General features: G+C 45.2%; 5 protein-coding genes and 1 long non-coding RNA gene across 8 annotated transcripts in view; 5 read left to right on the top strand and 1 right to left on the bottom strand.

Annotated features, from left to right (window-relative positions):
* LOC102934655 (ectonucleoside triphosphate diphosphohydrolase 2) overlaps positions 1 to 27389 on the top strand; it is a 35870-nt gene extending 8481 nt beyond the window's left edge. Inside the window, exons 2-9 of the mRNA XM_027829833.3 lie at positions 3389 to 3506; positions 10904 to 11054; positions 12385 to 12544; positions 15816 to 16043; positions 19487 to 19759; positions 21076 to 21171; positions 22913 to 23047; positions 23998 to 27389. Coding sequence (XP_027685634.1) covers positions 3389 to 3506; positions 10904 to 11054; positions 12385 to 12544; positions 15816 to 16043; positions 19487 to 19759; positions 21076 to 21171; positions 22913 to 23047; positions 23998 to 24216 — 1380 coding nt within the window. The 3' untranslated portion in view covers positions 24217 to 27389. The remainder of the gene's footprint in view (positions 1 to 3388; positions 3507 to 10903; positions 11055 to 12384; positions 12545 to 15815; positions 16044 to 19486; positions 19760 to 21075; positions 21172 to 22912; positions 23048 to 23997) is intronic.
* LOC102932760 (ficolin-2) lies at positions 25038 to 42386 on the top strand. 2 transcript variants are annotated; one of them, XM_043530819.1, is made up of 12 exons: positions 25038 to 25165; positions 29395 to 29811; positions 33002 to 33115; positions 33536 to 33589; positions 34184 to 34219; positions 34740 to 34775; positions 35410 to 35445; positions 35956 to 36083; positions 37414 to 37543; positions 39877 to 40011; positions 41393 to 41670; positions 41945 to 42386. In XM_043530819.1, exons 2-11 carry the CDS (start codon positions 29730 to 29732, stop codon positions 41638 to 41640), a joined length of 999 nt encoding a protein of 332 aa, XP_043386754.1. In that variant the 5' UTR covers positions 25038 to 25165; positions 29395 to 29729; the 3' UTR covers positions 41641 to 41670; positions 41945 to 42386. The 2 variants fall into 2 exon arrangements, with proteins under 2 accessions (XP_043386754.1, XP_007067688.1); XM_007067626.4 differs by lacking the exon at positions 41945 to 42386 and having other exon boundaries at positions 41393 to 41870.
* A 6482-nt stretch (positions 42387 to 48868) lies between these two features.
* On the top strand, positions 48869 to 100401 carry LOC102934432 (ficolin-2). The gene is made up of 13 exons (XM_043530689.1): positions 48869 to 49722; positions 50404 to 50650; positions 72022 to 72118; positions 73155 to 73268; positions 77262 to 77315; positions 80904 to 80954; positions 82070 to 82105; positions 83458 to 83490; positions 91430 to 91465; positions 94221 to 94348; positions 97531 to 97660; positions 98822 to 98956; positions 99977 to 100401. Exons 3-13 carry the CDS (start codon positions 72037 to 72039, stop codon positions 100399 to 100401), a joined length of 1224 nt encoding a protein of 407 aa, XP_043386624.1. The 5' UTR covers positions 48869 to 49722; positions 50404 to 50650; positions 72022 to 72036.
* Positions 100402 to 106615: 6214 nt separating this feature from the next.
* Positions 106616 to 114735, top strand: LOC122461351. The gene is made up of 3 exons (XR_006286227.1): positions 106616 to 106909; positions 113407 to 113487; positions 114636 to 114735. It is a non-coding gene; the product is annotated as an uncharacterized LOC122461351 (long non-coding RNA).
* Positions 114736 to 117163: 2428 nt separating this feature from the next.
* On the top strand, positions 117164 to 136643 carry LOC114021255 (ficolin-1-like). Of its 2 annotated transcripts, none has more exons than XR_006286226.1 (4): positions 117164 to 117284; positions 120825 to 120943; positions 121729 to 121863; positions 122314 to 123114. XR_006286226.1 is itself a non-coding variant. In XM_043530817.1 (4 exons), the coding sequence occupies exons 2-4, from the start codon at positions 120844 to 120846 to the stop codon at positions 136612 to 136614; spliced, it is 339 nt and encodes a 112-aa protein (XP_043386752.1). In that variant the 5' UTR covers positions 117164 to 117284; positions 120825 to 120843; the 3' UTR covers positions 136615 to 136643. The 2 variants fall into 2 exon arrangements, 1 of the variants encoding a protein (XP_043386752.1); XM_043530817.1 differs by lacking the exon at positions 122314 to 123114 and adding an exon at positions 136511 to 136643.
* Positions 124726 to 140448, bottom strand: LOC102932536 (ficolin-2-like). The gene is made up of 10 exons (XM_037879959.2): positions 140135 to 140448; positions 138507 to 138620; positions 136938 to 136991; positions 136639 to 136674; positions 135476 to 135511; positions 134637 to 134672; positions 133682 to 133809; positions 132279 to 132408; positions 131869 to 132003; positions 124726 to 125907 (listed from the first exon to the last, which is right to left on the bottom strand). The coding sequence occupies exons 1-10, from the start codon at positions 140214 to 140216 to the stop codon at positions 125660 to 125662; spliced, it is 999 nt and encodes a 332-aa protein (XP_037735887.1). The 5' UTR covers positions 140217 to 140448; the 3' UTR covers positions 124726 to 125659.
* Positions 140449 to 141996: the final 1548 nt, after the last annotated feature.

Genomic DNA, 141996 nt, shown 5'->3' with positions numbered 1-141996 from the left:
CCTGAAACTGAGAACAGGCATTTGCATGGCACTTTTATAGCCGGTGTTGCAAGGTATTTACATGCCAGATATGCTAAACGTTCGTATGCCCTTTCAGGCTTCAGTCATCATTCCAGAGGACATGCTTCCATGCTGATGACGCTCGTTTAAAAAAAAATGTGTTAATTAAATTTGTGACTGAACTCCTTGGGGAGAATTGTAGGTCTCCTGCTCTGTTTTACCAGTATTCTGCCACATGTTACAGCAGTCTTGGATGATGACCCAGCACATCTTCATTTTGGAAACACTTTCACCGCAGATTTGACAAAGCGCAAAGAAGGTAACTATGTGAGATTTTTACAGATCGCTACAGCACTTGGCCCAAGGTTTAAAAATCTGAAGTGCTTTCCAAAATCTGAGAGTGACGAGGTGTGGAGAATGCTTTCAGAAGTCTTAAAAGAGCAACACTCCGATGCAGAAACTACAGAACCCGAACCAGCAAAGAAGAAAATCAACCTTCTGCTGGTGGCATCTGACTCAGGTGATGGAAAATGAACATGCTTCAGTCCATACTGCTTTGGATTATTTAGCAAAACCCAGCATCCTCTGGAATGGTGGTTGAAGCATGAAGGGACATATGAATCTTTAGCACATCTGGTACATAAATATCTTATGACACCGGCTACAGCAGTGCCACACGAATGCCTGTTCTCACTTTCAGGTGACATTGTAAACAAGAAGCAGGCAGCGTTATCTCCTGCAAATATAGAGAAACTTGTTTGTCTCAGCGATTGTCTGAACGAGAAGTAGGACTGAGTGGACTCATTGGCTCTAAAGTTTTCCCTTGTTTTATTTTTGAATGCAGTTATTTTTTGTACATAATTCTACATTTGTAAGTTCAACTTTCATGATGGAGATTGCACTACTGTACTTGTATTAGGTGAATTGAAAAATACTATTTCTTTTGTTTTTTTACAGTGCGAATAAAGTGAGCACTGTACATTTGTATTATGACTGAAATCAGTATATTTGAAAGTGTAGAAAACACAAATATTTAAATAAATGGTATTCTATTATTGTTTAACAGTGCCATTAACTGTGCAATTAATCACAATTAAAAAAATCACTTGACAGCCCTACTTAAAATAAAATTTTATGCATATGGGTGTCAGGTTCTGGGGTGCAATCCAGAATAGTGAGGGGTTTTGTCACCACTGGGCCGGTAACCCTGGGTGCCTTAAATGCCCTACAGCTGTGGCTCACAGCCTAGACACCAGCAGGCAAGCATGCCAGTCACAGCCGGAATGCCTGTGTACTGTACATCCCTGGATCAGCAACTCTGCCTCCCGCAGCCTGCATACAGCACAACAGATGCACTGCAGCTCCCACCAGCCATGGTTACTAGTTGCTGGGTGACCCCAACACACTCCCAGGCTTGAATTTCCCCAAAACGGTGTGCTCTGAAGTGTCCAGCCCCCCCCCCCCCCCCGAATCACTCGGAGACATAATAAGGCTCTTTGCTCCTTTGAAGAGACAAAAGCACATTACAGCTTATTAACTTAATGGGGGTAAATACGCCTTTGCTGTCAAACACAGTACAGAGCTGGTTTATAGTAAAAAAATAACATGAATTTATTAACAGTAGGACACAGGTTAAGTGATGCCAAAAGGAAGAAATAAAAGCAGAGATAGTGACAAGCAAAGCACAATGAAAACACATTTAAAAGTTTAAAACTTAATCTAGCAAGGTATAGGCTTTGTTCAAGGTGGTTTCTCTCACTAGTCATTCTTCTTCTCAGACTTTCCCGCAGTCAGGACCTTCCATGAAGCACAAGGTGTGGGCTTCCCTTGTCTTCCTAGGTGAAAGATCTTTGCCTAAGCAGGTTTCTCATCTATATTCAGTTCCCAGAGACTTCAGCCCTCCTTGGTTGAAGGACCCATCTTTCTCAGCTTGCAAGAGCACTGCCCCTTCCCTGAGGCCACACCCCTGGCCCCCCTTCTCCAAGGCCGTGCTCATTCCATTCCCCCTTCCTCTGTCGCTTGCTCTCCCCCACCCCCACTCACTTTCACCGGACTGGGGGAGGGGTTGGGGTGCGGGCTCTGGGCTGGGGTTGAGGGTTTTGGAGTGTGGGAGGGGTTCTGGGCTGAGCCTGGGGTAGGGGGTTGGGGTTCAGGATTGGGTGCAGGGTGTGGGCTCTGGGAGTGGATTGGGGTGTGGAAGGGGGTTCAGGGCTCGGACAAGGGTTGACGTGCGGGAGGGGTTCAGGGTGTGGGTTCCAGCTGGGCGCCACTTACCTCAGGTGGCTCCTGGGTGGCAGCAGCAGTGGTGCAGGTGCAGTGGGGCTAAGGCAGGCTCCCTACCTGCCCTGGCCCCATGCTGCTCTTGGAAGCAGCCGGCATGTCCGGCAGTGGCTCTGGAGGCAGGTGGCTCTGCCTGCCGTCCCTGCCTGCAGGCACCACCCCCGCAGCTCCCATTGGTTGCAGGTCCCCATTCCTGGCCAATGGGAGCTGCGTGGGTGGTGCCTGCCGGTGAGGGCAGCGTGCGGAGACCCCCTGCCTTCCCCCGGGGCAGCAGGGATGTGCCAGTCGCATCCGGGAGCAGCGTGGGGCCAGGGCAGGCAGGGAGCCTGTCTTAGCCCTGCTGTGCTGCCAGACTGTTAGTGGCCAATCTCCTGGTTTGACTGCAGGAGATTCTGGGAGCTCGAGCCCGATTCCAGGAGACTCCCAGTCAAACTGGGAGGGTTGGCAACCCTAGACTCAGACTGAGATCGACTGTCAGAGGCTCCACGATCAACCAGTTGATCACGATTGACTGGTTGGTGACCACTGCCATACATACACCATACAAGAATATTCATGATCAGTAAGTTACTAGTTTTCCAAGGATTTATTACATCCCACATATTAAATATAGATTATGAGTTGAGGTACATTGAAGATGACAGATGACAGAACAAGGAGTAATGGTCTCAAGTTGCAGTGGGGGAGATTTAGGTTGGATATTAGGAAAAACTTTTTCACTAGGAGGGTGGTGAAACACTGGAATGCGTTACCTAGGGAGGTGGTAGAATTTCCTTCCTTAGAAGTTTTTAAGGTCAGGCTTGACAAAGCCCTGGCTGGGATGATTTAATTGGGGATCGGTCCTGCTTTGAGCAGGGGGTTGGACTAGATGACCTCCTGAGGTCCCTTCCAACCCTGATATTCTATGATTCTATGAACTGGTCAGGGAATCTGAAATGCGTTTCCTGACACCAGTGAGCACTGGGATACTCTTAGGGTCACAATGGGTACATTTGGAGTTGACAATGCTGAGTATTTGTGCAGCCGAGCAACCCCACAATAACAAACCGGTGTGCAAACGCGTGTCTTCAGGGGCATATCTATTAATAACCTTCCTGTTGTTTTTCAGTACGGCATTGTGCTGGATGCTGGCCTGTCCCGCACTACCCTGTTCATATACCAGTGGTCAGCCAGCAAAGAGAACAATACTGCGGTGATCAGTGAACATCGCTCCTGTGCTGTGCAAGGTAAGGTGGCTGTTCTGCTGCTCATGTATGGACGCTTGCACCGGGTGCCATTTCATGGCATAGTCGTTTCCCGCCACATGCTCTTCTGCTAACTCTGCACAAAGGAATTATTATGAGGTGCAGATAAATCCCCTACAAACTAAAACCGAGGCAGCTGTTTCTACTCTGCCTCATGGCTGAAGCACCTGGTGGGAAATGAAGTGGAACTTCCTGTTCCACTAGATGGCACTAGCTGAAGCATGCGAGAGGCCTGTGTGTCTTGCGAGGAGTGGTATTGACTGTGTTTATGGCATTGTCTCTTCACTGGTAACAACATCTGGTGTCGGTGGCACTCGTCAGTGCTGTGTGTCAACTGTTAGGGGAACAGTAGGTATTGAGTTTGAATACAATTCAATAGCTCTCCCTGTGCTGCAACAACTCCAAGGGGCTCTGTACCCATGGGAATCAGCTTGCAGGATCAGCACCTGATTTTGCAAGCTCCTCAGGTCAAGTACTATATATCATAAGCATCCTGATCTTTAGATACTGAACACCATGATGCCCGACCTTACTGAGTGGCCTCATAGATAGATAGATCACTTGTCAGCTGGGGATCTCAAAACTCTTTGCAAAAATAGGTAAACATTTTTGCCCCCACTTTACAGATGGGGAAACTGAGGCACACAGCGAGGCAGGGACCTGCTGAAGGTGTCACAGTGAGTCAGCGGCAGAGCCAGGAATACGAAATCTCCAGCCCGAAGCATTTTCCATTAGCACCTACTGAAAGCTATTAGTTCTTATATCCACTTTTGGCAAGAGCACATCTTTCATGGGCAGCAAAATCGGGTTTCTAGCCCTTTTCACTGCAAAGAAGGCTTCTAGGTATCCTCTTAACTGAGCCATGCAGAAAATTGCCTCTAACTAGACCACAGCAGCAACCAAGGTGTGAAATTTCGCCTCTCTCACAGCTGATTCAGCAGAAGTGTGAGAGCTGTTCCTACCCTATCTCTCTTATTCTCAATAAAGTGTGAAATTTGTCCAAATCACAAGTATGCTCTATCTATCTATGTATCTTTGTTCTTGTAAGGAGCATGACAGTTATCTGACCCACTTACAATGGATGCCACTGAATTGTGTCCATGTAGCAATTTTTTTCACCACGCAGCCATGTGCAGTCACCAAGCTTGAGCTTTTGAATCTGCTTTGCTGCTGAACCATGTTTATCTCAGTGCATACTGGGAAAATCTGAACAGCTATCCCATAGTGCCCCAGCAGATGCAGGAGTGCTGGGCAGACACCCTCAAGCAGCACCATCAGGATGTGGAGCAATGCAGTCTGGGATGCCTTGCTGCATGAGGCAGCTGGGAAGGAGGAAGACTGGCCAAACCAGCTGTAGAGAGATATGTCCCATCTACACACGAACAAGTTACAAGCAAATATCCGTGTGCCAGCATAAGCCATTGGCAGGGGGATAAACCTGGTTCTCTGATTATGGATGGCAGATCTACTCTACAGACTTCTGCCTGCATAGCTAGGCCAGTCAGAGATGTGCTGCGCTGTCAGCTGTGCTGATAGAAGCCCCTAGTGTAGATGCTGTTATACCTGAAAAACTGCATTTACCAGTAGAGCTAGTTTTGCTCTGGGCGTGTGTGGTTTTACTCTGCTGGCACAAAATACAGTTTTACTGGGCTAGCGGCATCCATACAAGGAGTGCTTTGCCATGTAGGTGTATTCCTATGCCAGTAAAGCGCTCCTAGAGTAGGCATAACCTGTGAGTATGAAGGACAGAAATTAGAGAGAGGCAGGTTAGTCTAGTGGTTAGGGCACGAGCGCAGGGCATAGGAGACTTAGATTGAAATCTCTGCTCTGCCACGAGACAGTGACCTTGGGCAAGTTACATAGCCTATCTATGCCTTAGTTCCCCCTCTATACAATAGAGATAATAGCCCGGGCCTGCCTTATGGGCTGTTGTAAAGATAAATATGTTAAAGGCTGTGAGGTGCTGATCAGATACTGTGGCAGTAGGGTAAATACCTAAGGTATTAGATAAACTTCATGATCTGTGAACACAAACTATGTTCAGATCCCTCTGTACCACTAATTGCTGACAAAATGGGTCAAAATTGTAATGGGACCTAAAAATGGGACCTAAAACTGACTCCTCTGTGGATGATTTTTCATATCAAATGAAGACACTTTTTCTAATGGCTCCTCCTAGGATTTGAAAATCCAGCTAAGATCCTTCTGCCTCTTACACCGTCATCTGTGGAAAAAGATTTCTGCAATTCAAACAGTATTTAGCTGGCAATTTTGTTGGTGATGTACGGGGTGGACTAGAATCCACCTCACTCTCCCACAGCTGCATTGGTTCTAGGGCTAACAGTAGGACTGAAAACTTATGAGTAAAGCAAGCAGATTTGATCATAGACAAACAGAAGGTCATATTATTTTATGGAGCAGCATATTATTATTATAATGGAAATTCCATATTTGCAGTGAATTTCCATTATAAGCCTGATGTTGGTCCCCCTATAAAATCCGTAAGCAATGATTTATTGGATTAAAAATGTAGTAATGAGGCTTTAGGACTAGATAAATCATTTCTACCAAATTTGAAGTGACTTGAGCAAGGGGTACCTGAATTATAACATCTTAGCAATGGAAATGTTTAACAGAGTTCAGAAAATCTAACATTTTTGTATGACACTTTGTAGAAAAGACAAACTGGAAAGAAGGAGAGAATGTAGTTTACTGGATTTGTCTTCTCAAGATCTAATGTATAGAACTAACGATTAGTTGAAACTATCATCTGCCTAGGATTGCTTTATGCTCTTGCAAGTAGCTTTCACCAAAGTTCTTTTTTTCTGGTCCCAAATTCAACATGTCTGTTATGAGATGATGGGAACTACGCAGCAGTTCATGACAGTGCTGTGGCTGCTTGGAATTATCAATGACAATGCTAGATTTGTGAGGGACCTGAGTTCTGGGACACACCCATCCGTTGAAACCTGCAAGAAAGAATTTATTAATTACCTTAAACCTCTAAGCCTGATGAATACACTGAAGAAGCTACTAATCCGCTAACAGACTAGAACTCATATAGGCCCTGTCATAAATATAAAGAGAAGGGTAAACACCTTTAAAATCCCTCCTGGCCAGAGGAAAAATCCTCTCACCGGTAAAGGGTTAAGAAGCTAAAGGTAACCTCGCTGGCACCTGACCAAAATGACCAATGAGAAGACAAGATACTTTCAAAAGCTGGGAGGAGGGAGAAAAACAAAGGGTCTGTGTCTGTACGCTGCTTTTGCCGGGGATAGAACAGGAATGGAGTCTTAGAACTTTTAGTAAGTAATCTAGCTAGGTATGTGTTAGATTATGATTTCTTTAAATGGCTGAGAAAAGAGCTGTGCTGAATAGAATGACTATTCCTGTCTGTGTGTCTTTTTTGTAACTTAAGGTTTTGCCTAGAGGGATTCTCTATGTTTTGAATCTAATTACCCTGTAAGGTATCTACCCATCCTGATTTTACAGACGTGATTCCTTTACTTCTATTAAAAGTCTTCTTGTAAGAAAACTGAATGCTTTTTCATTGTTCTAAGATCCAAGGGTTTGGGTCTGTGGTCACCTGTGCAAATTGGTAAGGATTTTTACCAAACCTTCCCCAGGAAGTGGGGTGCAAGGGTTGGGAGGATTTTGCGGGGAAAGACGTGTCCAGACTACGTTTCCCAGTAAACCCAGATAAAGTTTGGTGGTGGCAGTGGAAATCCAAGGGCAAAGGGTAAAATTAATTTGTACCTTGGGGAAGTTTTAACCTAAGCTGGTAAAAGTAAGCTTAGGAGGTTTTCATGCAGGTCCCCAAATCTGTACCCTAGAGTTCAGAGTGGGGAAGGAACCTTGACAGGCCCCGATTCAGGAAAGCACTTAAGCTCACACACAAAAATGAATAGCTTTCAGTAGGTCTATGAGTCCCACAATAGTTAGTCTTCTCTATAGGTGCTGACTTCTACTGGTGCCGGTGGGTGCTCGACCCCACTCTGCCCCCGGCCCTGCCCTGCCCCCTACTGCCCCCATGCCAACCCCTTCCCCAAAGTCCTCACCCCAACTCCTCCCCCTCCCTGCCCCTATTCTGACTCCTTCCCCAAATCCCCGCCCCGACCCCACCTCTTCCCCACCTCCTCCCCTGAGCGTGCCACGTTCCTGGTCCTCCCCCTCCCTCCCGGAGCTTGCTACAGCTACTTTGGCTGCGGCAAGCGCTGGGAGGTAGGCGGAGAATTGGGGATGCAGTGCACTCAGGGGAGGAGGTGGAGAAGGAGGTGAGATGGGGTGAGGCGGCGGGGGGGGGAGCTTGGCTGCCGGTGGGTGCAGAGCACCCACCAGTTTTTCCCTGAGGGTGCTTCAATCCCGGAGCACCCACAGAGTCAGCACCTATGATTTTACCTCAGCTATTGTCAAAATGTGCTAATGCAAAAGGCATCAGGCTGGAGACTTCGCGTCCCTGGTCCTGCTGCTGACTCACTGTAACAAGTCATGTGACCCAGTTACAACTTGTTTTTCACTACATAGCCATGTGCTGTCACTGAGCTTGAGCTTCTGCGTCTGCTTTGCTGCTGAATCATGTTGATCCCAGTGCATACTGGGAAAAGCTGAATAGCTTGACTGCAAGCACATACTTCCCTGAATTGGGGCCATGCTTAGATTGACTTCAGGGGGCATATGTCAGGTCCCACATGACAATGCATTGTTCTAGCTAGTACTGTACAACTATAAACAATGTACACCATATTGTCCTTAACAATATATTAGTTGTTCCTCTGTTTAGGCCTGTGTGGCATTGGATAGTCATGTTAAATTGAATGGGATATTTGTAGCTCTGGCTGTTTAATTCTAAGGTATTTTGTTTAAAAATATTTTAATGAAAAGGATATGAAATAAAAAGTTTGGTAGAAACCACGACTAATTCTGGTTATGTCAGCTTTGCTGGCTCTACACATTCAAACATCATGAGTCAGGGCCCAAAAAACCATGCAATTTTTAAAAATAACTTCTGAATTCTTTTTATTTGTCTTCTGCTGTTGTAACCTTTCGGGGTCATATTTTCAAGCTTTTCTCCACAACCATGTGGGCCAAAACCGTAGTTTTTTACAATGAAAGCTGAGATTATCACATAATCACATGCCTCCAGGAACTGGGGATTTGTGATAAAATCATCAGAGTTGGCAATGCTGTTGCCACACTGGGTAAGGAGCTTGTCTTCTAGCTGTTGTATAAAGTGTTGTGCATGCTAATGGTGCTTTACAAACCGCAATTATATCTGAATGAGAGTTGAGTTTTGAACAATAAATTGATCTCAGCAGGAATCATAGAATATCAGGGTTGGAAGGGACCTCAGGAGGTCATCTAGTCCAACCCCCTGCTCAAAGCAGGACCAATCCCCAACTAAATCATGCCAGCCAGGGCTTTGACAAGCCTGACCTTAAAAACCTCAAAGGAAGGAGATTTCACCACCTCCCTAGGTAACTCATTCCAGTGCTTCACCACCTTCCTAGTGAAATAGTGTTTCCTAGTATCCAACCTAGACTTCCCCCACTGCAACTTGAGACCATTGATTCTTGTCCTGTCATCTGCCACCGAGAACAGCCTAGATCCATCCATTCAAGTAGTTGAAGGCTGCTATCAAATCCCACCTCACACTTTTCTTCTGCAGACTAAATAACCCCAGTTCCCTCAGCCTCTCCTCATAAGTCATGTGTTCCAGTCCCCTAATAATTTTTGTTGCCCTCTGCTGGACGTTTTCCAATTTTTCCACATCCTTCTTGTAGTGAGGGGCCCAAAACTGGATACAGTACTCCAGATGAGGCCTCACCAATGTCGAATAGAGGAGAACGATCATGTCCCTCGATCTGCTGGTAATGCCCCTACTTATACAGCCCAAAATGCCATTGGTCTTCTTGGCAACAAGGGCACACTGTTGACTTATATCCAGCTTCTCGTCCACTGTAACCCCTAGGTCCTTTTCTGCAGAACTTCTGCCTAGCCATTCGGTCCCTAGTCTGTAGTGGTGCATGGGATTCTTCCGTCCTAAGTGCAGGACTCTGCACTTGTCCTTGTTGAACCTCATCAGATTTCTTTTGGCCCAATCCTCTAATTTGTCTAGGTCCCTCTGTATCCTATCCCTACCCTCCAGCATATCTATCACTCCTTCTAGTTTAGTGTCACCTGCAAACTTGCTGAGGGTGCAATCCATGCCATCCTCCAGGTCATTAATGAAGATATTGAACAAAACCGGCCCCAGGACCGACCCTTGGGGCACTCCGCTTGATAGCGGCTGCCAACTAGACATGGAGCCATTGATCACTACCCGTTGAGCCCGATGATCTAGTCAGCTTTCTATCCACCTTATAGTCCATTTGTCCAGCCCATACTTCTTTAACTCGCTGGCAAGAATACTAGTGGGAGACCGTATGATACGTTTTCTCATGAGGTCTTAAAACAGAACAAGCCCCTTGAGTGTTTTGTGCAAGTGACCAGAATCCGGAAAGCAGACACATCGTTTGGCTATTCTGAAAACAATCCAGTTTCAATGCCACATTAATCTTCCTTCAGCAGTGTCCTTGTGCGTGCACAGGACACTTTGCACTGACAGCTTCCTCTGGCCTCCTAGACAGAGGCTTCCTGTGCTATAGCTGAGAGCAGCCGATTGTGTAGATACCGCCCTGTGAACATGAGGAAATGACTTAAGAAGGAAGCTGACAGCCTCAGCTCAGTCTGCTGCGTGCTTTCCCACTTATCTCTCTCAGATCTCTGATGTGGGTCTTTTATGCTGATTTATGTAGTTTGGTAGACACCCTAATTTGCATCTGTTGGTTTAATTAGGTGCCTTGTGTTATATTTACATGCATTCACTTTTTATCTCGCTCCACTAAAGCATCATGTATTAGCCATTATTAGAGGCAGGATTCTGGTTGATCTTATCAGAAACCATGAGGGGGATGGTCAGGCCTAGTGGTCAGAGTTGTGGCAGTTGGGCCTAAGGGTCAGAGCCAGCATCAGGAGTCCAGAGCAGGGTTGGCGCAAGGATGGAGAAGGACTAGGAACAGGGCAGGGGCAGGCTAAGGCTTGGGTAGTCTGTTGCCACTAACAGGCAGGAGAGAGTTCCAAGCCCTGAAATGAGAGTGAGCAGACTCAGCTGCTGTTCCGCCAGTCAGGCTTATATACCAGCCCTGAGTGTCACCAGACCAGTCCCTGCTTGTGGATTGGCTGGAGCCTAGCACAGGTGACTCATCACCTTACAGATCTGCTGTAACAAATCCTAAACTCTGCACAGAACTGCGTTTATCTCAAAAGGTGCATGTATTGCTGTGGCTAATGGCTAACCCCACCCTGTCATAATATTTCTTACGTTTCTTTTGGGTCCTTAGGTCCTGGAATCTCCAACCACTTTGGATCCCCAGGGGAAGCTGGGAACAGCTTAAAGCCATGCCTCGACCAGGCAATGAAGGAAATCCCTGAGGAACAGCATGACCAAACCCCTATCTATTTGGGAGCAACTGCTGACATGAGGCTGCTGAAGTGAGTCAAGGTTTCAGCTACCTATGTGCTGATAGCACATTGGGTGTGAACGACCATTTTATAAACTAGCCTCCCCATCATGGGCGGTAGGTGAAGCTTCCCCTTGGGGAGGCTAGCCCCCTTCCCTGCCTCTTCCAGCCAAGGCCCCACTCCTGCTTGCTGCTCTCAGCTCCACCCCGTGGCCCCGGCTGGAGTGGGAGAGGGAGGCTGAGAGCTCGGCCTCTCCCCCCACATAGTCCTGGCTAGGGCAGGGGGGGCTGAGAGCTTAGTTGGAGCCACAGGTTGAGCTCTCAGTCTGAGCCGGGACCATGGTGGAGCTCCTGGCATCCCTCCCCCTTTTCACCCCTTCCACCTGCGGCTCCACTCACAGCCCCACCCCCTTCTGTCCGCACTCTTCCCCCCCCCCCCCACAAGGCTTTGCCCCCGCTCGCTCTTCTTCCCGCTCCCCCTCCCTGCTGTGGCCCTGAGACCGGAAAAGCGAGAGTTCCTCCAGTCCCGGAGCCGTGGCAGGGGGAGATTTTTCCAGGGGCCCCAAATCTGACACTGCCCTTCCCCCCGATGGGGCGAGGTTTGGGGAGGCTTAGCCTGCCGCAGCCTCCATTATACTCTGCCCATGCTCCCCACCTCTGTGCATCCCTGACTACGCTGGCCAGGTAAACCATCTGAGGTACTTAGGTGGCCCCCATTCTCTAAGCACATCACAGTCTAACCTATTTATCCTCCCAGTGGCCCTGAGAGGTGGGGGAGCACTGTTGTCCCCATTTCACAGAGGAGGAGTGGAGGAACAGCTCCTCCGAGGTATTTAGGGGTCTAAGTCCCATGGACTGACTAGCTCTCGGCCACACAGGCAGTCTGTGGCAGGGCAGGGAATTGGATCTGGATCTCCCAATTTCCAGCCTCATGATCTAACCCCTGGACCTTGCGTCCTCTCTAAGACCTTAAGCTTTGCTTCCCAAGGGCAGAGCCTGTGTGTGCTCCTCTCCAGCCATGTGACCAAGCTGGTGATCAGTGCAATTGACTGGTGCCGTATTATAACTTACACTGTGTTATGGGGGGAAGGATAGCTCAGTGGTTTGAGCATTGCTCTGCTAAACCCAGGGTTGTGAGTTCAATCTTTGAGGGGGCCATTTAGGGATGTGCGGCAAAAATTGGGAATTGGTCCTGCTTTGAGCAGGGGGTTGGACTAGATGACCTCCTGAGGTTCCTTCCAACCCTGATATTCTATGATTCCCCAAAATGAGCCTCATGCCAGAAGCATTGAGGCTGTTGTCACTCAGGATTGTTCTTGGGGCCCTTTATCAACTAATGTGCTTCTTCCCTCTTCACCCAGCCTCACCAGTCCCACTGTGTCGAATACTCTTCCTGCCGCTGTAACCTCCACGCTGAAGTCATACCCCTTTGACTTCCAGGGAGCAGAAATTCTGTCCAGTCAAAATGAGGGGGTGTTTGGCTGGGTCACTGTGAACTATTTCCTGGAGAACTTCATCAAGGTAAAGGCTGTAGGGTTGGCTTAGGACACCTGTATGAGTCTCCGCTCCATCACACCAGTGTGATTCCACTGACTTCAGTGGTGCCATAGCAGAGAGAAGAATGGGGCTGGAGGAGGAAATAGTAACCAACTGGAGATAGTGATGGGACCATTAGGGTTCTACCTACATGGGGCTTCCGGCAAAGTTTTGAAACAGTTCTTAAACACTGTTTCAACTTAGTTATGGCCAGTCTATATGATAATAGCGTTTGGCTGGCCAGTGTGGAAGAGGTCAAACTGTTACTACTGGGTTAATAGAACGGCTGTCCTAGGATAGGGTCCTACAGATGTGTACATGCTGCCGTCTGCACCAAAAACTCCCCAAGGCTTACAGGAAAATTTGTCCAGGTTTTAAAGAAATTTGTGATTCTTAGTAAACCTGGCCCAAGACTTAGGGGTTGTTTAAAACAAAAAACCAAGATGACCCCTCAGTCTTGCAGCTCCAGTGCAGATAGTAACCACCACCAACTTTCCTCACTGTTGTTCCAGGTTGGTGGGTCACTTAGTTCTGTTCAGTTACCTCTCAGGACTTGCCAAAGACAGCGAACAGAATTCATATCCTTTTGCTCCAGTATCACAGGCCCCTAGCATTTCGTCTCAGGTAAAATCTCGTTTAGCTATAGTAGTATTGCGGCTGTGAGCAGTTCTGACTTTGGCAAGTAGAGGGCAGTAATGTGCATGCCTTCATGCGCCCCTCCCTCTGTCACGCTCGCGCCAGTTCATTACGTTTTCCTTCGCTCTGTTCCAAGGGTGTATGGATTAAACAGAACACTGTATTCCCAAGCTGGCAGTGCCGTACAAGGGAAAGGCTCGTTATTCCATGCGCTTGCTGGCTACAGTCCATAAACCCTTCATTATTTTGTTTGTGGAAAGCTGTTTTTTAAAAGTCACATCTGGGAGTCTGATCACACTGACCCCAAAGCAGTTAAGATTGTCCTACATGTCAAATTAGTTGATCGTTGACTATTCATGGTAAATAGGCCCAATGGCCTGTGATGGGATGTTGGATGGGGTGGGATCTGAGTTACTACAGGGAATTCTTTCCTGGGTGTCTGGCTGGTGAATCTTGCCCACATGCCCAGGGTTCAGCTGATCGTCATATTTGGGGTCAGGAAGGAATTTTCCTCCAGGGCAGATTGGAAGAGGCCCTGGGGGTTTTTCGCCTTCCTCTGCAGCATGGGGCATGGGTCACTTGCTGGAGGATTCTCTGCATCTTGAAGTCTTTAAACCATGATTTGAGGACTTCAGTAGCTCAGACATAGATGAGAGGTTTATTGCAGGAGTGTGTGGGTGAGATTCTGTGGCCTGCCTTGTGCAGGAGGTCAGACTAGATGATCATAATGTTCCGTTCTGACCTTAAAGTCTATGAGTCTGTGAATCCTCCACAAAGGGCTTATTATACCATGCTGTAGAATGCAGTGAGACAACCCAGAAACAGGCATGGTAATTAACAAGATTTGTAGTGCCATTCAGAACAGCAGCTACTGTATTGACTATACATGTCCTTGCCTTTTCTTGTGGCCCCTTTCTATCACTAATGTCAGCACCAGTCAAATCTGCTTGTGCAAGAAGCAGTGGGGAATGAGAACTGAGATTACAAGATGCTCCTGAAGGGAGAGCTCCCTGTGGAATTGAAGTACTTGAACTTCAGTGGGGCTAGGAGGAGAGTCCTGTGTAGTCATCAATATGCCTCTGTAGAGAGAAATGGTGTAACAAATCACTGCTTACTGACCCATGCCTTTAAACATAGGTGAGATTCTGCAGTTCTCAGTGCTCATGCCTGCAATGATTGTTATTAAATGATTGGAGCTAGTCCGGTGCTGTAGCTGGAGTCACCTATTCAGCAACTAATGTGGATCTTAAATGATTACATTATTCAGTGAATCACAGTGAGAGTTTCAGAGTGGTAGCTGTGTTAGTCTGTATCAGCAAAAACAAGGAGGAGTCCTTGTGGCACCTGGTCTACACTGGGGGGGGGATGGGGGATCGATCTAAGATACACAACTTCAGCTACGAGAATAGCGTAGCTGAACTCGATGTATCTTAGATCAACTTAGAATCACCTACTTTGCGTCCTCGCGGGGCGGGATCAACGGTGGCCGCTCCCCCGTTGACTCCGCTTCCGCTTCTCGCCGTGGTGGAGTTCCGGAGTCGACGGCAGAGCGATCGGGGATCGATTTATCCCCGATAGATCGATCACTACCCGCCGATCCGGTGGGTAGTGTAGACGTGGCCTAACAAATTTATTTGGACATAAGCTTTCGTGGGCTAAAACCCACTTCATCGGATGCATGGAGTGAAAAATACAGTAAGCAGTATATATGTTACAGCACATGAAAAGATGGGAGTTGCCTTACCAAGTGGGGGGTCAGCACTAACAAGGCCAATTCAATCAAGGTGGATGTTGCCCCTTCCCAACAGTTGAGAAGAAGGTGTGAGTATCAACAGAGCGAAAATTACTTTTTGTAGTGACCCAGCCACTCAGTGAGAGTTATTATAGCTTTCGGAATGATGTAGTAGTTCTCATCTATATTAGTCCAGGGATATTTTTATCCAGTATTTCCTCAGCTCTAAAAATGATCCAGTCTTTAAGAACCTGGCTGCAGTCTTTAGCTCAATGACCTCCTGCATGTGATTGGCAGAGGCTGTTCAAACACAGCATACACCTTTCCCTCATTCTGTATTTGCAGTCTGTTTATCTCAAACACACGAGATCCCATAAATAAAACTGCTCCAAGAACCTAAATGATGCTACCAGGTTGTACTCCTCTGGCTGCAGGTTTACTCCACAGCGTGGCAGCAATTCAGTGTCAAGACCTCAGACTCCTAGATGTCCTGCTAGGGGTTAAAGGTCGTGCCCATTTTCCAGTGGAAAGTTGATTTTGCTAGATATGCAATAAGGCTTTGGAAAATTCCCTGGGTGACTGTGTATCATGTTAATGTTGGTACGGCCGGTTATTATCGTTATTTAAACAGATACCTCTGCCACCAATACAGAAATAGTAGCAGGGGAGAAAATGAGTAGTTTGCTGCTGAGATTTGGAAGGAAGGGAAGTTGATGATCAGGAGAAGTGGCAGGGGCTGGAGTGGCTGCTGCCCCCGACGGTGGCAGGTGTGATGTTGCATTTCCAGTTCCTCCCCATTCATTCCTCCAGAGCATCTGAACTCAGATACTTGTCAAGTGTACGGGGCTTTATTTTTAAAATCTTCCTCTCTGGTTCCTTTTTGTCTAGTATGGCTGGATTGGACGGTGGAGCCGCTCCAAGAGGGGAACAGTTGGAGTCATGACCATAGGAGGAGCCTCAACCCAGATCACTTTCAAGATCAAAGAAAGGAGCACAGATCCTGAGAACGAGGTGACGCTGCGGCTGTACGGGCAAGCACACAGGGTCTATACCCACCAGTTCCTGTGCTATGGCACAGACCAGCTCCGGAAGCGGCTGCTGTTGAAAGCCATACAAGTGAGTGCAGCTCATGTGCTTCATGGCTGCTTCAGACCTATAATGTTAAATGCCTTAAGTTATAGTCCGTGTACATACATAGTCGGGTAACATCAGGCACCCTCTTTAATACAGGAGCTTGCCTATGAGTACACAAGCACAGAGCATGTGTCACAAGCACTGGTTATACTCATGTGCATAGAATGCGTGTCTGTGGCATGAACACAGGCATATATGCTTGGGCTTGGAAGGATTAGATTTTCATTGTTAAATGTTGATTTCACCGCACCCACACAAACCGACGAAAAAATATTTCCATCAATGCTCGTTGAAATGTACGGAAAGGGACAGTAAGAAAAACGCTGCTTAAGAACTTATGAGAGTTTGATTTAAGGATATTTACTTTGTATATTTGGATGTGATGTTGGCAGTTTGTATTTTAAACAGCTATAAAGCTTTAACTTTTTTGAATCTCAACATCTACTGCTATTAAATAATTGTCTGGCCCCCTCCCCCCCCCTCAATTTCCTGCAACTGAAAATTGAAATCAATAAAAATAGAAAAAATGCTTAAAAATAAACATCAATATTCTCCATCCAAATTATATATAAAAAATTGAATTCTGCAAAGTCTACATCTACTTCATGGCTGCTGAGCAATACGGGTACTGCGTACATGGCCGGATGGACACTGGGTACCGTATGTATAAGTGACACACACAGAGGTTAAAAAACCTCTCTGCTGCACCTCCCTGTGAGGAACTGCCCTCGTTTTGGACCCAGATTTAACCCAGAGAGACCTGCTCTGCCCCACTTGCATTACGGTAGAGTAATGGGGTTCATAAACACTAGCTCTTGAATGAGCCCTGCAAAGGGCTCATCAGGAGATGAAGCTTCCAGCCCCAAATGCTAGTCCTAGGTATGGTACTACTCATTACCAGAGCATCTGAGCAGCGCCTCACAATCTTTAATGTATTTATCCTCAGAATGCCCCTGTGAGATAAAGCAGTGCATTCTCCCCATTGTAGAGACAGGGGACTGAGGCACTGGGAGACTAAGTGAAATGCCCAGATGTTTGTGGCAGAGCAACAATTGAACTCCGGTCTCCCACAGCTCCGGCTAGTGGTCTAACCAATGGACCATTCTTCCTTTTGATTCACGCTAGAGAATCAGTGTGACGAGAGCTACAGCAGAGTGATTACCCAAATTCCCAGCCGTGTCTCCCCAGTCTCAGAGGGATGAGAAGAGTTTGGGCATGGGGATCTCTTATCTTAGGGTTGGACCTGACTGGTAGACTGAACATTCATCCCAAACTCAGACGGCCTGTTCTCGAAATTTTGATAAAAGTCTGACCTGTGAACATCCTTTACCTTCCCTGCATGTCTGCTTTGGGCTGGGAAGGGGAAAGTCAGAGGAGCGGTATTTCTGGTCTGACAAGAAAGACCAGGAAACTTATAAGGGGCATGTTCTCTAAATTCTCACTACAAGTCCCGGTTCTGTAAGGTGCCAAACACTTGCAGCTTCATTGAAATCCACAGAAGGTGAAAACATTCAGTACCAAGTCCCAACTTTGCAGAGGGTTGGATAGTTTGGATGAGAATCTGAATGGCGGGGGCTTGGTTTATACAAAACTTTTAAAATCCACCCTTTCTCTGTTATAACCTGGTATGTTGAAACCAAACTCTCCTTAGTTTCATTTCAGAGTGGTAGCCGTGTTAGTCTGTACCAGCAGAAAGAACGAGGAGTACTTGTGGTACCTTAGAGACTAACAAATTTATTTGAGCATAAGCTTTTGTTGGCTAAAGCCCACTTCATCAGATGCATGCAGTCGAAAATACAGTAGGAAGATATATATATATATACACACAGAGAACATGAAAAAATGGGGGTTGCCATACCAACTCTTAACGAGACCAATCAATTAAGGTGGGCTATCATCAGCAGGAGAAAAAAACTTTTGTAGTGACAATCAGGATGGCCCATTTCAAACAGTTGACAAGAAGGTGTGAATAACAGTAGGGGGAAAATTAGCATGGGGAAATAGTTTTTAGTTAGTGTAATGACTCATCCACTCCCAGTCTTTATTCAAGCCTAATTTAATGGTGTCCAGTTTGCAGATTAATTCCAGTTCTACTGTTTCTCTTTGGAGTCTGTTTCTGAAGTTTTTTTTGCTGAATAATTGTGACTTTTAGGTCTGTAATTGAGTGTCCAGGGAGGCTGAAGTGTTCTCCGACTGGTTTTTGAATGTTATCATTCTTGATGTCTGATTTGTGTCCATTTATTCTTTTGTGTTGAGACTGTCCGGTTTGGCCAATGTACATGGCAGAGGGGCATTGCTGGCACATGATGGCATATATCACATTGGTAGATGTGCAGGTGAACGAGCCTCTGATAGTGTGGCTGATGTGATTAGGTCCTATGATGGTGTCCCTTGAATAGATATGTGGACAGAATTGGCAACGGGCTTTGTTGCAAGGATAGGTTCCTGGGTTAGTGTTTTTGCTGTGTGGTGTGTGGTTGCTGGTGAGCATTTGCTTCAGGTTTGGGGGCTGTCTGTAAGCGAGGACTGGCCTGTCTCCCAAGATCTGTGAGAGTGAGGGATCGTCCTTCAGGATAGGTTGTAGATCCTTGATGATGCACTGGAGAGGTTTTAGTTGGGGGCTGAAGGTGATGGCTAGTGGCTTTCTGTTACTTTCTTTGTTGGGCCTGTCGTGTAGTAGGTGACTTCTGGGTACTCTTCTGGTTCTGTCAATCTGTCATGTGCCAGCAATGCCCCTCTGCCATGTACATTGGCCAAAACGGACAGTCTCAACGCAAAAGAATAAATGGACACAAATCAGACGTCAAGAATGATAACATTCAAAAACCAGTTGGAAAACACTTCAGCCTCCCTGGACATTCAATTACAGACCTAAAGTCGCCATTATTCAGCAAAAAAACTTCAAAAACAGACTCCAACGAGAAACAGCAGAACTGGAATTAATCTGCAAACTGGACACCATTAAATTAGGCTTGAATAAAGACTGGGAGTGGATGAGTCATTACACTAACTAAAAACTATTTCCCCGTGCTAATTTTCCCCCTATTGTTATTCACACCTTCTTGTCAACTGTTTGAAAAGGGCCATCCTGATTATCACTACAAAAGTTTTTTTTTCTCCTGCTGATAATAGCCCACCTTAATCGATTGGTCTCGTTAAGAGTTGGTATGGCAACCCCCATTTTTTCATGTTCTCTGTGTGTATATATATATATATCTTCCTACTGTATTTTCGACTGCATGCATCTGATGAAGTGGGCTTTAGCCCACGAAAGCTTATGCTCAGATAAATTTGTTAGTTTCTAAGGTGCCACAAGTACTCCTCGTTCTTAGTTTCATTGTATTTTGTCTTTATTTGAAAAGTCCTGTTCAGACTCCAGCACTGCCTTTCGCTCTCTGTGCTCCTGTTTTATCCTCTCCCTCTAGGACCATGACTACGTGAAATCTGTGTCTAATCCCTGCTGGCCTCTCTCCTATTTCCGGAAAGTGCGGTTCGGTTCTGTGCATCCTGGGCCCTGCACTGGAAGTAACGCCTCTTTAAACATACCTACCTCTGAAGATGTGTTTCACGTAAAAGGCTCCAGCAACTCTTCCGCCTGCAGGAAACTCATGGGAAGTTTGTTCGACTCCTCCTTGTTCTGCGGCTTCTCACAGTGTTCCCCAAATGGAGTTTTCCAACCCAATATAACTAGATTTCAGGTAAGTTCTCCATGACATTAAGGTGTGCTTTACGCATGGAGTTCTTAAGAGATGTACCCAGCTCAACATCTAATAAACTTTGTGAGATTGACTAGTATGTATTAGTTCTCTGTCCTCTGCTGGGTGGAATTGGAATTGCTCTGGGTAGTAAATATGTGCAACACTGCCCTCTACTGGATGGAATGAGACCTATTCTATGGTGTGTCATGGGCCCTCCACTAATAATAGCAACAGATTCTTTTTTAGCTTAAGTGGTAGGGGTCTCCCGTCAAGCCAAGAGGATCTGACATGTACTGCCTTTTTGAGGTTCCAAACGATGATAGCTTTCTGGTTAGTGACAATTCTCAAGTGTCTATGTGGGCATGGGTTTAATGAACCAGATATCCATCACGGGTGTCAGCCAGAGGATCTCTAGGCTAGAAGGCTTTGGCTTCAAGTGCTATGGTGGAACAGAGGCTTAGGCTGTCTGAGCCTGCAGTGAAGTACCAGGGTGCTGCGATTCTGGAGGCGCTATCCTTTCTCATATCTGCTTATTGTACAGGGGGAAGCTACAGATCCTCTGGCACTTTCTAAACATAATGTAGGGAATTACTTTGATGTTCTGCCCAACATCCCCTCTCTGAACCACAGGTCCTTGTGTCCAGAGTTTTATGGGAGCCAGGGCTGAACATACGACTGCTGCAGCTATTGTACTGCTGGTACCTCACTCCGCTGTCTGCAAAGAGCGCTTGGAAAGTTTGAGGGTGAAAGGTGCTAGATGAGACCCGACTCTTTCCTGGGTGCTGGTCTGCGTCTAGCAGCTCTAGCCACATCTTTACCATACAAGCTACAAGGGAAAGTAATTCAACATAGTAGCTGGAGGATCAGATTAACTAGTTACCCTACTCCTGGCCCAGGGAGCCTCCACCAGACCTTTGGTGCAGGGGGGGCACGTTGGAGGCATTTTGAGGCTATCAGGGCTGGGAAGAGGTGTGGCCAGCCAGGGCGGTTCTGCACCCCACTTATTCCCTGCTGCTGCAAGCCCCAGCCGGAGGTCTGGTGCTGAGGAGCTCAAGGGCTGCCCTAGTCCGTGCTAAAGGCCAGAAAAGCAGCTTCCCAGAGACATTGTTATTGTTTGCCCCTTTGGTCAATAACCAGGTGTAATGAATTCTGCTTGATCTCCTGGTGCATGTCATGGAGACATACAGCTACCAAACAGAGACGTGCTGGGAGAGCATCCTGGGAACATGCCATGTGCGCCCTCACGCCGCTGCCTTGCTTTATTCATTCTACAAACGGGCTGAATTTTCCAGTGAGTATTTCTGCTGCTGTTCTAGGTGATTTCTGAGGCTCTGGATCTTGTGAAGAAGATGACACCCTCTACCGACCTGGGCCAGGCAGTCGACGTATTCTGTGGGCTGTCTATGGAAGAGGTGACTGTGAGCTAACCCACTTGTACCATGGGGATAAGTGAGGCAGGCAACGCTTTCAGGCAAAACCCGACTCAGACCTTCGGTTATCCTGAAAGTGCTGCGAGCAGGTGACCCCAGCCAAGGGGAGCTCGGGGGTTCTCTTGGGTGCTGGGTTAAGATCTAGCCCATTTCCAAAGCCTTGGGACTTTCAAGAAGTGGGATCCAGTCAATGCAAAAATACTCTAAACCCAGACTCTCTACACACCCTCAGTGGGCCAGATTGTGGTGTTTGTTACAAAGGGGCTGAGCAGAGGGACTCCACTGGTGTCACTGAGAAGCAAGCCCGGCTTATCTGTTACTTGGCTATTTGGTCTGATGCTCGTGTCAGTATGAGCTATTCTTGTCTCCATGGATGCAGGCAGGGACTGTTCTGCCTCTTTGTGTGCACAGCGCATGTGGCAGTCACCTGTCCGTACACGGTACTGTGGGAATGGGTATAATGACCTAATGGGTGAGCCTTTCCTTGTACGCTTTGTAAAGCATTGCACAAGCCCTGCTCCATCTTAAGGCAGAGAGAGAAAGTACTAGGAGCAGACACGCTCTCCAGCCTCCTCTGTGACAAGGGTGTTTCCAGCTTCTGAAACCAGCTGAATGTAACGAGTCCTGCTTGGTCTCGCTGGGCCAGATTTCCAAGGGCTGAACATCCACAATCAGGGCCAGGCTTTCCAAGGAGCTCCGCACCCAACTTCTGCGCAACATGCTGAGCTCTTTCCAAAATCTGGCCGTGATTGTCCGTGCTTGAGCCCTTCTGACAATTCCAGCCATATTGTGGATCCTCCTGGTAGAAATATTTCCACCTCATCGCTGACACCACCGAGATGTGGCTGGAATGGTTGGGTGGTTCAAGCTGGCTGGAGGTGCCATCTCGCTGTGAATGGGACTTATCATCAGGGAGTGCACATAGGCTCTTTTGTACCATATGTTTGGGATATCACTGTGAGATCCCAGGTTATAAAAAGCTCCAAATCTCCGCAAATGTCAAACTTCGTCCAATCTAAATTTTCCTGTTTTGTATTTTTCATTTTTATCAGCTTTGTGGTTTGTGGTTGCTCTGTGGCTTCCAAAGACTGCTCAGCATTGGACAATAGGTACATTGTGCTGAACAAATAGGGTCCCTGACTTTGATATAATCTGTACAGTGTTATGCAGAAGAGAGAGATCACCCATGGGAGCTGTGATCCAAGCTCCTCTCCCTGGGCTTCTCATTTAGTCAAGTGCTCCTTCCTTTGTATTAAGCAGTAGAAAGGGGAGGCTGACTGGCCCTCCTGTATTTTACATACTTATGTCTCCTGTTACTCTTCTTTCCATACAAAACTATCCTCATTCTCTTGTGCCCTCCCACATGGAGCGCCCCATGACATGAGGTCCTTCAACACCCAGGGGGTCCATGGAGATCCTTCCATGGGGAATTCAAGAGATTTTTTCTTTGAAAAGGCAAAAAAAATGAAATGTGAAGTGATTTGGATGAAGGAGGGTCTCTCCCTTCCCTGAGGGTGAAATAAAAGTCTTCAGCTTAGCAGGCTGAAAGAAGCATTCACTTCATAGCCATAAATAAGACGCTTGAGAGCATTCCTGAGCATTGCTGCAATTCAGCAACCGGTGGCACAGAGCAGCAAGGACTGGATTTTACCATATTCGGAGCATTCGGAAATGCAGTTAGTGAATATTTACTTGTCTAACTTCTTTTGCAAATGCTGTTAAGCTGAGCAAGAGGTTCCAGATGCGACCAGACAGTCTTGCTGATCAGTGTTCCGTATCCATGTTCATCTACCATCTAAGTACAAGGGGATTCCTGTTCGACTTGGACAGCTCTGGCCAGATTACATTCCAGGAGAAGGTCAGTAATGTGATGCTTTAGATAACAGATGTGTCTGTGGGGAGGTAGCTAACAGTGCCTGGGAGGGATATGTCCTCTCCCATGATCATTTTTGAGATATCTTACACGGATGCTGTCATTTCTGGCTGGCAGCAGTTCCTCCCAGGCAAAGGTGATGAGGAAAAATAGTGTGGATAAAATAAGAAATGAGTCCAAACGTTCAGAACCTGAGCTATGCAGCTATACCCCAGTGCTATATTTTTATAAAATAAAGTGACTAGTCTGACAAGCAGGACCATCAACTAAGCCACAGAAAGATGATCATCTCTGTCAGTCACTGTTGTGAAACTTGGCAGACATCACGAATGAATGGGTCAAAATTCCAACCCTAACATTGAGCAACTAGTCCTCTATTAGAATGCAGTGTATCGTGGGGTGCAGGACAGCATTCGAGGTGGTAGATCAGGGAAGGTGGCCTGGAGATAATTTAAAACTAAGGGCAAAAAGACATCTTCAAGGTTTTCTGAGTTGAGAGATGGGCCTGAGTCAAAAAAAATCCCAGTCTGTTTCTAGTTTTTGAATGCCTTGCAAAGTTTGGGAGTGTTCACATCTGGAGAGCTAATGTGGTCTGTTACAGAGCCGGGGGCCAGCTGTGAAATTTGGGTTCAGATTTTGAATAATCTGGGGGACAGGGTTAGATTGGTTAGACACATCTTTTAACAGAAAAGTCACATCCCTTCCCTTCCCGCCTTTGGCCAGGACTGGAAGCAGAAGTGCCCTTCAGAAACTAGTAATCTCCTGAGAAAGCGTGGTCTTTTGAGTCTTCTAACCCAATTTTGAGACCAGGATAAAATTAACTAAGCGTTGGGTCTGGGCATTGAGATATCTGTCTGAGCCTCCAGCCCTGGGCTTCACCTGTCACTAGTCACCTGCCACGAACCCAGTCTTACTCTGTTGTTTTGTTTCATTAGGTTGGTAACATATCAGCTGGCTGGGCTCTTGGGTACATGCTGAATCTGACCAACACCATCCCAGAGGATAAGCCGAGCTCCCTGAAAGGGATTGAATATGGGATCTGGCCCTTGCTCTTCATCCTCTTTGTCCTGATGCTCACGGGCTCCTTCACACGCATCGCATACCGTGTGATGGCTAAGGACAATGGGCAGGATGGCATTGTGGAAGAACTCTGACTGTTGTCCCAGGGGTTGTCAGCTCTCAGCAGAGGGCAATTACAGGACAGAGAGAATGAGAGCACACAATGGAGTGGCCTGAAGAGACGAAGGTCTCTCCTGTGAGATTTCTGAGACTTGGTGGGCTGCTACTAGGCTTCAGCATTGCAAATAGAGATAGCAGCTCTCATGCTGCAGGAAATCTGGGATTGCAGTTAGCTGGCAAGCTACGCGCTTTCCTGGACCCGTGGAATATGAGACTCTGCGGAGCTGTTGCATAGGTGTCAGAAAAAGCTCTTTAGTGTTTAATTTTTTTCATCCGATCAGTTTTCCAAGAGGCAAACAGCCAGATGGAGCTTCCAGAGTTCGGCATGGTGTTCAGCCATCTGGGCCTCCCCCCAAGCCAGACAGGCTGTAAACATGTAGTTTACACTGATGCCATAGAAAGTGCCTGGTAACTAGCCCTGAATGCTGGGTACATGCTGGTAGTTGTTTTCTGTGGAGCTGAGGAGGCAGATCCCAGTGGAAGAGATTCGGATTTCAGTCACTCCTTGAGGTACTCTGGGGTATCTCCCTGGTAGTCAGTTACTTCGGATTTGCACCGTGGTGGCGGATAGCAGAATCAATTGGAAATCTGAAAATAATGGAAATCTGGCCTTGCGCTCTTTTGAAACTCTGGCCCACAGAGACCACAGTCAGTAGCTTTTACAGGAAAAATGGCTTCCCAAGCAAGCCTCAAAGCGAAGCGGCACACTAATACGACGATTGTCATCACAATGGAACCAGGACATTCCTGTCAATTCTAGAAGGGCAGAGTGAAGATATGATCAGATTGTGAAAAGAATTTGCTGTACAAGGTGCTGTTCCCGCCCAGAAGAGCAGATCCTATGTCCACTGATTGGGAACTGAACGTCCTTAAAATTCAGCTGTAATGTAACTGCCAGTTCACAGTCATGTTCCAATTACGAAGGTAGCTTTTCAGTGATGGTAGTAATTATCTGATTGTTTCAGCATCTTAGTTTTAACAAAGAAAATATCCATGCTCATCTTCCTGACAGCTTCCTCCTTTCTTGTTAGTGGGAATCTTCAAAAATGAATGATCTCTGTTTCTGGCTTTGGTGGTATTATGATGTGTATTGAGCTAGCACCTGGAGGTTCCAATCAATATCAGGGCCTCACTGTGCTAGCACTGTGAAAACACACAGAGTCAGCCCATCCCAAAGTTCTCGCAATCTAAGTACACAAGAAAGACAAAAGGTGGGAGGGGAAACTGAGGCACAGAAGGTGAAATGACTTGCCCAAAATCATGCATCCAGTCAGTGGCAGAGCCAGGAATAGAAGCCAGATCTTCTGATTTCCAGTCCAATGACCTATCCATTAGACCAGAATTAAAGTTAAGCGGTTAGTTTATATTCCAACATCCAAATTTCCTTTGGAGGGGTGCAATGATAGCTGAGCACTTCTAGTGTCGTGTGCTATTCCAGTATTCCTGGAACATGGTGCTTCTGGGAATGATGTCACATCACTAGCCAGTCATTGTCTCTGCTGCTTTACCATAATTCTTGGTACTAACCCTTCATACAGTGACATCAATCCTAGGAAGAAACGGTGGTTCTCTAGGTCAGTGGTTCTCAACCAGGGGTACGCAGAGGTCTTCCGGGGGTACATCAACTTGTCTAGATATTTGCCTAGTTTTACAACAGGCTACATGAAAAGCACTAGCGAAGTCAGTACCAACTAAAATTTCATACAATGACTTGTTTATACTGCTCTATATGCTGTATACGGAAATGTACTACAATATTTATGTTCCAGTTGATTTATTTGATAATTCTATGGTAAAAATGAGAAAGTCAGCAATTTTCAGTAACAATGAGCTGTGACACTTTTGTATTTTTATGTCTGAGTTTGTAAGCAAGTAGTTTTTAAGTGAGGTGAAACTTGGGGGTACGCAAGACAAATCAGACTCCTGAACGGGATACAGCAGTCTGGAAAGGTTGAGAACCACTGCCCTAGGTAAAGCCATGGTTACTTTCAAACTCTTGTAAAAGAGCCCAGTGCTATTGAGGAAGTTGCTTTCAAAGAAATGGAAAGGATAAAATAAAATAAAATGTAATCCTTCAACTAAAGACTTTAGGGTGTGATTTTCAAAACTGACTTGGCCAGATTCTTACAGGTATTTAGATGCCTGGGATTTAGGTGCCTAAATACCTTTAACAGTCAGGCCCTGAGTGACTTAAGAACACAAGCTCCAAAATTAAAAGCATTTGTGCTTCTAAGTCAGTCAGGGTACATCTACACTGCAATAAAAATCCTCTCCCTCCTCGCAGGGTTTCAGAGCCCAGGCTCCAGTGCAAGCCTGATCAACTACACTGCAATTTTTAGCCCCAAAGCCTGAGCCTCCTGAGCCCAAATCAGATGATCTGGGCCAGCCCTAACTGTGCTGCAGGTCTTTTTTTGTAGTGTAGACGTACCCTTTGGGTAACATTTTTTAAAAGTGTTAAGTGACATAAAAAGAAAAGGAGGACTTGTGGTACCTTAGAGACTGACACATTTATTTGAGCATAAGCTTTCATGAGCTACAGCTCACCTCATCCGACGAAGTGAGCTGTAGCTCACGAAAGCTTATGCTCAAATAAATGTGTCAGTCTCTAAGGTGCCACAAGTCCTCCTTTTCTTTTTGCGAATACAGACTAACACGGCCGCTACTCTGAAACCTGTCATAAAGTGACATAGGAGCCTAAGCCCCATTTTCTGAAGGGATATAGGATCCCGTGGAAGTTCACTTTTGAAAATGGGTCTTAGGCTCCTCAGTCACTTAGAAAATCCCATCCATAATATTGTTCATAAATGTACATTACAGTAAGGCTGCTCAAACATTTCTGGGGCAGCTCATGCTGTTCTCAAGCCCACAGGTGGAGTGTCGGGGAGGGCAGACCTGGGGGCCAAGTGAAAGCTGAGGTAGGAACCTTCAGTTTGCTCTTTTTTTTTTGTTTTTGAGTTGCATGTCTAAGTATAACTTTAATAAAAAGTTGTTCTAATAGGCAATCTGTGCTAGTCTCAACCAGGCCTCGTGAACAAGAAGAGCTCTGTGTAGCTCAGAACCTTGTCCCTCTTGCTAACAGAAGGCAATAAAAGATATTCTCTCACTCACGAAAGCTTATGCTCAAATAAATTGGTTAGTCTCTAAGGTGCCACAAGTACTCCTTTTCTTTTTGCGAATACAGACTAACACGGCTGCTACTCTGAAACCTGTCATTATGCAAGGCACTGCATTTAGCCGTATGGAGTAGAAATCTATCAACTTCATGAAAAAACTCGTACAGATACAGACAGACATCATCTTCCTTTCCAAATGAAGTGAGCTGTAGCTCACGAAAGCTTATGCTCAAATAAATTGGTTAGTCTCTAAGGTGCCACAAGTCCTCCTTTTCTTCTCACTCACATTGTGTCTCTCATATTCTGGGACCAATACAGCTACAACACTGCAAAGAACATTTGTAAAAATCCTTGAACTTTAAGACACTCTTTGACATTTCCCCCACACTGAGTTCCGCAATGTTTCATTGTTCTATATCGCCCTGGGGATAAACACTGCAATCACATTCCAGCAGGGGTCATGTCCATCCAGACCCTATCTCCAGCTGTTGTAAACAAAGATAGGTTTCCTTTCGTAAACTAGGCAGATTAATATGGATGTAAATCCTTCAGTGCCTCCCTCCCTTTGTGTCCTACTAAAGCTATTTTTGCCTTCTAGTGTTAAGTGGAAGGAAAGGAACTTGGGTAGTAGCCAGTGCTCTTACTGCTGTAATAAGGCTCTTAAGGCTCTTAACTATAAAACAAATCTCCCCGAAAACTCAGTCCACCCCAATAACGTTAGTGCAATCAGCCCTGAGGGAGCAGAGCCAGGTAACGTAAGAACATTGAAGGGATGGGTGTCACGTCATCCTGCTACAGGAGAGACCGGGTTCCAAAGAAACCTCAGAACACCTGTTTTTGGACCAGTGAAGACTGAGCATGTGGCAGAGGCAACAAACTGGGTTTCCAGGAGCAGGGGGACTGGTGTGGAGGAAAAGATGTAAACTTCCCTGTTTATGGAGTTCTCTTCTGCCATGGAGCAAGTCTGAGAAGGTGGAGGAATGGAAATGGTAGCAGGTAGACACAGCGGAGTTAGTGGAAGAAGGCAGTTCTGACAGCAGAGAGATGGATAGCAGGCTGTGCATTGGTCTCAAGCAAGAGGGCTCCAATCTATAGGGAACCAGGGGGAGAAATGAAAGGACCAAAAGGGATACATCGCGGCAGGCACCTTTACTGGTGTCCATATGAAGCATGGCTCTTGTCAAGGTTGAGGGCTCGCTCAGAGTGCTAACCCACCTCCTATTCTGCCTGTGCTCTGCTCAGGTGCTAGGTCAAGGCACACTAGGGAGTCTCTTACTGCCCAGTCCTGCAAACCCTCGCTCATGTGACTCATCCCTTTAATTTCAGTTAGACTACTTAGATGAACTAGAGTTCACAGGATGGGTTTCTAAATGCTTATCTAACCTGATCAGAGATCTTACAACTATGCCACCACCAAGCAGGATTCCTTGATGAGCAAAACAGTGACAAAAACTGGATGAAAAACACCTTGGCTGGTTAGTGTCTGCCTTGGTGCACTGTGTATCTGGATATCCACAAGATGTGGTCCTTCAGAGCCAGGATGTGCTAATAGCCCAAACATTTTGGAATTGAGGATTTTTTTTTTTAAGATACCTGCCACAGAAGGGGGTTGTTGTTCTGTTGGTGGGTATTTATTCAGGGCCTGATCTATTGAAATCAATGGGAGGGTTTCCACTAATTTCAGTGTTATTTGGCTTGGATCCTAAAGCAGGTGGGACAGTCCATTAGGAAGAATCCAAATATTATGAGGCTTAATGCCTCTCTGGAAGGTGCTCACACACCAAGATGATGGGCCTGATACAAGAACCTGAACAGAGCAGAATACAAATGAGTATGTGTATGACCAAAATTATGCAAATACCCAGAGCATGGCTGGGCATTGCTGCTGATTTATAAAGGGCAAGAGATTTGAATGTGGTAACCAGTTATACAGTACCCGCTGCATGAAAGTGAGTTGTCGGAGGTGTATTTAGTTCCTTAGTTGTGGGTTAGTTCCTCAGAATTTTGGAATTAAGCTCCTAATAACCCTCTCCCCGACAGCTCTACGTTCAGTGTAAATCCCCCAGCTCACCAAAGGGAAACCAGAAGACTGGAACCAGAAGGCCACAGGAGGTTTTATATTTAAAAAAAAAAAAAGTGTCAACCCTTTTGAGGATTTCCCTGCATCCAGGTGGCAACACTTCCTCTACAGTGATCTCGGCAGGGGAAAAAACTGGACTATGGAGACTGGCTGAGGAGACTGAGAGGTCAGAGGTGGAGCTTAATATTATAATTTGTGTTGCCTGGAAAACTCTCACAGCTCTGAAATGCTAAAGCAGAGGAGAGGGCAGTGAGAAGACGAGTGGAGCTGCCGTTGCGGAGACCAGCAACTGGCCATGGGGAGGGCTGCCCAGCAAACCCTCCTCGCCGTACTCTGCCTAGCAGCTGTGGTTTGTGAGGCTCAGGACACCTGCCCAGGTGAGTGAGGAACAAAGCTGTTACCTTTTAACAACATGGGTCCAACTAGCTACTTTGCAGTAGTTACTGTCCACCCCTGATGGTGAAGCACCACTGTAGACTCGCCTGCAGTGAGGTCGCAGGAAGGGGACTCTGGGCGAAGGAATCAGGCACAGTTCATCTCATGGGGTTTCTAAGAAATACTCCCCATAGGAGAGAGGAATCTGGGAGCTAGGGGAGCAGGGTCCCAGCCTCCAAACCCCAGAGAACTGTGGAGAAAGGAAGCTCCTCAACAGTGCTGCACAGCCTCCCCCATGCTTCTCAGTAGCATGGCTCTCTGAGTGGCCACCCCGCCATGCTTATCCGCCTTACTGTTCCTCTCTGGGAAGGGGATGCTGTGGAGGGGGAGTTAGCGTTCATGGGAAATTCCCTGGGTCCCAAATGGAGCATTTTGCTGGGAGCATCTGCCCTCCTAGTTCCATTCCCTCATTACCCCAGAGCCAGGGGGCCCTAACTCCATGGAGCACGTAGAGAGGACTTTCCGCTGATTTCTGAGGAGGAGCGGGGATCACACACAATACAGCAGAACTCTGAACAGGGAGGAACCGGACACATTAGACTCACTTCATAGCTTCCAGCTTCTCCCCATTAGTATTGGGCTCTTCTCTGGGCTGTGGCAGACCTGGGGAGGTGGGGATGAGGAAGACAAGGCTGAAAAATTCCCAGTTACTAAGAGGGAACCTTGAAAGACTCCCCTTCTCAAAATGAAACCATTTCCAATAGCATCCCAAGCCGCTCCAATTCTGGCTGATTAATCATCCTCATGAAATCAAACACTTGCTTATGTGCCAGCCCCCACAAAGCCAATGTATGGGCTACACAACACTGTTTCCTCATTCCCTTGCCCCTGGGAGGTACTACCCAGAGTTTTGCAATTAATGTGGAATCTAGAATAAGGGGGAAAATGCAGCAGTACTAATGCACGTACAAAACACAGTCATCTTTTATATTAAGGTTCCATTATTAAATGATTAACATGTTTTAATACATGGCTTGTCTATGGTTACAGATTGTTATAGAGTCCATTAAGTCAGTGGAGTGCTTACCACGTCTTAAATCAATAATATGAATGATTATTTACTCTAATAAACCTTTGAATAAAACCATCTATAACATCTTCTGCTGATGTGTTTAGAACCATCTATAACACATACTACATGTGTTTCTAATGTGCTTGTAACATCTCTTCAAGATTTATAAATGGCACCTTAGTACAACATGTGCACCAAAAGATGCTGATTACAGGCTCTATTACCCTCTGCACTTGGATACAAGTAGTTGGGAAAGCTGTTCCTGCTCCCCATACAGACTTACATTTATTGAGCTATTTGGGGATGGATAGTTTTTATTGCAGGTTCAGGCTGCTATAAACCAACAGAACCCATGAAATTCAGAGGCGCGGCTGTTAATTTTCAATCCATTCTATTGTTCCACAGACTTTCAGTTCAGAAAGTATTTTAAAATGTTCAAGACTTGGAATTCTCTAAAATGTTATATATATTTAAATTTTCACTCTTAATACACATTCTTGTATAAACCTCGTTCCTAGATCACCTTCACAAATGGCTTCCAGCTTGTAAAAAACTAAAAGCTCTGGTAAGAAAGGGTGAGATACTAACCTATACGTTACATCACCGACACAGACATTGAAAACAGGGAAAAGAACAGTAAAGCCATCAGCGAACAGCTTCCAAGCAGAATCCCAGACTCATGCTTCTCACACCTCACGTTTCCTATGTGTTGTAATGTTGGCAATTTCTGTTTGGAGGAAGTTGCTGATGTCTTCATTGTTCATTTCCCTGTTTTCAGTATTTGCATAGGTTATGTCTTGTATGGGTTAATAGCTGTAACTTTCTCACAATGTGGTTTTATAAAATGTTCCTGGATCTTTTTCTAACCCTGACCCTGCTGTTATATCAACCTACAATTGTTGTGTTCATGGCATACACAGAGAGAGTTAGAGCCCCTTAGAACTTAAAGTGACAGCTTCTAATTTTAACACAGTTGTCAATGCATCAGTGTTTTGGCTAGATGGACTGGTGTTAATTGGCAAAGCTCCATTGAAGTCAATTTGCCAGTTTACACCAGCTGAAGATCTGATCCTTTTACCCCTTTCTTTCCTGCAGCCTTGTTTTGAAAACTACTGTTCACACAATGAAGGACTGTCATGGTCATGTACTGTACAGGCAGTCCTCAACTTTACAACGTTCGACTTACAACAAACGGCACTTATGACATTTCTGAATTTACACCCTGATTTGACTTAAGACAATTGGTTTAGACTTTGATGCTCGGTCCCACAGTGGAGTGGATTGCGGTTCTGAGTTACGACGTTTCGATTTACGACGCAATTTTCAGGAACCAATTGTGTTACAAGTCCAAGGACTGTCTGTACTGTGTTAAAGATTTGCCATGTTTAAATGTAATATCATCTCTGAAATCATGGATGAAATCATCTTTACTTTATGCAGGTGTCATGAACATACCACCCCCATGTCCCCTTCTTCATCTTTACTAGAGGGACCAAAGCGTTTGTTTTTTAAACTTCTGTTTCTAAGGGCTGACTTTTAAACAATTATAACTCAAACTAGTGGACTTCGCAGAAATTCCATTCTATGCTCCGAATTAGTGCTGTAAGTTTGGGGATGATAAATTACATGTCACATATGTAAGAAGGAGGCTTAATCCCGTCTTTAAATGCAAATCTCACTGCAGTCTGGACTATGGAAGCTCTTGAAACTTCGTTTGCGTGCAAGAGGACATATGGACTGAGAGGACAGGATAGTTTGAACCACAGAGGGACAGGCCAGAAAACCCACAGCCTGATAGAGAGTTTGGGGCAGAGGCTTTCCACTCTGACTCTACCTTCCCCCAAGGTCCAAAGAAGATTCTTCTGCAGCCCTCCACAGTGCGAGCCACAGAGAGGCACTCTGGGGTTGGGCTCAGAAGGTCAAGGGGCTTGTTCCTTCTACTTGTGCCTGTAGCATTCCTTGAGTAGCCTTGGCACCGACGCTGCTTGTGTGTATTTGCATTTCTAACCAAGCAAAGGCTCTGTTAGATCTCATGGCGTATCGTGTTTCCACCTGGAATTCACAATTTGCAGAACATCCCATATCCTCTGTGTCTGATAAAGATTATTTTATGTCTCCAGAAGTGAAAATGGTGGGTCTTGGTGGTAAAGAGAAGCTCGCTATTCTGCAAGGATGCCCTGGTGTTCCTGGTGCCACAGGTCTCAAAGGAGAACCCGGAGCTGCAGGAATGAGAGGTACTTTCCTCAGCACTGGGTGAGAATCGGCTTTGGATGGTGAAGGCACAAACATGAATTACTCAATAAATAACAGGTTTCAGAGTAGCAGCCGTGTTAGTCTGTATCTGCGAAAAGAAAAGGAGGACTTGTGGCACCTTAGAGACTAACAAATTTATTTGAGCATAAGCTTTCGTGAGCTACAGCTCACTTCATCGGATATAACCATCGTTTTACTGATTAAAAGACCATGTAAATTACATGCAGGATTTGAGCAATATCATCAACTGATGAAAACTGGCTTGGTTCCATTCGCTTCAGTGTCCTTTTACATTACCTGAGGATTCAGCCAGAAAGGGTAGAATTGGGAGCTCAGGTCTGTTCTAATTTCTTCTGTGTTTGAAAATATAAAATGTTTAAATTCATTCTCTGTGTTTGTAGGAGAAAAGGGAACTCAGGGGAGCCCTGGGAAGATGGGACCAGCTGGGGAGAAAGGTAAAGTAATAAAAAGACTAAGTAAATTTGTTTAACTACCATCAAATAATTTTTAACATTTGAATTTTCCTCTTTTGAAAATTTAACAATACCCCTCCCCCCATCTTTCTCTCAATTTAGAGCATGAATCAAATTTAGGCCTCTCTTTGTTTTATGACTCACTTATGAACTGTTCCTAATTGCTAAGAATGTATCCGTTATTCCTGGTGTTCACCAAAGTATTCTCAGCCGCTGGCTGTTTTGTGAAATGCTTGCTACAGGCATTGGTAATTTATGATGTGGAGTCACGCGATCTAGTTGACTGAAACCTTTTAATATGAGAGTGATGACTGAAGAACTTCTGGTATGAATTCATGCAGTCTGCAGGACAAGTAAGTAGTTTCATTAATACTAGCAGTGATCTAAATATTCATGAACAGCAAATAGTCGGACTCCATCGAATGGACACTAATGACATTTTTGGCCATTTTTTCACAAACAAATTCATAGATCTGTGTTTTCAGTATTCACCCAGCTCTTATCCCAATAGAACCTCAGTTCTAAGCTCTCATTGAGATTGCTACGTCTCTGTTCATTCTTTCCATTTTCCACCAGGAGAGAATGGTGACACTGGTGTTCCTGGTCTGAAAGGTAAGAGACCTCCAATAATTTTTACTTGTTGAGCTATACTCCTGTCTTTTATGCTGTTATCCTTAGTGATAGAGACTGAGTCAGTAGGGAGTGCAGTTGTGACATGCTAAGAGTTTTTCAAAAGAACTCTGCACCCAATGCGTCCCAGAGTCAATGGGAGTTGGGCACTTAACTTTTTTGGTCTCCTTTGGAAATTCCAGCCTTCACCTCAAAAATGAAATAAAAAGAGCCAACCCCAACATACACAGTTGCCCAAATTACACTCTTATTTGTACTCGTTCAACTCGGATGAAGTCAGGTGGGTGGCACTGATGTGAAAAAGAATTTGGCCCTCTCTCCTCTGTGTCACACTTATCAGACTCTGGAAGGGTTAATATTTTTTCTATGGGGTGATGTAGGGGAACTGGGGTTTTACACCAACATGGAATTAATAACAAATGCTGGGATGAGCACTCAGATCAGGGTGCTGTCTCTTGGCTGTGTAATGATTTGTTCCTGTGTGTTTTTTTGGTGTTTTTAGGAGATAAAGGAGACAGTGGAGTACCTGGAACTATAAGTAAGAACATCTGCAATTTCTTTTATGGCAAGAGTATAATTTGATTTCATTTTAAAAGAAGTACACTTGAACCTCTCAGGAAACTTTCAGAGTGCAATTTGTTTGCACACAATACTGAATTTGTTAATATCCCTGGAGCTGATGAGCTATCCAAGAGTGTGAAAAAACTTCAATAATTAGAGATGAGCATGGGCTGTCACATGTGCCTCTGCATTTGGATCGAGAACTGATCTCCCCTGAAAGTTTGGGGAGGCTCAGATCACAGCCAATGTGTGAAATTATACTACTTTGGTGCAGAAGGAACTAAAGGGATAAAATGTATTTCACACCCTACAATTGCCTGAATATTTCCCAGCTTGTGAAGAATGTTAGGTAAGGTGTAACTGGATGTTATTTTTATGGATGGGGTGTGGGAAGTAAAATCTATGGCTGGAGAGAATTTAGGACACTGATCTTTGTCTAGGGAAGGACTTGTCTCCACATACTGGTAGCTGGGGTTAGAGATGCGTTAAGATGCTTTACTGTCTCTTAACTCATGATACATACGTGCCTTGTGGCCTGAGCAGGAGTTTAGGAAAATATCATTCTTTTCCTGGTTTCAATCCCCCTTCCTTCTGTTTGCCTTCCTGAACAGCTGAGGAGGAGCTGAAGGACGTACACTGTAAGACAGGTGAGTGTTTCCTAGAATCACATTACTTGAGCTGTCAACTCATCCTATTCAAGGGACCTGGAGGTCAGCTCACAGGGTAGAGACACAGTCAAAGGTGCTTGGAATTCATTCCGACTTCTGTAGCAACTAGTGTAACTGACACCTCTTTCTGCTATGTTAGCATTATTGACTTACATGAGTTTGTTATACCAGAAACCCTCCTGACTATAATACAAGCAGGTAATCCTGTAAAATGGGCTAATGACTAAAAGCCACTGTGGATCCTTGTGTACATTTCTATATGAAGTCTGAAGGAGTCAGTTTCATCGGGAATGTACCGTTTTGCTGCTGTCTTTTCAAATGGGAGTCAGGACTTAGGAAAGCTGTTTAAAAAGAAATCCAGTACTCTAGGGTTTGGAAAAGACAACTATTTGAAATTCCTAGTTCCTTGAAAAGGGATCAATGATGCTTGTGTAATTATCCATTCCAGCAAGTAATTTATTTATAACATTAAATTACCATCCTCTCCAGGAGCGAAGAACTGCAAGGAGCTGTTAGCCAGAGGGAACATCATGAGCGGCTGGTACACCATCTACCCGCACGACTGTAACGCCACGACTGTGCTGTGTGACATGGACACAGACGGAGGTGGATGGATAGTAAGAGAGAGCAAATCATGGAATGCCCGTTCTTGCTGCCATCAAAGCCAATGCAAATCACTGATGGATTTCACAGGGCATGGGATGGGGCCAAGGGTTTGCTCAAACGAGTCAGTTCCTAGAAAGGACATCAACCATGTGAAGGCATTTGTAACCTTGGTTGAAAATGAAATCTATTTCTTTGTGCCGTCCCAGTGATACATGTTCACCAGAAGCAGGAGTTCAAACAGAAACTTCCCAACTTGGCAGCGTGTTTAAGATAAAATTGAGGCTGAACTGGGAGCTTGTTTAAATCTGTTCTGTTAGAATTTGGGGGAAGAGGAGGTGCACAAGGTGAGGAAAAAAGTGAGGAGCTGATGGTGTTAAGGGAGTGAGGTCTTACAGGTTCTGGTTACCTTTGTATCCAATACCTATCGCCATATAAAAGGAAAACCCCATAGCCCACTGTGTTAAATGGAGTTGAAAGAGGAGGGAAAATATGTGCAATGCAGAGGAATTCTGTTTCACTAGGAATTCACAATTTCAGAATTTGGCTTATTTACAAATCAGAATGAAACTTGAAAATTTTAAAATTCTCCAAATGAATATTCTGATTTTTGTTTTGTTTTGGATCAATCAAAAATGTTTCATTTAGCTAATATCAGCACAAGTGTGTCATTTTGATTTTGACTTTTGTTTATATTATAATATATAGTACAAGAGGTTGAGGAATTCAATACAATTTTATGAAGCATTTCAGTTTCAATGGGACTGCATTTTCTGACCAGCTCTTAATATTTTATTCTTTTAACTTCCAATTTCCCTGTTAAGCCTATTAACACAGCAGTGGGAGGATTTCCCTTTTTGGTGCTAAGGCACCAGGTGCTCAGAAAGTTTCACTTGCACAACTGGAACATGGCTGTAGACAAGCTCCTTATCGGTAATTTTTGTCCACAGCTGCTATCTTATGTCACTTATTTACGGAGAAGTAATTCCTTAGCTTTCCAGCATGTAAGAGGTGAAATTATATTAGTTCATTGCTTTAGACTTCTATTTGTGGGCTCGATGCAGAAAGTACTGGGTGAGATTCTATGGTCCATGTATGGAGGAGACCTTCCTGGCCTTAAAATCTATGAATCTGTTACAGCATCTATCCACTTTGTCAATTCTCAAAACAGATGAAAATAAGTACCAGTAATTAAATACCAATCTGAGCTCTCATTTATATCCTGTGAGGCAGAGTAGAATTTGACTAGTTTAATAGTGACTGTTGATGCTTTAAAATTCTGCTCTGGTACTCTTGCTTTGTTCAGGACAGAAACCGACCTGCATCCCTTTCATTTCCCCACAGGTGTTCCAGAGGCGGGCAGATGGTTCAGTGGATTTTTTCCGTGACTGGCATTCATACAAGAGAGGTTTTGGCAGCCGCCTGACAGAATTCTGGTTGGGAAATGACAATATTCACCTATTAACCTCTTTTGGTAACTAAACAACATGCATCGTGTGCACTTTTCCCCACCAATTTCTCACTCTATACTTGATTGTAGAGTGTTCTCTTTATAACTTTAACTAGGCTCTCTGATAAGGAAAAGGACAGTCCAGCCATAGGTCAGCTACTGACTTTCCTTGTTGTGTGTTTTCCTAGAGAGAGACGGATTTAAGGTGGCGGTTGTGATGGGTTCCCCCTGGGGTGCAACCTGGAACCCTCTGACTCACCAGCCTGGTCTCCCTCTCTGCACTGTGCTGCTGTGCCAGGCTCCCAGTCCTACACTCCCATCAGCATTCACACAGGCAGGGATACACCCAGTTGTATGCAGGCTTTGGCCAGCCACTGCATGAACCAACAATAGAGAGGCTGCAGCCAAAATTACCCCCAGCATCCCAGCCCAGGACCCCAGAGCTGTACTTTTCTGCCCTGGTCAAAATCCCAACCAGTATGAATTTATTACTCAGTTCTCCTCTCCCTCAATGTGGAGAGGAATATGCACACTTGTGGTAACCAAGCTGAGATTTTTCCCTAGACACTTCACTTAAAGGCACACTGGTTTAGGTTAAAATATAAAGCAAGTTTAATAGCTACAAAAAGATAGATTTTAAATTATTATAAGTGATAGCAAACAGATCAAAGTGGATTACCTAGTAAATAAACAAAAACGCAAACTAAGCTTAACATACTAGAAGGATAGACTTTGAATGAACAATCTCTCATCCTGACTGATGATACAAGCAGGCTCGCAGATTCTCAAGGCACAAGCTGCACTTGCTTTGCAGGTTGGGATCCCCACCCCCGTTTCAAGTCCTTTTCTTTCGGAGCTTCTCTCAGGTGTTCAGTTGTGGGGGAGTGAAGAACAATTGATGATGTCACTTCCTGCCTTATATAGCTTTAGCATATGGCGGGAACCCTTTGTTCCAAAAACAGTTCCCAGCCCAGTTTGTGGAAAAATACAGGTACCCAAAATGGAGTCCAGAGTCATGTGGTCTGGTCACATCCCCCTCCAGAGTCATAGCAGCCATTACCTACAGGCTGTCTTGAGCGTTCTCAGGAAGGCTCACTGGGTGGTGGATGAGTTTCTCCTAAGGCCTATTGTTTTTCCTAATGGCCCATTATCTTGAATAGGCCCCTCCCAAGCAGCTGTCTAAGCTGGAAGCATTTTGCCTAGTGGGTGTCACCCAGGTGTAACTACATGTGAAATACAGATACATAGTCAATATTCATAACTTTAGATACAAAAATGATGCATGCATACAAACAGGATAATCATATTCAGCAAATCATAACTTTTCCAATGATACCTTACATGACTCCTCTTGTACAAAATGCATGATAATTATGCCATAATCATACCATAATAATATTACTATGGTGAATATGGGTCATAGTGTCACAGCGGCTGCCATCCCATAATTGTTAAGGTTCACTATTAATTCTATGCAAAGCCATAAAATGTTAAATGCTGGTAATAGTGGACATGCATGTTACAAAAAAGAGTCCTTTTGTGAAATCTCACTGGACCAGCTAACACTGTAGCTCTGGTGGCTCCAGTCAGGGCCTGGCAAATAGAGTGATGAATCAAATGGCAAATATTCCTTACCAGAAATTCCTATCTTCTCCTGCGTATGAGAGACAGATGGACTGGCTGACCAGACTCCAGAACACAGAGCACTAGAGACTGTTCTGTTTATGCCCTTCTTGTCTGGGTGTTGATTCTTGGTCTCAAGTTAAGGAAGAGCATGTACCCAGAGACTGCTGATTCTTCTTACTGTGGCAAACAGGAACTCTAAAAATAACGCAGGAAATGTAGAGAAGGCTTTGTTTTGCAAAATCTGGGCCTCCTGAGAACTTTCTTTCCAGCTGCCCATAGCCCTTCTCTGTCCCTCTCTGAACCAGTTGATCAATCAAGTTTTCAACACATTAGCAACACACCTTAAAAAGTCATTATTGCTCTGCAAGTAGGGGCTAATGAAACCGATTTCAAATATCTTCTTGCTTAGCAGCTAGCATTCAGTCATACATAACCAGGTAAGGTTTCGAGGGTTTCTTTATAGTTGCTTCTAGTTTTTCTGGCACTTAGATGTAAATGTATCCACTAAGATGTAAATGTAACCAAGATAAGAGATGCAACCTACCATCCAGGATGGGTCAGCAATAACTCCAGTGGAAAGGAGGAGATTTTGGTGTCAGAGCTGAAGGGAAGGGTGCTGCTGGTTTGCCTCTATTAGAGGTGAGGTGAAGTTGAAGGAAGTCCTAAGGATGCAAAATGTGGATGGAATGTGTGATGAGCTATTTTCTTTCTTTCCAATTTGTTTCCATTAGGAGATAATGAACTTCGCATTGACCTCACAGATTTCGATAACATCCATTCATTTGCCAAGTACAAGTCATTCAAAATTTTAGGAGAGACTGAAAATTACAAGCTGATTCTTGGAGATTTCCTTGGGGGTAATGCAGGTAGGTGCCATACATGGTCTCCACATTTCATAGCGCAGAGAAATGCTACAATGCCATTGGAGCTGTACAGAATCCCACAACAAAAGTAAATTAAACTTCTCATCTACAATAACTCTGCCATTTCCTAAGGCTAAATCCTGAAGTTATTACCCACTCCTACTCAGTCCTTAGCCAGGCAAACTCCCATCAAAGTCACTGGGCATTTTACCTGAGTCAGGAGCTCAGAACGTGGTCCAGGTAAATTGCAGGTGAGCTTCATTACAGATGGAAAGTTATTCAGATAAAAGAAGAGCAGAGCTGAATCTTCACCGCAAACTCAAATGGATCCTGAATTGGACCTTTGAGGTTAGAAAAAGTTTGTTTAGCTGTATTTATGATGTTCATGAATTGCTGCTCCACCTGACTTAAACTGAGAGTAGAGGCAGAAAGAAGTAGCAATCTCACACAGGAGCCTTGCTACGGGATTAAAACTGAGTGGAAAAGGGAATGTCCATGTAATGTGAAATTCCAGGTTGCTGACATTTCGTTGCTTATCAGAATGCGACACTAATAGAGTGAAATTTCTGGTGGAACCAGACAGTCTATTTGGCATCCACCTGCCCGCTGGGGAGCTGGGGAGCCTGCCCACCAGGGAGCTGAGGAGCTAGCTGTTTTGTTGTCTATACTCGATCTCACGCTCTGGTTTGATATGGGTCCATTTTCGGGGCTCCTGTGTATAATTCTCTGGTTCTAAATGGATTCTCAACTCATCCCATCCTTCCCCAAAGGAATTTGGCCATGGTCCTGTTGGGGTTGCTGCAGTCAACAGCCATGATCTTTGAAGTGCCTGTACTGTTATTGTTTATTTATATCACGATAGCACCTAGAGGACCGAAACGAGATCAGGTACTGTTGTACTATCAGTTAATCGGTTCTGTACGTGGTAAGAGAAGTGGCAATCTCAATAGACAAGGCAGGGAGTGCAGGTAAGGAATTATGATTTACAGCTAGGGAACTGAAGTGCCGAGATATTATGACTGCCACTTTCAGAGAGGCTTAAGGTACCCAACTCCCGTTGACTTTCTAGCGACTTGTCCCAGGTTACCCAGGAGGTGTGTGACAATCCTAGTCCTAGTCAGGTGACTTAGCCACAGGCGTTCTGTGGAATACCTGCACCTCAGAAGAGCTGGAGGTGGTATGTAACCCAGCACCTGCTGCATCAGGAACCCAGATGGAAGCGGTTAAATTGAGCTTCAGACTTCCTTCTATAGTTCCAGGGATTCCGAGTGCCTCATGGAAGGGGGAAATGGACAGCACGACTCCAGGAATGTTAGATTTGGCCACTGAGGAACTAAACTGCCTGCGACCTGCCATAAACAGTGGTTTCATTTACGTCACACAGGGGATTCGTTATCCGGCCACAACAACATGCTGTTCTCCACTAAAGACCGACAGCAAGATCCTGGTTCGAACGCATGTGCAACAACCTACAAGGGGGCCTGGTGGTACAGTAGCTGCCATTCTTCCAACCTGAATGGGATGTACTGGCTGGGAGCCCACAGCAGCTTTGCAGACGGGGTGAACTGGCAGGCAGGCAAAGGGTACAACTACTCCTATAAACGGTCCGAAATGAAATTCAGGCCCGTTTAGCCCAGCAGGAAGGCAGGCGATCACACAGCAGTGAGCGCGTCACAGGAGTAAACTTATTTTGTATGCCACTACGTATATCAATAATTTTGAGTTTCTTCCCCCTCTCCTTAAGATTGCTACTTTCTTCTGGCACCTGACTTGCTATTGCATGGTGGCTTTTTTTTTTTTTTGAGCTGCGAATCTAAATATAACTTTAATAAAAGTTTGTTCTAATGGGCAATCTGAGCTAGTCTCAACCAGGCCTCGTGGTGCTTTTGCTTTGTTTTTTTATTGTGGATATAGAATGTTACACTTTGTTACACAGTCAACCTTACCTTACCTGCCAGCTGAGGTTTTCCATGGTTCATCTAGTGGCAGTGCAAGGTGGGGAGAAACAGAGTTATGGATGAAAGGGTTTGAGAACAACTGGAAATCTTTCACACGCTGTCTGCTTTGCATTGCTGATCATTTTGAGAACTAAATAAAACATTTCTTTATAATGGAACTGAGGCTGCACTTCTTTGTTTCCAGATAATTAGGGTTGACATAGGAATATCCTTCTGAGCAGGTTTCTGTTGTCCAGATAATGAGCATCCCCATTCTGCAATCCTATACAAAGGTCATGCGGAAGGGCTTCTGCAGGAGGGGCATGGTGTCTTGTTGGCCTGATTCTTACAGGTATGTAGGTGCCTGGGAGATAGGTGTCTAAATCCCTTTAACAATGTGGACCTGAGTGACTTAGGAATACAAGTTCCATTAAAAGTCAATGGCATGTGTGCTTCTAAGTCATTCAGGGTATGTCTATGCCGCAATAAAAAACCCATGACACCAAGTCTCAGAGCCTGAGTCAGCTGGGGCTTGGGATTCAGGCTGCAGGGTGAAAAATTGCAGTTTGCATTTGGCCTGGAACCCCTCTGAGACTGTCCCTCCTCACAGGGTTTCAGAGCCCAGGCTCCAGACCAAGCCTAAAAGCCTATACTGCAAGTTTTAGCCGGGCAGCCAGAGCCCCGTGAGCCCAAGTCAGCTGATCTGGGCCAGCCCCAACCGTGCTGCAGGTCTTTTATTGCAGTGTAGACATACCCTTTGGGTAACATTTTAAAAAAGTGCTAAATGATATAGGAGCCTAAGCCCCAGTTTCTAAAGGGATATAGGTACTTAGGAGCCTAGATCCCATTGACATTCACTTTTGAAAAAGGGGTCCTAGGCCCCCTCAGTCGCTCAGACGCTTTTGAAAATCCCACCCATAATGTTGTTCATAAATGTACGTTACAGCAAAGCTGCTCAAACATTTCTGGGGCACTCATGATGGTCTGAAGCCCAGAGCTGGAGCATGGGGGAGGGCAGGCCTGCGGGCGAAGTGAAAGCTGAGGTAGGAACATTCAGTTTGCTTTTTTTTTTTTTTTTGAGCTGCATGTCTTAGTATAACTTTACTAAAAGGTTGTTCTAATGGGCAATTTGTGCTAATCTTAACCAGGCCTCGTGGTGCTTTTGCTTTGTTCTTTTTTTATTGTGGATATAGAAGGTTGCATTTTGTTTCACAGTCAAGATTCTGTCTGTGCGCAGCAGAAGTTCCAGCCCTGTCCAATGTCATCCAGATTAGGCTGCCGTTTTTTGAAATCGAGAGAGACAAGGTGGGTGAGGTAATATCTTCTATTGGACCAGCTGCTGTTGGTGAAAGAGCCAAGCTCTTGAGTTACACAGAGCCTGAAGAAGAAGAGCCCCGAAGAAGAGCTCTGTGTAACTCAAACTTCGTCCCTTTCGCTAACAGAAGGCAATACAAGATATTCCCTCACCCACCTTGTGTCTCTTGTATTCTGGGACCACTACAGCTACACCAACACAGCACAGAACATTTGTAAAAATCCTTGAACTTTGACACTCTTTGTCGGACACTTCCCCCATGGCTGAGTTCCACAATGTTTCATTGTTCTATATCGCCCTAGGGATAAACACTGCAATCACACTCCAGCAGGGATCACATCTATCCATACCCTATCTCCGGCTGTTGTGAACAAAGATAGGTTTCCTTTCGTAAACTAGGCAGATGAATATTTATGAGTCCCTCAGTGCCTCCCTCCCTCTCTGTCCTAGTAAATCTATTTTTGCCTTCTAGCATTAAGTGGAAGGAAAGGAACTTGGGTAGTAGCCAGTGCTCTTACTGCCGTAATAAGACTCTTAAGGCTATTAACAATAAAACATACTCCCTGAAAACTCAGTCCATGCCAATAACATTAGTGTGATCATCCCTGAGGGAGCAGAGCCAGGTAACGTAAGAACAGTTCATCTCATGGTGTTTCCAACAATTATTCCCCATAGAAAAGAGGAGTTTGGGGGCAAAGGGGACTAAGTCACATAGAAGCCTAAGCCCCATTTTCTAAAACGATTTAGGTACTTAGGAGCCTAGGTCCCATTGACCTTCACTTTTGAAAATGGACCTTCAGCTCCTCAGTCAGTCACACACAATAACATTGTTCATAAATGTACATTACAGCAAGGCAGCTGAAACGTTTCTGGGGCAGCTCATGCTGGTCTCAAGCCCACAGGTGGAGCGTGGGGGAGGGCAGGCATGGGGGCACAGTGAAAGCTGAGGTAGGAACCTTCAGTTTGCTTTTTGGGGGGCTGCATATCTGTTTTAAGTATAACTGTAATAAAAAGTTGTTCTAATGGCCAACCTGTGCTAGTCTCAACCAGGCCTCATGGTGCTTTTGCTTTGGTTTTTATTGTTAGTAGCTTAATAGGCAAATGTTAATGGACAAGTTTTTAGAAGAGCATGATCCTGAAAGAGGCGGCAAATGCTAGGGATAAGGAGAGCAACTGCACTGCACCTGGAAGACTCTCTCTGCCTTGCATCCCTGGGATCAATTGCTCCAGTTCTGAGTGACCTCTTGGGCTGCTTGGATAAGGGGCATGGGAAGGACTAGGTCTCCTACTCCCCTACCCAAAGCCTGTGGAAGGTACTTGGTGTGAGGTTTGCCTCTTGTAGAAGAAGCGGGAAGATTTCCGCAGTTCCATGTGTGACATTTCTCACTGCTGGCAGACAGTCAACATAGGGATATAGATTTAGCTTTAAGGGATGGTGAGGCAGGATTAGCTGATGTCAGTTTAGTGTTAGTGTGAAGAGGATTAAGATTAGAGAGAGGAGGTTCAGTTTTAGAATTAGGGGTGATGGAGTTGGATTTAGGGAATGGGGATTAAGGTTTAGGGGTCATGGTTTGAAGTGGGTTACTGGGGCTCAGGCTAAGTGGGCATGGCTTGAATTTAGGCTGAGGGGTGCAGCCAGGGCATTAGGTTTACAGGGCAAAGACTTCAATTCCAGTTTAAATGACAGGGATTTAGGTTTAAGTGGATGGGGTCAGAGGTGGACAGGGTGTGGGTCTAAGGGTAAGGGACTAGTTTTAGTCAAAGTTTGTGGTGGTTTTGGAGTAGGGGATAATGATTTAGGCTTTGAGGCCTGGAAGTATGTTTTAGGTCTAGGGTCAGAGACAGGTTATTAGCTGGAGGTTACATTTAGGTTTAAAGGACAAGGTCAGAGGCTGAGGAATCAGCTTAACCTCAGGAAGTGCGGCATTAACCTTATGTTTAAGGTGTAAGAAATTCTGTGAAGGCTTCCAGGAGCACCCCGTGATGCTCTCTGCTTGTGTGGGGGACCCAGAAGGTTCTGTGAGGAACTAGAATCTGAGGGGGCCATTCTACAGGCAATTAGAAGTCCAAGGGATATTTGGGGAGCTCTACTCTGATGGCAGTTTTCTGAGGGGTAGGGAACCCTAAGTGTGTTTTTTCGAGGGGACGGGAGCTCCGGGAGTTATTAGCTCTGTGGGACAATCTGTCAGGGATAGTTAGCCCCAGGAGACCTCCTGTGAGAGGTTGCTAGCCTTGGACAAAGTTCTTTGAGGCACAGGGAGCCCAGACTACATTCTGTGAGGCTGGGAGCCATAGGTGATATTCTGTGAAGCATGTACCCTGGGGTATGTTTTCTGAGGCTCAGGGAACTATGGGAGATACTAGAGATGTTGTGTGAGGGGTGAAGGACCTGGGGAACATTTTGCGATGCGCTGAGAGCCCCAGTAAATAATCCGCAAGGCTTAAGGAGTAGAGCTGGTCTGAAATTTTTAATTTTTCCTGTGGAAATTTTCTATGAAAATGAACAAAAAAAATTAGTTTCCACTTGAATTTTCAATTGTTCACAGAAAAATAAAATAAAAAAAAAACTGGGCCAAAACTGATGCAGAGGGGAAAAAGTCTCAGGCTATGAGGGAAAGTTACAGGCAGTGCTGAGTGTTAGGGGGAAGAGAGGGTTATAGGAGAGCAAAGGATTGTTAGGTGAACTGGGGGAAGAAGGGTTATCGGGCAGCATGGGAAGGGGCCAGAGGAAGAGGCTGGAGTTCTAGACAGATACAGGGGCAAGCAGTTACACAGGGAATGTTTGAGGTGGTGAAGCGACAGATTATCTGTCCCTTCACCCAATTCCCTTGCTCTCCAGAGTTGGCTTTTTGTGGGGAGGCTCCCTTGGAGTGCCACCTGCTGTTGAAGAAGCCCCCAAATGAAAAGGAAGAGGGTAGAAGCTCAGATAGTGCCTCTTCCTTCCCCATATCCCCCACCCCGCTTTCATTTTCTCTTTGAGATCTGTGGGTGGAAAGTGCTAGATAGGAACTAGATATTATTGTTAATGTGCAGGTTAGGTGGCTTCCAACCAGCCTGTCTTTAATCTATAAGAAGTCACAGACTTCACTGAAGTTGATAGGCGTGATAGCTACCTTTCATTCAGGCTGAATGAGGAATCAGTTAAATGCCCTTTTGTTTAGTGATTGGTGGTGGCTTCCATTGTTTCAGCTAAGGAATGGATTGCATGCAAGGCCAGGGCAGAAGCCAGACCGTAGGGGCTGAGGGGCTTCTCTAGGGCAGGGATTCCCAAACTTTATTCCCTGAGGCCCCCCGTGCAGCTGCAGTAAGCACTGCGGGCCACTATTAACACTGATTTCAGAATAACAGCCGTGTTAGTCTGTATTCGCAAAAAGAAAAGGAGGACTTGTGGCACCTTAGAGACTAACCAATTTATTTGAGCATGAGCTTTCGTGAGCTACAGCTCACTTCATCGGATGCATACTGTGGAAATTGCAGAAGACATTATATACACAGACACCATGAAACAATACCTCCTCCCACCCCACTCTCCTGCTGGTAATAGCCTATCCAAAGTGACCACTCTCCTTACAACCTGCATGAAAATCAAAGTGAGCCATTTCCAGCACAAATCCAGGTTTTCTCACCCTCCGCCCCCCCACAGACAAACTCACTCTTGCTGGTAATAGCCCATCCAAGACAGTGGTCACTTTGGATGGGCTATTACCAGCAAGAGTGAGTTTGTCTGTGGGGGGGGGGCGGAGGGTGAGAAAACCTGGATTTGTGCTGGAAATGGCCCAACTTGATGATCACTTTAGATAAGCTATTACCAGCAGGAGAGTGGGGTGGGAGGAGGTATTGTTTCATGGTGTCTGTGTATATAATGTCTTCTGCAATTTCCACAGTATGCATCCGATGAAGTGAGCTGTAGCTCACGAAAGCTCATGCTCAAATAAATTGGTTAGTCTCTAAGGTGCCACAAGTCCTCCTTTTCTTTTTATTAACACTGAGAAAATTTTAAATTATATACATACAAATAAACCATAATACTGTAAATAACGTACATTTCCTTTTCCACCCCTTCCTTGGCCGAGCTGGGGAAAAAGCCCTGACCTCACCGCCCCCCCAAATCAAGCCAAAGCTCCATGTCCTTGACTCTTTACCATAAGCAAAGTCCCTCAGCCTCTGCCCCCCAGGAGCACTGGTGGGGGCATGGCTGAGGTCCCTTGGTGTTGCCCATCACCGGTGCAGGCACAGCACGCTCTGCTCGGCCCGGGTACTGCCTGCATGGCCCGGTCCTCCTGCAGCAGGAGGCGAGAGCCCCCTCCAGTTGGAGAGGGGAAAGTGGATACAAGCTGAATCCTCATTCAGCCAAAGCGTGCCAAAAAGGTCCCTGAAAGATCGTACAGACTGTTAATGGGGCATGCTGAATAATTTATTTTCAGATTTTTAATAGGAAATAATGGACTTTGTATTAATCCCAGAGGTTCTGAGAACAGTGTATTTGCCAGGTACAAGTCATTCAAAAATAGAGGGCAGATGGAAAAATATAAACTGATTCTGGAAGACTTTCCTGGCAGCACAGCAGGTGGATTCTTAGGGGGCAAACTACACCCTGTGGGCCACATCCAGCCTGTGGGATCGTCCTGCCTGGCCCTTGAGCTCCCAGCCCCTCCCCTGCTGTCCCCCCTAGTTACGGACACACAGACAGCATGACTGGCTCCAGCCAGGCAGGACGGCTTCTAGTTCTGCTGCTCTGAGCAGCATGGTAAGGGGGTGGGGAGGTTGGGTAAGGGGCAGGGGGTCCCAGGGGGCAGTCAGGGGACAGGAAGCAGGGGGCAGTTGGATGGGGCAGACATTCTGAGGATGGGGGGGCAATCAGGGGAAGATTGGATAGGCATGGGAGTCCCAGGGGGCCTGTCAGGGGTTGGATAGGGCATGGTAAGGGTTCCCAGGAGGGGGCAGTCAGGGGACAAGGAGCAGGGAGGGGTTGGATGGGTCAGGAGTTCTGAGGGGGACAGTAAGTGGGAGGGGGCGCATAGGGGGGCACATAGGGGGCAGGGGCCAGGCTGTTTGGGGAGGCACAGCCTTCCCTACAGTTTCACAACCCCAATGTGGCCCTCGGGCCAAAGAGTTTGCTCACCCCTATTCTATACCTCTCACAGCCAGGGAAAGTCATGCAATTTTAATAAATATACACCAGCCTATTGCAAAAGCAAGATAAATTCTTTCCCAGCTGGAATGTGAAATAGCCTCTCAGAGGAAAAATACACTTTTAAATCAAATCAAGTTTACTTAGCCTGTGATAACACAGTCATAGAGACTATACTGGTAAAATGTCCCCTTAAGAAACTATAGGGGATAGAATAGAGTTACTATTCATTCCTTATAAATGTTACTTTAATAGTTTACCCCCTGTGACAAAGCTCTGTCCTTGTCTCCCTGGGTCCCACACTTCCTGGCAGATTTTGCTAGCCTCAGGCTTAGTGTGACCCTCCACATAGCCCTTCTCTCTCTCTCTCTCTCTCTCTCTCTCTCTCGAGAGAGAGAAAGGTCATAGCCTACTAAGTTATTTTCATCATAAGCCAGCAAGGGAGGTGAAGAGAAGCAACTCTTTCTCACACCATCTCTGTTGTCTCTCAGTCTCACTGATTAATTCAGTAGAGAGTCTAGGCTCCAGCTCAGGAACCCTAATAGCATCACCTACATTAGCTGACCTTTTAGAAACAGGACATGTACAATTCCCTGGGCTACTTCCCTAAAATCTCCTTCACCCTTACCTCAGGGCTGCCTTCCTTCTACCTGTTTTGGTTTGTACTACCCAGTTTACCATACAACATCCTCCTACAGCTCCCCACACCCAACTGACTAACTGGGAGGCTTTTAACTTGTTTCAGCCAGCCCTTAATTGGCTTCAGGTGTCCCAATCAACCTAGCTATCTTCCCTGCCTTCTGGAAAGATCTTAATTGGCTCTAGGTGTCTTAATTGACCTGGAGCAGTTGCCATTTACTTATCCTGGTCACAAAGATTTGTTTAGCCTGGGGCTAATATATGTCTCCCACTATTTTTCTATAGCTGTCTGGCCTTACCCCGTCACACCACCCATCTTCTAGGCAGGAATTCTGAACCTGATATCAGGGACGTGAAATTTCATGAGGGTCCAGTTAAGGGCTGTGACAAGCTGTTTGAGATGGAATGGGAAAGTAGCTCCTACCTGCTTTGGGCTGGTGCCTTCTAGCAAACTCTCCCCCACCCCCGCTTCCCAAAACAAACAAAAACCAAAAACCACCCAGACCTCCACATCAATCTCAGCAGCACAGGTTCAAGGTTGCTCAATGACATCTGTTGGGATTTCTGGGTGCTATAAGCTTATTGCCAGAGCACTAGCTCTGTGAGACGAAATTATGGTAACTCTAATCATTATAATTTAGAAGAAGGGGAAGCAAGATACTCCTGAATCTCAAGCACTTCTCTGTTCTGAGGTAGGTACATTTTTTGCTAGAGAACTTGGTAAATTTTGACTTTTTTAGAATGCAGAAATTCTCCTTGGAAAAAAAAATGTATTAAAACTATCACAAAAAACTGTCAGGATGAACTGGAGTATATATCCCTTTACATGCATTTATTAAAATCTGAGATCACACCCATTCTGTCAGGAGATAATTCATGATCAGTACACCTCAGTGACTATAGATGTAAGCCAATGGGGTGAGTGAGCTTTCTGTGGCCATCTATTGATGAATGAGAGGAAAAGACCTCATGAGCAGATCTTATTTGCATAAGTGACTCCTACTGTATCATCGTGATCATTTTTGGCTGTTTTGGGTTAAAATTCACATAAGTCTTAGATGTAGGGGTAATTAAATGTTATTCCCTGTATTGTATGAATAAAGGGCAGTAGAATTATACTTCATATGCCCTGATTAAGGGGGATCACCATAATCTATAGCCCATTCTTGAACAGCTGGGTAGTGAGCCAAAAGCTAAGCCAGGGGAGGGGAGAAATGAAGATAGGAATGTTAATGTTTCTCTTTTTTTGGGTGGGTGTATGGCTTCTGTTGAAGGGTCTTATGTGTTATTTGAACATTCTTATCCTTGCTGGGACCGCAGAGTTCCAAGACACAGCTGAATAGATTCAATTAAGAATCTTCCTCTCTTCCTAGTGATAACGGTAAACCAGGAAAATGAGATGCTAAAGAAGTAGTAGCCCAATTGCTATCAGTGGCAAGAGGCCGTATAATGAGAGGCAACAAACTGAAGCAGTGAGACAAGAGACAGGCATTTCTTCACAGGAGCCAGGCAGCAAACCTTGCCTCCCTTCTCCCAGGCGGTGGAGGTGAACCTGTCTGAATTCACGTCTGGACTCTGGGACTTTGCTAACCTCTGACAACAAACTTATGCCAACAAACTGTGAGTGGGGTACAGTGAAGGAAGTGGTGTGTTAAAGGTATATTTGTCTATTGGACTTCCCCATGGGAAACTCAGGCAAAAGACTACTGCCCAAGATGCTTCTGGGAGAGAGTTTTACTTATTATTTGCATGCTTCTGAGTCATCGTTATTGTATTTTCCCAAATTTTCTTCTCTTAATAAGTTTTTCCTGTGTTATACATGGACTCTGTGCTTGTGAATGGAGAAGCATTGCTCAGTAAGGGCACCCAGGAGAGGTGTTTTGTTTTCCCAGGTTTCCAGGTGGAGGCTCGAGCTGGTTTTGCTAATATTGAACCTGGCCGTTGCCACTGCTGACAACATCTGGAAGAAGGGTTACATCTTTGTTGTGTATTGGATTTCTTAAGTGTACTTGACATAAGATTTTAGGTCCACACACAATGCCAACTTTAAGCCATCTGGCTGAGTTTTAATTGCATTCTGAATGGTGTGCTAGGACATTCAGAGCTTTACATGAATGTATATTCATTATGAAAATGGAAAAAAAAAATGTACAAAAATTTGACAACATGCCGAAGGGAGACAAAAGAACATGGAACTAATAAGTCCAGCATTTGGTGAACTAAACTTTAACATTATGATAAACAGAGACGAAATTGCAGTCATGTTTTCCCCAGGTGATTCCCTCTCCCTTCATAAGAACTTGCCATGTACAACCATGGACCACAACAATAACCTGAGAATAGGTAAATGTGCTACCCCCTACAGGGGTGGTGCTAAAAGGCACATCGTCATGACTCCAGCCTGAGGGAATTTTACTAGAAGAGGAAACGAGGGAGCCATGCTGCTGGCATTAGCTGATGGAAGGAAGGGCAAGAAGTGGTCACAGTTATTCCTGAAGGTTCTCTGAAATGAAAAGTAGGCCAGGTTAACCCAGCAGGCAGCTCCCAGTGAAAAGAGCACTCCGCGCTTATCATGCTACTCGGATAAATGGTTCTTTCCATGCCATTTATTTTCTGTGTTTTTGTGGACAGGGTCTCCTTCATTACCCTGGGCCTGAGGGTGGGAGATGCTCACATCTTCTTTTTAGAGCCTCCATTATTCACTTGATTGTTTCTTATCCCTCTACCCCTACTGCCACCTCTGACTGTGCAGAACTCCCCAGCTAAGGGAGCTGATTCATGCATCAACCGGTGTGTGGAGGAGGGGGAAAGATCAGAGTTCTGGAGAGTGTTTGGGTGGCTCCCCCTCCCACTGGAAGGTCAGGGTCATCACTTCCGCAATCAAATCAATCTCCAGACACTCAGGGAGTGAAAATCCCCAAGATGGTCTTAAACCTGCTCCCACCCCCTGCCAGCCCATGCCCCATTTGGTGTTCAGTATGCATGCAGCATGATGCAGAGAAAAAGAGACAATGTGCTCTTTGTAAGATTGCTTTTGATCTTATTTTTCATTCATCTAATATAAAGGTTATTGAGGCTGTGAGTATATGGCTGGTTTTGTTTGTGGATAACAAGTTAATATCAGCTTCTGACTCTGTTGGCTCTGGTTCAGCCTAAGCTTACAGGGCTAGCTGCACCCCTGTCCCCTTTTGGGTCTCTCCAAGTGCACTCGGGTCCCGTGGTGCTGGAATGTTTTTTTGTTCTGGAACCCTGTATTTGGATTGTTACTCCTTCAAGCTGGGGGGGGGGGCGGAAGCACGCCCGGCACCTATGCTCAGGTCTTGGGCTCCTACGCTTACCTGTCTTAGGGCAGAGGTTCACGATTTTCCCCCCGCTTCTCTAAACCAAGATTTGGTAAGGCTACGCGGTGTATACCTACCACTTTCATCCTGCAGATCTGACGAGGTTTTGAGCACCCGCGATTGCTCCCTTTGGGATCCTGTGACAATGAGATGGGGCCCCAAACAGCTTTCTTAAACCTATTTTATCCAGCAGCGAGACAAAGGATTATAAAAAGCCTACGCGCATATCTATGTGACCTGAAGTCCTACCATCCCATAATGGTGACTTTAGCAGGCCTAGCTGCTTCAAATCCTGCTTCGTTCTTACCCCCAGGTTCCTCTGAATGGCTTTTCAGTCCGGTTATCCTCCTACAACTTGAGAGTGTACTTTTAAACCCTGCAAGTGTTCTTTGTTCTGCAGGTTGTCTATTCCAGTGTTCATGGGCTTTGTCCCTCTGCCCCCCACCCCGCCCCCAGTTAAATCAGTCTCCTAGGCTGTGAAAAGACCAAGCCAGAGTCCTCACTACTGATAGTTCTGGCTTTGTTCCTTAACTCTTTGGTGGAGACTGATACGTGACCATCTTGAGCCATTGCTGGCTGGCTGCCTGACCCATCCTAGACAGCCTACTAGAGAGAGGCAGTCAGGGTTCCCTTCCCTCTCTGAACTCTAGGGTACAGATGTGGGGACCCTCATGAAAGACCCCCTAAGCTTATTTCTACCAGTTTAGGTTAAAAACTCCCCAAGGCACAAATTCTCCCTTATACCTTGGATTAGGTAATGCTGCCACCGCCAAGCGAGTTAGACAAACTCAGGGAAAGGACCACCTGGAGTTCCTACTCCCCCCTATTATTCCCCCAAGTCCCTACACCCCCTTTCCTGGGGAGGCTTGAGAATAAACAAGATGAGCACAGGCCAACCTTGGGGTTTTTTTAGGACACGAAAAAAAAAACAAACCCCAATCTGATTCTAAAAGAAACAGAACTTTATAATAAAGAAAAAAGGTAAAAGAAGCACCACTCTCAAATTAGAATGGAAGATAATCTTACAGGGCAATCAGATTCAAAAACACAGAGGATTTCCCTCTGAGCCAAACTTTAAAGTTACAAAAAGAAAACCAGGAATACACCTTCCTCTCAGCACAGAGAAAATCACAAGCCAAAACAAAAATAAGCTAACACATTCCCTTGCTAGTACTTACTAATTCTAATGGAGTTGGATTGCTTGCTTCCTTGACCTGTGTCCGGCAAGCACACACAGAAAAGACAGACCAAAACCTTTCTCCCCCTTCTTCCCCCCTGATTTGAAAGTATCTTGTCCCCTTATGGGTCCTTTGGGTCAGGTGCCAGCCAGGTTACCTGAGCTTCTTAACCCTTTACAGGTGAAAGGATTTTGTGTCTCTGGCCAGGAGGGATTTTATAGTACTGGATACAGGAAGGCTGTTACCCTTCCCTTTATATTTATGACACAGGCGCTTAAATCAAAATATTTATACAGAAAACCAGACCAACATACAGTATTCACAAATTACAGAGCACTCTATATTAATCACAAATTATTATGGGGCATCCCATATTAATCAAAGAAGTGTTCGGGAGATTACACAGTTTGCCTAAACTTGTCCTGTGCGTCTCTGCCCACTGCCGACATTGCAGCAATTCTGACTCAAACAACAAATTTTCTTAAGCTGATTAAAATGCAACCATGGGTGTAGATGACACCACACGCTGGGAAAGTGGCCTGTGGCCAACAGGTATAAAACTAATGTGATAGTTAAATAAAACATTGATTTGTATACAGAGGGCTATACTGGTTTGTGTCTCAACGAACTGGCAAAGGTCTGAGTGTATCCTTATAAATATATTTCTGCTCTCTGATTGAGGTTAATGCAATTCAGAAAAATAAAATGGTCACCATTAAAAGCTTTAGAGATGCCATTGCCAGTAATTGGTGGCTCCGTATTACCTATGCTAAGTAAAGGGAATATCACAGCTGTTGAAGAGGAAGCATACTCTAGTGGATTAGGGAACTAGCCCGTGTCTGGGAAGACTAGGGTTCAGTTCTCTGCCACAAACGCTGAGTGGGCCTTGTGTGGTGAAGTGGGGAATTTTTTGTAGTATATTTGAGGCCTATGTGTGCCTCAGTTTCTCCTTATACTGTGCATTGCTACCCGGTGGTGGTGGTGGGGGGAGAAGATTGTAAGAGACAAAGGCGCATATGTGTGTCTCACTTTGTTCATTCCACCCAGAGCAGACGAGTCATTAATGAACTGGTTGAAACTGACCCAGACTAACTGGGGTCCAGAGAGACAATGCAAGCTTCTATGACTCGTGAATCAACACTCAGCAGCAAAGCTCAGCAGAGACACCAGTTTGAAAACAAAGGATTGGGACAGAGGGTTAAGTTTAGGCTTTAGGCTGCGAAAGAAGCTCGCAGCTCTTACCTGGAAGTTTGGAACTGACCAAGGAAGTCAGAAAGGATCTGGAAATTACAGTGGATGAGAAGCTGGATATGAATCAGCAGTGTGCCCTTGTTGCCAAGAAGGCCAACGGCATATTGGGCTGCATTGTCAGCAGACTGAGGGAAGTGATTATTCCCCTCTATTTGGCATTGGTGAGGCCACGCCTGGATTACTGTGTCCAGTTTTGATTCCCCCCACTACAGAAAGGATGTGGACGAATCAGAGAGAGTCCAGCGGAGGGCAGTGAAAACGATTAGCAGGCTGGGGCACATGACTTATGAGGAGAGGCTGAGGGAACTGGGGTTATTTAGTCCGCAGGAGAAAAGCGTGAGGTGGGATTTGATAGCAGCCTTCAACTACCTGAAAGGGGGTTCCAAAGAGGATGGATCTAGGCTGTTCTCAGTGGTGGCAGATGACAGGACAAGGAGGAATGGTCTCAAGTTGCAATGGGGGAGGTCTAGGTTGGATATTAGGAAACACTATTTCACTAGGAGGATGGTGAAGCACTGGAATGGGTTACCTAGGGAGGTGGTGGAATCTCCATCCTTAGAGGTTTTTAAGGTCTGGCTTGACAAAGCCCTGGCTGGGATGATTTAGTTGGTGTTGGTCCTGCTTTGAGCAGGGGATTGGACTAGATGACCTCCTGAGGTCTCTTCCAACCCTAATCTTCTATGATTCTATGAAAGGGAGAGATCCTGAAAATGGAGATTACTACAGCTTAGCTGGTGAATTGCTCTGGCTTGACTAGAAAGGACTATGCTTAAACCTTTATTTCTCTGCGCTAACCTAAGGGCTTGTAATGCTGTATTCCAGTTGACTAATAAATCCCAATCTGTTTTGAAAACTCTGCTTGGGTGTCACTGCAAATACTTGCTGGGGTACATCAGTCCGTGAAGAATGTACAGGTCTCTACCAGGAGTCTGCCTCCGTTGGACTTGCTGAGCAGAGCTCAAGGTGTGAAACTGGAGTGCTGGAGCTCAGTAGCTCAGCCTAGTAGGCCACGCAGCCGCCACTGCCTCCTCTGAAGGAAGAGTGGGACCGCTTTGGGATCTGGCACACGAAGTTCCTCCAAGAGACTGTTGAAAAGCTGGGGTGTTGCACAGATCTTGTGGATCTGGGACACTTTGGATAAGTGGCTCGTTCTCTCCAGGCCTCCGTATGTATCTTTAAAATGGGGAAATAGCCCTGTCTTACATTACATTGCCTGAGCCCCAGGGACAGTGGGGCTGGGCAGTTGGGACTGGCAGTCCAAGCCCTGCCCCCGTCAGCAGGGGAGCCGTCAGCCTGAACCCCAGCGCTCCATGTGGGGCTGGCAACCCGAGCCCCAGGGAGAGCGGGGCCAGGCAGTTGGGGCCGGCAGCCCAAGCCCCGGCGGTCAGTGGGACTTGCAGCCCGAGCTCAGTGGAGCTCAGTTGACTGGGGTGGTCAATGGGGTCCAGCAGCAGGAGCCCCACGGGGTGCGGAGCCCGCAGCCTGAGCCCTGTGATGGGCAGGGCGGCAGCTGAGACCCCAGGTGCGCAAGTGGCAGCTCGGACCCCTGTCCTTGTCAGACAGGGGAAGTTGGCATCGAGGGTAGAGTGAGCCGGGGCCACGCTGTACGTGGGGGGTGGTCCAAGCTAATTTGCTCCTTGGAGGGCACCCTCGTGGGGACAGACCTCATGGTGGAAGAAAAGCTGTTTGCAAGCAAAACCAGCCGGGAGCACGTTGTAGCCAGTGTAGCAGTGTTAAGGTGCCTTGGTAATTGTCATTCTCTCTGGAGTGCTGTTTTGCTTCAGTGAGACTTGAGTGAATCTTCTCATTTTCTAGTTTGTTGGTTGTTTGCAGTCTCTCTCTGTTTTTATTAGAACTTTTGTGCACAAGTTCAATGGATAAGTGGCTGAAAACGGAAAGTGTCAAGACGCAAGAATCAGCTAGTGTTTCCTCAAGTCCACGCTGTGGGAAATCGAAGTCTAATGATCAAGATGGTCCTGGAAAGTCACTTACAAAGAAAAGAAAATATAACGACGATTGTATAAAATGTGGCTTTATGTGCATTGGTGATCAAGAACGTCCAGTACCACTGTGTGAGATTTGTGGTGATGTTCTAGCAAACAGCAGCCTCAAACCTTCTCTGCTTCAGTGCCATTTAGAAACTAGGCACCCTGCACAACTCGACAAGCCTGTTGATTTTTTTCAAGCGAAAATTAGCTAGAGGAAAAGTGACATTGCCAGTGTTCTATCCAAAGCAAATGCTGGTAATGAAAAGGCACTTGTAGCAAAAGCATCAGAAGCCCACACCATAGCAGAGAGCTTGGTTGGTCCATGTATAAAAGACGTTGCACGCTCACAGAAAAGGCTGCAAAAAGGATTGACATGGTACCTTTGTCCAATAATACATTGTCACAAAGAATTAATGACATGTCAAATAATGTAGAGATCACAATTGTACATGAGTGAAAAATAGTCCGTATTATGCTATACAGTTGGATGAATCAACTGATGTAGCTAATCTAGCTATTTTGGTACTGTTTGTACGTTATGTGAATGAAGGTCTGGTTGAAGAAGACTTGTTTTGCCGACCATTGGAAGAAGGTACGACTGGAGAAATCTTCAATCTGACTAATGCAGCTTTTCAAGAAAAGGAAAGAGGTTGGTCTCCTTGCCGAAGCATTTGCACTGATGGGGCCACATCAATGGCGGGGAAGTATACTGGATTTGTAGCTCAAACAAAAAAAGGTTGCATCAAAAGTCTCTTGGACTCCATTGCAGCATCCATAGAAAAGCCCTCGCACCAAAACGCATGCTTGAGGGACTGAAGGAAGTGCTGAACAATGCAGTGAAAATGGTGAATTTCATAAAATCACGGCCAACAAATTCCAGAATATTTCACGTACTTTGTGAAGAAATGGGTAGTATACACAATTGTCTGTTGACCCATACTGAAGTTAGATGGCTCTCACAGTGCAAAATCCTTGTGTGCTTGTTTGAGCTTGGAACCAAAATCCTAGTTTTGTTTTTGTGTGGTTTTTTTTTTTTTTCCTCAAAAGCCACCCTTTCCACCTTGCCAGCTGTATGGAAAATGTCTGGCTCCAGAGCCTAACTTATTTAGCAGATATTTTTTCAAGGATTAATGACCTAAATTTCTCTCTTCAAGCCCTCAATCCAACAGTTTTTTCAATGTGCAAGAGCAAGCTGAATCCATGATAAAGAAGTTGCAGTTCTGGGAAAGATGTTTGGAAAACAAACTGAGTGTTTCAGTAATCTTCATGACTTCCTGGCAGAACATCAACTTCAGTTGGATCAGTGCACTAAAACCAATATAATTGCACACCTAAAAGGACTTTGCACAACTTTCAGGGAATACTTTCCAGCTATGTCAGGCAAGCATGATTGGCTTTGCAACCCTTTCGATGATACCACTTTCTCAGCACGGATATTGAGCACTGAGGAAAAAGAGAAATTCATTGAGATCTCCTGTGATTATGAACTGAAAAGGAGTTTCAGAAATCTGTCATTGATCAACTTTTGGCCGAGTTTAAGAAATGAGTACCCCCTTCTGGCAGAAAAAGCTGCTGCAATTTTGTTACCATTTTCAACATTTTCCTCATATGCACATCTGAAAACCAAATACAGAAACAGACTTGATGCTGAACCAGACCCGAGACTTTCTTTCTCCGGTGGTTCTGGACTTCCAAGAGCTATGCAGAGCAAAGCAAGCACATCCATCGCACTGAGGAAATTTAAACTTAAATCCCTGGAAATATTCTTATTTATTTTATTTTTAGGAAGGTGTTTGCAAGATTTCACAATTTAGCGAAAGGGGTTCATGGGCTGTTAAAGTTTGGGAACCACTGGTCTAGATCAGCGTTTCCCAAACTGTTCCGTGGACCACTGGTGTTCCGCACGATGTGAATAGGTGTTCCGTGAAAGAATCGTAATAAAAAAAAAAAAAAAAGGGTCTTGCACTTGATTTTTATACTAGTTTATACTCGCTTTCCAGTTAGAAATTTAGTTCAAGTTATTTTAAATTTGTATTTTTGCTTTGTTTTATAAAATAAAATAGAGCATAAATAATGCAATTTTTTTATTTGAAAACCAAATGACTACAAAATATAAGTGTTCTGTAAATATATACCAGGTGTTCCGTGGCCAAAAAAGTTTGGGAAACGCTGGCCTAGATAATACTTAGTCCTGCCCTGAGTGCAGGGGACTGGACTAGATGACCTCTCGAGGTCCTTTCCAGTTCTATGATTCCGTGTGTGGAATTAGGACCACACATTATCACAGCTGCCACGGGTCCATTAAAGGCCCACTCCTGAAGCCCAAATACAAATCCATAGAGCACAAGCACAGAAATGCACACCTGTCCAGATACCTATATAAATAAATCTGAGGAAACTGACTCCCACACCTGCATGCAGAAGCACATGCTAGGTAGATGCACATCTAGCATGCACTAACGCATATACTGCCACATTATTTAATATTACAGTTGTTTAGTGCCTAGAGACCCCAACTAAGATCAGAGATCCAGGGTGGTAGCTGCTGGACATACTCATTTAAAAAAAAAGTGCAGCAAAGAGTTCATAATGTAGCTAGACAAAGGTGGGGAGAAATGTATGATACATTGGCTCTTCTGCAATTACCAGTCACCAACTTTCACTTTTTAAGAAATAGTACATTTCTTTTAGAGTTCCCTTCTCTTTTAAAAACTTGTTATAAAATGAACACACACACACACAGAGTCATCAATTTTTGTGTCTGAAAGCCAGCAAAAGGAATAAAAGACAGAGTTAAGTTGCAAATTGTATTCACGCACCTACACACACGCATGGCAATACACACATCTCCCAACACCAAGAGATAGTCTCTTAAACACAGACAGTGCATGCATGCACAAACTTGCCTACAGAGAGACGCTTTTCCGGGGGCTGTCTAAATCACCCAGCCAGGAAGGGAGGAGGGTGGGCTGGAGGGGAAAAGAGGGGGGTGGAGGAGAGAGGATGGGGAGGGAAAGAGGCCAAGGGTGAGAGCAGGGTGGGAGTGAGAGGAGGCTGTGAAGGAGAGAGGAGGGGGTATGTTGGGTGGATGGGGACGCAGAGGGAGGCAGAAGGCTACAGGTACATGAGGATGTGGGGGGCATGAGTATATAGGGACATAATGGGGTGCAGGGCTGTGGGGGATGAGAGACATGGGGGGGGGTGGCTCTGGGAGGTGAAGAGGATGAGTGGGAGAGCACTGTAAGGGGTATAGGGCTGGGATGGGTAGGTGTTGGGGGCAGGACAGGATGGGACGGGGAGGGATGCAGTGAGGGGGATGGGGGTGCAGCCTCATTCCCAGCACTCAGAGATGGGGATACACACACCTCAAACTCCTGGGTGCCGGCGATGGGGTGACAGACAGACTGCAGTTTGCAACAGGGCACGCGCCGCAACTGGAGCCCAGCCACACGAGGAGTGTGAGGAGAAGAGGCCGGGCTTTGTAAATGTGTCTGGTAAACACATTTTAGTTCCACATTTCCTTCAGATCTGTGTGATCCCTTTGGCACTTACCATACATATACCATACAAAAGTATTAATGATTAGAGTGTTAATTTTCCAATTATATGTTACATGACACACATCAGATACAAAAACGAGGAGTCCGGTGACACCTTAAAGACGCTCAAATTTATTTGGGCATAAGCTTTCATGGTTAGAAAGCTTATGCCCAAATACATTTGTGAGTCTTTAAGGGGCCACCGGACTCCTCGTTGTTTTTGTGGATACAGACTAACACAGCGGCTACTCTGATACTTGACATCAGATACAGTTTGACATTAATGAATGGGGGTACACCAAACTGGTCAGGCCAGTTGAAAATTACTGCCAGATGCCAGTGAGCCCCTTGCCCTCTTGCATTGGGGTCCTGTTAGGGTCACACCTCCTCCCCCCCGCACTTACAAAAATGCTGGAGGGTTAGACACTGGCTGACCTGGAGGCAACAGGTCAGAGCCCTGTCCTGGACAGGGCTCTATGCCACCATATTTTCTTTCCCCTTTTAGATGTACAATCTCCATATCATATTCTTGGAGAGTCATGCTCCATCATAGTTTTGAATGGGAGCCCTTTGTTTTATATAACCAGGCTAATGGAGACTGATCAATCAGGACCCTGAATTTCTTCTTAAAAGATAGGGCCTCAACTATTTAATTGGCCACATTATGGCATAGCATTCTGCCTAATCCCAAGAGGGGTTGCAACTGAGAATCCAAAGAAGGTGGGGGGGGGGAGTGCCTCCCTTCAGCCCTAATTTAGGCAACAGACTCCCTGAGAGGCGTGGGCTTAGGACACACCCCTCTCCTTGGTATCTGGTATTGCCTAGCTCAGGTGGGGAGCTGCCTAACACGCTGGCTTTTGTGAATCTTATTCCGAGGCGCCCTCCATGCATCTTATAGGGAGCCTGAGCGCTGAACTCTGGCTTTGTCAGTCCCCGTGATTTGTTATGCTCAGTGTAGTCACCCTTACAGTCTGGATTCAGGAAGGGACGTAGGTGCCTGGATCCATTTCGAAAATGGAACTTAGGCTGCGGAGTCACTTATGTGCTTTTGAAATTTTGGGTAGAAAATCTGGAGTTCCCAGTCTTTCCGCCCCGGTGGCCAACGGCCACTGATGAACCTCGACAGGGACAAGGTAAGAGAGAATTCCTAAAAAGCAAAAAATTTTACCTAGAAACTGAAATCTGTTTTCATTCATTGCACTCACAAGGTTTTTTGATTACCCCAACAAGAACAAGGGTTTGGCTGCTTATCGTTGTAGGGTTGCTCATGAATGTTTTGTTCAACATACAACATCATTTATTGTGGGCATCTTGAGTGATAAGCCCACAGATTCATTACCGCAGGGTTTTGCTTCTGTGTAGATAGATCAATTATTATAGGGCTGCTCCGGGCATGGGATGAAGGTGCTGTTTTTTTTTTTTTTTTTTTACAGGTGGGCTGCTCTTAAGAGCTGGAGTCTACACACTGATTTGTTGTTGCTTATGAGAGTTGGGCTTCTGACATTGATCTCTGTTTTTATAAAGGAAAAAAGCATTCTTCAGAAATGACACCTGTCACAGGTGGGGCTGCTCTGTAGCACCCCCTGCAGAGCCAAGCCTGGTATTGCAGGTGCGTCCTGCCTTAGTCCACAAATTGCAGCTGCCTGCTTGGAGCACAATGGCCCATTTTGTAAGCTAGGCGTCAGTCTCTGCACAGTTAAATAAAAATGACCTCAGAATTTGGCTGTTTGCACCTTTAAACAAACAAACTTCAAAGGCAAGTGCTCAGTGGTTTTCAAACTTTTTGTGTTGGTGACCCCTTTCACACAGCAAGCCTCTGACTGTGACCTTCACCTCGCCCTTATAAATTAACATAACCCTTCTGCCCATCAGGGTTGGCAGCAACAAGGGCTGGGTTCAGTATCTAGGGGTTCCGTTCCAATAACACAATGCAAAACCGGCTCGAGCCCCCACCCAGTGACCTGGGACAATTACACACCACCCACCTGGGTGCCTCTAAGAGGCAATACTTCCCCTCTCACAAGCAGAGAGTCTGGGTGTAGCAAAAAACCTTTTAATAAAAGGAGGGAAACAATGCAGCATTATTTTGGGGAAACAGCACAAACAGGGTTTATAAATGCACAAAGGAAAGAAAGAAAGAAAAGTCCCGCAACACAAAAGTCCCATTAACATGCCTGTCCTTTCCCTAAAAAGAACAGGAGTACTTGTGGCACCTTAGAGACTAAGGCATAAGCTTTCGTGAGCTACAGCTCACTTCATCGGATGTACCTCACGCATGGCTGCTGTCCTTGGATCGTGCAGTCTGAGTTCCGAGACGCATCCGCAGAGTTCACATCACGTCCCAACCTGCGCCAAAGGGGGGTGGGGTGGGATAAGGAAATGAGTCTATGAGAGTAAACAGCCTGCAGCATTCTCGGGAGGCTGTGTTGCTTTAATCTATTCCCTGGGGAGGGAGGTCAGGGAGAAGAACTAATGTAAAGAAACAAATCTGTAGTGAAAGTGTTTTTAAAATGACCATATGCTGGGTCATCAATCAAGACTTCTAGAACATGAAATATATGGCAGAATGCTGGTAAAACAGAGTAGGAGACCTACAATTCTCCCCCAGGGAGTTCAGTCACAAATTTAACGATTGCTTCTTTTTTTTTTCAAAACAAGCATCAGCATGGAAGCATGTCCTCTGGGACCATGGCCGAAGCATGAAGGGGCATATGAATGTTTAGCATATCTGGCATGTAAACACCTTGCAATGCTACAAAAGTGTCATGTGAATGTCTCTTCACACTTTCAGGTGACATTGTAAATAAGAAATGGGCAGCATTATTTCCTGTAAATGTAAATAAACTTGTTTGTCTGAGCGGTTGGCTGAACAAGAAGTAGGACTGAGTGGACATGTAGGCTCTAAAGTTTTGCATTGCTTTGTTTTTGAGTGCAGTTATGTAACAAAAAAAATCTACATTTGTAAGTAGCACTCTTGCAATAAAGAGATTGTACTACAGTACTTGCATGAGGTGAATTAAAAAATACTAGTGCAAATATTTGTAATAAAAATAATATAAAGTCAGCACTGTACACTTTGTATGGTGTTGTAATTGAAATCAATGTATTTGAAAATGTAGAAACATGCAAAAATTCATAAATTTCAATTGGTATTCTGTTTAACAGTGTCATTAAAACTACGATTAATCACAATTTTTTAAATCAGGATAAATTTTTTTGAGCTAATTGTGTTAGTTAACTGCAATTAATCGACAGCCCTAAAATATATTCATGGTTTCCTATCCACCCTCCCTTTTTTTTTTTTTTTTTTTTAAATTTAGGACAGAGCTTTTCACTGAGCTCTGCCCAGAGAGATGCCCAGGTCTCTCTTCTTGGCTTTAAAATTTTTGTTGTTGTTGTTGTTAAGCTAGATCCCAGCAATGAAGATGAGTAGCTCAGATGATTCCTTCCAGTGTGTGTTATCCTGCACTTGCCTCCACTGAATTTAATTCACATCATGCTGCCCATTTGTTCGCTTTTGGTAGGTCCTTTTTGAAGTTTCTCAATGTACTTTAGTCCAGACTCATCTCAATAATTATATCTCCGATATTCGCTCTAGAGTGGTCTCTCCTTCTCCATATCCCATGTAACGCTAGAGCTGGTCAAAAATCAGAATTTCCATCTCACCGGAAATTCTGCTATCTCAACCTTTCTTTCTGTCCCAAATGAAGATCCCCTGGAAAAGTTCAGTTCTGTGGAAAAGGTATTTTCTGTCAAGAAAAGATGGACTGAGAACTCCCTACCAGCTCTGCTAAATGCAGTAAACACCAGCCCTAAATAGTGGGACACTGTTAACTTCTCTGCATATTGAAAACTGATCATTTCTTCCTACTCCTTGTTTTCTCTCTCTTAGCCAGTTTCTGGTCAATGTCTGAACTTTACCTCTCGTCTTGTGACGACTACCCTTTCTTAATTAGCTTCTTGTGAAGGTCTTTGTCAAAATGCTTTGCAAGTGCAAATGGTCAGCTACTTTTCATTTATCCACCGGTTTGCTGATGCTGTGAAATAGCTCTAGCAGTGAAGAAGCACCACTTTCCTTTACGAAAGCTCAGTAGTGCTTTTTCCTCCACATATCCTGGTTATTGTGAATTTATAATTCTATTTTATTAAAAGTCTCGGCTAATCCATCGAATACAAAAGTATGGCTCTTTGGCATGTAATTCCTAGGAGCACTCCGAGCATCTTTATTAAAGACAGGTACAAAATTTGCTTCCCCCCAGTATAACAGCTTCTTTTAATGAGATTGCATGTCTTTGCTAGCAGCCCAGCCACTCCACTCCACACTTAAGTTCCTTCAGAAGTGCCAGCTGGTCCTTGTATTTCATCTGATTCTTTCAGCACCTCCTTTTCTGCCACCTCAGTGTCTGACAGGACCTCCTCTTTATTTCTTGAGAAAGAGTAAGTCCAGAGCTGGTATCTCCCCAACCTGCTCCGTGGTGCAGAGTGATGCTGAGGAGCTAAAGTCCAGATCCACAAAGGTCCTTAGGTGCCCAAGTCCCAGAGGCCTAAATCCCAGTTCTAAGCATCACTGTGATCCCCTGAACTATGGGATTTTCTGGTGTCAGGCTCCCTCAATAACTCCTATTGAAGCTGTTCCTTTGGGTATAAATAATTAGTGGAGAAGGGGGACTTGATCCTGGGTCTCCCACAGGGGGTGCTCTAAACTTGGGGCTATGGAATAATTCTCTTTCTCATGCTCTCTCTCCTTCTAGCCCAATGACTAAGTATTTGCACACCGTGGAACAGCTTCAACAGGAGAGAGGGAGGGAGTCCTCTCCAATCAGAATGTCCCATTGGTCAGTGTTCAGAGCATTCTCTTGGGATGGTGGGAGATTCCTGTTCAAATGCTTATCCTGGGTGAGTTCTCTAACTACTGGGCTAGAAGTGATAAGGGAACCACCATTATCACGAGGGGGCAGGGCTTAGCACCCACCTCTCTGGTCAGCATCTCCCATTGGCTAGCTCAAACACTTATCCCCATGAGAGGGGCAGGGCTTGGTACACACTCTTCTGGTTGGCATCTTCCATTAGCACACATCTCTCTGACTGGTTTCACCTATTGGCGAGCTTAGGTGCCTGTCTCCCTGAGAGGGGTGGGGCTTATCACCTCTGGTTGACATGTCTCCTTGGTTCGCTTCGGTGATCCCTGCCTAGAGCGTTGGGTTTTGTGGCTCACTCTCTCCATTCACTGTATAGGGAGCCTATGTGCTTAACTCAAGCTTTGTGGATCGCCATGTTGGCCCAGTGATTTTCGTGGTACCTAAAAGTTAGGTATTGCAATGCTGAGCATCATAACAGCTAAGTCCCTTTCTGGTTCCAAACCGAAGTGACTATGTTGTAATATCCGTTCTTAACAGCTCCCTTCTTTCCTTGCTAGTTCAGTGCACCCAACAGCTCTTTTTCAGGCTTCCAGCTTCTGTTAGTATTACAGACTTTTTGGTGGTGGTTTGGTTTTTTTTGTTTTTTTGTTTTTAAATTCCTTTGGTCATTTACTTTTTGCATTTCCTCCTTAGCCTTCTTAATTTCCATCTTACATTTTACCTGCCAGGTTTATGCACCTTTTTCAAACTTGCCAAACGGGCCCCATGCACCCTTTCTTGCAGTTAGCCAGGCTGCAGGAACAGGGCAGGTTTTTTCGTGTAATTTCTCCTCCAGGATATCAGGATAGGGTTTTTTCTTTCTCTTTTTCTTGCTGACTTCTATGATAAAACATCCTTAAGTAGCCTCCATGCTGAGTAAAGATTTTAATTTCTTCACATTTGACTTTCATATCCTTTTTAAATTAGCTTCCTTCTTTAATTTTTATATCCCACTTCCTAAAGACTAATGCCACACTGCTGGTTTCGGTATGAGCTATGAAGACTTTAACCATAATTATATACTGCTGGCTGTCAGTAAAAGGCTAAAGAATAGTTACTACTTCAACCAACTCCGGTATATTACTTAAGACAAGAGGCTACTTAACTGTGTTACCTAGAGCTAGATAGTCCAAGAAGTCGTTATATGATCAAGAAATTGCTCCTCCTTTATTCTATCGCAGTGTGTCATTTCATCAGCTGATTACATGATTCTGTCAAGTCCCACATTACTGCTGTTTTACCCAAGGGGTATTACAGATCCCAATGTCTTGGTGATTTGTCTTTTTAATTTCCTTTTATACTCTGAACTTACTGTTCTAGTAGTAAAACTTAACTAGCATTTTTATTTTTTCTGAGTTGGGTTGTATAGACCTACAGATCTACCTTATAGTCCTGTCCACTCAGAATGTTAACTCATTAAATTCTCTAAATTCTGTAGAATCCTTTAGGTATAGTTCTACTCCCCAACCTGTGTGACCTAATCTGTCTGTCCAGATATCACAATATCTCCCTTTTAAAATATACTATCATGCTTCAGAAAGGGCTGTTTTTATAGGTTAAAGTCCTCTTACATAGCTAGGCATTCTAGTTCACCTCTTTTGCCTTTCAGCTTTTCACACAGGAAAAGAAACATTTGATATTATTTATTTACATTAGCACCCAGTGTGCTAAATACTTCACAAATGTAGAACAGAAAAGCTGGGAGACAGCCAGAGAAGCTCTGGCAGCATGGCCCTGGGAGGAAGCCAGAAGAGGTTATTGGACAGAGTGCTGTTTGGAAAAAGGCTTGGAGTTGTGAACAAGGAAACTGCCCCCTGTTTGTTTCTACTGTATTCAGGGAAACAGGACTTAGTGTACGTGCTTTGTAAATAAACTGGATTGCACCTATCAACTTTTCCTCCTAACAGAAACAATCCACAAGACTTGAACATTGGCTAGCTCCTTGGGCCAAATGGAGCAACATGCCTTAACCACGAGACCAAGCTTTCTCTTCCTGTAGTCCTCTGACTAATTCACTACACACTTTCCAGCCTGCCCAGCCCAGTACCTGCAATAGGTACACATCTTCCGATTTCTGCAACAAATGAAGCTGGGGTCCAAAAGACAACAGCTGTGTTCACTACACAATATTGATTTGTAGAACTTGAACTTGTGTCTGCAACATGACAGGTGAGTGCTCTAACCACCTGGCTTTTGTCTGTTATGGGCCAAATCTCTTTTCCCCCTCCCCTTCCCCCCACTCCCATTCCTTCCTTCCTTCCCACCCTGAAATTCCATCCTGGACCCGAGAAACCTTCTTGAGAACATTTTTGCCATAACTGATATGTTTCCACTAAGCATTTCAGTTTTAACAAAAATTTATCATTTGAAATATTTTTCCATCAAAAATATCAAACAACTTCTTTAATTTAGCACCTTATTGCTTTTCCTGCATTGTTCATCGGTGACCTCAATCTCCTCTCTTCCTTCTTATAGATAATATATTATAGTTATAGACATTTTGGGAAGAGTTAAGATTATTTGGGTGCCTTAATGCTGCATTTCCATATTTAAACATTTGATTTTCTTTCAAGTGTCACTTTACTTTTGACTTTTCTGGGTTTATAATGATTGTTTTGGGGATATTGCAACATCCTGCTACGGTTTTTCCCTTAAGTCATTGATACATACTCTCAACCTTAACTACATGTTAATGTACTTTTCTGTCTGGGAATTTCCTTGTTTTTTTAAAAGTTTTATTCATCTCAACCTCCAATCATTGTTCTAATTTAACATTTTTAGGGACAGACTCACCAGGTCTTTAAATCAATGTAAAACTCCTGTCGTGCACCCCCTATTTAAGCTCCATTTACTTCTGCTTTGCCAAAGCAGTGCAAAGCAACTGCAGCATACGGGTGAACCTGCCCCTTAGTTTGCAACTGACATAGGTTTAGAGGGCTGTGTTAGCAAAGCCAGTGCTATGTGAAAGGGGCTGGGGAAAGTCCAGTCCCAGTGTCTGTGCACGTTAAGGGCTCAGCTTATACCTAGTTCCCCTGGCAATGCTGCCTTGGTATGAATGGATCCAAGACAGTAGTGCCATAGGGAGACTTTCCAGCACTGATGCCCAAGCTAGCATGTTGCTAATGGACCCTTTAAGGAACAGTGACAGCTGGACCAAGAAATCTACCATCCTGGCACACGTGTCTAGTCTCCTTCATATTACCGAGTTGTCAAGGTTCCTCCCCCACTCTGAACTCTAGGGTACAGATGTGGGGACCTGCATGAAAACCTCCTAAGCTTACTTTCACCAGCTTAGGTTAAAACTTCCCCAAGGTACAAATTAATTTTATCCCTTGTCTCTGGATCTCCACTGCCACCACCAAACTCTAACTGGGTTTACTGGGAAACATAGTTTGGACACGTCTTTCCCCCCCAAAATCCTCCCAACCCTTGCACCCCCTTCCTGGGAAAGGTTTGGTAAAAATCCTCACCAATTTGCATAGGTGACCACAGACCCAAACCCTTGGATCTGAGAACAATGAAAAAGCATTCAGTTTTCTTACAAGAAGACTTTTAATAGAAGTAAAGAAATCCCCTCTGTAAAATCAGGATGGTAGATACCTTACAGGGTAATTAGATTCAAAACATAGAGGATCCCTCTAGGCAAAACCTTAAGTTACAAAAAAGACACACAGACAGGAATAGTCATTCTATTCGGCACAGTTCCTTTCTCAGCCATTTAGAGAAATCATAATCTAACACATACCTAGCTAGATTACTTACTAAAAGTTCTAAGACTCCATTCCTGTTCTATCCCCGGCAAAAGCAGCATACAGACAGACACAGACCCTTTGTTTCTCTCCCTCCTCCCAGCTTTTGAAAGTATCTCGTCTCCTCATTGGTCATTTTGGTCAGGTGCCAGCGAGGTTACATTTAGCTTCTTAACCCTTTACAGGTGAGAGGATTTTTCCTCTGGCCAGGAGGGATTTTAAAGGGGTTTACCCTTCCCTTTATATTTATGACATGAGTCATTACAAGCAGTAGAATTGTTGCATGCAAATTAGCTATAGAGACCAGTGGAGGTTAGCGGAGTTACTTCTGATGTCACAATGCCCTTTTTAAGAAATACCTGAGCTTGTCTGGTTTCAGAGTAGCAGCCGTGTTAGTCTGTATTCGCAGAAAGAAAAGGAGTACTAGTGGCACCTTAGAGACTAACCAATTTATTTGAGCATAAGCTTTCGTGAGCTACAGCTCACTTCATCGGATGCATACTGTGGAAACCGATGCATCCGATGAAGTGAGCTGTAGCTCACGAAAGCTTATGCTCAAATAAATTGGTTAGTCTCTAAGGTGCCACTAGTACTCCTTTTCTTTCTGAGGTTGTCTGTTGTGCACATCACCTTAATTGATTGGTCCATCAGCCCTCACAGAGAGAGTGATGCTCACAACACATTGTTCATTCTGTCATAGCCATTCCTTCAGCCACCCGCTGGCCAGACTGTCAGTGGTGTTGGACATTCGATCAGCATAGCACACCGCAGCCCAGAACCCCTGAGCTCAAGCGATCTGCCAACCTTAGCTTCTGAAGTAACTGGGATCAGAGGTTTATGCCACCATGCCTGGTTGCCCACATATTTATAGCAATTGTACACAACAATCATTAATAGCTTAATTGCAACCACATTTCTTCAAAGATAGTCTATGCATAAGATTTTAAATTTAACTACAAGGAAAATTTGAAGCGTCTGTGTTACTCCATTATTAAGTTTATTTGAAACAGAGAAAAAACTGAGACAACTGCTAAGTTTCATAAAGGAGCAGGTTTTAATTAATTTTAACTCCTAAATTAGAAGATTTACTTGTAAATGATCAGAAAATTCATTCTCCACTTAGAGTAATTGCTGAATGCTTGCGGAGGATATGCAATATTTTTTCATGCATGACAAAAAGGGTGATTCCCTCTCTAAGTGCAAAATGGAACTCAACTTTAAATATTGTCATCACTGATGCCTTCCTAATATTTTCAGATTTCACCTATGGCAAACATCACAAACTCTATTTTTTTTTAATAGGGCCATACAGGAAAGCTTCATTTTTGTTTGTTTATAGGTGTCTTTATGATGCTACTTGCTGTTATACCTGAACGTCTTTTCTTGTCTTCACTTGGAAGGTGACAAGCCTTCTACTTTCTCCACTAAATAAGCGAACGATAAATTGTAGAAACATAGGATTAGAAAGGACCTCGATAGGTCATCTAGTCCAGCCCCTTGCACTTCTTCCCAGGATGGACAGAGTCTGTAGTAGGAGGGGGTCTGCTCATCTCTACCCAAGTGCAGAACAATTTTAATTATCCCTTTTTCACGAAATTAAAATACGGTCTTGGGCTTTAGCTACATAATTACGATTCAAAGATCCCAAGGCAAGGCCGGAAGGGACCATTGTGATTATCTAGTCTGACTTCCTGTTTAACATAGGCTACAATCTGGATTTCAACTTCCAAAATTTAGGTAGTGTTTAAATCTAGGATTTCAGTTCAGTCCATTATAAAAGGCAGATGCAATTTTCAAAATTCAGAAGGTTAGAATTAGTGTTCTTCTAATTTGTATTGTCTGTCATTCTATTATTGTCAAGCCTCACATCCATGTTGCATTTATTATGCTCTCAGATGGTCTTGCTGCAATTCTCCTTATTCATAAAATTTCTCCCAAAAGTTTTGCTGAACAAAAACTTGGCAATTTATGCTTTCATGGCACTTCAAGGGCTACAAGTGATGGATAGATTTTTCTGTAATATACCATTCCCATCAAGTTCTCTGCTGTCCTCTCTGCATTACAAATGGAAATGTAGGTAATGTGGTCTCTGATTGCAGACAACCAGTTATAACCAAAACACCTGGGACCAGATTCATCCCTGCTGTAATTCCGCTGACTTCGACTGGAGATGTTAACTGTGGTTTTATTATCCTGTCGGCTGTGTGGACTGATGCCATTGAAGTCAGTGGGAATTGCATGCATTCAGATGAAGATTATGCCATTAATTAACTGCAAGTCCTCTGTCTTAGTCACAAGACCAGCCTTCAGTCCTCTCTCTGTCGTACTGTTATGACAGGGATCTTGTTTCAATATTTGTATATATCCATTGGGGTGTTTCATTTTCTAATGTCAGATTAGAGAACATTAAAAAAATAGTTCCCTGTGAAGATCTGGGTTCAGTTTTCAAAGACTTGATAAATACAAGGGTGTTCAGTTCTGTGGCTGAGTTTTGGGACCCATCTCTGCCCTTAAGTAAAACCAAATGCCTTTATATTTTCATTTGGGGTTGGTTGGTTTGTTTCTAGTTTAGGGTTCTTTGGCTAACCGTGTCTAATGAAAGAGAAGATTTCCCTCTCAGCTCTCATGTCCTGATGGAAGAAGATAATGTACAAGAGTTTAAGAATAGTTTTATACAGATTGATTTGTTGAACAACTTTGGAGGTGTTTAAACTCTGCTCTTTGGATTTGGGCATATTGTATCATGCTCAGTGATACTGACCGCATCAATAATCACTATGAGAATCTCTGCTTTAAAGAAAAATCATTGAAGCTAGCAGAAGGAAACCCAGGGATATTAAACAAGGGAATTACTGTAGAAATATTCCACCAGGACCTAAAATGAGCTAAAATAGAGAAATCATAGAACAATCTCAGCAGTAAAGTGGAGGATGGGTGGGAAGAGTTGAGAATTTAAGAGGTGGAGTTTATTTTTATTTAGCCTATAAAAGGCACCAACGGATGAGATGCTAATTAGAGAAGAGGCTAAGTGGAGCTTGTTCTTGCAGAGCCCAGCACCAGCCATGGGGAGAGCTGCACAGCAAACCCTCACTGCTTTACTCTGCATAACAGCAGCGGTTTGCATGGATGAGGACAGCTGCCCAGGTGAGTAGGAAACAAACCCAATCACAGCTTCTCTTAATAGCCTTATTACTAAGCCATATTCCACAGAGCTAGTGGAACTGACCAGATTAATCTGCGTTTAATTGGTCAGTTCCTTCCTTAAAATAATTTTCTTATTAATAGTGAGTTGTAGACTTCATCATCTCCTATCTGATGTTGGACTTTTCTGGACTTTTCCGTGGATTATGGAACTGCCAGTTAGCAAATGACAGTCCTGAAACTATAATAGCATTAAACCAGGACTTCTCTTTTTTACTAGAATTGTTTTGTTTAATTACTATAATGCCATTAGCATGTTGCTGCTGTGTGTATACTACCAGTGATCCATTCTCTGGGACCATCACAAAATGACGTTCATTTGATGGCCAACCGCTCAGTTGTTCAGAGCACTGGAGTGAGTGTTGAGTTAAGAATGCTGAGACTATGCAATGTTGATTAAAATTCACACTGACACATGTACATATTACTATGGTGCTATGTTTAAATTATGTTAAGGTTTATATTTCCCTAATTAGCATGGAAAGAAACGTAAACTTTGACTTTGATAGTTAGGATGTTGCAGAACCAATGAGGTTTTGGATCTCTCATGGCTTGCTGTTCACAAACAAGAAAAGAAGCATTCATTAACACTTGTTTGTGAGGTACAGGTATCTGAGGCCTCTAACTGGCTGTCACGGATATTAAATAATAGCAAATACTTGCAGAAGGCAACTTAACTACCATATTGTCCTGAAGCATCCAGAACCCTCATAGCAGCCTCATGAGAAATGTGAAACCATAAAGAGAACTATATATATAGTGACGAGTAACTTTAACAAATGCAGTTAACAAACTCAACTAAATGACTATTCCAATTATTATTATAATTGCTAAACTATAGGTTAACTCTACAGATGAGATCTATAGGTTCTAATTTGCTGAGGTTCCCTGCCCCCTCCCCCCCCCCCCCGAATCGACAGAATATTTCACATCCTGAGACCCTCACAAGTGTCGTTTATTGTTTCATTTCTCTCTCCAGAGGTGAGGATAGTAGGTCTCAGTGGTTCTGACAAACTTGCTGTTCTCCAAGGATGCCCTGGGATGGCTGGAGCCTCAGGACCCAAAGGAGAACCCGGATCTGCAGGAATGAAAGGTATGTTCCCAGTTGCTGAATAAGAATCTAGTCTTGCTGGTGATGTCTAAAATATCTGTTATAATGCAGATCTTTTAACCAATGGTAAGGGATTTGAGCTTTATAATGTCTCTGCTCTGAGCTAATATCCATTTTCCTTTTTTCTCTGCTGATAGTGAAGAGCGGACACTTGGTTGGAGGTATGTAGGGAAACATCAGTTATGTATTTACCAGGTTACAGATGCTAATGTTCTATTTGCTTACATACAGAGATGATTTAAAATGGAGATTTAGTTGATATCCAAATTAATCCTTAAAATACCAGCCAAACAGAGTTTGACTGATATATTGTTTGGGATGTTCATAGAGTAGCCCTAAGATTATTGAGATCAGAAAGAGCGGAATTATAAAATAAATTCAGGTTTCAGAGTAGCAGCCGCATTAGTCTGTATCCGCAAAAAGAAAAGGAGGACTTGTGGCACCTTAGAGGCTAACCAATTTATTAGAGCATAAGCTTTCGTGAGCTACAGCTCACTTCATCGGATGCATTCAGTGGAAAATACAGTGGGGAGATTTATATACACAGAGAACATGAAACAACGGGTGTTTCCATACACACTGTAAGGAGAGTGATCAGGTAAGGTGAGCTATTACCAGCAGGAGAGTGGGGAGAGGGGAAAAACCTGTGGTAGTGATAATCAAGGTGGGCCATTTCCAGCAGTTGATAAGAATGTTTGAGGAACAGCGGTGGGGGGAGGGGGAATAAACATGGGGAAACAATTTTGCTTTGTGTAATGACCATCCACTCCCAGTCTTTATTCAAGCCTAAGGTAATTGTATCCAGTTTGCAAATTAATTCCAGTTCAGCAGTCTCTCATTGGAGTCTGTTTTTTGAAGTTTTTTTGTTGAAGAATTGCCACTTTTAGGTCTGTAATCGAGTGACCAGAGAGATTGACATGTTCTCCAACTGGTTTTTGAATCTTATAATTCTTGACGTCTGATTTGTGTCCATTTATTCTTTTACGTAGAGACTGTCCAGTTTGGCCAATATACATGGCAGAGGGGTATTGCTGGCACATGATGGCATATATCACATTGGTGGATGTGCAGGTGAACGAGCCTCTGATAGTGTGGCTGATGTGATTAGGCCCTATGAAGGTGTCCCCTGAATAGATATGTGGACAGAGTTGGCAACGGGCTTTGTTGCAAGGAAAGGTTCCTGGGTTAGTGGTTCTGTTGTGTGGTGTGTGGTTGCTGGTGAGTATTTGCTTCAGGTTGGGGGGCTGTCTGTAAGCAAGGACTGGCCTGTCTCCCAAGATCTGTGAGAGTGATGGGTCGTCCTTCAGGATAGGTTGTAGATCCTTGATGATGCGTTGGAGAGGTTTTAGTTGAGGGCTGAAGGTGACGGCTAGTGGCGTTCTGTTATTTTCTTTGTTAGGCCTGTCCTGTAGTAGGTGACTTCTGGGAACTCTTCTGGCTCTATCAATCTGTTTCTTCACTTCAGCAGGTGGGTATTGTAGTTGTAAGAACGCTTGATAGAGATCTTGTAGGTGTTTGTCTCTGTTTGAGGGGTTGGAGCAATTGTGGTTGTCTACAGCCAAGCTCTACGATACAACGGATCTTGTGGTGTGGTCTGGATGAAAGCTGGAGGCATGTAGGTAGGCATAGCAGTCAGTAGGTTTCTGGTATAGTGTGGTGTTTACGTGACTGTCACTTATTAGCACCATAGTGTCCAGGAAGTGGATCTCTTGTGTGGACTGGTCCAGGCTGAGGTTGATGGTGGGATGGAAATCATGGTGGAATTCCTCAAGGGCTTCTTTTCCATGGGTCCAGATGATGAAGATATCATCAATGTAGCGCAAGTAGAGTAGGGGCATTAGGGGACGAGAGCTGAGGAAGCGTTGTTCTAAGTCAGCCATAAAAATGTTGGCATACTGTGGGGCCATGTGGGTACCCATAGCAGTGCCACTGATTTGAAGGTATACATTGTGCCCAAATGTGAAATAGTTATGGGTGAGGACAAAGTCACAAAGTTCAGCCACCAGGTTTGCCGTGACATTATCGGGGATACCGTTCCTGATGGCTTGTAGTCCATCTTTGTGTGGAATGTTGGTGTAGAGGGCTTCTACATCCACAGTGGCCAGGATGGTGTTTTCAGGAAGATCACCGATGGATTGTACTTTCCTCAGGAAGTCAGTGGTGTCTCGAAGATAGCTGGGAGTGCTGGTAGCATAGGGCCTGAGGAGGGAGTCTACATAGCCGGACACTCCTGCTATCAGGGTGCCAATGCCTGAGATATGGGACGTCCAGGATTTCCAGGTTTATGGATCTTGGGTATCAGGTCGGGGTTCCAGGGGTGTGTCTGTGCGGATTTGTTCTTGTGCTTTTTCATTGAGCAAATGGTATAGTTTCTTTTGGTTACCCTCAGTGGGATCAGAGGGTAATGGCTTGTAGAAAGTGGTGTTGGAGAGCTGCCTAGCAGCCTCTTGTTCATATTCCGACCTATTCATGATGATGACAGCACCTCCTTTGTCAGCCTTTTTGATTATGTCAGAGTTGTTCCTGAGGCTGTGGATGGCATTGTGTTCTGCACAGCTGAGGTTATGGGGCAAGTGATGCTGCTTTTCCACAATTTCAGCCTGTGCACATCGGCGGAAGCGCTCTATGTAGAAGTCCAGTCTGTTGTTTTTGACCTTCAGGAGGAGTCCACCCAGAATCCTTCTTTTTGTATTCTTGATAGGAAGATCTTTGTGGGTTAGTATGTTGTTCAGAGGTGTGTTGGAAATAGTCACTATCAGCTTGTATGTTTGACAATTTTGATTTTTTTTTACTGTACTGTAAATAGGCTTGATTTAGGGGATTTATTTGTTCTGTTTGCATTAAACATTTGGGAGAGTCAGGTTAAAAATCTTGACTGTTTTTAAGCAGACATTAGAGTTTCTTGTGGTGTGATGTACCATACATAGATTTGTTCAAGGACACGGGTTTAGTGTGTCTGCAGCAGGGCTAGCACAGAGTCAGACAACAGAACTTGGGCTCTGATCCTCAATTGGTGTAAATGGGCATTGAAGGTAATGGAGCTGCATCAGAGCTGGTCAGAAAATGGGCTTTGGTTATGGAAAGTTTTGATTATTTCTTTTCCCCCCAACAAAAATATTTTGATATGGAACGACCACTCTGGTGACCTCGTGGGAGCTGCAGCTCAGAAGCCTCATTTTCCTCTAAAGGCTCAGCTCCCTTGTCATACTACATCTCCCATGATGTGTTGTGGTCTTTCCTCTTAGTAAGATCAAGTAGTGGTGCATCATGGGAGTTCCTGATATTCGTGAACCATTGAAGGGGATGTAGTCTGGCTAGGGAACCCTTCCCTGCTCCAGTCATCGCCAGGGTTTGGACAGACAAAAGACTGAGGAAAAAAATCCTTACTTTATTTGGTTAATATATTAGCATCAGCTGTATCTTTGCTGCATTTCTCCTCATGTTCCTTTTATTCCGGGTCTACACTAATTTTTAAATAATATTTATGCACAACAAGTGTGTGTGTGTGTGTGTGTGTGTGAGAGAGAGAGAGAGAGAGAGAGGTTAGGGTGCAGCAGCTCTCCCCTGGTAGAGGATGTCCGCAATAGATGCTCAGTGACCTGCTGAAGGCAAACCCAACAGACAGGTAGGACACAACCTGAGCCAGTGGCCTTCTGGTTGGCCAGTTGTGCCACAGCCTCACCAAGGTGCTGAGATAATTGGCTTGACCCTGTGTGTGCAAGGAATACAAACTGCAGTTGAAGATCAATGAGAATTTTGTCTGAGTAAGGAATGCTGGATCTGGCTCAAGATGGTGACCAGCCACATCGGCAGAACTCTTAAACCTTGTGGGTTTTTTAGTTAATTTTGGTATTTGGATTCCAGGATGGAAGGTAGGAACTGATTTCACAGGTTCCCTTACTCCCCACTTTACCCCTACAATATATCCCCACTAGCATCTTTAAAATGTTAATTCTGAGTATTTTGTGTCTGTAGGAGAGAGAGGTGCTGAGGGGTTCCGTGGAAAGGCAGGACCAGCTGGGGACAAAGGTAAAGGAATGAAGAATAAATAAGAACTGTGTTCATTCACTGCATGATTTAAACCATTTGCATCTTCTCTACTTGGTATATGTGCCAGAATGGGTGTTCACCAAGGAGAAAATCTTCCTTTCTGTACCTGTATGCTACAAATGAAGGTGTGATTTGCTGTGCGGATAGATTTAATCTAGCTACCGTGTGCATCAGTGGTAGTGAGGACATGGCAGTGTGGACTTCAGCACAGGCTAGTCCACAAGTACAAGTCCTCTGAGCATTCTCGGTACCTACTTTGGTTGCAGGCCTGTGCCAGGGTCCGTGCCACCACATCTTCACTGCTATTGTTACACACATTAGTTACATTAGAGCTATTCCAGGTATGTCTACCAGCACGACAGTCACACCTTCATTTGTAGTGCAGGTGTACCCTATGTTACAAGGATCTAAAACCTCACTGAAATCAGTAGGGTTAAACTGAAGAAAGGGGGAAGAAGGAAATGTGGCCAAAAATATCATGTCCATGGGAGTCATGTTGTCTCTTTCAATTCCATTGCATCCCCTTGTCTTATTGATTTCTGTGTCTGAGAGTCCAGGAGTTTAGACTACGCTATCACATAGTATGTTACCTCATCCTTTGGCTCAGACCCAGTATACATGTAACTTTATTTCTAAGCCATCTCATATCTGAATAGCTTCTTTATCCATTTTCTCTAGCTACCAAACCTTTTACATTTTTATTATCTAATTTTCATGAGTGCACAACAATTCTTTTCACAGACTTTTTTTGGCCCATTTGAGAAGATGTCCTTGAACTCATCAAAGGCCATTTCTATACAAGGAAAATGCATCATAATGTCAACTAATGTAGTGTTAAAATTTTTGCAGTTAATCTGAACAAGGACCATTGTGTTTACACATGTCCAGATACCACGTTTTTAAACATGACTTCCTGTCTACACTAGGTGCTAAGTCATGTTTAGCATCATGTTAGTGAACACATTTTCAAGCATGATAAATTTTCCTAACATAGACAAGAGGGAGACTGCTTTGCCTTGGATAGACAAACCTGTTCATCAATCCAGTTAATTAGCCCAGAAGATTTGCCTATAGGCTTTGGAGTTTTTTCTGCCCATTTATGAGTCTGAGCAAACATCCTGCTTTTCTGTAAGTCCTCTCAATATGCTAATGAATATCCTAGATGGTGGTCTCTCACTTTATTGGTCATTTACAATGAACAGTGCCCTAATATAGACACTAACATCTGTAGAACAAATGAGACTCATTTGACACACCAGGCAGCTTCCAGCAGAACTGTCAACTTGTTTGTTTGTTTTTTTTTTTAATAGGTTTCAGAGTAGCAGCCATGTTAGTCTGTATCCGCAAAAAGAACAGGAGTACTTGTGGCACCTTAGAGACTAACCAATTTATTTGAGCATAAGCTTTCGTGAGCTACAGCTCACTGCATTGGATGCATTCAGTGGTGATTCAATAGTGATCCATGAAAGTCTCATTTGTGAACAACCTGGGGGGCTTAATGTTTCTCCGCCAAAACTCTCCATGTTCTTACACCACAATGTGACTGACAGCTCTACTCAGATCAAGGTGTGGGCTCCAAAGCATCTAAGGATTTGACCCCACGTTTACACTTTAGGGGAAGTTATTGAGATGATGTTGTCACGCCACACCAAAATGTAGATATGTAACGAGAATAATGTCAAGGTGCTGAGTGTTTTTCTCTCTCTGTCATATTATAGCTGGTGCATTGGTTTTCTTATAATTATTCCAATGTTTCCAAAGGACACATTTTCATTATTTCTGATTTTTGTGTGTAGGGGACCTTAGCTATTATTTGAGTTTTTTGTAATAGGTACTGCAGTAAGCTGTTGCAATTTACTGTATGCTGCCACGTACCACACCATGGCCCATATATCCGGAAGGTTCTGGCTTTGCCTTCGCTGACAAGAAGGTGTTTGTCGTGCAGTGCTTTTCTCATAGGAGCCTAGTGAGGGAAAGGCACTTGCAGTGTTTACTATGAGGCAGCTGGATGAGATAAGGTGACCATTGGTTGGGGGGTTTAGTGCTTTTCGATCACATGGTAAAACTATGTAGCCTTGTCCCCACTTTTTTTTTTAATTTAATTTTTTTTTTACAGTGGGTGAGCTCATGTGTTTTTTACCATGGGTTAACTGACATGCTGGTTTTGTCAGTGACAACATAGCAGCTTGTCTTTAACCTCTGCTCAAATACCACATGAACCATCCAGAGGTAAAAACACGGTGAAGACAAGGCATCACAAGGTAAATTCAGCTAAGTGCCTCTGGTACTCAATCCCAGTTCTCCTGAAGTCCCCACTTAATGGAGTTGGAACCTAGGAGTTATTGCTATGACATCCAATTCCAGCTGCAGGAACAATTTTCTGGCTGTAAGTTACTGTCTTTGGAGATGGCAGATCAGAAACAGCAGAATGATCAAAGAAATTCACTGTCAGTTTGTGTGTTATAATGTTTACAGGTTTCAGAGTAGCAGCCGTGTGAGTCTGTATCCGCAAAAAGAAAAGGAGGACTTGTGGCACCTTAGAGACTAACCAATTTATTTGAGCATAAGCTTTCGTGAGCTACAGCTCACTTCAGTAGATGTATTTTCCACTGAATGCATCTGATGAAGTGAGCTGTAGCTCACGAAAGCTTATGCTCAAATAAATTGGTTAGTCTCTAAGGTGCCACAAGTCCTCCTTTTCTTTTTGTGAATGTTTATAGTGTTTGCCTTGGAAACAGGACATTAAGTTTGGGAGTTTTATTTTGTTCAACGTGGGTTAAAATTCAGATGGAAATAAATAGCAATCACATTATTCAACATCTACCTGAAATACGATGATCAATGCCAGTCACTCTTAGGCTATGTCCTCTCATTTCTTTCCCACTGAAGACTGAACTCACTGCAGAATTTTTTTTTGACTGGTCAGAAGCCAGGAAAATAAATTAATCAAACTAGGTGATAAGGCAGCATCACCTATATCTTTGCTGCATTTTTCTTTACTTGTTTTGTTCAGGATCTGTAATGATTTAAAATAACATTTGCATACAACAGAACTTTGGATAGTGGAGAGGCGAAAAGAGACGGGGAGGAGGAGGGGAGGTAGTGGGGTGAGGAACAGGTTCCAGCAATACCCCCACTGGTGGCAGGAGCTCAGATTACTTCTGCTCTGTGTTGAAGATGGTGGCCATGGCTCTTTAGTGGCCAGGTGAAGAGCTATTATTTGCAAGCACTGAAAACATGGCTCGCTGGCATTCTGGTTGGTGAGTCATGCAACATCTTCAACAAGCTGCTAAGATAAAGGAGCGTGAACATCTGCTTCCAGTTTAAGCAAAACTTCCAAACGTTGAGAAATGCCCGATCAGACCCAAGATAATGCCCGATCAGACCCAAGATAATGCCCAATCAGATGGGGAAATTCTTAAACTGTGTCCCTGGTTGAAACTTACTTTTGAAATTTGGATTTGGGTTGAGGGTAGAAATTGTCCACCCATGCCATTGGTTAACCCTAGAAATACATTCCCTGTGTGCAGCTGTGAAGTATCCGTTGTGAGTTTTCTGTGTTTGTAGGAGAAAGGGGAGCTCCTGGGGAGATGGGACCAGCTGGGCCACCAGGCAAAGGTAAGACATTTTAAACACTTCCATCTTCCCATATGTGCCAAATGTTCATTCACAATGACCCAGATTCTCCTTTCAAGTGATACCAGGGTAGCCCCACAGAAATCAACAGAGCTGAACTTATGTATCTGAGAGGAAAATTAGCCTAGAAAGTGTATGACCAGAGAATCTAGTTCTGAGCACCTCCCACCTCCCTTGATATTACGGGGTAAATCCACAAACGTGACCAAGTGGATCTAAGGGCATGTCTCTAACCTGAGATAACCTGTACCTCCTAGTGGCTCCCTCCGCTTGTAGCTTACAACAGGTAATTACTCACTCACCCCCCTGAGGATGTACTTATGCTGAGAAGACTCAGGCATGTAATTTTCCTCTGGGGCAGCTGCTCTAGTTCCAGAGAAGGTGTAAGGTCTCATTTAGACAGGGCAAGGTGATTTTAATGCTATGTCATGAAAACTTGACTAGCTTCTGATGAGATGGTGCTAAAAACACCTAGGGGCAGATCCTCACCTGGGCAAATTGCTTACCTCCACTGGAGTCAATGCAGCTGTGACAATTTACACTAGCCAAGTATCTCTCTTCCCCTCCCCCCCCCCCGAGTTCTGTCTACACTAGCACCTACACCAGTGCTAGCAGCAGTGCACCTGAGTTCCTGCTAGAAAATGGGAACAAAACTGTGTAGTGTAGACAAGGCCAGAGTCAGTAAAACTTCTTTACACCTGCATATATCTCTTGATGCCATTTTATACCTGCCCTCTGAAATTGGCCCTGATGGGCCTATCATCATAGAGCCAGATTGCTCCCAGCTCTATATAGGGGAGCAGTACAAGGAGGGACAGAGCCCCTTCTCTGTAGAGCTTGTACCACTGTGGTTGCTAATCTCTGAAAAGGGGCATGGCTTCATCTCCCATCCACACTGGACAAGGAGAACAGGGTACCCACATATGCTGCACCCCTTTCAAACATTCCCTAAGATCTCCAGGTGCCTCCCCGAGCTCCCACATGGGATGGGACGGCTCTATATTACCCCCAAGGCAGGGCAGTAGCTGTAAGGAACAACTGAGCTCCTAGTATCTCAGCAACAAGTACTATATTGTTCCTTTTCTTTTTTTAATAAGGAGAGAAAGGCAATGCTGGCCCCTCTGGACTAAAAGGTGAGAGACCTTGGATAGTTCTCCTCTCCTGCTTTGGGGTCTGGTTCTGCCAATGGCTCAGTACCAGTCAGGATCAGGAGACCGATCTTGCAGCTGTCACAGCAGCAGTCTCTCTGGTGTCCCTGCGACTGTCCTTGAATGAGGGCTGCAGGATTGGAGCCAGGTCCTTTCTGCTGCTCTCCATGGGGACAGAGACTGACGGTGTAAGAGGTAAAGTTGATACTGGGGGCCAGATTGTGGCTCTTCATTCCCTGCTTCCTCTGACCACCAGGAGACAGAGCAAATGCCCCTGCAAGCGCCAGGGGAATGCAGGCCTGAGCAGTCCTTGCTAGTTCCACTGACAAGGCTGCAGCTTGCGCTGCCCTGTGCTGGCTGAGCTGTGCTGACTGGCATGGAGGGAAAACGGGGTCCTTTCTGGTTGCAGCCTATAGAAGAAATAAAAGGCAAATGTTAAACTAAAAGATAACTAAACCCGGCCTCACCTTAGACTGGTGTCTAACAACAAGACTGAGCGGGCAATGAGATTAAATCACCAGGGAATGCAGCCTCCACCAGGAACAAAACAACCTGGCCCAGATTGTCAAACTTCAGACGAATTCCGGTTTCGGGCAACTTTTATTTCGCTCCCTAAATGGAGCTTCTGGTCACTACCCTCAGGTGCCTCTGTTTGGAAATGGAAGCCCTCTTCCCAGCCTCAAGGTCGTCAGATCAACTGAAGACCCAGCATGGGACTGGAACCTCTGCGAGCTCCACTGATCTACGCCAGCCCCCTACTGTGCTGAGTCCTTTACGTTGGACTTGCAAGCAATTAAGTAGTATCAAAGCAATTAAGTAGCCCCAAATTCTTTTAATGCCTTAGATTTTTTTTTCATGGGGTCTGCACTTCTCCTGTTTTGGATCTGAGCAAACGTGCTCCTTTGGAAAAGATCTTTTCAGTATGTTGAATATCCTTGTGATTCTCTTTATTGGCAGAATATAACTTAGAATGCAGTATTAAACAAATACACCTCCTGTTGGATAGGCAGGGCTTCATCCCAGCACAACTGTTAAAATGTTTATGCGTAGAATGTGCGGTGCCGGAAAACCTGATCTGAAAATGACCCAATGAAATTAAATCTCTCTTCTTCTGGTAAGAGAGGAATAGCAGAACTGTGTGTTTTCCCCCTATATTTTTGATTTTGTACTTCACTCCTCCCCTTCTCCTCCTCCCCCCCTGCCCCGTTCTCCCATTACTTTTTGGAAAACATTTCCCCCCTTAAAATTGAAATAAATAAATAAAAGACAGCACCACTTAGATCAGAGCGTGGTCTTTAAGTAGTATAAGTATTTAAGTCTGTTTTTTCTTTCTTTAGGAGAAAAAGGAACCCCTGGGACAACAGCATTTGGTGAGAAGCATTTAAGTTTTAATGATTAAATCGCTAGCATTAGGATGATACGGGAAACTTTCTGACTAATTTCTTTGCGTGCAATATTGAGCTCCACCCACTAATCTTCCCCTTTGTGATGTGATGTAAGAAAAGTGTAACAATCATGGTATACAGTAGCTTGCGCCCATCCAAGTGTGGCATCATCTTCAATAATTGCTCAAAACCTAAGGGTAAACTTTCAAAGTGCCTAAGGGCCAGACTGTCAAAGTATGTAGGCCTCTAATGATGCAGATAAGTACTTAGCGGGATTTTCAAAAGTGCCTAAGTTAGTTAAGTACCCAAAGTCCCACTGAAATCAATGGGAGTTTAGGTGCCTAATGGGCAGTTTTGAAAATTCCAATAGGGGATTCCTCTTGAAGTGCCTAAATACCTTTGAAAATCTGACCATAAATTGCTCAGGAGCCTAAGGGCTTGTCTATACTGTACATTGGTGTGCACCTCCTGGGGTGTAAATTCTAGTGTGCACCTGTTAGGGTTGCCAGGTGTCTGGTTTTTGACCTGAGCACCCAGTCGAAAAGGGACTCTGGTTGGCAGTGCCGGCTGGGCCATTAAAAGTCTGGTTGGCAGCACAGCAAGGGCCTAGGGCTAAGACAGGCTCCCTACCTGCCTTGGCTCTGCACGGCTCCTAGAAGTGGCCACCCGGTCTGTGCAGCCCCTAGGTTCAGGGAGGCTCCATCCGTCCTCACGGTGCCCTCAGGAGGACGTGCCCAAGGGAACCAGGGTAGGCCAGGAACCCTGGCTGTGACACTGCCTGGAGTAGGTGAGGTGCGGGACTCCGGGGAGGGGGGGTTCCAGCCAAGAGGAAGTGCTGCCAGAAGATCCTCCTAATGAGGAGATTTTACAAACCCCGCTCCAGGAAGGGGACTTACTGACTTGAGTGATGGATTTTGTTTAAGACCGGAGGGAGGATGAAACCTTGAGCCATGCATATGAACAACTCCCAGTGGTTAACAGCAAAGTCGTAGATCCCCACCGGGATGCACAGTACCCCCACTTTGAGATCCAGGCGGAACAACTATATTGGCTGGAAAAAGACCATCAGATGCAAGAAATTTGGCCACAGCTCCTTGTACCTTGGCTGCATTGATGAGAAGTCTTGGGACTGGCCCATGCCATCCCCTCCGCAGACCACCTCGGACAGGAGAAAACGCTGGCCTGGATCTTAAACAATTTCTTCTGGCCTAGTATACATCAAGAAGTTAAGAACTTCTGCAACTCCTGATCTGAATGCCAGCTATTCAGGCCAAAAGGTGGGATGAAAGTCCCCCTTGTCCCTCTATCAGTTGTTGATATCCCCTTCAAATAAATTGGTACAGACCTTGTTGGTCCTCTGGGGGGAAAAAAATGCCACCAGATACAAATACCTGTTGGTGATAGTTGATTATGCTACTCACTATCCTGAGGCAATCCCACTGCACAACACCAATACAGAGACTATTGAAAGTCTTTGCTCGAGTAGGAGTTCCCAAGGAGATTCTCACTGGCCAAGGCACCAACTTCAGAGATCTGGTCACAAACAGCCCCAAGAAAGTGCACTGGTCGGAGACCTTTGAAAAGGCTTTTCAAGAATTGAAAGAACGCTTCTGTACAGAACCGGTCCTACTCAGTCCAGACATCTCCAAAGAATTCATTTTGCAGAGAGATGCTTCCGATGTGGGACTGGGTGCTGTTTTATCTTGGGAAATAGAGCAGAGGGTGTTCCTCCCTTTTTATTTGAGCTGCAAACTGTTCCCACGTGAATGGACCTACTCTGTCATAGAGAAGGAGGGGCTGGCAGTAGAATGGGCCATAGATTAGCTTCGATACTATCTCCTGGGAAACCCTTTCAAGCTTGTCACAGACCATGCTCCGTTAAGATGGCTAAACACTATGAAGGACACACACCTCGGCCTGTTGCACTGGTACCTCTCTCTCCAGCCCAACGCGTTCCAAATTCAGCATTGAGCCAGGAAAGCCCATCAGAATGCTGACTTCTTTTCCAGGGAGGAGGGTAGCAATCGGATGGCCCCAGCTCCCCTGGCTCTGTCTTGAGGGGGAGGGTGTGATTGGGTGTACAAACCCCACACTGGGCAACAAGGGATTAAGGGATTACTTTGGGCTCAGTCAGCCCCATCCCGCCACACCTGCAGCAAATGCTCCATCTGCTGGAGGAATTAAAAGGCTGGGAATTAGCTGATTTGTGTGGCAGAGCTGGAGGTGAGCAGCCCTGCAGCCCATAGCTCCAGCAGCCCAGAGCAGAGCAGATGGACTAAATTGACCCAGGGGGTGTAAGGGATGAGAGGAAGAAGCATGGGGAGAACAAGCTTAAACAGCCTTGGTTGCCAGACTACTGGTAGACCAAAGGGCCCTGGGTCAGAGCCCGGTGGAGTGGGAGGGTCCAGGCTCCTCTCCCCACAACCCCCTTGGCAGCCAGGGACTGCAGCCATGGCCACTAGGCCACACCCCCCAACCAGACCTCGAATGAGGACCATTACACTGCTACATCCAGTCGTTGGGACCGTCTATTCCTAAATCAGTAACTTCCTCTTATACAGCTAAGCCTGCAGGGCTCTCCTGGTGAAGGAGAAATAAGTTCCTGATCTCAAATAAGCCACAGACAGTGGTGCCCAGATACTCTCTCACTTTTTGAAGAAACCAGATCTTTGTTCCTGTTGAGTGGTGTAGAGTTGGTGAGAGAGCTCCTTCCCCTTTCTCCCATTTCTCTTCACTAAGGTTGTCAATTCTCCCAGACCGGATGGACCAGACCCCATTTTGCAGCAAGGGCATCCCCATTTGTGTCAATGGTGTCCGGTCCAGTAGAGTTGGCAACCTTACTCTGCACAAATCTGACTGGCTAAGGGGAAGGGGAAATCAAACATGCAGAATTAATTCAGACCCTTGGGAGGGTTTGAGTGAACGAGCAGACGGGGCTGGGATGAGAGACAAGCCTGGGAAACTGAAAAAGTGAACAAAGAAGAGGCAGGAGCCCTGGGCTGGACAGAGAGGAAGCTGCTTGGAGGAGAACTGGCTGCTGGCAAAAGGAGATTCTTGTAAATGCCCAGCCTGGAGTTGAGACCAGCAGCCAACCCACGATGCTGAGCTCACATCACGTGCCAGAGCCAGCCCAAAACTGCATGGACAGGTTGGACGGATCCACTGGAGGGAAGGGATTGCATTGGCGGAAGCTAGAGAGACGGTGTGTCTACTCAGGCATGGGGAAGAGCTGTTTTGCTATATGCTGTGCCTAGGGAGAGGGAGTCTGTGTAACCCCTGTTGGGAATCCAGACCTGGGTCTGCACCTGGCTTTGCCTGGGTCAGATAAGTGTTGTGCTCTTGTTAAGTGCGGTGCTTGTTCCAGGGGTTAAATCTGACCCCCCTAGCAGGGAAGGTTGGTGTTTGTGCAGAAGTGTGAGGATTGCACCTGGAACCTCGGCCCCAGTCCTGGGAACCTCAGTCTACAGTATCCACTGCATAGTACAGTCTGGGGAGCGGAGACTCAGGGTATGTCTACACTACCCGCCAGATCAGTGGGCAGGAATCGATCCAGCGGGGGGTCAATTTATCGCGTCTAGACTAGACACGATAAATCGATCCCCGAGCGCTCTCCCGTACTCCACCGCCACGAGAGGCGCAGGCGGGGTCGATGGGGAAGCAGCAGTCGACTTACCACAGTGAAGACGCCGTGGTAAGTGGATCTAAGTACGTCGACTTCAGCTACGTTATTCACGTCCCCTTTGGATACCTGGCTGCATAGTCAATGATCACTAGCATGTACTGATGCCATGTTGCAGTCTGACCACGTCCACTTGAACCTTTCAAAGGGGATCTCAGTCAAGGGCTGAGGGACCAAGGCTGCCTTGGGGATCCCTCTGCTCCTGGCTAGTCGACACGCTGGGCAGGAGGAACAGTATTTTGTCACTTCATGGTGTATGCCTGTGGCCAATAGACTCTAGCGAATATCCAGGCCAGTGTCTTCTGTCCCCCATATCATGCACCAGCTGCAAGATGGACTGGTGGTACTGGCATGGTATAAGCAGCTGGTCCCTCACCCCCCCAGTTTGCTGATTCTTCTCAATTTGGTACAAGTGCTCCTTCTTGATGCAAAGTGCAGGTATTGATCGCCTCCCTGAGACTGCTGCTTCCCCGTTTATGGGGACCAGTTGCTCATATACACGGTTTAACATAGGGTCGTTCCTCTGTTCTTGCACAAACTTCCTATCCCATCAGAGAGCCTCCAGGTCCTAATGGTTTGCGTCTTTCTCCCCTGTGGGGGTCTGCAGCTGTGTTGCTCGGGACATCTCTTCCCCAAGGTCATTTGTTTCCCTAAGGTTTGCCAAGCTCCGGAGAGCTGGTGTTACTACTTGGCCTCTGTTCTTGCTTGTGGCGCAGGCCTAGGTATTAAATACTTGCCACAAAAAAAAAAGAGAGCCAACCCTAGCCTGTGATCACAAGGTAGGCCAACTTTTCTGCTAAGGCTGCAGTTATCCCTACGGTTATTACTGCAGTATGGGCTCCCACGGCCAGCTGTAGTTGCTGGCTGGGGTAGGTCTTGACATTGCCATGGATACACTGAAGATAGATTGTTGTCTTGGGAGTGGTGTCACTTCCCACCATGGAGGTCTGGACCACCATCTGGCTGCAGCCAGAGTTCGAGTCCTTGAACCAGCTTCCCTTGGACCATCACCGGGACCACCAACTTAGGGGGAGTTTTCTTCTGTGCCTGGATTTCTGCCGTCCACCTGGGCGTACTCTCACTCCATCAGTGGGCATGCCCTCATTATGTGCCCTGCCAGCCCACAGGAATAGCCTATTAATGGGCTGGGGTTGCTAGCCTCTTTCCTAGTCTTGAGGGAAGCTTGCCTGTGGGGTGCTGGTTGGACCTTTGTCTATGAGCTTCAGTTCTCTGGGGTGCCTGGTGGTTCCACTGACTGCATTGTACTCACCCTCTAGGCCTGCCCTGTGTCAAAGTGGACATCTGAGAGTCCCCTTTGAGATTCACCTCCTTGTGGACTGTGGCTCACCCCACCCAGGTCCCTTGTCCTGCTGATGCCTAAGGTAATTCTGCCTTTAGTGACCCTTTGGCTTCTACAAATTCCTCCATTAACCTGACTGCTTCTGATAGTTTCCCTTGGAGATGCCATTGTCTCCACTCCCTGCCTTCCATAGGCAATCTTTATAAATTGCTCTAGACACAAAGGCCTCAGCCACTTGGGTCCCTGAGCATTCCTCTGGATGGAGACGCTTCCAGGAGTGTTCTTTCAGTCATCGTGCTACCATTCGGGGTCGTGCCCCCTTGGGGTAGCTCCCGGCTCTAAACTGTTGGCGGTAGGTTTCTTCTGAAATATCCAGATAGTCCAAGATGGTGGACTTCACTTACTTGAAGTCCTTCTTGGTGAACTTCACTGGTACAGGTGGAGGGACCCCTTCAGTTGAAGCGTGAATCCCCGGACCCGCATGCGGGCGTAGCGCTGATGTCGTCTGCGGTAACGTTTCCTTCGGGAACTCTTGCTGCGGGGTCATCCGTTCCCTCAGCAGCAGCTGTTGGGTGGCCTGAACCTGCTGCGGGGCGATCAGCTGCTGCAGCAACTGCAGCAGCAGGTTCAACAGCATCGCTGCTGCCCACTTATGGCACTGCGCCGGCCCCCCGGCTGTGCGGAACAGCGGAGCTCTGTCAGCTCTAAGGCTTGTTGGGTTGGGTGTTTTTTTTTTTTTTTTTTTTTTGTATCTGGGATAGTTTGCCCACATTCTCGACAGTTTTGGGGGGGAGGGTTCCCTGTCCGTCATTTGCCCTCTTCTCTCCCCCAGTTGGCAGCGCATGGGGAAGCTCTCCGAGGCTGTTGGACATGGGCAGAGGAACAGCTCACCCTCTTCCCTTCCCTTCATTGAACGGTGGGCGTCATAGGCCGGGGGGAGGCTGTGCCTTCCCAAACGGACTACTATGGCCCTGTCCACACTCCGCTCCCAGTCTCTCTCCTGTCTACTTCCAGTTCCCTTCCAGCTCTTCCATGGTGGAGAGGCTGGGGCGGGCAGGCTGGGGCTGGTGCTTGCAAGGCCCAGGCCTGGGAGTGCACGGGAGGGGGCAGGGTGCTGCTCTGGGCTCCGGCTGTGGGGCAGAAGACGAGAGGGAGGGGTGGGGCATAAGGGGGCTAGCCTCTCCCAACAGCTTGTTCACCTGCCGCCCATGATTCGCCTTGTAAGAGATGTGGATCCATCTGGAAAGAGGGCCAGTCTCTCTGACAGCCCCAGGATATTCAGTTCTAAGGGCTTAGTCTTTCAGAGTCTATTGCCCCTTTGCATGGTTTACCTTCTACCCCTCTTCCTGGGGTGTGTTGCTTTGCTGTCAATCAGGGCAGCTTTGGGAGTGGTGCACCTTGTGGCGGTCTCTTCCTCAGCTGGACTAGTTCTATTACCAGCAGCCTCTAGATGGAGCAAACTTCTTCCTGTTCACCACCCCTTCCTTTGGGAAATTCCCCCTTTTAAGCTCCTCCTCCTCCAGGTTGAACAAGCCTTGCAGGTGCATCTTGTTAGCGTGGAACAGGCCCAGAAGAGCTGTTAGTCTCTTTCATACCAGTGTGAGGTTGTGTCCCTTCACAGCATGTTAAGCAAAGTAAGCAGTCATGGAGTAGGAGAAGTCATCCCATGAATCAGTAACTGGTTAACAGATAGGAAACAAAGGTTAGGAATAAATGGTCAATTTTCAGATGGAAAGAGGTAAATGGTGGGGTCCCCCAAGGATCTGGACAGAGACTTGTGCTGTTCAACAAATACATTATCTGGAAAAGGGGATGAACAGTGAGATTGCAAAGGTTGAAGACTGTACAAAATTACTCAAAATAAATCCAAAGATGACAACGAAGAGGGATCTTGCTAACTGGGGTGATTGGGCAACAAAATGGCAGATGAAATTCAATGTTGATAAGAGCAAAGTAATGCACATTGGAAAAAATAATCCCAACTGTATATACATACAAAATGATGGGGTCTAAATTAGCTGCTACCACTCAAGAAAGAGATCTTGGAATTGTGGATAGTTCTCTGAAAACATCCACGCAATGTGCGGCGGCAGTGAAAAAAGTTAACTATATTAGGAACCATTTGGAAAAGGATAAATAATAAGAGAAAATATCATAAGGCATATATAAATCCACAGTACACCCCCACCTTGAATACTGAGTGCAATTTTGGTTGCCCCATCTCAAAAAAGATACAGTAGAACTGGAAAAGTTAAGGGAAGGGCAACAAAGGCAATTAGGACGGTGGACCAGAGATTTAAAAAAACAGGGACTGTTCATCTTAGAAAAGAGATGACTAAGGGGGGATATGAGAGAGCTCTATAAAATCATGAATTCTGTGGAGAAAGTGAGTAAGGAAGTGTTGTTTACCCCTTCACGTAACCCAAGAACTACGAGTCTCCGAATGATATTAATTGACTCCAAGTTTAAAACAAAAGGAAGTACTTTCTTCACGCAATGCACAGTCAACCCGTATTGTCAGATCATGGTGTGAAGGCCAAAAGTATAAGTATAACTGGGTTCAAAAAAGAATGAGAAGTTCGTGGAAGATAGGGCTCTATCAATGGCTATTAGCCAAGATAGTCAGGGATGCAACCCCATGCTCTGGATTGCCCTAAACCTCTGACTGTCAGATGCTGAGACTGGATGGCAGAGGATGGATAACTCAACAGTAGCCCTGTTCTGTTCATTCTCTCTGAAACATCTGGCACTGGCTACTGCCGGAAGACAGGATACTGGGTTAGATGGGCCATTGGTCTGTCCTAGTATGGCCATTCTTGTGTTCTTATAAATGGTTTGACTCAGAAAAATAGACACAACTGTTAGAACTGAATAAGAGTTAAGAAAAAAAAATGCTCTTTTCTCTGGTTTTAACCCACTTCCACTGGGTTTCTTTCTCTGCACAGATGTGAGGCAGCTGGACAATATCCAGTGTAAGAAAGGTGAGTTTGCGATAATAGTTGGCCAGTTATCCCATTCAGGTATCAAAGTCCAGTGTATATCTGCTCCATGAAGAGAGGAAAGTGTGTGATTTTCACTTTTTGAGAAACGGAGATCATATAACTGATGCTGTGTCAGCAGCAACAGATTTCATGGAATTCCATTCCATATAAATTCTGTTAATGACAATGGGCCAAATCCTGTTTTCCTTACTCACAGAAATAGTCCCACTAGAGTCCCCTATGAGGAAAAAGGCCATCTCTAGCCTAGTAACAGCTGAGGTGACCTCTGCCACAGCAGTTAAGTACTAGAAGGGAGTCCATTTTATAAACTTCATATACAGATTTTCAGTGTGATGCTGAGGAATTCATTTTCATTAAGATTGTGATATTTTAATTCTTTTGAAATGGGAGTCCTGATGAAAATGCTGTGGGGAAAATCTATCTGTGTTCAATCATCCGATTGATAGACTTTAAGTCCAGAAGGGACCATCATGATAGTTTTATCTGATCTCCTGAACATCGCAGGCCACAGAGCCTTGCCCACCCACTCCTGTAATATACTTCTAATCTCTGGCTGAGTTACTGAAGTCCTTAAATTTTGATTTAAAGACTTTAAGTTACAGAAAATCCACCATTTACTCTAGTTTAAACCTGCAAATGGCCCATGCCCCATGCTGCAGAGGAAGGTGGAAAAAACCCCATGGTCTCTGCCAATCTGATCCGGGGGAAAACTCCTTTCCAAACCCAGATATGGTGGTCAGTTGAACATGAGCATTTTGGCAAGACCCAACAGCCAGGCACAAGGAAAGAATTCTCTGCAGTAACTCGGAGCCCTCCCCATCTAATGTCCCATCAACATCCACGGGGGATATTTGCTGCTAGCAGTCTTGTGTCAGCTACATGTCACTGTCGGCAGTCTCATCATACCATCCCCTCCATAAACTTATCATTCTCAGTATTGAAGCCAGTTTGATTTTCTGCCCACACTGCTCCCTGTGGAAGGCTGTTCCCAGAACTTCACTCCTCTAATGGTTAGAAATCTTTGTCTAATTTCAAGCCTAAATTTGTTGATGACTGGTTTATATCCATTTGTTCTTGTGTCCACATCGGCGCTTAACTTAAATAACTCCTCTCCCTCTCTGGTAATTATCCCTCTGATGTATTTACAGACAGCATTCATATCTCCTCTCAGCCTTCATTTGGTTAGGCTCAACAAGCCAAACTCTTTGAGTTTCCTCTCATAAGGTAGGTTTTCCATTCCTCTGATCATCCTAGTAGACCTTCTCTGCACCTGTTTCAGTTTGAATTAATCTTTCTTAAACATGGGAGACCAGAACTGCACACAGTATTCCAGATGAGGGCTCACCAGTGCCTTGTATAGTGGTACTAACCTTTCCCTTTCTCTACCAGAAATACCTCCCCTGATGCATTCTAGGACTACAATAGCCTTTTTTCACAGCTACATCACATTGGCACCTCATAGTCATCCCGTAATCAAACAACATAGCCAGGTCTTTTTCCTACTTTTGTTGCTTCCAACTGATATATCCCCAGTTTATAGAAAAAATTATTGTTGTTAGTTCTTAAGTGCATGACTTTGCACTATTAAATTTCATCCCATTTCTATTACATCCGTTTTCAAGATCCTCCAGGTCGTCTTCTATGCTATTCTGGTCCCCCTCAAGATTGACAACACCTTCCAACTTTGTGTCATCTGCAGATTTTATTAGCATACTCCCACTTTTTGTGCCATGGTCACTAAAACATTTTAAATAAGATTGGTCCCAAGACTGATCCCTCAGGAACTTCACTAGTCACCTCCTTCCAGCCTGACAGTTCACCTTTCAGCGTGACCCATTGTAGTCTCCCCTTCAATCAGTTCCTTATCCACCTTTCAATTCTCATATTAATCCCCATGTTCTCCAATTTAACTAATTTCCCATTTGGAACTGTATCACATGCCTTACTTGAAATCCAGGTAAATCAGATCTACTTCATTTTCTTTGTCTAAATAATCAGTTATTTTCTCAAAGAAAGTGTGCCAGACCAACCTGATCAATCTACCTATGGTAAAACGATGTTGTATTTTAGCCCAGATAGTATTTACCTCTATGTCCTTAACAACTATTTCATTCAAAATTTGTTCCAAGACCTTGCATATAATTGAGATCAAACTAACAGGCCTGAAGTTTACCAGATCACTTTTCCCCCCATTTCTTAAAAATAGGTATTCTGTTAGCAATGCACCAGTCAACCTGAGTTTATGGATTCTTTAAAAATTCTGGCTATTGGACTTGCAATTTCATGTTCCAGTTTCTTTAATATTCTTGGATGGAGATTATCTGGGCCCCCAATTTGGTCCCATTAAACTGCTTGAGTTTGACTTCCACCTCAGATGTGGTAATTTCGACTTCCATACTCTCACTGCCGTTAACCACCCTGCCAAACCCTAAGCATCTCATTACCCTTGTTCAAAACTGAGGCACAGTATTTGTTTAGGTGTTGGGCCATGTCTAGATTATCTTTAATCTCTACCCCATCCTCCGTGCTTAACAGTCCCACTTCTGTCCTTGTTTCCTTTTTATTTATATGGCTATAGAACCTTTTACTCAAACATTTCTTGCCTTTTGTAAATAAGTAATCATGTATTTTCAATTAAGTTATACATCTCAAAATGGTAAATCATTAGAATAAGATAATTTTGAATCCTTCCCATTTGGTGCAAACTAAAGTTTTAAATTCCTGTTCTCTGCAGGTGCAAAGAACTGCAAGGAGCTGTTAGCCAGAGGGCACGTTATGAGCGGCTGGTACACCATCTACCCCGATGGCTGTGCTGCCATGACCGTGCTGTGTGACATGGACACAGATGGTGGGGGATGGCTTGTAAGTAAGAACTGAGCGTAATGAAGTTCACTGGCTGCTTATGCAAATGTGTGCCTGTCTCAAAGTGAGTTCTCTTAGGCAGAGTCTTCAATATGCACAAGTTAAAGTCTACAGCCATAGCATGACTATTAAATACAAAGCAAATTCCTATTTCACAGCTTTTGCTTCAGTGAATCTAACAGGGAGTTCCCTATTAAAACATTAGTTATGTGTGTAAGTGGGGCCTGAATGAGCTTTCCCCTGGCATCTAGTGACCTGGGGAAAAGACTTTAGGAGCAGACTGTATTTGTATGGACATACCCACTCTGCCTAGGTTTTCAGCAGCCAGACTGGCTTTGCAAAAGTGATCAATTTTGGCTGGTTTTGGGTTACAATTCACTTTAGTATTGAATGTGGGGTAATGTTCTCTTTATTGTACGATCAAAGAGCAGCAGAACTGTGCTTAGCATGCCATGGCTGAGGGTGTCGCAATCGACTGAATCTCACTTGCAAAGCAGGAGGTAGAGATGCTGAATCCCATTGAAGAGGAGACTGGGTGGTGCCAGGTGTTCCTGTTCCTCACGGTGCGGGCTCTGCCTAAAGAGTCCTGGACACCATTTGATTCTCCCCTCTTAAAATATGATGGGGGCTAATTACAATATGATGGGGGCTAATTTAGCTACAAATCAGGAAAAAGATCGTGGAGTCATCGTGGATAGTTCTCTGAAGACGTCCACGCGGTGTGCAGCGGCAGTCAAAAAAGCAAACGGGATGTTAGGAATCATTAAAAAAGGGATAGAGAATAAGACGGGGAATATCTTTATTGCCCTTATATAAATCCATGGTGCGCCCACATCTTGAATACTGTGTACAGATGTGGTCTCCTCATCTCAAAAAGGACATACTGGCATTAGAAAAGGTTCAGAGAAGGGCAACTAAAATGATTGGAGGTTTGGAACAGGTTCCATATGAGGAGATATTAAAGAGGCTAGGACTTTTTTCAGTTTGGAAAAGAGGAGACTAAGGGGCGATATGATAGAGGTATATAAAATCATGAGTGGTGTGGAGAAAGTGAATAAGGAAAAGTTATTTACTTGTTCCCATAATATAAGAACTGGGGGCCACCAAATGAAATTAATGGGCAGCAGGTTTAAAACAAATAAAAGGAAGTTCTTCTTCACACAGCACACAGTCAACCTGTGGAACTCCTTGCCTGAGGAGGTTGTGAAGGCTAGGACTATAACAGGGTTTAAAAGAGAACTGGATAAATTCATGGTGGTTAAGTCCATTAATGGCGATTTGCCAGGATGGGTAAGGAATGGTGTCCCTAGCCTCTGTTTGTCAGAGGGGGACGATGGATGGCAGGAGAGAGATCACTTGATCATTACCTGTTAGGTTTACTCACTCTGGGGCAGTTTGGGGCAGTGGCATTGGCCACTGTCAGTAGACAGGACACTGGGCTGGATGGACGTTTGGTCTGACCCAGTATGGCCATTCTTATGTTCTCTTCAGTGTTTAAAGCCAGAGCTGATTGGACTCAACAGAAGCTCCTTGTTTCTGTTAGGTGATTACTAGAGCTGAAATCACTGATGAGCAAGTGTAGGAGCCAAGCTTTAGAGCTGGTGTGGAAACAACATTGCAGTGAAAGACAGCGAAGAGGCAGCAGTACAGAGGTTCCCCACTATCCAGTGAAATCCCTAAGAGCTGGGCCTAAATGGGGAACCTCAGAACACAGCATCTCAGATGGTACTGAATGGTAGAGAGGGGACAACAATGGCGGAGATAACAGTGGCAGCAGCCAGGAACTAGTTGCTGAGCAGTTGGAGGCATTGTTCAATGCACGCCACCCTACACCTCCGAGGTGATAGGTGAATGCATGTGGATGCACCTCTGCACTCTAGGTGTTTGCTGACCAATGACAGCCAAGTTAGACAACTGTGAGTGGGGTGCAGCAGAGGGAGTAGCGTGTTAAATAGACATACGTTTGTCAGACTTTCATACCTCAAGATGGAAAACTGAGGCAAAGGACACTTCCCAATGCACTATGGGATGGGTGTTTACTTACAATTACGTGCTATTTTTGAATTGTGGTTGTGGTGCTCTCCCAAATTAAAGCTTGCAAGTGTGGAAGTATTGCCTATTAGAGGCACCTAACGGTGGTGGTTAGTTTTCCAAGATTACTGAGTGAGGCTTTAAGCCTGTTCTGTTTTGTATTGTTATAAGAGGAACCCCTAGATTTTGAACCTGGCCCTTATTGGTGCCAACTCCACCTGGCAGAAGGGTTACATGTGCAATGCAATGGAGGATTTCAGCATAACATTTACACTCCCTAATTTTAGCGCACACATATATATACACCTCTTTTCCTGCCAGTCTTCAGAGAGAATTTCCCATATGTAGTATGTATCAACTGGATTCTTCAGAATTAGAATGAAAACTGTAGTGGCTCTATAATATAATTCAGCACCTTTGTGTGTATGCATTATTATACAGTCTTCAGTTACATAAATCAAATATCATTTTTTCCTGTGAGATCTGTGGCTCACTCAGTACCCAAATTGGACTCTCAAGAGCTGAATTAAGGTTGCATGGGCAAACTTAAATTTGACATTTCCTAATTCTGTGTGCTTGACTTTGCAACCTTCCAACAAATCTGTTCCTCCTCCGCATCACAGCCTTCCCTTACTATGGAACTGAAATAAAATAAAATGCCATGGTGTAAGAACATGGGGGTTACACGAGCAACTCAATATTTGACAGAAGTGAATTTTTGTAATTGTGGGTAGACACTGGCCCAAATCTGAGATTCTTATTCAAATTTTACTCTGCCAAATACCAGTTCTGTACAAGGGAAGTTTCTCTCTCTCTTTTTCTCTCTTTCTTTATATATATATATATATATATATATATATATATATATATATATATATATATATATAAGGCAAACCCCCTGTTGAAGAGAACTAAGGAAAGACTGAGTAAAAACTGAATAAGGATCTCAAGATGAGGCCCATTGAAAGGACTCTAAATTTAATTCTCTCCTTTCTAGAAGAGCTCATGACAAGGAAGTTAAAATGATGGGCTGTGTAATTCTGATTAACCATAATATACACTATTTGAGCAACTTACCCTGGAGGAAGCTGAACTGCCAGTCTCACAAAACTAAAATGAATGTGACCAGCCTCCAACCTGTTTCCCTGCAGGTTTTCCAGAGACGGGTGGATGGGTCAGTGGATTTTCATCGTAACTGGACTTTCTACAAGAGAGGTTTTGGCAACCAGCTGACAGAATTTTGGTTGGGAAATGACAATATTCACCTGCTGACATCACTTGGTAAAGAAATCATGGATGCAGTCTTTCTTAAAATCTCTTCTGCCCACCCCTCCAATCCCCTTCTTTGCAACATGTCTTATAGTGATCATAACACTTACAGTAGCTCTTACATAGTGACATTCATCTGTACATCTCAGAATGCTTTATCAAGAAGGGTGTCTGTTCACATAAAGCAAGGTGCAGAGAGAGGAAGTAATTTGCCCAAGTTCATACATCAAGTTAGTGGCAGAGCTGTGAATAGAGCTCAGACCTGACTCCCTGTTCAGTGCCTTCCGCACTGGGCCAATAGTGGTAAAACTGCTGCCAGAATCACCATCACCATCACCATTGCCTATGCCTTAGAACTTAGCTCTTCCAGGAAAAGCAAGTGAAACAGATAGCAATCTAGTGCTGCTGGCTCCAGTCAAGGTTGCTTCAACCTGAAGGTTGATATGGTGTCTGAATAGCAAATATTCAACACCTGAGTTTCCCCCAAACTGTCCCTTTCCTAGCAGTGGCTAACCTTGAGCATTCATGGATATATCTTCTCTAGAAGGTGAGACATCACAGTGCCAGCCAGTCAGTCACTGCCATATTGCAGCATCACTCCCTGAGGATTGCTTTCCATGAACTCTAGTAGACAGAATGGTGGAAACACTTGTCAGATCCTTGCTGGCCAGAAGAGGGTCAACAGGTAGCAAAATATCCAGCTATACTGTGGGATTCCAAATACATCAGGGCGCCCAGCCTTTGCTACTCTGCTCAGCTTTGTCTCTGGTTCTGTTCCCTCTCCCTGCCCTTGCCCTTGTTCCTGCTGGTTCACTCCAGCTCCTATTTGACCCTGAGATCCAAAATCCTGTTCTAATCACTGTGACAGAGAGTCCCATTGGAACCAATGGAGCCAGGACAGAAATACCTGTGTGTCTTGCTGGCGGAGGCCATAGAGGGGTGGATGCTATATATTCTGATCTCCTGCCTGGGTGAAGGGTGTTAGATGTGGGTTCTGTTTGCCAACTGAAAGATGAGAGTGGGGGATGGAAACTGGGTTAGCTAAGGCAGTCCCAGAGTCAGCACAGGCTGGTGAGTCAAGCCCAGGTGGGTGAGGGTCCTCACAGATAAACCCAGCATTGTGCAAAGTGATAGAATGTAGTGAATATTTCACTTTGCTCCTATGTTCCCCAGGAAATAACGAGCTGCGCATTGACCTTGGAGACTTCGAAAACAAGAAATATTTTGCCAAGTACAAGTCATTCAGCATTTTGGGAGAATCTGAGCAATACAAACTGATTCTAGGGAACATGGTGGCAGGTGATGCAGGTAGGTGCTGTACTTGCTCACAGCAGAGGAAAAACGTGCCCATCCAATGGAGACGTAGGACATCCTGCAGCAGAAACAAACCAAATCCTACCCTTTTTAAGACTGGCCCAGGGCTGCAGCATCAAGCTCATAAAATTAAGGGTTAAAAAACACCCTAAGTTTTAATTTTAACATAGTCTCTATAAAGCTCTGGCTTCAATTGTCCCTTTAAAGCTCCAGCTTCTCATCATGGAACTGGGAGGAAAGGGGGGAAAAGTGCTTCCACCTGTCCTCTGAGACCTTCCAGACCACGTCCTGGTCGCACAGGGCAGGTATTTAAACAGGAACAAGTGGGAAAAACCTCATTCCAATCAGCAGGGGCAGGTCCTGTGGGGCAGGACAGGCCCTTGGCCTGATCCAAAGGAAGTAATGAGGGTCCTTGACCCTGTCTCTTCCCTCCCCAAGGTGAGGTGCTCAGGTACTCATGCTGATAAGGCCAGGGAACCAGAAGGTGCTCACATATTCTGTCTGTCCTGTTTCTCTCAGTGCAGCATGTCACCCTTTGGGTCAGAGCAGAAGCACTGACTTACTCCTTGGGTGGTGCAATTCCATGATCAAGGACTATGGTGGAGAGTGTTTTCTCTCCACTGCCCCACCCTGAAGCTGAAGAGCTTGGTGCATGTCTCTGGCTCTACTTCCTCAAGCTGGGTTGTGGGGAAACCCAGTAGAGCTGGGCCACTCATCCTCCCTTCACTTTTCTCCAGCCAGGCGAATAGGAACTGGTTGCCTCATCTCCCACCCCTCCTTTACTTTCCTTCTAGTCTTTCCCTCCTAGTCTTCCCACCCCAAACTTGGCAACTGCTATTAAACACTGTTTCACCCCCGCACCCTCAAGTAGGCCCAGAGCATAATGGCAGCCGCTCTCCAGCACCACTAGGATGCAACATCGGAGGTGATTAAATCCTCAGAATTAACTGGCCCAGGATTAAGGGGAAGGAAACTACAAGCTCAAGTTTAAACCCTGTCTGTGTGTTGTTACAGGGGATTCATTAACCTACCAGAAGAACAGTAAGTTTTCAACCCCAGACCGTGACAATGATCTGGATTCGGGTAGCTGTGCAAAAACCTTCCAAGGAGCCTGGTGGTTCAATAGCTGCCATCACTCCCACCTGAATGGGATGTATTTACGAGGAGCCCATAATCGTCCTGGTCATGGCGTGCTCTGGAACAAGGGTATTGGGAATGAATATTCCTACAAGTTCTCCGAAATGAAATTCAGGCCCCTTCCCTCGTGTGAGGTAGGGGCTGTGCACCCTCCCCTCCCAGGTGCATTTTGTGGTGAGCACCGGCTTCCTATGGAGGCTTCTCCTGAAATAAAAATGTTTTCTGCTTGGAGAATCTCATTTGAGTGGGATTTCTTCTTTGTTCTTGAAGAAGGAAAGCTGAGGGCGACACTGGAATTCTAGGTCTCTCCTCACTGAGATACACTGAGTCACACGTGCCCATTAACAAAGCACTTTGTCTCTAACTAAGGAGAGAGAAGCTTTATCCATCTCTTCTCTCTCATGACACATTGAGCAGAAGCTCCTCTCCTGGCTGGCTCCACTGATTTAGCAGAGGATCATTATGAGCTATGCCATCAATGCACATGGCACTTTACAATACAGATCCCGAGGGATGCCCTGCCCTGAACACAGCTTATAATCTAAAGGCAAGATTTGTGGCTGTCTCTTGTGCAGATGCATGGTGGGGACATACAAAAGCCTGTCACAAACACTGTCCCTGTGCTCAGGGACTGCTCACTCCCTGTGCCCTTGGGAAGGCACATTGCTCCCAAGGGGACAGGGAAAGGTGGGACAGATGCAACGCCCCCGCCCACCCTCACTCTGAACCAGCTGATTGTGCTCCACCCCACTCCCAGGGCGTAGCTGTAGGTAAATCATGCAGTCGAGGCCCAATTCATCCGTCAGCCAGTGCAAAGCCTGGCACAGGGAAGAGGGGCTGGCTTGTGTTTCCCCTCCCCAATCTTGGATCTGTCAGGGGGCAATTCAGCCCCCCATTGGAGTCAGGGATGCCCTGAGGCTTGCCCAGCTTGTTGCTAGCTTCTCAAGATTTTTGAGCTTTTACAGCCGGATTATCCAGGGAACAGGACCATACAGGGCATACACCTTCCCAGCCCTGGAACGGGCCGCATCTAAGCCTGGCATGCCCTATATCCTCTCCTGCACCAGGGATTCTTGCAGGGAGCCAAGAGCTGGTTGTCTGCTGGCCTAGAGGATCTCCCCCATTACGTATCTTCTCCCAGGGGCTGTAGGACTGTTTTGCAGTCTCTTTGCTGGGGTATTGCTGGCTGCAGTTTCAGAACCGCTACTGGTCTGTCTCACTCAGTCCACGTGGAGAGCATAAGAAAAAAATACATCAGTGATTTAGTTACCAAACGACGTTAACAGGTGGATATTGTGATTCCCCAGCCAGAATTCTGTCAGCTGGTTTCCAAAACATCTCCTCTAAGAGTTCCAGTCACGGGGAAAAAATCCACTGACCCATCTGCCCATCTCTGGAAAACCTGCAGGGAAAAGAGCAGGGCTCAGGTGGAAGGCAGCGCAGTGGTCTGGATCCTGAATAGGGAATAAGCACATGACATGTTGTTCAAATCCATTTGTTTCCCATGACTCGGCTCAGCTCCCCATGGCTAATGGTCAGGGTGGTGTGTGGTAGCATGGCCCAGAATTGTGCACCTCCCTGTGCACAGTGATAGAAACTGCCTGGTTGACACAATCAGCCTTTACACCAACTCTTATAAGGAAGTAATGTAACTAAAACTCTGACCAAAAGTAGCATCCACAGTAATTGCAAGGGAAAAATCTTTGCTAACCCGGAACTTAAATTTAGGGGACTTGGTGGGGGAATCCTTTAGGAGAACACTGCTTTTCTCAAACTACTAATGCTATAAAACGCAAAATTAACATTCAAAAAGGCGGAACTGCACAGTTAATGTTAGTCACCCTAGACAACATTAGCTCGGGTCCACTTTTCTGCTCTCCCATCACGCTGTGTAGGCAAGGCAGACAGATTTTGATGTGGGTATTTTTGATAAGGTTTTGAAAACATTTTACCCCCATTAAAGCCACTCTATTGTCCAAGTTGGACAGTGGAGTCCAGGCTCACTGTGATGCAGTTGGTAAAAACGTATTTTTCAGCTAGCACAGCATGCTACTCCTTCCCTGCTGAGAGAGAGTGCTCGATGGGATCATTCTGCTCAGGGATCTGTACTGGGCTATTCGCGCTTCTGTGGGCGCAATTAAAGGTGTTGGCCCACATCCTCAAAGGTATGTAGGCTCCTAACGTTCACTGATTTGAAGATCTGGGCCGTTGGTTTTAAATTGTAAAGCCCTAGATAGTTTTAATCTGAGTAGGAGTTGGGTAAACTCAGGAGGATTTTAGTTTAGACACTGGTCGCAATTGGGTTTTTTTAAATTACATGTGGCCCTTGCACCCTGAGCTGTAGATATTTAAGCCAAATTTTAAATTTAAAACTAATTAGATAATATTCCATAGTACATTTATTTATATATTTAATTTGCTTGCACAACAGATTTTACTATCAAACCCATGTACTAAGGGCTCCAATCCCACTTTAGAGCAGGAGTAGTAGGCTGGTTTGCTGAAGAGTGTTTGGCCATGTTCTTTTACTCTTGATTCGTACTCGCAATCCATCCGCTGCCATCCGGGTCCATGTCACGCCACACAGTCATGGCGTATAGTCACGGGGGTAGATGGTGCACCAGCCGCTCATGAGGTACCCCTTGCTCAACGGCGCTCTGCAGTTCTTTGCTCCTGGGCAGGATGAAGACCTATAATTGGAAGATGTAAATACTTGAAGGACTTTCCTTGAGCAAAAGAGTTATGTGGATATGAGGAACTGGATCAGTTGTGCTCTTGTTAGAAAATTGCAGCATCTGAGCTTCATTTGCAGCTCTCACCTGATTTCACCGGGAGCTGTGGGCGTTCAGCCCTTGTGAAATCAGGGCCAAAGTGCATTGCATAATCCTTCCACTGCTCCCCTGTTGCACATCTGCACTGAGCTACGCGGGGGGTAGGCGCATTAGAAATACAAGAGCTGACTTGAATTACATTAAGCTACTGCAAAGTGACCGAGCTATGCTACCAGAATATGAGATAACAGGCTCATAAGAATATGAAACTCACCCTTTTCACGCAGTATATATTCTCCAGCTCCATCTCTCCTGTGTAGGAGGAGGAAGACAGTGAAAATGGTTTTTGAGGTCCATATTGTAACTGAACCTAATGTTGTGGCACTGGGGCATACGAGTGCATAAAACAACCCCCTGCATGGTCTTCTCCAATCTTGGGTGCCTGGTGCAGTAGCTGTGATATCAGTATTTCCTGCCCCGTGTAGAAAAGGGGAATGGACCAAGTCTTTATTGTAGTCCTCCAGGTCACTGAAGAATGTAGATGAGCCAGCACCAGGGATGGAGGAAGATTCATCTGAATCTAGTAAAGGGGTGGCATAGCTTATGTCCCACCTGGCGCAATCCTTTCCCTGGGCTGCTCTTGGAAGGGTAAATCTATGCAGCACCCCATGCTCAAACCTGGAAGCAAAGGCGCATTATAGCCCACCCTAAATGATTCTCATTTTGCATCTTTTTTCTGCCCTTGGCAGACACGTTCTCACTCCCAGAACAATTTGCTTTCAAAAGAGAACAAACCAACCATACAGATACAAGGAAGGAAATCCATGAACCCATCTGCCCCAGGACTTCAAAGAGCAGCTATTTAAAAATAAAAAGTGCAAAAAACCCAAAAAACCTAACCCAAAGCATAATTATAGCAAAGAAATTTTCCTTCTCCCCTCAAATGTGGGGTTGTAGCTCCAAAGTTACACAAGTGTAAGATCACAAAGGCTCCTCGGTAGTCCTGGGACACTTACACTTTTAAAGCCCAATTATCTTGGGATCCATTGGGAGTAGAAATGGACCACTGGAAAAGAGATTTCTAGATTATTAATGGGCTAAATGGTATTTGCTACTAGCCCTGGAAGTTCCTGAGAGTTCAGACTTTGAAGTCACAACACTGATATACATGAGGAAGCTACTTTAAGTCCTATTCAGAGATTCTAAAATATTAGTTATACTTTTTCTCTCCTTCTAGCTGAGTCTGTTATGGGAGTGCCATGTAAGAGAGGTCTTGTTATGTAGATAGTTAATCTAAAGAACTCTATAGATTGGCATATAGGAATCTATAGTAATGTTCATCAGTAAGGAGGCAGAATAAAGTTGTTGATATGCACTGCAAACAGCTTCCTCAGTCTAGCTTATAACATCTACATTCGAGCTGGTTGGGAATTTTCAGTGGAATGTTTTTTCAATCAAAAAATGCAGTTTTGTTGAAGCCAAAACTTTTTTTGTAGAAAAAGGTTGGTTTTGGTGAATTTCCTGTTTTGCAAAAAAAAAAGTGTAGAAACTGTCAATGTCCTGTTTGGATACTTTTGAAATCAAACACAAAGTTTATTTCCGCAGAAAGACTTTTCAGTGGGAGATGGATGTTTATAGTGTAAAAACCAAAAAGTTGAAATTGAAACAGAATATTTTGCAATTATAGAAGCACTGTGTTTTTAGTTGCTCTGCTCCCGCAGTAGCTATGACTCACCCCTCCAGCAAAGCCTGCAGTGACTCCGCCCCCAGGCATACCTCAACAGCCTATCCCTGGGCAGGGCCTGGGTCACATGACCCGCGGCACAGGTATTTCTCTGAGTCTACCAGAGCAGGAGCTGCAAGTTAGTCAGTACAACACCATTACTCGGCCAGGGAGCATCCTGCTGCCTCATGGGGTTAGTCTCCTCAGGCTTCCAGCCTGCCCTTGATCTGGTTCCTATTCTTGCCTGAGCCTTGTTCCAGCCCACTCCAGCTTTGTCTGTGCCCTACTCTGACCTTGCTCCAGCCCTGTTCCTGACCTGCAGCTGCCTCCTGACCCCCAGCCCCTCAAACTGACTCCAGCTCAGCTTCGGACTGCATCCAGACTCTAGCTCCGATCCTGATTCGGCTTGTCTACAGACTCTGATCCTGTTTCTCATGCACAGCCAGTCCTCAGACCCCAGTTTCAGCCAATCCCGAGTCTACAGCTGGCTTCAGCCCTTGGTACCTGTTCTTGACCATGGCTCCAACAATCAGGCAAGATCACCTAGAACCCAGAGCCTGACAGTGCCAAACCAACTTTTTTTAAAAAAAAAAAAGAATTTCAGTTTTGTGACAATTGGAGACTTCGACTTTTCATGGCAATTTGGGACAGGATGTTTTTTTCTGAAACCTCAGATTTTCATGGGATGGGAAAGCCGTTTGTCTACCATTGTTCTTCCAGGGATGCACTTCCACCAGTGGTGACAGCGCTGATGTAGAGTGGCTGTGCAAGCGTTTTTGACACCATGTCTTCTGACCCCACTCAGAGCCCGTCTCGCCAACCTCCCGGCCACAATGCAGTGACCTATAATGCTTCCACTGCTGCTTCTCCTGGTGGAGCCACCTCAGTGGGAAATTTTAAGGAAACAGTGCAATGTAGACAAGGCCTTTAAACCTGGTTATTTGGACGTAAGGTCCCAATTGTACCCCTGACTTTACTAGATGAGACGCATCTCACTGGGCAGATCTCGTCTGCTCTTTGAAGAGGGTTAGGGACAGCTGATTGCACCATAATTTTCCTTACACTAGAACCTGCCTGCCAGTGAGGTGGGGGATCCAGGGCTGGGGAAGAGGTAGAGATCAGGACAGGTGAGCATGTATTCTCTCCACCGTGCACTAGCAGAAAGTGAATGCAACCTCAGGCCGCATTCGCTAACTGCTCCATAACATCTGTGCTGGGTGGGCGGTGAGGTTGACCTTTGATAGGCTTGTAAAATACATACATCCCTATTGTGCCATATATCCTGTACAGCTGGGGTTTTAGTTACATAGTTAAATACTTGGACATGGGCCAGTGTGGTGGGGCGACTGCCCCACTCTGGAGGAAAAAGGGTTAAAGGAGGTCAGTGAGGCTCTGCAGACAGGCAGCCAATTAAAAAGGGCCTGTGGGCAGCTAATCAGGGCCAGGCTGGGCCCTATAAAAAGGCTGCTGAGTAGAGGCAAGATCAGTTTCTCCCTGACCACCAAGGGAGGAGGACTGGCTCCTGGTAGAGGGACTGACTTCCTGACAGCATGCAGGGCAGTGGGAGCTTTGGCTGACTACTGCCAAACTGCAGGCCTAGATACAGAGGCTGAGTGGGTACTAAGCGCTATGGGGAAGTGGCCCAGGGAAGGCAGGCAGAAGAGGGGAGTGGAGGAAGGCAGCAAGTGGCTGCTGCTCTAGGGTCCCTGGGCCAGGGCCCAGAGTAGTGGGCAGGTCTGGGTCTTCCCCCTTTGCTCCGCTGGAAGGGGAGCGGCCAACAAAAAGGACTGCAGTTTGCCCCTGAGGGACAGGCTAGACTTGGAACTACAGTTACCCACTGCTGGTGGGACTGGACTGAGGACAGCCGATTACCCCAAAAGTGGGGAGAATGGAGTTGGGGGGCATGGCTGTGGAGGCTGTTTCCTGAAGAGGATGCCGTGGTCCAGAGACAGCCACATAGGGCAGGGCTGCCCAGAGGGGGGAGCAAGGGGGGCAATTTGCTCAGGGGCCCCCACGAGAGTTTTCGGTGGCACTTCGGCAGCGGGTCCTTCAGTGCTGCCAAACACACCCGGAGTGAAGGACCCGCCGCTGCTTCTACCGCTCCAAGTCTTCGGCGGCAATTCAGCGGCGGGGGTCCTTCCGTTCCTTGTCTTTGGCGAAGTGCCCCGAAGACCCCAGGCCCCCTGAATCCAGTGGGCGGCCCTGAGAGAAGGTGGAGACAACAGAGCAGACAATGGGCGAGACACCCGCTGCAGAGGGTGCTCCATGGCTGCACTGAGCTAATTCCTGGAGTGACCAGCAGGAGGCGTTGCAGTGGTGAGTCAAACCGCCCTGTTACAGCCAGCTATAACCTATGAGCAATTATTGCAGATGTTGCATCATCGGGACAGCCACATGTTAGTTAATGTCTAAGTTGGTTCAAGAGTTTCACCGTTCAGGAAAAATATCACTTAGGAGAATAGCCGAGAGAATTGTGTACAACGATTAAGTCATGTTTCCATGTTACTTTAGCACTTTAAAAATGAATCTCTGTATACAGGAGAGGGCAGAGGTTCTTATCTATTGTCCCAAGTGTTCTGGGGCTTCCTCTTTCCCTAAAGAAAGAGAGCCTGAAATCTTTGTTTCATGCATCAGTCACACTTTGCTCATTGTGCTCACCTTGGTGCTAACCTTGCCCTGGTGTTGGGAAAACCGAACCCCTCCAAGTCCATTTACTTCCTCCCTGGAGTACTAGCATAATCCTGCTAATTCCAGAGCAGCATGGATTTGGCAAAAAGGCTCTAACGGCTAATAATTTGCTCAATAAGGGTGAATTCACCCCTGGGCAGAAGGCCAGCAAAAGGTCTAGGCAGAGCTTGAGCCCACTAAATAAAAGCTGAAGCAGGACGTAAGTGGTGTGTGGACCCTTCGCTGACTGTGTACACGGGGTGAATGTCACCTGGGGAGGGCATGATCCAACTCCCCATAAAGTCTTCTGCAAGAATCCCATTTATTTCAGTGACAGCTGCACTGGGCCCTAAATCAATATGGTACTCCAGTACATTGTGACAGGTTTCAGAGTGGTAGCCGTGTTAGTCTGTATCAGCAAAAACAGCGAGGAGTCCTTGTGGCACTTTAGAGACTAACACATTTATCTGGGCATAAGCTTTCATGGGCTAAAACCCACTTCATCAGATTTAGCCCACGAAAGCTTATGCCCAGATAAATGTGTTAGTCTCTAAAGTGCCACAAGGACTCCTTGTTGTTTTTGCCAGTACATTGTGTCTAAAGATAGGCACTGCCTGACTGGATCAGCTTGGTGGTTCATCTAGTCCAGTGTCCTGTCTCTGACATTGTCCAGCACTGGATGCTCCAGTGAGAGGTGCAAGAAACGCTGCAGTAGGCAGAGGTGGTATGGTTTGCCGCCTTAGGACGTCTCCTCCTGAACTCAAAGCATTAGAGATTGGTTTCAATCCTGAAGCAGGGGGATTATAAATCTTCCCAAACTCTGTTTAAAACCATTTACTATTACAACTCTGAATATTCTTGCAAAAAGGAAGTTGAAAAGGGCTTAGAAAAGAGCTACAGGAATAATTTGAGGCCTGGAAAGGACCTATATGAGCAAGGGATTGTGGATAGTAGCCAGCTCTTTAATCTAGCGGACAAAAGGCAAAATGGGATCCAACAACTGGAAGCCAAAGCTAGACAGACAAATTCAGAGTAGGGAAAAAGAAGTACTTTTTAACAGTGAGGGTAATTAACCATTGGAACAACTTACCTAGGAACATGGAGGATTCTCCATTACTTTAGGTCGAGACTGGATATCTCTGAAAAATCTGCTATAGCTCAACCAGAAGTTCTTTGCCGGTGTTATAGAATCAGGGAATCATAGAAGATTAGGGTTGGAAGAGACCTCAGGAGGTCATCTAGTCCAATCCCCTGCTCATAGCGGGACCAATCCCCAACTAAATCATCCCAGCCAACGCTTTGTCAAGCCGGACCTTAAAAACCTATAAGAATGGAGATTCCACCACCTCCCTAGGTAACCACCCTCCTAGTGAAATAGTGTTTCCTAATATCCAACTGGAGACCCTTGTTCTGTCATCTGCCACCACTGAGAACAGCCTAGATCCATCCTCTTTGGAACCCCCCTTCAGGTAGTTGAAGGCTGCTATCAAATCCCCCCTCACTCTTCTCTCCTGCAGACTAAATAATCCCAGTTCCCTCAAGCCTCTCCTCATAAGTCATGTGCCCCAGCCCGCTAATCATTTTCGTTGCCCTCCACTGGACTCTTTCTGATTTGTCCACGTCCTTTCTGTAACGGGGGCCCCCAAAATTGGACACAATACTCCAGATGTGGCCTCACTAATGCCGAATAGAAGGGAATAATCACTTCCCTCCATCTGCTGGCAATGCTCCTACTAATGCAGCCCAATATGCCGTTAGCTTTCTTGGCAACAAGGGCACACCTCTGACTCATATCCAGCTTCTCCTTATACAGGAGGTCAGACTAATGGTTATAATGGTGCTGTCTGGCTGTAAAATGTATATGCTATGAAAAATCTTTGTTGTTTAAATCACAAGCAAAATGGCTAGCGTTCTCTGCTCTTTAGTGGTTTACCTTTTGTCCCTGCTGGTCCAGCCTTCGCCAGAGCTCCACTGTCTCCTGCAAACACAGAGAACACCCAAGAAATATTTCCTTACATTTGTAAACTTCAAACACACAAAATTAACGAGGCTTCCCAATCCCTCCTATACAGTCGCCTGCCTCTGTAAGGCATCTAAGACCCCTACAGCTAGACTGAGTCACAATATCTAATCTCCTTTTATTTTGCCTTGACCTGACCCTGCTACCACTGTTCAAGCTAATCTCCCATTGAGTTCAAGCAGAATATTTCATGAGTGAGGGCTCTGTTAGGATTTCAAGAATAGTTCCTGTGGGTTCTATTCCGTGTAAATTTATCTGGTTGATACAGTCTGTAAGTTGCTGTTATCCTGTGGGTGGTTTGGATAGGGATTCTCAACCTTTTCCATACCCGGTGCTCAGGACACCCTTCCCATTTAGCTGGGATGTTTTTCCATTTAGTAATGTGGGATGGGTAGAGAGGTTTTAACCCTCAGGCTCAGAACCCCGGCTCTGATGTTCTGATTGTCTGTTTCCAAAGGTGCATTACTACCAGTCTGCAGCCCAGGAGACTGCGAACGTGTTTTCCAGTCCCAACTGAAGATGTTGGAACTGTGCCCCCCAACTCCTAGAACTCATGAAGTGCCAAACCAGGCACATCACTTTTCAGGAGGAGCCTGTTCAGGGATAGCTTGCAGTGCGTCTCACTCAGGGCCAGAGATGTACCTTTCAGTCCTACAGCTCTGGGTTCACCTTTGGGACTGGGTGGTTCTGTGGTTCCAGGGCTACCTTGGAGAATGGCAAGTTTGTCAGAACTGCTGAGTCCCACTGTTTTCACCTCTGGGGAAAGAAATAAATGGATGATGTTTGTAAGGAGAACCTCGGGGTCTGAAATATTCTGCAAATTCCAGACTGTCGTGAACACCTTAGATCAGAGCTCACAGGGCTTCATGGATCTTTCTCACTGTCTAAAAACAAAGTAGCCCCCTTGGTTTTAGGAATTAGCTGGATCTTTAATATCATTACAAACAGTGATAATAAAGGAATGACTTTATATAGATTAAGACATGCCACCAGTAGAGCTAACCTTAGATGTTCCAATACTTACCTGAAAGGGGTTGGTGCATCTTTAGGTGGGCAAAATTCACAATTTTTGTGTCACAGAGCTTCACACAATGTTTTCCAGTCTTTTTTGTTTTCTGTCATTTCAAACCCCCTCCCCCCCATCCCCATCAATCGTGTTTTATGGGAAATCAGTGACTTGGCTACTCTTCCCTTGCAAACCTGCAAAAACGCAAAATTTCAGATTTTTGATACAAAACAATTTTCACTCAGAAAGTAGCCCATTTTGCAGAGTCCAACAGGTGCGCTGATGAATGATTCACAATTTTTACATACTTTTAACAGGGTAAAAACTCTGTAATATCAGTCTTTTGAGTTTTTTAAATGCTGCATTTTCAAATGATCACTTTACCGTGACAGTTTTTCTTACATCTCTGACTTTGCTAATAACTGGCAATCACAAAGTACAAGAGAGTCCAAAAAGGCCAGCAAAGAATCTATAAAGTGCAGCTTGAGCTCTCCAGTTTCCTCTATGACTGGTTATTTCTAACAAAATAAAAACGTGCTATTTACTGCTATCTACGATGAGCTCATAATACTTCTACAAGAGGAGTAGAAAGGAGAACGTTGTTTTTAAGGGTGACAGGTTCGTCTCTCACTCACCTAGGCAGGTGTTCTGGACCTCTTAAAGTGTTGCTGCTAGCCAGAGTAAAGGGACGAGGATTTGCTGCATAGCTCTGCCCATGACTGGTGCTGGTCTCGGCAACAGCAGCCCTATTCGTCTTCACTTTGTACTTTTCTCTGCTTCGGCATTTGAGTGCCACTGTGTATATTGACCTTTATGTAGCTGACGAGAATGCAACATTCACTTGTACCTCGTAGTTCTTAGCACTGCCCACTCGCTCATCACATTCCATTTGCTGTGAGATGGCACCATGGAAAATTAAATGGATGCAATGTCCCAGGAGGGCTGCTAGAATGCACTTTAGAAATACATTTTCTTATGTAATCTGCTTGGGTTTCCTAAGCAGGGGTGTTCTAGAGAAGCTACCTTTAGCTCAGAGTTTCCCAAAGCAGTTTATCTCTAACTAGGATTGATGTCATGTGGCTACACTTGTTGGACGAGCTTTTAACAAGACATCATAAATATCAGCCAGAAGTGTCTGTTTTGTACAATTCACATTGGCCAGGCCTTGTATGAGAGAGAGAGAAAAATGGCCGTAGGACTCACGCAGAACTGAATGTTGGCTGTAGTAGGACCCCTGGCATGCATTTAGCATTGACATTATTGCTGCTCAGCTGAGCAAAGTGATGTCTTGCGCTCCATGGACTGGCTTTGTTTCTTTTAGGCTGGAATGCAATAACTTTTGAGTGCTGCATCCAATCAATTCCAAAATTTCAGGGAAGGCAGAACCCTATTGATTTTTGGTGACAAAGGGGAACACCAGAAGGGAGGAAATATGGGCACACGCAGCCCCTGGCATCTGGTTACAGACCCCCCGCTCCTCCACCAGCTTCAACCACCCCTGTTAATGTCTACTGACCAAAAAAAAAACCAGTTTCTGGCAGCCATTAGCACCATATCATAACAGTACCCCCCTCCCATCTCAGCTCTTCCAAAATGTTTATACTCTGAATGACTTATAACCCAGACAGAAAGAGAAGACATAAGAATGGTGGGGGTGGGAAGGAGGGAGGAAGGGTGAGTGGAGATGCATACTGAGCCCCTGGCATGGAGGGGAGAATGGGGGACACTGGCATGGGGAAATGGGAGGCACATGGAACCACTGTTTAGGGGAATGGGGAGAGGGCGGCATGGGGAAATGGGAGGCACATGGAACCACTGTTTAGGGGAATGGGGAAAGGGCGGCATGGGGACACACAAACCTTCTGGCATGGGGGAGAATGGGCACAATTGTATGGAAGGGACACAGCTCCTGGCATAGGGGTGGAAAGGTTGCAGTGAATCTCTGAAACAGAGAGAAAAGGAGTACTTTTCGTGGCACCTTAGAGACTAACCAATTTATTTGAGCATAAGCTTTCGTGAGCTACAGCTCACTTCATCGGATGCATACTGTGGAAACCGATGCATCCGATGAAGTGAGCTGCAGTTCACGAAAGCTTATGCTCAAATAAATTGGTTAGTCTCTAAGGTGCCACAAGTCCTTCTTTTCTTTCTGCGAATACAGACTAACACGGCTGTTACTCTGAAACCTGAAACAGAGAGGGATGCCAGGCTGGCATGCAGGGAGCTTGTGGGGGGGAATGGAAGGATGCAGAATCCCTGGTGTGTGCAATGCACTCGGGTGACAGGTGCAACAAAGCGTACAGCCCTCGAGTGTAACTGGTTATCATTTCTATGGTGTTGTGCACATGTGCAGCACTTCGGATAGCCGAGGTCGGACTATGTTGCATGGTCTGCATTTTGGGTTTGGCTAGAGCCACTGGATGTCCTGTCCCCTTCTGGGGCACACAGGGCAAGACTAGAGGTGCCAGGTGCTCTTCAGAAACACACAATACAGTGTTTAATTTAGAGTTTAAAATGATCAGTGGTGTGGCGCGGTCAGGGTGGTAGGAATTTCCATTGTTCTCGCTCCCTGCGGTCCCAGCTCCCTTTCCCACAACACAGCAGCGGCTTCTGTGGCTTTGGATTAACATGAAGAAAAGTCCTGGGAACAAAGCAGCCCTAAAGCACAGCTGTCACTCGGGAGGGCGGGTAGTGAGTCTACACGAACCATGCCCTGCTCTAGGGGGGTCTGGATGGAACCAGAGCCAACATCAGCAGGCGGGGGGAATATTAGCAGAGAGCTGCTCCCAGGGCAGAGACTCAACTCAGCTGTGATCTGTGAGAGGATTAATGCTGGAAAATATTAACCATGTTAAACCCAGGGATAGCTGGAAATGCTTAGATCCCATGGCGATGGGGTGCTCCATAAATAGATAGAACAATAATTATTTTACAGCCTCTTTTCTCCTGCAGAGAAGACTCTACTCCCCAGACATGCACTTAGCAAATGCTTATTTAGAAGAGAAGTGATGGGCCATCTGAGAGCCCCGTCTCATGGTGGGGGGAGCAGGCAAAGGCAGGAACGGTGTGGGTCTGGGGTTGAGAGAAGTCTAAGGACTCACATTATTATTTGCATTACAGGAATGTGGAATGGGGACACCCCCCCCACACATCTGGAAAGAGTTCCTGCCCCAAAGAGCTTGCAAACTACACAGATAAAGGGTGGGTGAATGGCAGTAGTACTGTCCCCATGTTGCAGAGAGAGATTCTGCACTGGAGCTGGAGATGCACTTCCCAGCTCCGGGAGACGTCCGCGCTGTGGCTCTGATGGAGCTCGGCCACTAGAAGTAGCCGTGTGGCTGCGGTGAGGCGAGCAGAGGCTCAGGCAAGCTTCACAAGCAGTGATGAGCTGCCAAAATCTTAACAACAGGTTCCCTCCTCACCCCACGAGGGGGTCGTTGCCCACCCCCGCCCCCCGGGACGCCTGCCCCATCCAACCCCCCACGTTCCTTGACGCCCCCCCCAGGACCCCTGCCCCATCCATCCCCCTCCCCTGTCCCCCGACTGCCCCCAGAACCAGGCAGAAGGGTCTCGTGGGCCACCATAGTGGGTGCCCATCCCACCCCTAAGAGCCAGAGGGACCTACCGGGGGGCGAGGTGGGGAGTCCCGGCGGTGCTTACCTGGGGCAGCTCCCAGGAAGCATCCGGCAGGTCCCTCTGGCTCCTAGGGGTGGGGGAGCGTAGCTGGGGGAGAGCAGGGGAAGCAGCCGCTCCCCCCACTGATCACATCAAAAGTGGCGCCTTAGGCACCAACTCTGTGGGTGCTCCGGGGCTGGAGAACGCACGTTGAAAATTTCATGGGTGCAGAGCACCCACCGGCAGCTCCCCACCCCACCCCCAGCTCAGCTCAGCTCACCTCCGCTCCTGAATGCACCACCCGGCTCTGCTTCTCCGCCTTCCCGGCTTCCTGCGAATCAGCTGTTCGGCTGGACACGTACTGAGAGACAGCCCCTGTCCTTTGCAGCTCACAGTCTCCATAGACAAGGCAGACAAAGGGTCGGACAGGAAGCAGAGGTGATGTGACTTGCCCAAGTGGCACAACTGGGTATAGATCTCAGGCCTCCTGATTGCCAGTCCACTGCTGTAGATTTCGGACCATGTGATCCTTTAACCTAGTGCTGTTGCTGCCAAGATTTAATACGACCCTGTGGGACAAGCCTCCCTCTGCAATAGTCGCCTGAGGCTGAAATGAATCTGATCATGTTAAATCTCATCAGATGATTTACAGTCTGAGTTTCTGGTCTCCTGCTCTACGTAGGATGGAAAACAATGTGGGATTTCCCAGCTAAGAACCTCCTGTTTCCCTGCAGGTGTTCCAGAGACGGGTGGATGGTTCCGTGGATTTTTACCGTGACTGGAATACATACAAGAGAGGTTTTGGCAGCCGGCTGTCAGAATTCTGGCTGGGGAATGACAATATCCACCTGCTGACATCCCTTGGTAAAGACATCACTTTAGCCATAGATACAGGGTATAGAGTTGTAGAAGGTAACACTTCCGCTGCAGACTCCCTTCCTGTTCCTGTTCCTGTTCCTTGCAGCCCTGCCACACAAAGCTATTGAAACCAATAGTGCTGTGGTAGCTGGCCTGGCTCCAGTCACAATTCCTGGAGCAGCATTTGTCCTCTGAGTCCGGTGGTTCGCTCACAGTACAGCAATGAGGAATGCTACAGACTGGATGGAAATTGCTGAATATTTTGCTTTCAAATTGTTTTCCAAAGGAACCAACGAGCTTCGTGTCGGTCTCAGAGATTTTGACAAGTATCAATTTGCTACCTTCGGGTCATTCAAAATTACAGGGGAGACTGAGAAATACAAGCTGATCCTTGGACCCTTTGTTAATGGCACTGCAGGTAGGTTCTGAGCTCGTCCTTTACCCTTTGTGGCAGATGGAAAAATGGAAAGCAAGTGAGATGCAGAATATTCTGTGGTAGCACCATAAGGTAATCATAGAATATCAGGGTTGGAAGGGACCTCAGGAGGTCATCTAGTCCAACGCCCTGCTCAAAGCAGGACCGATCCCCAATTAAATCATCCCAGCCAGGGCTTTGTCAAGCTTGACCTTAAAAACTTTTAAGGAAGGAGATTCCACCACCTCCCTACGTAACAAATTCCAGTGTTTCACCACCCTCCTAGTGAAAAAGTTTTTCCTAATATCCAACCTAAATCTCCCCCACTGCAACTAGAGACCATTACTCCTTGTTCTGTCATCAGCTACCACTGAGAACAGTCTAGAGCCATCCTCTTTGGAACCCCCTTTCAGGTAGTTGAAAGTAGCTATCAAATCCCCCCTCATTCTTCTCTTCCGTAGACTAAACATCCCCAGTTCCCTCAGCCTCTCCTCATAACTCATGTGTTCCAGTCCCCTAATCATTTTTGTTGCCCTCCGCTGGACTCTTTCCAATTTTTCCACATCCTTCTTGTAGTGTGGGGCCCAAAACTGGACACAGTACTCCAGATGAGGCCTCACCAGTGTTGAATAGAGGGGAACGATCATGTCCCTTGATCTGCTGGCAATGCCTCTACTTATACAGCCCAAAATGCCATTGGTCTTCTTGGCAACAAGGGCACGCTGTTGACTCATATCCAGCTTCTCGTCCACTGTAACCCCTAGGTCCTTTTCTGCAGAACTGCTGCTGAGCCATTCGGTCCCTAGTCTGTAGCGGTGCATGGGATTCTTCCATCCTAAGTGCAGGACTCTGCACTTGTCCTTATTGAACCTCATCAGATTTCTTTTGGCCCAATCCTCCAATTTGTCTAGGGCCCTCTGTATCCTATCCCTACCCTCCAGCGTATCTACCTCTCTTCCCAGTTTAGTGTCACCTGCAAACTTGCTGAGGGTGCAATCCATGCCATCCTCCAGATCATTAATGAAGATATTGAACAAAACCGGCCCCAGGACCGACCCTTGGGGCACTCTGCTTGATACCGACTGCCAGCTAGACATGGAGCCATTGATCACTACCCGTTGATTGGCTTCATTTTTTTTAAACATCTCCTTTCATAATTTCCACTTCCTTCTATAGCTAAGCCGCTGGTCTCTTTCTAACTTGGCTTTTTTCTTTCTTTGGCTCTGAAACATTTTGTCTGAGATAAATAGACAGAACTATTAAACTGCAGGAGTGAACAGCTGTTTAGAAACAACACACGGCTTTGCTTGTGCTCTCATTTCACTGCCTTTGTGTTCCTTTTCCTGCACAGAGGTGCTGGCGGACCTGCTGTGTAAAAAGGCTGAGTATTTGCTCTACTGGGAGGGGACATGGACCTTACCTCAGGGCAGACCCACAAGGTAAGGGGCATGGAAACTTCCTTCTCTTCTGTGGAAGAAGTTCTCTCCTTGCTAGTGGGACTGGATGACGGGGGAAGAGGGGGCAGTTAGAGACCCCTGCTGCTAATGACAATGGGCCGACTCGTGCTTGCCTTACCCAGAGGAATACTCCCAGCAGCAAAGTCACTCACAGGAGTCAGGCAGGCAGGATTTGGCCCAACCGCAGAGAACAGATGATCCAGCTTCAAAGGCTGTGGGAGCCCATTTTAGGAAAGGTTGTATTCGAATTTTCAGTGTGATGCTGAAAAATTAATTCCCACAAAGACACTTACATTGTCGTGACATTGTTTTTCAGTGGTAGCCAGGGGTTTCTGTAACAAACACATGAAAAGGCTGTGTATGTAAAACACAATTACGCTTTGTCTGGTGTGGATATATACAATAATAATCAGTGCAGGGCCCGAGCCTGAGGACAGTTCATTGTCATAAGAAGTTGCCTTTGGCTCAGTAGCAGTGGCTTCAGACATCATATAATTTACTGCTTTAAATGCTCCTTTTGCCCAGGCCCGAGGAACTGCAAGGAGCCGTTGGCCAGAGGGAACACCCTGAGGGGCTGGTACGCCATCTACCCCCGCGACTGTAACGCCATGACTGTGCTGTGTGACATGGACACAGACGGAGGAGGATGGACTGTAAATGAGACTAGAGCGTAGTGAGCCTCACCAGGAGCCCTTGCGTAGAACGAGTGTGTGTGTTTCAGGACGGCAATTAGCTCTTGCCCAGTTTTTCATCTGCACATGTATGGTCTGAGCCAGTGAGATGGTGCACATGCTTGAAGTTCAGCATGTGCTTAAGTGCTCTGCTGGGTCAGGGCCATCGCCGCTCCGAGAGAACCATTTCTTCAGTGCACAGCTGCTGCCTACAGGATATAACTATGCAAGCATTACAGGGGCAGCAGGGTTCTTCTCTCCTGGCCAGGGCCTGTGAAGAGCTGTTGATTCTTCACTTCCCTCCAGGCAACCTTCGGAGAAGGCATCAAGGATCCCCTGAGGAGCAGGCAGCTCTGCGGGTCTCTTCCACTCCCAGAGGAGGGCAGGCGCTCAGATCTCCGTGCCAGGCTTTTGCCACCATGAGTGTAGAGGCCACAGGTCAGCTCTCCACTGGCTAGTCCAGCTAGAGTGAGCAGAGCTCTGTCAACAGCAACGTTCAACTACTTGTTTGAATGACCCGGAGAGAGCTGCAGTTTTCAGTACGTTCGATTCAGTTCCCATCCCTGACAGGCTGGTGTGGATCGGAGCCAACTCGCACCCCTCCCACTGCTGCAGTGAGGGACACAGGCCCCTGAAATGAGGGATGCAATCAGATCATCGTCCCCCCATTGTGCCTCTTTCAATATCCCCTTTCCCCCAAAAACTTCTCTGATCTCCTTCCAATTCCCCCAAATATTCCTTCATTTCTCTCTCAGCTTCCATCTTTCTCTCCCTCGTCCTCAACACCCCTCACTCTTCCCTGCACTGTCCGTGTCCCGCACTGCAAAGCTGATAGGTGTGGGGAAAGCCTCAGGGGTGGGCCCTCACCCCTGCACATGGCATGGGGCTGTCTTGCCCTAGCTTCTTACCCCACATCTCCCAGCTCAGCAATGTCTCCTCAAGAAGCTGCCTAAACCCTTCTACAGCAGCTACCTGGCCAGAGCTGCCTGTTCCCATCACCACTGGTCAGCAGGTGGGCCAGGACACAATGTTGCTAGCAAGAGTCTAAATGCCGTGGCTCGCAGGCAGCACCATTATAGAGGTGAGCCAATGGGATAGCCAGAGGGAACTTGTCTACCCCATCTTGGCTGCCACGACATTGTGGGATTGGCTATGAGGACGGTGGGACAGCTGGACAAAGCCAGAAAAGCAGTTGAAATGGTGCATCTCCTGCCCAATTTAGGGTTGTGATTAAGAAATATGTCCAGGCCTTTGTGTGTGTGTGAGAGGTTTTGGGTTCCAGTTTTGTCCCATTTCTATAACTCGGCAAAACTAGTTAAGCCGCATGGATATCAATGTCTTTCATACCTGTGTGCTCTCCTTGGTGATATGGATGGTGAATCAGATTTAAGAGGGGACTGAATAGACCAGAGGTTCTCAACCAGGGGCACACGTACCCCTGGGGGTACGCAGAGGTCTTCCAGGGGGTACTCAACTCATCTAGATCAGTGTTTCTCAACCTGAAAGTAAACACTTCACAGGAAAGGTTTGGGGCATGGGTATCGTAGGCCGGGGGAGGCTGTGCATCCCCAAACAGCCTGGCATGGTCCCGCCCAGCACTCTGATCGTGCCACCCAGTGCACCAGGGTTGGGGCTGGGCAGCCACATCAGGGGTGCTCTGGGTTCCTGCAGGGGAGGGGAGCAGAAGGGGAGAGGGCAGGACGGGGCCTCAGACACAAGTGGTGGGGCTAGCCTCCCCCAACGGCCAGATCACTGCCCACCTATGGTTTGGGGTGGGGGGGTGTCACAGAATCATCATAGAATACCAGGGTTGGAAGGGACCTCAGGAGGTCATCTAGTCTAACCCCCTGCTCAAAGCAGGACCAATCCCCAATTTTTGCCCTAGATCTCTAAATGGCCCCCTCAAGGATTGAACTCACGACCCTGGGTTTAGCAGGTTAATGCTCAAACCACTGAGCTATCCCTCCCCCACAAGTGCAGGGCCTGCATTAGGGGTGGCAAGCAGGTAAGCAATATGCAATTGTCTGGGGCCCTACGCCACTGGGGCCCCTGCAAAGCTAAGTTACATGCTTCAGCTCGGGCTTCAGCCCCACTGCCTGGGGCTTTGGCTTCAGACAAGGTTCCCAAGTGGAAAAAAAAACAGGCTCAAGTATCACACTGAAAGGTAAGTACAATATTTATATTCCAATTGATTTATTTAGAATCATTTGGTAAAAATGAGAAAGTCGGCATTTTTTCAGTAACAGTGTGGCTGTGACATGTCTGTATTTTTTATGTCTGATTTTGTAAGCAAGTAGTTTTTGAGAGGTGAGCCTTAAGCCCTATCAGACCCCTGAGAGGGGAAAGGCTGAGAACCACTGGACTAGACAGCTAGTGGAATTGCTGCTTGCTGGCCTGAGACATGGGCTTGCATTTAGCTTGGTACCTTTGTTTAGATTATTTAAAATTACACTTTTCCTCCTGAAGAAGAGCTCTGTGTAGCTCAGAAACTGTTTCTTTTGCCATCAGATGTTGGTCCAATGAAGGGATTACTTCACGCAGCTCATAACTCTAATATCCGGGGACAAATGCGGACACAACAACACTGCAAACAACTTTTCCTCCTTTCAGCTGAATGGCAGAACTAAATATCATGCTATGTTGTATCTGGGCTGTCTCATCCAGCACAATCCAACCATTACCATGTGCCCGACCCCTTTCAGAGTGAACAATCCTGATGGGATCAGAGAGACATATATTAGCTATTACTCTGTGTGACGTTAAACATTTGTTTAATGTGATGGAAGGCAAGTGACGGGTCAGTCTGAAAAGTGTTCAATGCAATGGATTAACCTGTTGTTTTCTGACGTCTAGCTGTTCTCACACATCCAAGATGTACAGCACCATGGTGATTACTTACAAACTGAAACATTTGATATCCTTTTTTGTTTACTGTGACACTGAAATCTATGAATGAGACCATCCTGCAGCACAAATTCTACCAGCCGGTCTGCGAATCAAAGTTGGTCTTCAGTTCCTGGGTTTGTGGTTCCTGGGTCGTTAGCGAATGGCTGTAGTTTCAGAGTTAGAAAGGAACACAAGCAACACAGTGTTTAGAGGGATTTTTTTATTATTATTTTGGAATTATATTAAGAAGGATCTTGCTAATGGTGACTTTAACTGGATCAAATCTTAAGGGCCTTATTGAGCTTCTACTAAGGCAAACTCCAATTTTCTGCCATGGGATTTTTCCCTTATTAAGGGCTGAGTAAAAACTCAGTAAAGACCTCAAGATTTGGTCATGGAAAAGGCTTTCTGTTTCAACCTTTTCACCAACTCTTCCTTTCTCAAATAGCTGATGAAAAGGATGTCAAAAATTTGGGGCACATTTTAAACTCTTTGCAAAGATGCTCACACATATTCTGATTAACCATAGCGTGCACTATGCTGACAACTTGTCCTTGAAGAACTGAGCAGCTATTCACATACAACTAAAATGAATGCAACCATCTTTTCACCTAAGGTTCTCTAATTTCCTGGCAGGTTTTCCAGAGACAGGTGGATGGTTCAGTGGATTTTTTCCGTGACTGGGAGTCATACAAGAAAGGTTTTGGCAACCAGCAGATGGAATTCTGGCAACATTCACCTGCTAACATCTCATGGTAAGAAATCACAGATGCAATTTAATATATATATATATAATCACCATGCCCTCCGTTTCCTTGGTAACATGGCACAGCGTGATGATAATATGGTAGCTTTATGTAGTGCTTTTCATCTGTAGATCTCAAAGTGCTTTACAAGGGAGGGTAAGTATCATTAACCCCACTTGGTGAATGGGGATTTGAGGGAAGCAGAGATGAGGTCGGTAGAAGAACCATGATGAGGACCATATCTAAGTCCCAGTTGTGTATCCTGTCCACTGGACTATGCTGGTCCACACCCAGCTGTAGTGAAAGTGCTCCCAGACTCACCACTGGCTGCTCCTGACACACACAAACCTGCAAGGAAAAGTTTCTGAGAGAGATTACACTGGAGCTCTTTGGACTCCAGTCAAGGCTAGCTCACCTTAAAGAGCATTAAGTGAACAGATCTGGAGATGTACCAGTCCTTGTTACAGTGCGTAGGACAGAATATCTGTTGAACCATCAGAGCTAAGACAGGAGCTGTAATTGTCCCTTGCTGCTTTGTCAGTGGATTGGTTCTGGCAGAGGCCACAGAGAGATGGATGCTGTAGAGTCTGGTCACTTAGCTGGAGTGCAGATGTTAGCTGTGAGTGCTGTTTGCTAATGGACAAGAGACATAGGGGTATGAAACTAGGTTATTAAAGGCATCCCAAACGGAGCATACAGGGATAGGCTGGTGGATGAATGATGTACTAAACCCAGATGCTGAAAAATGTTAGTGGAACACATGGAATAGCTGATATTCTTCCTGTTTTTAACAGGAAGTAATGAGCTGCACGTCGACCTCATGGATTCTGAAACCGAGAAGTATTTTGCCAAGTACAAATCATTCCAAATTTTAGGAGAATCTGAGAACTATAAACTGATTCTAGGAGACTTTCTCAATGGCACAGCAGGTAGGTGCTCGCCGGGTTTTACTGTGATCACAGCTAAGAAGGAATAGCAAATTCAGCTGAGATGTGCTGAAGTCTGGGGCAGCAGCAAGGTAAATTCTGCCCTGTCTGCACAATCTGAATTTAGCCACTTAGAGAAGCACATGCTCAGGTTCAGATACAACCCCTGAAAGCTCTGTCCCAGGCCCCTGTTGGGAAGATGCCACCTTATGTATCAGTGGGTTAACAAACAGGATTCCTGGGCGTCCCTCACACACATTGAGAACATGCTCTGAAATCTCCGACAGCTGGCTTCCTTTGGGGGCAGTGAAATGCATTGGTGAGGATTCTCCAAAATCAAGAGGAAGAGCATCATCTCCTCTTCTTCTCCCAGCGGGATAGAGCAGCTTCTCAGTTCTATCCCTCTGATTACCCTGTGGGGTAATGAGCACCTCCCGTCTCTCTCCTTCCCAGCAGTTCTCCCGTGAAGACAGGGAGGAAACATCATCCCTTGGAACATGGCTCCCAGTTTCACGCATCACTGAGGACCCATGACACTGGTACCAATCACAGAAGTGCTCTTAAATCAAACCCACAGAACAGGAAGTACATCCTGTAGTCATTGCTGTGCTAGCTTTGCCTGGGCCCAGGGTCAAACCTGAACCCGTAGTGGTGGGTTTTGGTTCTGCCAAGAGCCACGGACCCAGACTGGCTTCAGGTTTCTATATTTTCCATCTAGCACCTCCTGTCACCAGCCCCAAAGCCAAATCCCGTGGCCCTTACCCAGGCCAAAGTGTCAGGTCACACTGAGATCAATAGGATTTTGGGTGAATGAGGTCTGAGTACAAAGCTCAGGAACAAGGCCTCTGTTAGAGGGGTTTGAAAGTTTTAGCCCAGTTTTGGCTTAAAACGTGGCCCAAAAATATCCCTTGGATCTGAACCACCAATACTTTGGGGGTAGTTTGGAACTGGACTTTGTAGCTGGACTCATCTCTGTAAAGGGATGAACCAAAATCCCTGATCCAAACTGCCTGAACTTGGGGAACAGTTGGATTTGAAGCCAAAGTTTGTGATTTGTGCCATCCTGGTTCTGGCCCTAGCTGTAAAGCTTAGGGGTAGTTTTCAGGGTCCAGATATTTGAGCATAAACCCCCAGTGTAAGCAAGACCGAATGTGTCATTCTCGGAGCACTGTTATAAAAAGTTTCCTCTTCCTCCCTATTCCTGAGAGGCCTCCAGAGTGAAACAGCAGCCTCCCCCCCCCGTACTGTGAGGACTTCGGGGTGCCCACAAGAGGAGTGATCAATCCCCACATTGGAAGGCCAGGCCCTGCATTTGGGAGACTGAACTACAGGGAGGGAGGCAGTGTGGGCTAGTGGATCGAGCACTCTGTTGGGTCTTGGGACAATGGAGTTCTATTCCTGGCTCTGCTTCTGGTCTCCTGGGTGACCTTGCACAACTCACTTCCCCTCCCTGTGCTTCAGTTTCCCCATCCATAAAATCAGGACAATGTAACTCTCTACGAGAGCGAGTTATTATTGTATTACAACTTGGGAGACAGCTACAGCTCTTTGTTACAGGTGATGCCTTAACCTACCATAGGAACATGATGTTTTCAACCAAAGAGGAGGGGCTGTGTGTCACAGTGGGGTCATCAAGGCCAGATTAAAGCATTGGCAAACTAGGCATGTGCCTAAGGCCCAAACGCGGTGGGAGGCGCAGTATGTTGTTTTGTTTTTTCCCATGATAGGCAGCTGGCCAGGCCAAATTAGAGTGAGTGGTGGTGTGACCTAGTCAGAGTACTGCTCAGGTTTGGGCCAACCAAACCCTCCATCATGACTATAGATTAAACCTCTGCTTCTGGACTAAGTACTGGTTGGGGGAAGAGTGGGGGTTCCTGCTGCCAGCGCTACCTCTTTGGAGAGGAAACAGATCCCTTCGGAGGAAGAAAAGGATGCCCCATGCCATTGTCTGTGACTCCCTGGAAGGGAGGAGGACCCTGCCACCAGCAATCCAAGTTGGCAGGGGCCATGTCGGGGTATGTCTAGGACCACGGGTTGCTTTAATCCAGCCCTGGGAGTAATACCAGCATCAGTGGGGGAGACTATGGCCTGTTATACGTCCTGAGGCCTGGGCTGGGAGTGGGATTTTCTAGTACAGATGTAGCCTGAGGTCCTTGCAGAACTCTTCTATTTGCATCACTGCTCTTTTCTGACATGCCCCCTCCGAGGAATAGTGCTCCTGGCAGAGGTAGCTACCCTCTCTTGCACTCCCCAGTGTACCCAGACAAATTGTCTCCTTCTAGCATGATTATACGTTGCCTTCCCACCTCTCTAATTCACCTACTGCACGGCCAGGCATGTTTTTAGCTCTGATGCTATTGAACTGTCTTGTATGTGTTTTTTTTTTTTTTTTTTTTTTAAAAGTCTGTGAAATGCACATAATGGAGCCAGTGTTTGCTTTACTAACAGAGGGGAAAGTTCGCCAATGGCAGATGCAGCTTCCAAGGGCAATGATTCACTAACAGCAGAGGAAAAATTGCATGACAGTGGTAGGAGCTGTAGTGGTGCCTCTGGTAATGGAAGCAGCAGAAGACAGAACCAAAGAGGAGGAGAAAGATGACCTAGTTAGAGCTGGCTGAAATTTTTTGGAATTAAGGGAATGTTTACACTGCAATAAAAGACTTGTGGCATGACCGCAACTAGCCTGGGTCAGCGGCTAGGTTGGACTCAGGCTGGATCCCAGGCGATGACACCACATAAAGGGGGAGTCTCAGAGCTCCAGCCCCAGCCTGAGTGTCGACACTGCAATTTTATAGCCCTGCAGCTTAAGCCCTATGAGCCTGAGTCAGCTGACCCAGGCACCGAGACCTAGTGCTCTGGGTTTTTGTCACAGTGTAACCATACCCTAAGAGTTTTTCTAGGGAGAAATAGCTTTTTTTTTTTTTTTTTCAATGAAAATTTTAATAATATATCACTGACATCATTCTAATGTTTTGTTTGACTGGAAAAAATTCACAATATTTTTTACTGAAAATTTTCAGCATTTCTTTTTATATCAAAAATGTGCTCGGGATGATGCAATTTTTATTTTGTGTGTGTATAGAATGCCAGGGCTTTGGTAAATGAGAACATTCAATGGCATTTTTGTTGATACATATCAGGGGGAAAGAATTGGAAAAAATATACAAAAAATTAAAAACATACCCAAAAAACCTTTGAAATGAAAACAACTTAGAAATTTCATTTTTCCCCCACAAAACTATTTTTGCCTTATTGTTACCAGCTCTAGTCCTAGTGCACTGCAGTGGCTGAATGTGTAATTTGATGTCTTCCCTTAGTGGGTGGTATACAAAGAAAATGGCCCCTTACACACAGCTAAAAGATACTTACTTAGCTCAGGTATTAGGGGCTTGCAGTTATTGTGCTGACAGGTGATGGGCTCTAGCCTTACTTATGACTTTGGATCCATATGTATTTTACCATTTATTTGGTATTTTACCATTTTACCATTGTACCATGTATTTTTTTTTACCATTGTACCATCGTATTTTACCATTTTACCATTTGCCATGTATTTTACCATTTATTTACTTATGACTTTGGGTCCATATGTATTTTACCATTTATTTGAGCCCATATTTCTACTTTCTGTTACATAAATGGCTGCACATCTCATTGGGTGAGCAGAAAAAAAGACATAAGACAAAGAAAACATTATGGTATAAAAAGAATTCATCTGAGCACATCTCCAGATAAATGATCAATATGACAAGCCTGTATAAGAACTAAGTGTAATTACTATAACTGCCTCCCTGATTGGCTACACGGGCCTAAATTTCATCTCTGACATCTTGTAGGAGTACTTGTGCCCTTTGCCAGTCTTCCAGTTCACCCCATCAGCATAGCTTTCATGGGCTCCTCTCAAGTATAATCCATTCAGGTTGGACCAATGACACTCCTTGTACCACCAGGCCCCTTTAAAGGATGTTGCACAGTTACCTGAATATCGGTCATTGTCTCGGTCTTGGGTTGTAAACGGCATGTTGTTCTGCAAGGTTAATGAATCCCCTGTGGAAACAATTGTGTGTACAGTATTTACCACGTTTTTACAGTTCAGGTCCCACGGCCCAGCCTGGCAGTTCTGCAGTGGGGTGGCTAAATTTCTCCTTTCACCAGGCAATAAAAACCTCCCTGGAGTCCAGGAGAGAGACTGCAGTTCTACTTCCTAGAAGGAAGATTTTCCACCAGACCATATTCTGATCTCAGTGACACCACTATAAATCGAGAGAGTAACTCATTGCAATCAATGCACTCAATGTGCTCCTAACACTAACAGCTTACCAGAGAACGGGTTGAGGATTCAGGACCGAAGAATCACAGAGTCACAGAGATGTAGGGCTGGAAGGGACCTCACGAAGTCATCAAGCCCAGCCCCTTATGTTGAGGGAGGAACAAGTAAACCTAGACCAACCCTGACAGGTGTTCAGCCAATCTGTTTTTAAAAACCACCATTGGTGGGCATTACACATCCTCCCTTGGAAACCTATTCCAGAGCTTTAACTATCCTCATGCTGTAGTTAGAAAGATTTTCCTCATATCTAACCTAAGTCTCCCTTGTTGCAAATTAAGCCCACAACTTCTTATCCCACCACCAGTGGACATGGAGGAGAATTGATCATCATCCTCTTTGTATGAGCCCTCGAGACTGTTCTCAGGTCCCCGCTCAGTCTTTGTTTCTGAAGACTAAACATGCCCAGCTTTTTTAACCATTTCTCATAAATCAGGTTTTCTAACCTTTTATCATTTTTGTTGTTCTCCTCTGGACTCTCTCCAGTTTGTCCACATATTTCCTAAAGTGCAGTACGCAAAAGTGGACACAGTACTCTAGCTGAGGCATCACCAGTGCTGAGTTGAATCGAGCAATTACCTCCATTGTCTTACATGCAATACACGCGTAAATAGATCCCAGAATAATTCACAACAGCAGCACATTGTTGTCTCATATTATTTGCGATCCACTCTAACCCTCAGATTCTTTTCAGCGGTACTACCACCTAGCCCAGGAGTTCTCAGACTCAGGGTCATGACACCTCAGGGGGCTGCGAGGTTATAACACGGCGAGGCGCAAGCTGCCAGCCTCCATCCCCAAACCCTGCTTTGCCTCCAGCAATTATAATAGTATTCTTAGAGGCTTGCTGTGTGAAAGGAGTCACCAAAACAAAAGTTTGAGAACCACTGCTTTTTCCTTCCTAAATGAAGTCCTTGGCACTTGTCTTTATTGAATTTCAGCTTGTTGAATTCAGGCCAATTTGCCAAGCTCGTTTTGAATTCTAATCTTGTCCTCCAAAGTGCTTGCAACCTCTCCCAGAGTGGTGTCATCAACAAATTTTAAAAGAATAGTCTCCACTCTATTAGCCCAGTCATTAATGAAAAGATTGAATAATACCAGACACAGGACTGACCCCCGCGAGACTCTACCTGATATTCCCTCGCTGTTTGACAGTGAACCACTGATAATTACGCTTTGTGTATGTTCTTTCAACCAGTTGTGCAACTATCTTAGAGCAATTTCATCTAGATTTCATTTCCTTAGTTTGCTTGTGAGAATGTCATGTGGGACTGTGTCAAAAGCCTTACTAAAATCAAGATAGATCACCTCTATTGCTTCCCCCTTATTCACGAGGCCAATAACCCTGACAAAGAAGGAAATCAGGTTGGTTTGGCATGATTTCTTCTTGACAAATCAATGCTGGCTCTTTCTTATAATACTATTTTCCTCTAGGTGCTTACAAATTGATTGCTTAATAATTAAATGATAGGGCTTATGTTTGCACTTCTCCAGTCCTCTGGTATCTCATTCGCCCTCCAGGTGTTCTCAGAGATAATTACTAATGGTTCCTGGGATGAATTTTTTCAGGCCCCATTGACTGGAGTACATCTAACTTATTTAAATATTCTTTAATGTGCTCTTTCCCTATTTTGGCTTTCATTCATTCCCCCTTATTGCTGATATTAATTGTGTTGAATATCTGGTCACCATTAACCTTTTTAGTGAAGATCGAACCAAAATAGGCATTAAACACCTCAACCTTCTCGATATCATCAGATATTAGCTCTCCAGCCCCACTAAGTAGAGGATCTACACTTTCCTCCATCTTTCTCTTGCTCCTAATGTATTTAAAGAACCGCTTCTTACTGCCTTTTATGTCCCTTGCTAGGTCTAACTCTTTTTGTGACTTAGCCTTTCTGATTTTGTCCCTGTGGGTGATGCTATTCTTTCGTGCTCCTCCTTAGCATTTCGTCCATGGTTTCCACTGTTTGTAGGATCCCTTTCTGATGCTCAGGTCATTGAGGAGCTCCTGATGGAGTCCTAATTGCCTCTTCCTATTCTTCCTACCTTTCCTTCACTTTGGGATAGTTTGCAGTTGTGCCTTCAAAATTGTCTCCTTAGGAAATTACCAGCTCTCCTGAACTCCTTTTCCCCCTAGATTGTCTTCCCGTAAGACCTAACCTACCAGTTCTCTGAGTTTGTTAAAGTCTCCTTTTTGAAATCCATTGCCCTTCTTCTGATGCTTTCACTCCTTCCTCTCTTTAGAGTAATAAAGCCTATCATTTCATGATCAGTTTCACCCAAATTGCCTTCTAACTTCAGATTCGCTACCAATTCTTCCCAGTTGGTCAGAATTAAGTCTAAAATGGCTGGTCCCCCTGGTTACTTCCTCTACCTTCTGAAACGAAAAAGTTATCCCCAATATATTCCAAGAATTTACTGGAAATTTTGTGTTTTGCTGTATTACTTTTCCAACAGATGTCTGGGTAGTTATAGTCCCCCATTATTACCAGGTCTGGGTTTGCCTATTTTTGCTATTTGTTCTAGAAATACCTCATCTTCCTACTCTTCCTCGTTTTTACCACTTTTATCTTTATCCAGAGACTGTCAAATGGCCTGCCTCTCACCTTGTTCAAGGCCTCAAAACAAGTGTATATATTCTTGGTGTATAATGCAACACCTCCTCCCTGCCTGTCTCTCCTGAACAAGCTACACCCCTCTATACCAATATTGCTGTAACAATTCTTATCCAACCAAGTCTCTGTGATGCCAGTTGAGTAATAAGAACATAAGAGCGGCCATACTGGGTCAGACCAAAGGTCCATCTAGCTCAGTATCCTGTCTTCTGACAGTGGCCAATGCCAGATACTCCTGAGGGAATGAACAGAACAGGTAATCATCAAGTGAGGCATGATTACAAGGCAAACAGAGGCTAGGGACACCATCCCTGCCCCTTCTGGCTAATAGGCATTGATGGACCTATCCTCTATGAACCTATCTAGTTCTTTTTTCAACCCTATTATAGTCTTGGTCTTCAGAACATGTCCTGGCAATGAGTTCCACAGGCTGACTGTGCGTTGTGTGAAGAAATACTTCCTTTTGTTTGCTTTACATCTGCTGCCTTTTAATTTCATCGGGTGACCCCTAGTTCTTGTGTTATGAGAAAGAGAAATGTTATTTATTCTATCTATTTTCTCCACACCAGTCACAAGTTTATAGGCCTCTATCATATCCCGCTTTAGCTGTCTCTTTTCCAAGCTGAGAAGTCCCCGTCTTTTAAATCTCTTCTCATATGGAAGCTGTTCCATGCCCCCAATCATTTTTGTTGCCCTTTTCTGTATCTTTTCCAATTCCTCTCTATATAGAATAAATAACATTTCTCTATCTATTTTCTCCACACCAGTCACAAGTTTATAGGCCTCTATCATATCCCGCTTTAGCTGTCTCTTTTCCAAGCTGAGAAGTCCCCGTCTTTTAAATCTCTTCTCATATGGAAGCTGTTCCATGCCCCCAATCATTTTTGTTGCCCTTTTCTGTATCTTTTCCAATTCCTATATATATAGAGAGGAATTGGAAAAGATACAGAAAAGGGCAATAAATATATGTATATCTTTTTGAGATGGGGTGACCACATCTGCATGCAGTATTCAAGATGTGGGTGTACCATGGATTTATATAGAGGCAATATAATATTTTCTTTCTTATTATCTATCCCTTTCCTAATGATTTCCAACATTCTGTTAGCTTTTTTGATTGCCGCTGCACATTGAGTAGAGGTTTTCAGAGAATTATCCACAGTGACTCTAAAATCTCTTTCCTGAGTGGCAACAATTAATTTAATCCCCATAATTTTATATGTATAGTTGGGATTATGTTTTCCAATGTGCATTAATTTGCATTTTTCAACGTTGAATTTCATCTGCCATTTTGTTGTCCAGTCACCCAATTTTGTGGTCTGCCTTTGTAACTCTTCGCACTCTGCTTCAGATTTAACTATCTTGAGTAGTTTTGGATCATCTGCAAATTTTGCCACCTCATTGTTCACCTGTTTTTCTAGATCACTTATGAATATGTTGAACAGTACTTATCCAGGTACAGACATCTGGGGGACACCACTATTTACCTCTCTCCATTCTGAAAACTGAGCATTTATTCCTACCCTTTTTTTCCTATCTTTTAACCAGTTATTTATCCAGGAGAGGACCTTCCCTCTTATTGCATGATAGCTTACTTTGCTTAAGAGCCTTTAGTGAGGGATCTTGTCAAAGGCTTTCTGAAAATCTAAGTACACTATATCCACTGGATCCCCATTGAAGGGGTGAACAAGATGGAGACAAAGAATTCTAGTATATTGGTGAGGCATGATTTCCCTTTACAAAACCATGCTGACTTGTCCCCAACAAATCGTGTTCGTCTGTGTGTCTGATAATTCTGTTCTTTACTATAGTTTCAACAATTTGCCTGGTACTGAAGTTAGATTTACCGGCCTGTAATTGCCGGGATCACCTCTGGAGCCCTTTAAAAAAATTGCATCACATTAGCTATCATCCAGTCATCTGGTACAGAAGCTGATTTAAATGATAGGTTACATACCACGATCTGCAATTTCACATTTGAGTTCCTTCAGAACTCTTGGGTGAATGCCATCTGGTCCTGGTGACTTATTACTGTTTAATTTATCAATCTGTTCCAAAACCTCCTCTAATGACACCTCAGTCTGGGCCATTTCCTCCAATTTATCACCTAAAAAGCATGGCTCAGGTTTGGGAATGTCCCTCATATCCTCAGCCGTGAAGACCGATGCAAAGAATTAATTTAGTTTCTCCGCAATGGCCTTATCCTCCTTGAGTTCTCCTTTAGCATCTCAATTGTCCAGTGGCCCCACTGGTTGTTTAGCAGACTTCCTGCTTCTGATGTACTTAAAAAAATTTTTCCTGTTACTTTTTGAGTCTTTGGCTAGCTGTTAATAATTAATAATTTAGTTATTGAGCTAATACTTCCAGTTCTTCCTATTCATTCCTCATACTGCTTACATTTGTGTGTAGACCTCTAAGATGTTGAGCTGATATCCCACTCTTGTTGCTCCTATTACCAATCATACCCCCCAACAGCTAACCCTGTGTTAAGGTGGCCCTTTTTTATTCTTAGCGGTGGGCTTTGATCTCCTACCCCCTTTGAACCTAATTTAAAGCCCTCCATAACAGGATGGCAAGTTGGTGTGGCTAAGCAATGTGCCTAAGCAATCCTGCAGTGGCCTGCAACAGACTCTGTATGCCAAAGAATGTCTCTGTCTCTAGTGTGTGGGAGTCTGGATGCATAGTTTGCACAAAATGCACATGTTCACCCACTCAGTGACTTGTACCAATCCAGGTGTGCCTACTTAGTTTAATTCAGATGTTTCTCACAGGCCTTTAGGTTTAATTTAGGAAAACAACAAGGAGTGGCTGTGCTTAACTCTGCTCAGAATTCTGCCTTCTGTCTTCCCGAGGCAGGATATCCATATTACACTTCATAGCTGGTGTCACTAGAACATGTGTTCCTGCCAGAATAGTTCAAAAGCAGAATAACTGATCTTTTCCAAGAGAGATCACTTCCACAGATTACATCACCTTTTGGTGCTACCACAGAATATTCTGCATCTCACTTGCTTTCCATTTTTCCATCCGCTACAAAGGGTAAAGGACGAGCTCAGAACCTACCTGCAGTGCCATTGACAAAGGGTCCAAGGATCAGCTTGTATTTCTCGGTCTCCCCTGTAATTTTGAACGATCCGAAGGTAGCAAATTGATACTTGTTGTCAAAATCTCCGAGATCGACACGAAGCTCGTTGGTTCCTTTGGAAAACAATTTGAAAGCAAAATGTTCAGCAATTTCCATCCAGTCTGTAGCATTCCTCATTGCTGTACTGTGAGCGAACCACCGGACTCAGAGGACAAATGCTGCTCCAGGAATCATGACTGGAGCCAGGCCAGCTACCACAGCACTATTGGTTTCAATAGCTTTGTGTGGCAGGGCTGCAAGGAACAGGAACAGGAAGGGGTGTCTGCAGCAGAAGTGTTACCTTCTACAACTCTATACCCTGTATCTATGGCTAAAGTGATGTCTTTACCAAGGGATGTCAGCAGGTGGATATTGTCGTTCCCCAGCCAAAATTCTGACAGCTGGCTGCCAAAACCTCTCTTGTATGAATTCCAGTCACGGTAAAAATCCACGGAACCATCCATCCGTCTCTGGAACACCTGCAGGGAAACAGGAGGTTCTTAGTTGGAAAATCCCACATTGTTTTCCATCCTACGTAGAGCAGGAGACCAGAAACTCAGACTGTAAACCATTTGATGAGATTTAACATGGTCAGATTTATTTCAGCCTCAGGTGACTATCGCAGAGGGAGGCTTGTCCCACAGGGTCGTATTAAATCTTGGCAGCAACAGCACTAGGTTAAAGGATCACATGGTCCGAAATCTACAGCACTGGACTGGCAATCAGGAGGCCTGAGATCTATACCCAGTTCTGCCACTTGGGCAAGTCACATCACCTCTGCTTCCTGTCCGACCCTTTGTCTGCCTTGTCTATGGAGACTGTGAGCTGCAAAGGACAGGGGCTGTCTCTCAGTATGTGTGTTCAGCGCAGTGGGACCAGTGGTGAGCTGGAGCCGGTTTGCACCGGTTTGCTCGAACCGGTTGTTAAATTTAGAAGCCCTTTTAGAACCAGTTGTTCCACGAGGGACAACCGGTTCTAAAAGGGCTTCTAAATTTAACTGGCCAAAAGTGGCGCCTTAGGCGCCGACTCCATGGGTGATTCGCAGGAAGCCGGGGGGGGGGGCAGAGAAGCAGAGCCGGGTGGCGCATTCAGGGGCGGAGGCGAGGTGAGCTGCAGGTGGGGCAGGGAGCTGCTGGTATGTGTGTTCAGCACCCAGCGCAATGGGACCCTGATCTGCATCAGATTCTCTAGGCACGACTGGGATATAAATAAACAATGATAAACTGGAAGGTTTAAATGTGATGTGTATACAGGGTTCAAACCCCTCGTCTCCTCAGCTCCCTAGAATGCTCTCTCCGCTCATACTCAGGGGCTGCCTGAGTGACAGAGGAGCTGATGCATCAGGACTTTGACCACGGTAGAAGGAAGAAGGAATTCTGGTTCCAGAGCTTGGGCAGCTCTTGAGGAGGGTTTGAGAGCCAGGCAGGGAATAGCCAGGAAAAGGGAAATCTGTGTCAGAGCAGTGAGAAATGTCCCCTCAGACGGGGTCTTTTAGACTCTAAAGCTCCCAGTTCCCTCCATGAAACCCATTGTGTTCACAACCAAGGTGTCTGGAGACTTTGACAGGATTACTAGGAAGTGTCTGTGTTTTTGTTCAGCTAACCATGGTGAGCTGACAGTTTCAGAATTTCCATCCTCACGCTGTTCTCCTAGCTGCCACCCACAGGTTAAGGGCCACCTCCCATTCTTGGGACAAAAAACTGTTGTTCAGGGAAAAAATATCCAATGAGCTTCATTAGTCTCTGTTCTTACAATCCATCCTCCACCGTCTGTGTCCATGTCACACAGCACGGTCATGGCATTACAGTCGTGCGGGTAGATGGTGTACCAGCCACTCAGGGTGTACCCTCTAGCTAACAGCTCCTTGCAGTTCTTTGCTCCTGGTTGAAAGAGGAATTGAAATATGTAAATTGGTTGAATAATTCTCCTTGGAGCAGGGATTCATGGGCTGCTTTACATTGCACTGAGGGCCAGATCAATTGCAGAATCAGGTAACTCGAAAATAATCTTTGAGCCACCATCTTCTCTCCTCCCCACTGTAGTGTTTGGGAATTGGGTAGTATCCCTTTAAATAGTGTGTGGTCCTTCTGTGTTCTATCTTTGGAAACCTACCACAGCAGCAGCATACGTACCAAGCGAGGCTTTTCATGCTCTCTCTAGTTAGCAAACACAATTATTTAGACTTCACTGTGCTAGTGTGGTTCAAATTATATTTGTTTGAAAGAGGAAAAGAGACAACAACTGCCCAACCCCATCTGTTCTGTGTGAGAACAGCTCAACCTGAACAGGGGATTGGCTCAAAGTGTCTTGAAAACTCATGGAAATTGAAACGTGCACAAAGATTTGTACTGGTGGAAGTGCCCATGCAGCCATTTTGAAATCCCTTGTGAGTCAGAAGGGCTTCCGGTTATCACGTGACTTGGGTGAGCAATCACTGCAAGGGAATATCAAATACTCATAAGAATACTCACATCAAACAGATTACAAGTGAACCCATTGGCTGAAATGTGTTTCCACAAAAGATTCACTAGCTAATTGCACAAATTGTTCATTTAAAAATACCCAACTCTCTGGTGAGTAAAACAGGCTGAGTTGTCATATTAATCATTTTAAAATATTTGTTCATCATTCCTGAGGGTTCAGCCATCACGGCTGTGTTCTCTGGATGGAATGAGATGATAGTTCACTGGTTATAAGAAATGCTCACCTTTCTGACACTGTATATTGTCCAGCTCTTCCTCTCCTGGAGAGGAAAAGAAACAATGGAAGTGAAATTTGAACCAGAAAACATTGTATTGTCTTTTAAATTGTGCCAACCGTGATAGCTGGGTTAGCAATGTACTAGAAAATGCACTAGACAGGTTTGTACTTGTGCAAAACCAAGTGTTAATGGAATCACACCCATCTCTGATCTGCGCTTCCTGTCTGGAATAAAAAAGATGTCATTCATAATTAGCCAACACTGTTTTGTAACCCTCTCATGACGTTCCTACTTGCATGGGTAAGAACTGGTCCTTAATGGACTAAATTAATTGCTGGTCAGTAAGTAGAAGCAATGTCTACAAACTCAGGGGTGTTACACCTGCTTACACTAGCTGTGAATTTGAGTCAATATGTTATAAAAAATCCCAAGTGGAATAAGTTAAACAGAAAAAGGGGAACTCCTTTAAACGAGCATTTAAACCAGATCCATTTCTTATAATTCATGCTCCCCACCCCCAGTATGTGAGGAGTATAAGGAGGGGTAAGAGAAAGCAGCCTTCTCCAGGATATACATCTGGATCTTTAGCTTTCACTTACATGCCAAATATTATCTGTAATACCAACGGTCATCTGCTTGGAGTTATTGCAGATTTTGCAATACTGTACTGTTTACTTGTTTTGTAGACAGAGCTATTTCTCTCTTCAAACATTCCAACACTTACAGGAATATTGCTGAGCTCGATCCTGTGGGCATGGTAACTATTCAAGAAGCAAGATTCTTAAGCCACTTAAATGAAACTGAAGTGATGTGCTCAGTATAAAGGAAAGTGCAGAGGGTCTCACCAACTGTTCCAAGGGTTCCCAATGCTCCTTTATCTCCTAAAGAAAGAAAGAACTAAGAATAAAATTCTTTTCCCTAGAGATCATCTCCATAATTTGAGCTCTCATTTCAGCACCCACTTGGGGCTTAATTGTGCAGGTGGCTAGTTCACTCCACACAATCTGTTAAAGTAGCCTGCTAGTGGGACTTAAGTGATACATGTATCTTCTTTTGTCCTCTTCACTGGCTGAATTTCACCCTTAGGATATGTCAACACTGCAACTGGGTGCATGCTTCCTAGCTCCTACGTAATGAGTGAAGATGTGTTAGCCTACCACAGTGGTTCTCAAACTATGGGTTGGGACCCCAAAGTGGGTCACAACCCTGTTTTAATGGGGTCACCAGGGCTGGCGTTAGACTTGCTGGGGCCTGGGGCCGAAGCCCAAGCCCCTTCACCTTGGGCTTCATCCCTGGGGGGAGGGGCTCAGGTTACAGGCCTCCTACCCTGGGCGGTGGGGCTTGGGCTTTGGCCCCCGCCAAGGGCAACAGGGCTCGGGTTTCGGACACCCCTCCTGGGATCGTATAGTAATTTTTGTTGTCAGAAGAAGGTCGCTGTGCAATGAAGTTTAAGAACCACTGGCCTAGTGCGGTTTGATTCCTGGAGTAATTTCCTGTGACTGCCAAGGACCTTGTGATATGTCAGACATTATAATTAGAGCTGTTGAAATGTTTTCAGCTAATATATTATTCACCAAAAAAATACAGTTTCGTGTCCGAAACAGTTCGCAAATTCAGTTCACATTTGGCAGACACGTACAGCCAAAGTAAACAAACAAAAATAAATGAGGGGAAATTTTCCCACTTACTCAAAAAGTTTTGCTTTGACATTATTAAAATGTTCAAACCTTTCATTTTGAAACAACATTTTGTTTAGTCATTTGGCTATTAAGCAAAACCAAAAAGAGATTAGAAAAACCCACCTAAAACCTTTTGGTTTGGGTAAAAAGGCACTTCTTGTTCAACCTGACCCAATTTTTTTATTCAGCTTTTTCTTTCAGAGAGAAGACAGAAGGGAAAATTGAACAGTGGCATGGGGGGAAATGTGGCTCCCGGTTCTTCTATCACCGTGAACAGCATCATAAAGTGCCCTGCTCTGCAGTGAGAAGAATCATCTGAGGTCTCTCACCTTTCGCTCCAGGGGGGCCAGCAGGACCTCTTTCTCCTGATTGAACAAAAAATAAGATAGTAAAGACTGATCAGAGATAGCAAGATCTTGACACTGGATCAGAACTGAAGTTCTGTTGCAATAATAAACCCTTTATTGTCAAATATAGAGTGAAGGGGAGCTATGGTGGTTTTTGGAGCCCAGATATTATAGGAATTGGTGTTTTATAACTAGTTCTAATTGATATTTGATCAAAAACAAATTTCCTGTTCTTAGGTCACCTATAGGAAAACACAGTTCTCTGCCCTTTGTTACTTTACCTTTTGGGCCAGTTTGTCCTGCCTTTCCAGGGATCCCTGGAGGTCCCCGTTCTCCTGCAAACACAGAAAATTGACGGAATATTTTCCAAGGTAGCGTAAATAGTGTGTATATAATCCTCACCCACCACCCCAATCTGGAATTATAATAACCCACTGGTGTCAAAATTCAACTCATGTATCTGCATCTGGCTCGTTGAGTCCCTGATCTCACATCAGGATCCACTAGCATGGACTCTTGCATGGAGGCCATTGATGTCCATGGGACAAGCACATCTTGCTGCCAGGTGAGAACCAAAGCTGGTAAACAACCATTTTCTACATGCTACCTGTGACGCATGGTTAGAAAGGGTTAAACATCCTGCAAAATAAATAACCCACAAAAGACATGTGGGGAGCTAATGTTTGTGTTTTTGTGTATTTACATATGTATAAGTAGGGTCGACAATGTAATCAACAGTCCCTGTCTGTGCTGTTTTCTGATCATTCAGAAGACAAAACAACATCGTCTCAATTCAATGAATTGTAAACATGGGATAGCTCTGAATATGAGATTTGGACATTGGACTATGACCTATGAACTGAATTCTAAAGGAACTCTTTGCAACTACAAAGTTCACCATATCTGCTGTGAATCTGAACCTCAGTGAGTTGAACTCATGTTTGTATGTATATTGATCTTTTAACCATACTCTCTCTCTTTTGTTTTTTAATAGGTTTTAGTTTAGTTAATAAGAATTGGCTGTAGCATGTGTTTGGGTAAGATCTGAAACATTCGTTAACCTGGGAGGTGATGTGTCCGATCCTTTGGGATTGGTAGAACCTTTTCTTTTATATGATGAAATAAAATTTACAGAAATTGCCATCATATTTAACGTGGGTACCTGGATGGAGGCCTGAGGCTGGATCACTTTAAGGGATCTGTGTTGTTTGGACTTCTGAGTAACCAGTGAGGTAATAAAGAAGCTGTTTTATTCTGGCTTGGTAAAACTAAGGATTGGAATATCCACCAGCTTTTTGGGGATTGTCTGCCCCATTCTTTGCAGTTCACCCTAATTGAGTGACCACAGCTGGCTCCCACTAGGATCCCGGTCACACTACCATTAAAAATTCAATGGCTCAAAATAATCATCATCATTTGTTCTTCTCTAGCCCCTCTCATCCAAAGTTCTCAGAGTGCTTTACACAGGTCAACGAAATATGCCTCAGATAACCCCTGGGAGGTAAAGGACCATTATAGCCATTATACAGAGGGGAAAATTGAGGCTCAGGGAGAGGAAGTGACTTGCCCAGGGCCACACAATGAGACAGTGACAGAGATGCAGAATGAACTAGAAGACTTGATTGCCAATCTGATGCACCAAAGAGAAAGGATAATATTTCAAAGTTTGCGTATTCTGAAAGTTCCAATCCGTCACCAAAGGATATGGAAGATTTGCCCTATGAGTTGGGCAGAGTTTCCTCATATCAGGGTTGAGGGGAATCTCCAAAGTCTGAGCATATTACATAAGTAACTCCCATTTACATCAGCACCATCCATGCCTGATTCCCTTTCCGTGCCTAGGAATGTACCTCTCATTCCTGCAGCTCCTGGGTCTCCTTTGGGTCCTGCGGCACCAGGAAACCCAGGGCAGCCTTGGAGAACGGCAAGTTTATCGGAGCCGCTGAGTCCCACTATCCTCACCTCTGGGGAAAGAAATGAATCCATAAATAATATGTGTTAGTTTCTCATTGTCTGAAACATTCTGCAGAAAACCAAGCAAACGAGAGCCTAGATAGTTCCTTAATTTTGTTTTCTCTATTAGTGATAAATGCAACATTTTCTTCGGGTTTATGAATTTGAGACAATGCCGTAAAATTAAAGGGTTGGGGGTGATCATTACTCTCTGTTTCTGTTTTAAGTTTTAGTGAAAAGTTAAAAGAAAAAGACTTATTAAATTTAAGTGATTTTTAAAAAAACATGTGAGTTAATTTTGATGTACATATTGCCCTGCCGTGTTTGCAACCCAACCATTGTGGAATTGTGCCAGTTCATGAGAACCTCTTAATGACATTAACTAAAGAGAAACAAAAATTACACAGACTAGTCGGTTTTCATTGTGCAAGCAGAATGAAATGCAGAGAAAAAAAAGAAAGCTGTCATTCAGTGAATAAATTGTCCAAAAGCAAATTAATTTTAAAAATAGTTAGTATTTCCTGTGGCATAGGATATCTGCCTCCTAATTTGGAACATTTGGGCATAAATCAGAGGTACCAAATGATTTTTTAAATAATCATGAATGTAAGGAAATGAAACTTAAAAGCAGTACTGCTCTGAAATAATACATTAATTTATCCATAAGAGGGTAAATCCTGTATTCATTCCTTTTTCAGCAAAACACCCATTTCCTTCAAAGGGAGTTTGCTTGAATTAGGTCTGTACAAAATTGATTAAATCCTGCATAAGGACCACAGGATTTTATGGTGAACTAAAATTAACCCTCAAATGCTGCTGGATTTTCAATCCAAAGTACAGCAGTGAAAGTAAGTATCATTATACAAAGATCTCTATTGTGGATGTCTGCTATTAGATATACAGTACTAATATTTTTTTAAAATGATAACCTTAACTTAGTAACCATGAGTTTTAAAAAGGCGAATCTACTATCAGAGGGTTCCGCTGAGCTTTAAAGGTCGGGTTTAGATTTCCTAGAATGTATTAAGTGGACATTTCACAGCTTGTGGGTTGGTCACTTATTGGGTTAAAAATGCTTTGGTGTCAACATACAATGGTGATAAGAGCTTTAGATGGAGAGATTCCAGCAGCAACATGGGGAGGTTAGAAGTTAGGAAATGAGTGTGAGGAAAAGCAGGTCAAAAAATGTCAGATTTCAGAAAATTTCATTTAAAAAAAAGATTTTCACAAAATTATTTGCAAAAACTGTGTCCTATTTTTGACCACTTCTCATCTGCGGTGGCCATTTCTGCAATACAGATTAATTTTTACAAAGTAATTTTGGTCAAAGAAGCTGTTCTTTTTATTATTTATATTCCACCATGAGCCTGAAAAGTACTTTATAGACCCATAGGACAACAAAGATCCCTGAAGACCTTACATATTGAAGGCAGCTGAGTGTAGCAGTTCCCAGTTTTCCAGGGTCCAGGTTGGCAAGAAGCATAGCATGAAATGCTGTTGTGAACAGGGATTGTCTTTCACTCACCTGGGCAGATGTCCTCAGCCTTACAAATTGCTGCTGCTAGACAGAGTAAAGAGATAAGGGTTTTCTGGGCAACCCTTCCCATAGCTGGTGCTGGTCTCTGCAACAGCAGCTCCACCCTCTCTTGCCACCCTCTCTTCTGCTTAGCATGTAGGGCTCTGCAAGCCTTTCATATTGAATGACCCATACAGAACTAATCCCACCTCTTAGCACCGCCTTCCCATACTCCACAATCCACTGGTTCAACTGAGATTGCAACATAGACAAAGTTCACAACTGTAGCTGATTTAAATGCTCTTGTCGGATATGTTCAGCATTGGACTAACAGCCACTGCGTCATCCACACGGCAAGTGCAGTATTGTCCAGTGATGATTATTGAATGGAGCCAGTCTGAATCCTGTCTCACAAAGTTCATGAGAATGTGTCTTCTTAAAGATTAAAATAGGGTGCCAAATAATGAGCCCAATCTGACTTTCTCCTTCCCTTCAAGTCTCCTGTCTCCTTCAGTGGGAAACTTCAGGTGAACCAGGGGAGCAGGATTGGGTGAACTTAATATCCATCTGTGTTCTTGTTATTTTTTGTATGACAGTAGCCACAGGAGGCCTCATATCAGCTTGGAGCCCCACTGTGCCGAGTGTTGTACAAGTCCACAGTAGGAGACAGTAACAGATTGATAGATTCCAAGGCCAGAAGTGACCATTATGATTATCTAGTCTGACCTCCTGTATAACACAGACTCCTAGATAAATGATTTCTAGAGCAGATCTTTTAGAAAAACATCCAATCTTGATTTTAAAATGGGCAGTAATGGAGAATCCATCATGACCCTTGGGAAATGAGTCCAATAGTTAATTACTCTCACCATAATTTCCAGTCTGAATTTCTCTAGGCTTAATTTAAGAACATAAGAACGGTCATACTGGGTCAGACCAAAGGTCCATCAAGCCCAGTATCCTCTCCTCTGACAGTGGTCAATGGCAGGTGCCCCAAAGGAAATGAACAGAACAGGTAATCATCAAGTGATCCATCCCCTGTCGCCCATTCCCAGCTTCTGGCAAAAAGAGACTCGGGACACAATCCCTGCCCACCCTGGCTAATAGCCACTGATGGATCTATCCTCCATGAACTTCCAGCCAACCCTGCCCCAAAGATGCTACAATCTAAATAGACAAGACAAATGAAGGATGGAAGAAAAGAAAGGTGGTTATTTTTGCAGTATTATATGGCCCCAGATCTACTGAGACAGTGCTGTTGCATTTTCTGATATGTACATGTGATTTTTCAGTGACTGCCACATGTTGGATGCTCCTGAGGGCAGATCACTGCCATGGCTTATTTCTTTATGTGCTTGTGTGTCTGCATGCCTCCAATCTGTAGAGCAAGAATGCCACTATTCTCCCTGCGTGCAATGGGTATTTCCTCTTTACACTGGGGAAGCATGATTAATATTGTATTGTGGTTTCTGGTCTCACACAGGTTTCGTGTGATAGACCTTGTGCTGCAGGATTTACCTTGGGCAGGATCTGCTTCTTTGGGCATGCCATTGCATGTCAGATGGGTTGTACCATCAGTGAATGTTAGTTTGTCCTCTTCTCCAACTGCCAGGGTATGTATTTTACTCATGGGTGGGTCATCAGCAGGAGGAATTGAACCTGCGGCCTCTGTAGCTAACCATATAAGTCACTGCCTCTTTAGCTGAAATACTCAGGTATGTAGCCTACAGTGCTGTAGTAGACTCATCAACCTCTGTCTGTGGCCCAGCCATCACCAGATGAGGACAGAGCACCACACAGCGAGAGGAGGATACAGCCGGGGAGGGGTGAAATTTGGATGGCTGCAACTAGCCAACCCCATCTTACCTGAC

This window comes from Chelonia mydas, chromosome 16 (assembly GCF_015237465.2).
Source record: "Chelonia mydas isolate rCheMyd1 chromosome 16, rCheMyd1.pri.v2, whole genome shotgun sequence".
Classification (NCBI taxonomy): domain Eukaryota; kingdom Metazoa; phylum Chordata; order Testudines; family Cheloniidae; genus Chelonia; species Chelonia mydas.
This window is presented reverse-complemented; position numbering and strand designations above follow the sequence as displayed.

Excerpts from the sequence above, each read along its gene's own strand:
- LOC102932760 (XM_043530819.1), top strand. The coding sequence starts at position 29,730 with ATGGGGAGGGCTGCCCAGCAAACCCTCCTCGCCGTACTCTGCCTAGCA. Across the intron at positions 33,590-34,183 it reads GGGACCAGCTGGGGAGAAAG|GAGAGAATGGTGACACTGGT; the intron begins GTAAAGTAATAA and ends ATTTTCCACCAG. Across the intron at positions 35,446-35,955 it reads GGACGTACACTGTAAGACAG|GAGCGAAGAACTGCAAGGAG; the intron begins GTGAGTGTTTCC and ends CATCCTCTCCAG.
- LOC102934432 (XM_043530689.1), top strand. The coding sequence starts at position 72,037 with ATGGGGAGAGCTGCACAGCAAACCCTCACTGCTTTACTCTGCATAACA. Across the intron at positions 83,491-91,429 it reads CCCTGGGACAACAGCATTTG|ATGTGAGGCAGCTGGACAAT; the intron begins GTGAGAAGCATT and ends TTCTCTGCACAG. Across the intron at positions 97,661-98,821 it reads TCACCTGCTGACATCACTTG|GAAATAACGAGCTGCGCATT; the intron begins GTAAAGAAATCA and ends TATGTTCCCCAG.
- LOC114021255 (XM_043530817.1), top strand. The coding sequence starts at position 120,844 with ATGGTTCAGTGGATTTTTTCCGTGACTGGGAGTCATACAAGAAAGGTT. Across the intron at positions 120,944-121,728 it reads TCACCTGCTAACATCTCATG|GAAGTAATGAGCTGCACGTC; the intron begins GTAAGAAATCAC and ends TGTTTTTAACAG. Across the intron at positions 121,864-136,510 it reads CTTTCTCAATGGCACAGCAG|AGAGAAGACAGAAGGGAAAA; the intron begins GTAGGTGCTCGC and ends TTTTTCTTTCAG.
- LOC102932536 (XM_037879959.2), bottom strand. The coding sequence starts at position 140,216 with ATGGGAAGGGTTGCCCAGAAAACCCTTATCTCTTTACTCTGTCTAGCA. Across the intron at positions 135,512-136,638 it reads TGGCCCCCCTGGAGCGAAAG|GAGATAAAGGAGCATTGGGA; the intron begins GTGAGAGACCTC and ends TTCTTTCTTTAG. Across the intron at positions 132,004-132,278 it reads CCACCTGCTGACATCCCTTG|GAACCAACGAGCTTCGTGTC; the intron begins GTAAAGACATCA and ends TGTTTTCCAAAG.